A 144,179-nucleotide genomic window follows, 5' to 3' on the forward strand; every position below is an offset into this window, starting at 1 on the left:
GGCATGGATAAAGAACTTATCAGACCGGACCCTATCAGACACAGAAAAAGCGGTACTAGTAAAAGGACTAAATTTCAATTACCGAGACGTTGACAAGAAGGATTTCCTCGCGGCATTAGAAACCACATTGAAGACAACAAACTCACGGAAGAAACACAACAAACTATCAGACAGACAGTTGCACCTACTCTGAGCCGAAAGAGGGAAGGAAACAAAATGAACACACAAGAAAAGAAAGCCCTAGAGAAGCTCAAAAAAGACAAAAACATCGTTATATTACCTGCAGACAAAGGGTCGGCTCACAGTCATCCTGAACAGAAGGGACCACATAGAAAAAGCCAATGCACTACTCGCAGACACCAACACCTACCAAAAGGTGGCGCTAGACCTGACCCCACAACTAGGAAACAAGATTACGTATCTCCTAAGAAAATTACACAATTCTGGATAATTAAACAAGACAGAATTCCAGAAAATGAAACCAGACGGGATCAACACCCCACGATTCTACGGACTACCAAAAATCCATAAACCAGGAGCCCTCCTCAGACCTATAGTCTCACTACCCGGAACACCAATCTTACAGACTGGCCAAAGAACTACACGCAAGACTGAAATACCTAGTATAAGAGTCACAGCACTCCATCCACTCCACCCAGGAATTCCTAAAAAGCATCAAAAACACCAAAATAGAGGAAGACGAAGCAATGATCTCATTCGATGTAACAGCACTGTTCACCTCCATCAACATCGACCTGGCAAAGGAAACACTTACCACACTTTTAGAAGAGACCATCTCACACACACCCCAACCACCATCAATCACATTACCAACGAAAACATCATGAAACTAGTGGACCTGTGCCTCACCACCCACTTCACCTTCGACAACATAATCTACAAACAAACCAACGGCACACCCATGGGATCTCCGCTATCAGGATTCATAGCAGAAGCGGTAATGCAAAGGCTAGAACAAACAGCCCTACCAATCATCAAACCAAAAATCCGGGTCCGCTACGTAGATGACACCTTTGTCATCACAAAACAAAACAAGATAGAAGAGACATTTAACATCATCAACAACACCCTCACAGGCATAATGTTCACCAAGGAGGAAGAAACCGACAACAAACTCACATTCCTGGACGTCACAGTTGAAAGAAAGGACAACGGAGAACTACAAACCTGTGTATACAGAAAACCGACAAACACTGACCAAATACTTAACTACACCAGCAACCATCCCAACACACACAAATAAGCTGTATCAGAACACTATTCCAATGAGCCACCACACACTGCAGCACAGACGAACTTCGGAAAACAGAGGAGAACCGCCTATACAACGTATTCAAGAAGAATGGATACTCAAAAAATACAGTCTGTAGATTCCTCAAGAACAAACCATGACAAGCAGACCAAACACAGCCAGAAACCCTAACCACCTTACCATACATCAAAGAAGTTTCAGAAATGACAGGCAGACTACTAAGACCCTTCGGAATCCTAGTAGCACACAAACCCACCAACACTCTCAAACAAAAACTAACAAACTTAAAAGACCCAGTACAACCCATGGACAAAACCAATGTCATCTCCAAAATTCCATGCAAGGACTGCCACAAACACTACGTAGGACAAACAGGAAGAAAGTTAGCCCCCAGGATACACGAACACCAGCTAGCCACAAAAAGACACGACCCTCTCTCACTCGTTGACCTACACATACGGATGAAAGAAACCACCAATTTGACTGGGACAACACATCTATCCTGGGACAGGCTAAGCAAAGACATGCCAAAGAATTCCTAGAGGCCTGGCACTCCAACCACGACGCCATAAACAAACATATAGATCTAAATACCATCTATCAACCCCTCAGGAAACGAACAGGAAATGACATCACCACAAACCCCAGGAACCCCATCCAGGAGAAACATATAAATAGAAAACAGGAGACAACAGCTTCCCTTCACTTGAAGGTCGCCACTGATGATGTTACCTAGCCAGGTAATGAAACGTCTGGATATCAAACCTACAGCTCAGCGAGCAAACCTACACCCTAAACCTCAACCTGAGCTACAAACCTTCACAAACCTTGCAAAAAAGTTGTTATAGTATTAATTCTATTAAGTAAATAAATGTTATTGTTTCTTATTATTGAGTTGACTCGCAGTTTCTTTGCTAGATTTCAGAGTTAAACACACTGTGGGGCAGACACAACAAGAAATTAATGTTAACCTTGATTTCTTTTCACAGATGCTGCCAGACCTACTGAGCTTTACGAGCACCTTCTGTTTTTATTTCTGATTTACAGCATCCGCAGTTCTTTCATTTTTATTTTTCTGTTTGCGCACATGGACTCTGCTTGTGAGCAATGTGAAACCTTCGAGAGGCAATTGCATCAGTCAGGCACTTTAACAGTACAGCTTAAAGACATCTGTAGTTATAGCACCCTACATATGTTACCGACAGTGCGGTATACTAATCCTGGTCAGAAGCAATCTTCACCAGCACATTAGGCATTGCAGATGGAAGATAGCCATCTCTGTGAGATAGATGTAATTACAGGTGACCTTAAAAATATCACCAGTAGGTCTACAAATGACAAAAACAATTCATAGTCTCATAGGCTGCAACCTTAAACTGTAAGCATTTGCCCAGATGCTATTTTATCCATGCTGCCTTTTGTGGGCAGTGTTGGGGGTCAGGAAGGTTTCAGGAGTCCGACTATGTCTACAATCTCCTGTTTGTATTTGTGTGGCATGGTTTATGCTGCATACAATGGAATTAGGTCATCTATGTCAAAGTCTATGTCGAGGCATTCCAAGGCCCTCCTTGTTGGAATTCTTCATGTACCACTACGTGGAGGACTATGTCAAAATATTATTTGTGTGTGCTGCAAATACTGACTGCTTACACTGCTAAGGGCCTGTTCGGTTTCTGACATTCCCTACACAGGCCCATTGGACCAATGCATCTAGTTATGCCAGGGGTTATTGTCACTGTGGCCATAGCAATGAAGGTGCAGGGAAATGGAGGAGGTACAAATGTGCCAGGGAGCCCAGGAACAGCAGCAATGGCTCCTGGACAGCTTCCATACAATGAAACTGCAACTGAAGGTAACCGCAGGACATGGATATGGTACAGGAGCCAAAAATCTATCATCATCCAACCCATTTCCTTCAGATGAGCAAACCAATGGGCTGAGAAGTGGCAGATGGAGTTTAATTCAGATAAATGTGAGGTGCTACATTTTGGGAAAGCAAATCTTAGCAGGACTCATATACTTAATGGTAAGGTCCTAGGAAGTGTTGCTGAACAAAGAGACCTTGGAGTGCAGGTTCATAGCTCCTTGAAAGTGGAGTCGCAGGATAGTGAAGAAGGTGTTTAGTATGCTTTCTTTTATTGGTCAGAGTATTGAGTACAAGAGTTGGGAGGTCATGTTACGGCTGTACAGGACATTGGTTAGGCCACTGTTGGGATATTGCATGCAATTCTGGTCTCCTTCCTATCGGAAAGATATTGTGAAACTTGAAAGGGTTCAGAAAACATTTACAAGGATGTTGCCAGGTTTGGAGGATTTGAGCTATAGGAAGAGGCTGAACAGGCTGGGACTGTTTTCCCTGGAGCATCGGAGGCTGAGGGCTGACCTTATAGAGGTTTACAAAATTATGAGGGGCATGGCTAGGGTAAATAAGCAAAGTCTTTTCCCTGGGGTCAGGGAGTCCAAAACTAGAGGGTATAGGTTTAGGGTGAGAGGGGAAAGACATAAAAGAGATCTAAGCAGCAACTTTTTCACACAGAAGGTGGTATGTGTATGGAATGAGCAGCCAGACGTTGTGATGGAGGCTGGTACAATTGCAACATTTAAGAGGCATTTGGATGGGTATATGAATAGGAAGGGTTTGGAGGGATATGGGCCGGGTGCTGGCAGATGGGACGAGGTTAGGTTGGGATATCTAGTGGGCATGGACGGGTTGGACCGAAGGGTCTGTTTCCATGCTGTACATCTCTATGACTCTATAAGATGCATAGCCACCGCAGACTGAAAATCTGCAGAGACACCATCAGAACTATGCTAGCAGTTGGAGCAGGATTTGTGACCTGAAGCATAGATGACCATCATATCTGGGAACTCCTGAAGGTGACACCTGCACGGAATGTTTGTGCAACTAGTTGTCTCCAAGGATCTACTGGGGATTTGTGTGGAATCTCTCAGTCCTCAAATACCCCCAAATGAGGCAAGGCTGTCACAGATGCCATTTGTGACAGATCAAACCACTGCATCTCATTTTCTCCATGATGAGGTCAGTGCTCTAACCCGGACAGTTGGCTTTCCCGGGTTGTTCCCAGAGCATTAAAGGATATACGCACGTTATGCTGCAAGAATCAATATCATCACATTGCAGACCTATCAACAGAAAAGTGCCAGATTTTAAATGTTTCTGTGCCTGGTACCTGAATGCTGTCAAGATATCATTGAGAACCCTTATATTCCTGCTACATTTCAAGGGCTGAACGTCTTACAGAAATGATTACTGTGTCATAAGGCCAAACCCGTGCTATCATGGCTGATAGTCCATTATGCAACTGCCGAACTGGGGTTGAACATACATTTGTTGAATATTGAAGTCCCTTAAAAACTGAATTTTCCCGCTGTGTACTACATCGCACGGGATTTTGTTTAAGAGCTATTATAGCAGAATGTAAATTTGCAAAAATCTAACATACAAAAGCAAAGGGAAGAATTATAAAAATGCCCAACACTAGCACCAACAATTCATCTGGTGCCAAACACATCCTATTATCAGTGTGTTATTTTTGAAAATAAGTTAAAAACAAACTGTAAACTAACCCTCAAGTGAAGGCAGACAAGGGGACAATGATCATCTGATATCATGAGTGGCTGTCTCATGGCCATTGGCCAAAAGGATTCCGAAATTGATTGACACTGTGTAAACTACCTGCTCATAGAAATATGAGATTACAATTAGTACCAGGCTCAGAGAGGATTACTCAGGATAGAAGGCACCAGGGGAAACCTGTTGGGCTAGACCCCGTCCTCAGCTGGAATAACTGTGCAGGGGTCAAACTGTGACAGAAGCCAAATCTGTATTGGAAAAGCCACACAGGGGCCAAGAGAATTAAGGAGCCAGATTCTGTGCTGGAGTAACGAGGCTGGGGCTCGGACAAATCTGCACTGACCAAGAGTAATCTGGACTCAGAGTAGAGACAAGATCCTCTCAGAGAGTAGTTCTCATCAAGCAGACCTTGTAGATAATAGTCTTCATCCAGCAGGTTTTTTTTAGATTAGATTACTTAGACTACTTAGTGTGGAAACTGGCCCTTCGGCCCAACAAGTCCACACCAACCCGCCAAAGCGCAACCCACCCAGACCTATTCCCCTACATTTACCCCTTCACCTAACACTACGGGCAATTTAGCATGGCCAATTCACCTAACCTGCAAATTTTTGGATTGTGGGAGGAAACCAGAGCACCCAGAGGAAAAACCCACGCAGACACAGGGAGAATATGCAAACTCCACATGCAACTCCGAGGCTGGAATTGAACCTAGGACCCTGGTGTTTTGAGGCAGCAGTGCTAATCACTGAGCCACTGTGCCGCCCTAAGGGTGCTATTGGCTTATGCTGTTTTCAGATATTTCGAGATCATACTAGTTAACATTTTCAGTGCGCCTCCGAATGAAGGACTTGTGGTGTAGCCCACTTTCTATTTGTATGTTTGGGTTTCCTTGGGTTGGTGATGTCATTTCTTATAGTGATGGTATTTCTTGTTCATTTTCTCAGGTGGTGATAAATGGGATCCATGTCAATGTATTTGTTGATAGAGTTCCAGTTGGAATGCCATGCTTCTAGGAATTCTCATGCATGTCTCTGTTTGGCTTGTCCTAGGATGGATGTGTTGTCCAGTCAAAGTGGTGTCCTTCCTCATCTATATGTTAGGATACTAGTGAGAGTGGGTCATGTCTTTTTGTGGCTAGTTGATGTCCATGTATCCTGGTGGCTAATTTTCTGCCTGTTTGTCCAATGTCGTGTTTGTTACAGTTCTTTGATATAATATCTTGCGAGAATTGTAACAAACACTACATTGAACAAACAGGCAGAAAACTAGCCACCAGAATACATGAGCATCAACTAGCCATAAATATACATAACCCACTCTCACTAGTATCCTTACATATGGATGAGGAAGGACACCACTTCAACTGAGACAACACATCCATCCTAGGACGAGACAAACAGAGACACGCAGGAGAATTCCTAGAAGCATGGCATTCCAACCGGAACTCTATCAACAAACACATTGACTTGGATCCCATTTACCACCCCCTGAGAAAAAGAACAGAAAATGACATCACCAACCCCAGGAAACCCAAACATATAAATAGAAAGCAGGCTAAATCACCAGTGCTTCATCTGGAGGCTCACTGAAGATGTTACCCAGTATGGTGACGAAACATCTGAAAACAAACTGTCCACCTCAGCGAGCAAACCTACATCCAGAGAAGGGACAGATGTGTAGAATAATTCTAAAGAGGTTAGGTGTAGGTATACAAAAATGGCAGGGTGTCCTTAATAAGCCACTGAAGGTTAACATGCAGGTGCAGCAAGCAATTAGGAGTTATTAGAAGAGGATTTGATATCAGAAGTCTTGCTCCAATATACAGAACCTTGGTTAAACCATATCTGAAGTACTGTGTCAAGCTTTTGTCCCTTTATTTTAGAAAGGATATTATTTCAGAGAGATTGTAGTGCAAGTTGGGAGAGTTTTCACTTCAAAGAAAATTCATTGAAATCTACAAATCACTTCAAATGTAGATTCAGGGAAGATGGCTCTCCTGATTGTGGATTTTAGAAGCTGAGGACAGAATTCCAAAATAAGGGGAGAGCCACTTAGAACAGAGATGAGGATAAATTTGGTTTATGAATCCTTGGAATTATCTAACCCAGATGTCCGAGAGTTTTTGTCTGCCACATTGAGCAGACAATAAATATCTATGACATAAAGGAAATTAGCGACAATATAAAGCAAAAAGCATTGAAGTACATGATCAGCCACAATTATATTGCAAGAAGGAGCAGTTCAATTCTTAGTATTAGGTTCCTATTATTTATGTGTAATAAATTGGGAGTCATGCCTATGTTAAAGTGTGTAGTAGACTCATTATATTGTGATATCGTTATTATATGTTATTTCACACGATGTTTCTCTTTATTGTTTATGTTTGTATCAAAACAACATTATCATTTGCATTAAAATTAAAGTCAATTCATTAGGTCCCTAATCCTGCTGGCATTTCAGAGATAAATGTTAATCTTCCCTTGTCAGGCAGAAATAAATAGCTGGGCAGTCAAACAAAAAACCCAATTGTTTTGCTTTCCTGTGGGACCCCAATGTGATAACACTGCCAAAAAGACAGACCTGCTTCAAATGAGCAGATCAAGCTCTGATGGCATAACTGGGTTCAGTCTTTCTGGATATCCAGCCCATTCCTGTCAATCAGAACCAAAAGGCAGATTTTCTGTATCCTTTGCTCCTTTATAGACTAGAAGCAGCATCAGTGTTCTTCCAATCCTCAATGAAACCTGTCTCCTGTTCACCCTTGTGCCAAGAAACATTGCGATTTCTGACAAGTTTAGGCAAGTGACTACTGGAAGTTCAGAAGTTTAAAATAAAGAGAGAATTTCCACCCACTTCACCATGCATTGAGTCAATTCTGACAAGATCGATTCCTTTGTACAAAGTACTTTCAACACCCCTGTAGAAGCTGGGCAGATCATAACTGCTGTGGTTTATATTTTTGCAGCTGAGAAGCAAGCTGCTTAATTACCTTAAAGCCTGGAAAATTCCACATTCTGTACTGCTTTAGGTAGATGAATAGCAAAGCTTGTGTTAGTACATCTCAACATACTGCTATACAAATGAGTTCTACAGTATTAGGGCAGCATGAAGTAGGTGCAAAGGTATCAACGTCATGAATCAAGGACAATGAAAAAATTCCTGTCAGTTTGTCTTGCAGTATTCTTGCACTGTAGACATAATGAAGAATTATAAACATTACCCTAAACTCTGTTGTGGTCTACATTTATGCCCTTTTGTTCTTGATTTAACCATAAATGCTCCATTTCTCCCTTTCATTTTAAAAACCCACCTCTCTTCCAGTGGAAAATGCTTTAACTTGCTCAATGTTTTCTGATTGTTGCACTCTCTTCATTCTGGCAATATTTTATAAATAATTTCTGCATTTTTTCCCATTTGTCAATAATATTTCCATCAGCTGGAGATCAGAATTACACAAACTATGTTTTTGTCAAGTCTACAAAAAAAAGTAAATATTTTATGTTCACATTTTATTATGCAACTCTCAAAATGAACAATCACTTTCTTCACTCATCTTGCACCAATACCTTTAATGATTTACATATCTACATTTCCACATTTCTTCCCTGCTGTACTCCAATCAGGTGGGTGGGTGGAGCTGGGAGAGAGTTTGAAGAGAATCTGATGGAGCATTGTACTAATGTCACTGAATAAATCTAGAACCAAATCTTGTGCTAACGTTCTGGGGACACTGGTTCAAATCCCACCTTGGTAAACTGGCTTAATTGCAATTAAAATGTGGAATTGAATGAAAGCTTAATGAGCATGTAACCACAATGGATTCTAACCAAACAAAAATCTGGCTCACTAATGCCCATTGAATAAGGAAATCTGCTATCCTTTTCTGGCCCAGCCCAGGTGACTCCAAACCCGTAGCCATTTTGTTTCCTTAGCTTTCTTCTGCTCTCTGGGCAATTAGGAATGGACAATAAATGTTGGTCTAGCCAACAATGTCCACACCCCATAAAGGAATATTTTAAACTAAGTAACTGCACTGGTAAACCAAGTTAGTGCTCTAGGGACAGCAGCTTGAATTTAAATTTCATTATGTAATCTGGAATACAGGTATAAAGCCAGTCTCCGTAATGGGGACCTTCACAATTATCATCAATTGTTCTATAAAATAATCTTGTTCACTGAAGAAATCAGCTATCATTTTCCTGTCTAGCCTACACATTAACTCCAGGTTTGCAACAATGTATTTGAATGCCCTCAAATATCCTCACAGGTCACTCAGCTCAATGAGCAATTAACAATGGGTACCAAATGCTGGCTTTACCAGGAATGCCCACATCCCACAAAGCAAGAAAAAAAATACTTCCACTAAATGAGTAACTCCTTTCCTCTTCTCCCCAAGTAGTACACTCTCACTCCTTCCCATGCTGGAGATGTTTGCCAGCTTCTTCTGATAACCTTTTTGTAACCAAACTATCCTCAGAAGTTGCATGATAAGGTACAAAAGACCAGGATGTTGCTGATTCAAAGTAAAACCTCAGCTGGAGTGGTAGGTTGGAAAATATCCCAATCTCCTAGATTAGGAAAGTGAATAAGATTCCAGTCTTGGTTGATATTCAACAACCACTACCAAAAACGTACATGACTATAGATGGCAAGCAAGGATAGAATCAACTTTGGCTGTGACAGCTTTCACAAGAGGTTTGTAACAGTTAACAGTCCAAGCTTGAACATTTATAAATGGCCACTTGTGAGAGATATGAATGAACCCATTATTAGGTTTGTGCCTGTGTGCGTTGTCACCATACGATGTTTAAATTCAAAGTAAAATCATAAAGATTTTGGCACTTTGTTCATTGCTACTCATCTGATTAAGCCTACATGGAAAACACAATTTAGCAAGAGACTAGTTTCTTCAAATTTGGTTGGGGTTACCACAATACTGCTCAATGTTTCCTCATTCAGCTCTGCCTTTCTACTGCTTGCCACCTTCCAGTTGAAACTCCCTTACAGAGAAATTGCAATCTATCATTTGATATTGAAGTACATTAATTCAAATGCATGCTATATGTGCACACTTTACTTCCACCAATTCTTGAGCGCTCACATCCCCCTCTTGCAGGTGATCACACAATAAAACATCCATAGTGACCATTCTTCAAGTGCATTTTGGTCACTGTTGTCAGGCTATTCAACCAAGAAGAGGCTTTAGAATGTACATTTTAAAAAAAAGATTTAATTACACTCGGCACAGACAAGTGTTATTTCTTTCTTTCTTTGTGTCATGATCAAGCGCTCTTTTTTATCAGCTGGCTGAAGGCTAGTTGGTGTTGTCATGCTGAATAAATCCTACTGTAAAAATAGACTAACTATGCCTTTATAGGTTATTCTCCCAACTAATTAGGCAAGAGTTGTTGATTATGTTTTACATTTCTAATATAATCTATCTTGGCAAATGAATGCAAGAACAGTTATATTTAAGAACATTTAAGAAATTGTTCCATTGCAAGTTTCTTTTTTTTTCCAATAAGTGACATTCTTACTCCACAGACAAAAAAATAAACATAGGAAATAACCAGAGCTAAAAATCAATTCCTTATTTGAACAAATTCTGATAAGCTTAAGGAGAATGCTTATGGGATTATTTCATGCATGTATAATTTATTGGTGCTTTCCATATTATTTTGTGAAGAGGTATAATTTAAATCTTTGAATAAAAACTAGGCGTGCTTACATTTTGCACAATACTCTTTAGAAGAATAACACGGAAATTGATAAGGAATGAGCATTTGTTTCTTCTACTTTCAAGCGAGGAACAAATTTGGTTACAGTCTAATTAGAGGGTGCTCTGGGATACTCCTGAAAATGTTACAGTATCATGAGCAAGTATTAACAAATTGAGATCTCTAAAAATATTTGTAATCTTCAGATACTAAAAGGATGGGTGGTTACATGTTCTAAATTTATTGAACCGAACAATTTAAAAATAGTACATAAAAATTTTTACATGATCATTAAATACCGCTCACATGTACGTTGCTTTCCTGTTAAAAAGTGCATTCAGATGCTATGTTTGTCTAAGTACACTCTGTCCAAAACTGTACAGATTGATGGTTTGGTTAATGTTGTAAATCAAAGTAAGGAAACAGATATCCACTGAAATTAGAGTGTTACCATATTGTAACTTTAAACATACAAACTTTTAAAGAATTTTTTTTGAGGCCTCATACGTACAGATGATTTTTTTTTCTCTCTTTTAGCGCAGCCAATGCTATTGTTATTCTTCTAGAAAAAACATCAAACTTTTATAACCAAACATATACCCAGAAAATGTCTATTAGGTTCAAGTTGTTTTATGTTGGTAGCTGATCTTCAGCCTTTGACAGATAATCTTCCCAAAGTCAACTTCAGTCTATGTACTGAGCTAGCCAGCGGAAACCTTCTCCATAACCTTGTCTCTTCAGGACACTACACATGAAGACTTCTAGTGGTCGTGCATTAAGCTCTTTCATGGAAATATTTCCCTGTTTTGGAGAGATGGAGTAGTGAAAGAGAAAAAAAGGGAAGTTTAATCGATTGTAACATCATTCCACAGATCTCCATTAATGCAGATCAAGATACTGTGTAAACAAGTCATGTAATATAAATATCTGCATACAAAAAGAAATTCCAAAATAAAGTTACTTTGCTTCCAAACTACCCTACATTTCATACCCTCCTCATTCCTGAAGAAGGGCTTATGCCCGAAACGTCGATTCTCCTTCTTCTTTGATGCTGCCTGACCTGCTGAGCTTTTCCAGCAACATATTTTTAAGCTTTGATCCCCAGCATCTGCAATCCTCACTTTCTCCTACCCTACATTTCATGCATATCCAAGCATGAAATGCGCTGACAAACAACTTGCACTTAAAATCCATGTTTAAGCATAATATCCCATTGCACTTCATAGGATTGTTATCTGACAAAATTTTTATCTTGGGATTACATACTGAATTAGGTGACCAAAAGCATGGTCAATGAATAAGTTTTACAAAGCAACGCAAGGAAGGGAGGAGCAGCCATTTGTGGACTAGCACTTCAGGTTCAGATAACTGAATGCATGGTCAAAGATGAGACAAAGTCAGCTGGACAAGAGGTTAGAATTAAACAAACAAGAATCATAGAAGCATAGTGGAAACAGGCTATTTGGCCCAACAAGTCCACACTAACTCACCAAAGAGCAATACTCCCAGACCCATTCCCCTATCCAATTACTCTACACTTCCCCTGACTAAGGCACCTAACCTACACACCCCTGAACATTATGGGCAATTTAACGAGGCCAATTTACATAACCTGCACATCTTTGGACTGTGGGAGGAAACCCACGCAGAAGGGGGAGAATGTGCAAACTCCAGAGTCACCCAAGGCCAGAATCATACCGGGGTTGCTGGCGCTGTGAGACAGTAGTGCTAACCACGGAGTCACCGTGCCGCCAAGGTTGTCAAAGGGCTGTAGGTCTGAAAGACGTTAGAGTGTGGGAAGGGCACAATCACGGAAGTATCTGACATTGAAAGAAAACGAGATAAGCTCCAGTAAAAAAAAAAAATCACCAAGATATCGTGCTCTAGAAGTTTTTCCCCTTCCACTGAGACCAGACTTGTGTGAGAGAATAAAAAAGGTAATGTGTGAATCTGTTGGCATGGCTGAAGACATAGAAGTCAGACCATAACAGAAGGAATAATTGGATGGTAAATATTTTGAAATAAAACATAAAAGCTCCTCCTATCCCATTTGCTTTATAGGCTTTAATATAATGACAAAGTACAACTGCCCACCAGTTGAAAAATGATGGGCTAGTCACTCCACACACACATAGGTTATGGTTAATTACACGAAATCTCTCTAATGCAACTGTTTTCCAGATTGGCAAGATTATATTCACAAGGTTTCACTCTTGCATATCAGATTTGAGCTAGTATATCCTGAATACCTCTTCCTACCTAGTCATCTTGGCAACCCCTAAGTATTATCCTTCACTTGCACTTCTTTCTCATCTACAAAATGTGAGTTCTTGATAACACCTGAAAATTAAGGTTAGCTATCACAGTTTTCAAAAGGAACTGAATTACCTTAGGGCTATCAGACTGTAAAATGTTCAGTCTTCGACGAAGGATGGTTTCTCCAGTTAAGGAATGTGAAGACTGTCAAACCTTCTTATCCTCATCATTGAATTCACCCATACCTCACAGGGCTATTTTTTGGTAAATCAATGTTTGCAATCCTACACCATATTCAAACCCAAAGAAAGCTAGTCACACTGTACCCCCTTCAATACAACAACCACCTCTGCCTTATTTTAGCCCATGATACAGGAATCCTTTTTTTTATATATTTATCTTCAAACTAAACTAATTTGGTCCTAATTGGGCTCCTTTCCTCCAAACTTTGGTTAACTGCAGTTCATTGAAAACACTGTCAAAGCTCATCCGACATTGTTGTACTCAATCACCAACTGTGTACTCGCTGATCTACACTGGAATTTGGTTCATAAGTATCTCAATTTTAAAATTCTCATCCTTATACGCGAGTTGCTTTGCTGTTCCGAAATCATGAGGATTCAGCTGGATTAAAAGGTACACTACAAATTTCTAAGGCCTCCAAATGTTGGGCCCAGAAATAGAAGTGAGTGACACAGTAGTTACAAGAGCAGTAATCTAACACGATTGCTGCTTTGGAAGATTCAGGCCTTATTTCCTTCCAAACTCTCTCTTCTTGTCAATCCAGTTTCTCGTAAATTACCACCCATTTCACCTCACATAAACATCTGACCAACCATTAAGGCTACATGCCTAGCTAACTGTCTCCTGTTCCTTCTTGGAATCTGCAACCAACTTTGCATTTCTTGGCTTGATATCCAATTTCCTTTTTGCCTGTCCGCACAATGAGAGTTTTCTTATTTTAATGTTCAATGTAAATGCAAGGTGTTGGTGAAATAATAAAAAAAATGCTGCAAAATACTCAATTAACAAACAAATGAATGTATGACTTACTGTCATGTGTATTTTACAGATAGCATCTGCAGACAGGTTTTGCCAATCTTGATGAATGGTCACAGGCCTGAAAGTCAGTTCTGCTTCACTGTTTCTTTTTCTGCAGATGCTACCTGACCTGCTGCATGTTTCCAGCATTTTCTGCTTTTAACTTCAGATTACCTATTCTATTTTATTTTCATACTATTGTTCTTGAATTTGCACTGGTGCACAAATATATAGGGAACTATTTCCAGATTAATAAATAATTGCTTTAATGGATTTCAATAAGTTAAATTATTGTCACTCTGAAGATTAAATTAAGCAGTTGTAGGTTTGAGCCTTACCTTCCCTGTTGTTTGTCCATATAACCCAAACAGCTCTCGAAACCTCTCTTCACTGATTGCCTCAGGTCGGTCAATTTTGTTACCAAGGATAAGAATAGGCACATTTCCAACTGTTTCATCTGTCATTAGTGCCTACAGGAAGCAGTTAACCAAATTAATGGCTACATTCATCCATGTACTGTGTACATATACATATGCCAGATTCTAGTCCAATAGGATTATTTGAAAGCTTGTACTTTCAAATAAACTGGTTGGACTATAACCTATTGTGCGATTTTTGACTTTGTCTGCCCCAGTTCAACACCAGTACCTCCACATCATATACATATGCAGCAATTTTCTTGAAGTTTACTCTTTTTAATTGTTTTAATTAGGAAGTAAAACTTTCTTTAAAAGGTATCCAAATGCACGTCATTAGTTTGACTCATCGAAGTACCAGCTCTAAGAATTTTATCTTACATCTTCAAGTCAGATTCTGATCATTAATGTTGGGTGTGCACGTGTTATCACCCACAGAATGCTCTACATTGGTGTTTACACTATAAAATGTAAGAGAAAGATTTTACAGGAACTTACTTAAACATGAGATTTATTATAAATTTATTGCTGAACAGTTCTGTACTTCAAGATACTTAGCGATCTGTGATAGGGTGAATTCTACGCCATGGTGACCTTAATAGTCATGTATCAAAGAAACAGAGTACAATTGCTATTCCATGTTCAGATGAATTTTGCTAATCATTTTAGTGTTTTGATTGTAAAGTTCTTATTCTCATTTCCAAATCCCTCATTTGCCTTCCCCCCTCTTCATCTCTAACCTCGTTCAACTTCAAGATATGCGGTCTCCTATGCATTCCCAATCATAACTATCCCCCATTGAGGGCAGGCCTTCAGTTTCCTAGGTCCCTAGCTCTGGAATTCCTTTGCAACACCTCTGCCCCATCACGTCTATATTCTGCCTTTTATCACTTCACAAAATCAGCTTTGACTAAGCTTTTGGTCATCTGACCACATCTATTTTGTGGCATTATCTCAAGTCATACTTTAGATCATAAGACGTAGGAACAGAAGCTTGCACCTCAGCCTGCTGAGACTGCTTCACCAATCAGCAAGATCATGGCTGATCTGATAATCCTCAACTCGACTTTCCTGTCTTTTCTCCATAATCCTGGATTCCCTTCCTGATTAAAAAATCTGCCCATTTCAGCCCTAAATATACTTAATTATAGTCTCTACAGATTTCTGCGATCAAGAATTTCACAGATTCACAACCTTCAGAGATGAAATTCCACCTCATCTCTCTCTTAAAATGTACAATCACTGACTCATTTTACACTTCCTCGCCCCAGACACCCTGCCAAGAACCTTGTGCACTTAAAAGGTGAAGATTTATAATTGTGTATATAAACATTTCACACATGATACAAACATATATAGTATTACATATAGTCTGTATGCCGATGAGTTTGTTGCTCCTGTACCAGAATTCATGGACTCTGCCTATATAAACAGATGGAGTGAGAAACTCAGTCACCGTTTAGAGGACTCAAATTCCGTTTCAATTGATTACCTCTTCCTTTTTGCCCTCAAAGTCATCAGATATTTCAGCTAGGCAGTGTTAATTTACTGTCTTTAGCTTAACCAGTTGTTCAGAGTCTTCGTTTTTATTTATTTCTCTTAATAAAGTATTTGCAAAGTTTCCCTGTCAAGTTCCATTTATCCATGAAAATTACTCCCCCTCCTGATTCCCACTTTGGCAAGAAGAAATCTTTGCAATGTATTTATGGAATCCTTCTCTCTTCTTTCTAAAGAATAACACTGAAATTCTTACTTTGTTTTCCTCATCTATTATGATGTGGAGGTGCCAGTTTTTAACCTGGATTTCTCTTCACAGACATAGCCAGAAATGCTGAACTTTTCCAGTAATTTCTGTTTTTGTTGCTGATTTACAGCATCTGCAGTTTTTTTTCAGGTTTGATAGTCCAACAGGTTTATTTGAAATAACAAGCTTTTGGAGCGCTGCTCCTTTGTCAGTTGAAGTGACTTCACCTGACAAAGGAGCACTGTCCTGGAAGCTTGTGATTTTGTGATATGCCTGTTGCATTATAACTTGGGCGTCGTATGACTTCTGACATTGTCGATTATCTATGCTTATTATTTTCATTACACACACTCACAAAAAGTGAATAACCTGATTCAATTTTAATTTCTTCTTCTTGCTTTACCTACAGCATTTTTACACTTGAATACATCTCATTTTTAAATGGAACATACAATCATATTGGGTGCCATCTTTTAATTAAAAGAAAATACTTGACTTGACCATTGGTCTTATTTACAACTATCTTCCAATCATACTTCAATTGGCATACAAATTTCTGCCTAAAAATGCCCCATTCCAAATATGGTTGTTGCTCTGAAGATCATCACCTACATTTAACTCACATAAATGACTAACACAATAGGAGGCATTTGTCAATTGAAAATATTTAAAACACTATCACTGAAACCATCCAAAATGTAAGAAAAATCACTTCTGTATATATATTTTACCAACTAAATATTCTTTACTGGCTTTCATTTGAAAAGTTCTGTTCCACATTCTCATCCTACTCCATATTCTCACTTTAGCAAAATTCCCATTTTTGAATTTGTCTTCACTCTGTTACCAATTCATTTGCTGGTATGGAGTCTTAATGTTTCTTGCTTTGGACTAAGGTATTCACAACAGGAGAGATAAGGGAAACCAAAATCTAGTTGTAATGTCCCTAGTCCAAATAGAAATTACTCCAAGGTTCCCATTCCTTATCACTTCTGCTGAAAAAGGAACAAGTTGTGGATGAAGATGAATTGAGGCTTGCTTATATCTCAGTAGTCAAATTCTCCACCAAAACTCATTGTTCAATACCAATGTACAGATAACTAAAATGCACGGGTTCTAGGTGACATGGAGATATTTGCATCAAAGGTTTACTTACATCAAGCTCTGCTTTGGATTCTGCCAGGCGCTCACAGTCTGCACAGTCAACCAGGAAGACAATAGCATTGATAGCCGGGAGGTAGTTTTTCCAGACTCTTCGGGCTTTGAGAAAATGAGAAAATATTTGAGGATGACAAAAAAACGGCATATTTAAAAAAACATCTTTTAAGATACCAATAACAATAGATCTATACCTTGCGTATGGCCACCTAGATCAAAAGTAGTAAAAGTCATCCCGGCAATCGTCAGCTCTTCTGAGGCTTTATTAGAAAAAAAAAGGTTATTTATCTGGAAAATTTCCAGTTCGCATTAAATATTCATATGCCAATATCTTTAAAATCATTGCACAGTATTTTTAAAATTTTAGTTATTATTGTTCTGCAATGGTAGGTTCAGTATTTATTTTCTACAATATGCTAGCAATTTAAGAGCTGTTTACTTACTACGTTGATTTGAATTTATAATTACTAATATTGAAGTAGGTTACTATAGAAATATACAAAATAGGAGAAGTAGGCTATTTGGCTTTTTGAGTCTGCTTTGCCACTCAATATGATCATGGCTGATCATCCAATTCAGTACCCTGTCCTGCTTTCTCTGTTTTTGACTCTTTCCCAAGCACTGCATCCACCTCCTTGAAAACATTCAATGTAATGGACTCAATTGTTTTCTGTGGCAGAGAATTCCATAGGCTCACTACACTGAGCGGAGATTTTTTATCTCAGTCATAAATGCCCTCCCCAATATCCTAAAACAGGAATAGGATTGGGTCATTCAGTCCTTTGAGCCAACTCTGCCATTCAACAGAATCATGGCTGATCAGGCATTCCTCATATCCACTTTCCTGCGATTCCCTGTAACCCTTCATTCCCCTATAGTGCCATTCAACACGATGAATCAGAAAGTGTATGAGGTCATAAATATGCAAGGTTTATAACGGGTGTAATCTGAGCCTAAGAATATTACAAAATAGCTTACACTTTATAATTTCATAATTCATATTTACTTCATACATGTGAAACACTTTGGGGGTATTCAGAAATTTTGAACAGTGCTCTCTGATTGCATCCCTAATTATTATAAGTAAGCACAAACCTAGACTGGACTCAAAACATTAACTCTGCTTTCTCTTTACAAACACTGCCAGACCCGCTGAGTTTCTCCAATGATTGTTTTTTGTTTCAGATTTTCAGCAAAGTACTTCATTTTATTTTATTATAGTAATCCAATCAGTTTTCAGAAAACATGGGCTCAAATCCCATCATGACAGTTGACTAAATGTGAACTCAATAAAAATCTAGAAATAAAAGAACTAGTCCAATGGCAACCATGTAACCACTGCCAAATGTCATAAAAATCTATGTGGTTCAGTTAAGAACTTATTACTTTTCAGGATGTAATTAGATGCCAAATAATTGATGAAATGGGACATTACATAAATGCAGGGTTGTTTTTCCATTCACAAAATACAGGTTTTGTGGAGAAAGTTTAATGTAATCACAAATCATGCTATCATTGGTAATTACAATGATTTAAATTTTACATTGAACTTTGCATAAAATTATAATCAGCATATAATTTTCAATACCCCACATAGTCTGGTTGGTTCACTCCACAAACTACATAGATGCCAGACTAGAATGAAGGATTCTTCTTTCAAAGTCCGTATGAGTTCTAAGGGAACCAAGCTAAGTGCACTAAGAGTCAAAGATCCATAGCTGAAAGCTCTCCAACATATAACAAAGATCAGCAATTGTATTTATACTTTCACAAAGAATTGACACAAGAACAGAAAAACTCAAGATTATTTCACATGAGATAACCTTTTGAAGTTAAGGAAAAGAGTTGTCAGAAAAAGCAAAGGGAATTCTAATCTGCACCTAACAATTATACACACTTGGAACTTGTATTGACCTTGATTACCCATTACCATAACATGAAAAAGTTAAAGAAAGAACTGTATAAATAGAGTTCAATATAGGAGTCCTATTGGACTTAATGTTAACTCTGTTCCACACTCCATAGATATTGTCAGACCTGCTGGGTTTTTCCAGCACTTTCTGTTTTTATTATTTATACATTGATGGTTTCTTGCAATCATAATCGGAAGGATGAATCCTTGATGCCACACAACTTACTTGGATGTAGCGTTGGCACATGTTGTGCCAGTCTATCATCTTTGAGCATGTGCAACAGAGTAGTCTTCCCAGCATTGTCCAGTCCTAGAAATACTAATTTTCCTGATTTCTTGTACAGTCCTAGAATAAATATTTCAACAGTTAAACAAAATATGCTGCAATTAAGTAAAAACTAGCAGATAACAGATATCGCCATCTCATCGAAGCCAAAATTCTTCTGAAAATACACTTGCCAAAACAGAAAGGTTCAAGATGACGTAAGACACGGAGAGGGATTGGGAGATTTGAAAGTGTGATGGACACAGGAGAGGGGTAAACAGTCCCTCTGCCAAAACGCATTCCCTCCTGCATTCAACAAATGGGCTGCACCCGGGGAAAGAGCAAGAGGGTCATGGTGGATTGGGGGTGGGGGGAGGGAAGGTCCAGTCTTTCAAGTCTTGATCAACCTCTTCAACAGAAAACCATGTAAAATGTGCATTCATGATTTAAAGCAGCACATAGTTCACGTGCACTGGCATCAGATAACAAGTTTTCTTTTCTTGATGTCAAAGGTTCCCTTCATGCTTGACTTATGCATGGATACTCCTTGAATGATGCAAGTTTTCTTTACTGCAGAATGTTTCATTTTCGTTAGAGAGGACATGGTAAGGTAAATTTGTCTTTAGTCCCATACAGCTACAACTTCTATCCAACCATATTTTAATGTATTGACTGGGTAACAGAAGCATGCGTTTAAAGACCAAAACAGCCTTTTTTCATACTTTGTTTCTGTTTTACATACAAATATGGTCCAGATCTACTGTAAAACCATAACAATTCATAGGGTTTGACAGTGAATTTCAAACCAGACATTTTGCTATATACCTTAGGCAGATCAGCTTTTTTAATAATAAATTTTGAACAGAAACAATCTATACAAGTAATGACTTTCACGTAGACCCCTGCCAGCTTGTTATACTACAGAATAACAAGTCAAAAGCAAAAATAATGCAGTGCAATTATGGAAAATAATTAAGCACTAGTAATGCACTTGTAATTTTCTCATATTAGTCACATATCAAGTAAAAAAACCAAATTATAGTTTCTGTTGAGCTTGCTGCTTCCAGGATCATTAGTATTCAGCAGTAATCACTATTATACTGGGTTTACACCTGACACACCCAATCCATGCATATAAAGTTGTTGAACAAGTTTGGGTACAACATGGTAATAAAAACCAATCTACTTGCTGTCACACTCCGATGACGTATATAATGAATCTGGTTTCAGTGAATTGAATCAAATTTTAAGTGAACAGCCAGGAATGAGCTAACATGACCACAGTAACAAAGAAATCGAGATCATCAATTTCACTGGTCAGAAAAATAAATCGTTTGACTAAGAGACAGGGAAAATAAGTCAGTTCTCTTTTGCTAAATCTAATGTTAAAAGTTTCAATTCTACTAAGGCATCAAACACACAGCGCGTTCAAATAACACTGCACATCTTTCATACACTGCACAATTACTGGGTATAATCACCATCTCCTTTGCCAATCCCTTAGAGTTAACACTTTGGCGGGGTGTAGAGGATAATTCAATTATGGAGCCTCAGACTCTACCACAGCGGGGACAGGTGGTGTTTGACAAGGTGGGTAGGTGGCACTTATAATAATAATCATGCATAAATGTTCCAAACTTATTTGATGTTATTCTAGTCTGCACCAGCTGTGGCTCAGTAGTAGCAGTCTTGTTCTGAATTGTAAGATTCCAAGTTCAAGGCCTACCTTAGGGCTAAAACCCAAAATTCTAGGCTGGCACTCCAATGAAGTGCTGCAATAGTAAGGTTGCAACTTTGTTTGGAGATATATGGCTGCCCAGCTCCAATCTAGCCCACCACTATTCTTTCACAGTTGGTCACCTGACACATTTAATCTCTCATCTTTCCCATCTCAAACAATGAACTGACTCTTCAATATTCAATAAGATCATTAATAGTTGTTTGGTAGTATAGAGCTCGAGTTTTACAGATATTTTGTTGAATCTTATCATTTATCAGTCATCAGGACTTTTCACAAGGATACATATTCACAGGGAAAAAACAATATTTTTAGTGCATAAGAGGGCTAATTGGATGGCAAGTAAACTGGCTGACGGAGACATTACAACAGAGAATGCATCCACTACAGTAGACTTACAGCTAACTGCCATATCTTGCTTCAATTAGTTTCAGGTGAAATAAAGTCTGGCAGTTAACTGTCAATCAACATTGAACTCATTCTTCATTGCAACACCTCTACCAGAGTGTACTTACCAATCTGTCAACATTCTTCTCTCCTGCAGTACAAATGTTTTTTTCCCCTTGAATTTGTATTCTTGTGATATGTTCTCATGACTGCAAGATGCAAAGCTTCAACAAAATACATTTTTTTCAATGACCCAAATTGGATTATTTTTGATCAGTGAACAGCAATTTTTCTAGTACCCTGAATTTAACTATGAAATGAAACTTAAAATAAATCAAAATATACATATTTATTTTAATGCTAAGCTTCTTTAACTTGAATGTTGCTTTAATTCCTGGAAGATCCAGTGCAATCATGGAGAACTGACAATCTTCTGACACAATGCTGTAGTGTGGAAGATGCAATTTTTTGGATGCAACATCGTTTGAGGTCTTGTTCGCTCTCTTGGGTAGACTTAAAGAGCTAATCATGTTACTTTGAAGAGCAGTGAAGTTATTCTATGTATCCTAGCTAATATTTATTAATGAAGCAACATCACAAACACAGTCTCAGTGCTATCTGTTGGAGTTTGCTGTGTGTGAATTGGTCACTGCTTTAGGACTGCTGTTTATTCTACCATTCCAGTTTCTTTAAGAGCCAACTTTAAAGATTTGATTTGATTGAGGTAAATAACTGTTTATAATTTCTTCAAAGCTAACAGAATTAATTAAATTGCATGCACTTTAAGACCAGAATATTTTTAGTGGCATTTTGACTAGATAGAATATTACAGAAGGCAAGAATGCATACCTGGATTAGTAACTGGAAAGTCAGTATTGCACATGGAAACCAGCAGATTACTTACACAAAATGCAAAAGAAAATCTCAAATTAGCTAAATGCATGTTTCCAAAAAGCATTATCTTGTAAAGGAGTGGTTTGGTGAGCCTCTTGAACCATACGTGAAATCTTTCTGCCTCATACAAAATATAGCTCTTCAATTTATATCAAAAACAGAAATTGTTGGAGAACTTCTCAATTCTGAAGAGTCAATGGACTTGAAATATTAACTCTGCTTTTTCTTCACACATGCTGTCAAACATACTGAATTTCTCCAGCAATTTCTGTTTTGTTTCAGATATCTAGCATCTGCAATTCTTTAGTATTCAATTTTAATATTGCACTTCATATAAAACAAATCATCACACCTTTTCCCTTCCTTCAGTGCAACCGTAAACTTATGCTGCATACATCTCAGAAGTCAAGTACCACAACTGGCACTACATGCTCACAATCCTCTACTTTGGGGAGACTAGTGCAAATTAGTTGGTTGTTTTGCTAATTTAGTTCAGTGTGTGATCCTGACCTTCCACAAACTTGCCATTCAGGTTTACTTGATAGAATGGTGCTGGAAAAGCGCAGAAGGTCAGGCAACATTCGAGGAACAGGAGAACCTACGTTTCAGGCATAAGCATTCCTCATGAAAGGCTTATGCTCAAAACATTGATTCTCCTGCTCCTTAGATGGTGCCTGACCTGCTGTGCTTTTCCAGCACCACACACACTCGACTCCGATCTCCAGCATTTGAGAGTTGATCTCAGGTTTTTATCCCAGGGCTACTCTACTTTAAACACTATTTTAATAAAGTGCACTACAAGTTCAATATACATCTTCATAGCTTTGGAAGAGGCATGTTACAGGCTTTCAATATCAACACTGTATTTAACCACTTTAGAAAATAGTGACCTCTCAACTTTTCAAGATTCTGGAAATATTTTATTCCAATCATCTGGTCCCATTTTGTTTTTTCCTTCACTGACACAAATATTTTACCTTTCCCCCTCAAAGAATTACTGCAACTAATCTCAAAACATTCTGGTGGACAGGTCAGTTTAACATGGTCTCCAACTGTTTCTCTTTCCACAGATGAGTCATGATCTGTCAAATTCCAGTCTTTGCCATGTTATACTTTCAGCATCTATTTCGCTTTTGTTTCAGTTGATAACTCATTGCTTTGATCAGATTTCATTCCAATATACCTTGTAAAATCTGGTTTGATTTAACACAATTAGGGATGAATAATGGATAACTGCTGAAGGGAAGCTGTAGCAATTTTTAATAACAGAACATAGACACCACAGATATAAAGAAAATACTGCAGATGCTAGAAATCTGAAACAAACACAGAATGCTAGCGAAATCAGTAGGGCTGGCAGCATCTGTGAGGAGAGAAACAGTTAAACTTGAGTCCAGTGTGCCCCTTCTTCAGAATAGGTTCTCTGTGTTTTCTCTCCACAGATGCTGCCAAACTTGATGGGTTTCTTGAGCATTCTCGGTGTTTGTTACAAACAACACAGGTACCTTACTTTTGGAGGAATCAATTTTCTCATCTCTAATTCAATAATGTTTTTTTCCCATGAGTATTACATCTTTTCTGGGCCCCATATGTGTTTATCTGCAGAAGACATTAGAGGTGGCAGGATAGGTAGAGACAGCTGTTAATAAAACATAGAATATTAGAGATTTTGTTAATAGTGGCAAGAAGTACAAGCACCAGGAAATTACACTGGATTTGTATAGGATACTGGTTCAACATGACCTGGAGTGTTGTGTATAACTCTGTCCATCCACATTAAGGAGGATGTGGATGCATTGTAGAGGATGCTGAAAGGTTTACAAAAATAGGATGAGAAACTTCAGTTCTGAAGATAAATCAAAGTGGGGATTTTTTTCTTAGAAAAAAAGGTGAGCGAAGATTTGACAGAGATTTTCAAAACCATGAAGGTTCTGAGCAGAGTAGATATAGAAAAACTGTTCTTGTTCTCAACAGGTTTGAGAAACAGAGGTCACTATTTGACAGCACATAGCAAAAGAAGTGAAAAAAAACTTTCACACTGCACGTTGTCTGGGTTTGGAAAGCTCTGCTCAAGAGTGGTGGAGGTAGTTTCAATTGAGGTTTTCAAGTGGGCATTGAAAGATTGTTTAAATGGAAACAATGTGCAGGATTATGAAGAAAATACATACATTTGGCACTAATTCAAAACACTCAGGCAGTCAGAGCACACAATAGGCCTGATGAAGAGTAACTGGACTCGAAACATTAACTCTGCTTTCTTCCAACAGATGCTGTGAGACCTGACATTCTTGAGGATTTTCTGTTTTTGTTTCAGATCGCATTAGCATTTGCAGTTCTGGGTGCTATTTTAGTGCTTAAAACAAAATGGGCCAAATAGTCTCCTCCTATACTGGTGATTATTCTGTGATCTTTTATTGCTTTACTCACTCCATTATCACAGCCTGTCATTGACTCACTTTGCATTTCAACCTATCATAACAATTGAGCAGTTTGCTAGTCTCCATGGAATATGGAGAGAACACTTTGTACTTCAACTATAAAATATATATCTAGAATAAAGGGGACCAATAGTTCCCAGTTACAACAGGAATTGTATGATTTGTCACAGTGGTCTTTAGTACAACAATTTGGATGTTTGAATAATGTGTAGTCAAAGGAACCTTTTTTTAAAAAGTAAGATGGCACAAAACATATACAAGGAAACACAAGGTGATTGAGATGTTCACCTTGGAAATTAATCTGCGACAAGTGGCATCAAGTGCAGGTCAGTATTACTTAGTTGACAGAAAAAATAAAAATAAACAAAATAAGTCAGCAATAACAGAATGATTGTGTGTTCAGGATACTTCCAATCACATTACGGCTGACCATTTGTATTGAGAATCCATGAAGATAATACACGCTGAGAGGTCGCAGACACAAAGATGTCAAACATTAGAAAGTGAGATATGTACAAAAAGCAATAAAGGCAAATGGAATGTCTGCCTTAACCTTGAACTGTTTATTGTTAGATTTGCATTTAATTCATGTTCGTTGGAAATATTTCTCTGGAAGAGTTTGGGAAAAGGAAGGAGGAAAAGAAATCAGAGTGGGGATGCATATTACAAAATTTACATCTGTACTTGTAAATTATATATGGCATTATGTTTTAGTAAACGATCTGAAGTTTAGACTTTCAGATGCCGGAGGACTGGACAGTTGTTAATGCTATGTCTTTATTTGAGAAAGAGTATAAGGAGAAGCCTAGACATCATAGATCTGTGAGCCTAACATCCGTCGTGGATAAGTTGGTGGAGGTAATTCTAAAAGAGAGCTTTTACATGCACTTGGAAAAGCTAGGACTAATTAGGGATAGTCAGTATAGTTTTGTGCAAAGGAAATAATGTCTCACAAACGATTCAGTTTTTTTGAGGGAGAAGCCAAAAAGACTGATGAAGGAACAGCAGTAGACATTGTTTACATGGACATTTGTATAACCTTTGACAAGGTTCTACAGGATAGACTAAGTGGCAAAGTTACATCACGTGATATTCAGGGTGAGTTTGCCAGTTGGGTACAAATCATCTTGATTCCAGGAGACAGAAGGTGGTGGTGGTGGGCTTTATTTTCAGACTGGAGGCCTGTGACCAATAGTTTTCCACAGGGATCAGTACTGGATCCACTTTTGTTTTTCATTTATATAAATGATTTGGATGAGAATGTAGGGGGCAAAGCTGGCATGTTTGCAGATGACACCAAAATTGGAGGTATAGTGAACAAAGAGGTGGTTATCTAAGATCAATTCAGTCAACGGGCAGAGTGTCAGATGGAGTGTATGTTGGATAAATGCAAGGTATTGTATTTTGGTAAAACAAACAAGAGCAGGACTTATACAATTAATGTTAAGGCCCTGGGTATGTTGTAGAACAAAGAGACCTAGGGGTTTAGGTACATAATTCTTTGAACTTTGCTTCACAAGCAGACAGGGTGGTTAAGAAGACATTTAGCATGCGTGCCTTCATTGCTTACACTTTTGAGTACAGGAGTTGGAACATCATGTTGAGATTGTATAGGACGTTGGTGAGGCCTCTACAAGGATACTGAGAGAAGTTCTGGTCACCCTGCTATAGGAAGGATATTATTAAATTGAAAAGGGTTCAGAAAAGATTTACCAGGAAAGGAGGGCTTGAGTTATAAAAACAGATTGGATAGCCCGGGACTTTGTTTACTCAAGCTTGGCAGATTGAGGGGTGACCTTGAGGTTTATAAAATCATGAGGGGTACAGATAAAGTGAATAGCAAGGCTCCTTTCCCTAGACTGGGAGAGTTCAAAACTAGGGGAGTTTTTTTTAAGGTGAGGGGAAGAAAGTTTTGAAAAGGACATGAGAGGCAAATTTTTTTTTGAAAAACAGAGTGGTTAGTTTGTGGAATGAACTACCAAAGGAAGTGGAGGATGCAGGTACAGTTACAACGTTTAAGAGACTTTTGGATAAGTACATGAATAGGAAAGGTTTCAAGGATATGGGCCAAGCGCAGACAAGTGGGACGTTTAGTTTGGGAACATAGTTGGCGTGGACTAGTTGGATTGAAGGGTCTGTTTCTATACTGTATGACTCTATAAGATAAGCAGAAATTCTTACCTAGAAACTGAAGTGCACTACAGAAGCTATTAGTGAAACCATTATAAATCCATTCAAAAAAGGAGGTCATATCCGAGTCTTACGGAATCTGAAACAGAAAAAGAAACTGACACGTATTTTACACAACAGAATATGTACAGTACATTAAAGTTTCGATAATAATCTCAGTTACAGCTGGGCAACACTCAAATTTCCAAATGACACTTCGGAAAAAAAATGGGGAGTTTAAAAATCTCTTCTGAAACTGGTTCAAAAACAAATGCAAAACTTTACCCAACCAGTACTTTTTCAAATTTCAGCAGACACCCCAACATCATGGTTATTCTTTTTAAAATTGTTAACTGAGGCTCGGTTTTAAATACTTATCACCCTTTTCTATGTTTTAAAAACATAATTTCAGTTCTTTCCCAATGATTCAGACGTTAGTTTCCAAACAGAAACATAGATCCTGTTGCAAGCAAAATGTCAAGCTCAGTAGCGTAATGAATGCTGTAATCTGAAGGAGTAATGTTTACTTCATTAAAAACAAGTAGAGATATTTGGCCTAAACCACTTCTTCCAAAAGAGCATCTACACTCAACTTCAATAAATCTCCAAAAGAATATATGTATATAAAACCTTCTTCTGAAACTTCAAAATGATCAGGGACCAGAAAGAGTTGATTTTGAGAAGCTTAACTGGAATGGTTTAAGTTCATGAAAATCATCAGAATGATTATATCGTCTGAACTACAACATGCCCTTAAGTGGACCAATTCAAACCCAGAGGGCAGAAAAGACTTCACAGCAATATTTAGGTGCTGTAGCAGCTTTATAAAATGAAAATCTCTCATGCTCAGGCAAAAAAAACAAGATCACTCAAAGCCTACCAAAAGACCTCAATGCCAAAAGACCTCAATGGCAAAATTGTCACTCACCAGCGATCATCAGACAGTGGCAAAAATATGAATATCCATTCTGTCATATCATGAACATGAATGAAACAATTCTTAAAATATTTTTATTTTGTTTAATGTACGCATGTAAAATCAATTCATTCTATAAAATGTGTTACATTGAATTAACTTAAACTGATATCAAGTGTTATTCTAGACCGTCTACAGCAATATTGGCAATTGATATTTTATAGTCCGTATGAGTCAAAACTGCATTTTTGGGAGGAAACAGACGCTTCAATGATCAACACACACATCATGATCTCTGGTAATCTGTGCTTCAATTATAGCACAATAGTATATTATAAAGATGAAGAAGGTGAAATAATTTATGACTCTACAACTAAAAAGTGACGTTCACTGCAAATATTTTTGACAATATTCGGTGACATTGAGGGAGAATTAGCAAAGGTGCAGGGCTTTCTCAGTCATCAATAATATACAAAATTTCAAGAAGAAAATACAAACCCTACGCTGGACATTTGCAATATAAAACATTGGCACAACAGGTGCAAACAATATTTTCCAGATTTGTTTACGATGCGGACAGTGCACAGTGCATAAAGACACTTGATAAGATTATGCAAATCAGGAACCTAAATATATAAAGGGCTTTTTGTATATTTATCAAACTGTGATAAGTGTTGATTGGAGAGTCAGGATTCTGCCAAAAGGTGTGCTTCATAAAAAGTCTACTCATTTATGAAAAAAGCAATTATGTCCAATATGAAAACTGATCTCAGCAGGTAGGTCCCTTAATGGCTGAGAGAATTTGATTAGAGATTCCATTGCCCATCACACTTCTATAATATCAATGGGGAGTATGCTTAAGGAAATGTTACACCAGTTCAAGATTGGATTCAATTCTGATAGATATCATGTCCTTAGCCAGGATGGTGGGGTCGAGCCAGTCTCTGCTTGCAACACATTCCTCAGTTTACTGGAGGGGAAAACTGAAGTATGTTAATTGTCCTGCTGAATTATTATCACTTTGGAGGGACCCTTGAGAGAAATATTACAGTGCAAAAGAAAGATGCTGATACTTTCACTGAATCAAGGTCAAAACTACAAAAAAGTCAAGGAATTCCCTCAGAATGTAAGGAATTTACATTCCCATCCCTTGCCATTCAGAGCCATTTACATGACCATCTCCTATTATTCTGAGATAATTTACATTGGCATCATCCTACTCAAAATCAATAAGAACATCATAGTTGGAATTTTGACTACTCCCTGTAGTTAAGAAATGATTCACAACAGATTTGACCATTAAAGGATGATTTACTTCACACTGTTTCTGGAGATGATGTGGTCACTGCATTGTGTCCTGAGTGGCATGTGACTGTGGGGAAGTGGCTGGGGGTTGTCTTGTGGGCATTACTGACTGTGATGTAAAGATTTCATATAAAGGAAGAACTGTTTCCTTCGTTCAGAGAGATTTCTCTAAAAACTTCGCAACCATGGCCAAGTGTTAAGAGATTCTCCACAGCTTGCACTGTATTGGCTTAATATTTTGGTTATTCACAGAAGTTGGCGCATTGCAGTTGCATTAAGTGTGTAAGAATCTCAGGAAAAAAAAAACTTTACAATTGGCTAACCAACAGAAAAGGAGAGAGCTGGGATAAAGGGGCATTTTCAGGCTGACGTTGTGCAACTAGTTGAGTGCCACAGAGATCAGTCTTGGGGGCATGTTATTTTTATTCTATAATAATTATTTAGTTGAGGAAAGTGAATATATTACAGCCAGGTTTGCAATGACAAAAATTGGGAAGGTAAGTGATGAAGATGACCCAAACAGTTTACAGAGGCATATAGACAGGGTAAGCAAGTGGGCAAAAAACTTGGCAGATGGAACATAATGTGGGAAAATGTGATCCTTTACAGTTTAGCAAGAGCAGGAGTAACTGAGCATTAGTTAAATGGAGAAAGACTGCAGAAAGCTACAGAACAGGTGGTTTTGGGAGCCTACATTCATACATCACAAAAAGTTAGCATATAAGTTCAGCAAATAACAGGAAAAGCAAACGGAATGTGGACCTTTATTTAAAAGTAAATGGAGTGCACAATGGGTACATGTTTTGCTGAACGTGTACAAGGCACTAATCAGAAAGTTTACTCAGCTGATACCAGATATGGAAGGATCGTCTCATGAGGAGAGTTGAGGAAGTTGGGTCTGTACGTCTTGGAATATGAAAGAATGAGAAGTAACTTTATTGAAACATGCAGGATTCTTAGGGGACTTATCAGGGTGGATGTTGAAAAGTTGTTTTCCCACGTGGGAAAGTTGAGGACTAAAGAGCATAATATCAGACTATGGGTTACATATTTAAGACATAGAGGAGAAGGAATTTCTTCTCTCAGATAGTGAATCTGTGAAATTCTTTACCAAAGCTGGGTCGTTAAGTGTTTTCAAAATTGAAATAGATTTTTAATCAGTAAGGGAATGAAGGTTTGTAGGGAAAAAGGCAGAGAAGTGGAGTTGAGAATTATCAGTTGAGCCATGATCTCACTGAATGGTGCAGCAGACACAATGGCTGAATGGGCTACTTCTATTCCTAGATCTTATGTTCTAGCCTGCACAAAGTTAAATTCTTACACATTCATTACTAGGTCAACCAATTAGGTCATTAAATTTGTATTCTCATTTTAATTAACCAAACGGTGCTGTGTACAAAGCCTCAGAACTGAACAATAAGCATGACACCCGAATAGCTATGAAACATTAGTGATTAATGCGCCCTCACCCCATGCACGTAGGCAAATGTGTCAACAGTGTGATATCGAGTGAGATAAATTAGGAACATTTTAATCCCTGGCCTGAACTGGATAAATCTCAACCAAATGGGTGGGGAACAGCTGGAGCTTTTGCTCCTGATTGACAGATGGGGATACCAGATGAAGTAGTACGTTTATGGATGCTACAAGGTTAAGACTAGTCTCAATCATAATAACCCATGCTCTAACAGAATGATGCTACCTGTTGAGTCACATGGGGAACCATATTACAGCAATAGAGAAAGAGGCATGGTAAAATATAATAAAAATAAAATGGCAGTCAAACAACTTGGTTGTAAGTAATAGATTTACAACTCCAGATGGAAATACGAGATGTAAATTTACACTTTAATATTGTAGGCTTGGAGAATCTAGACAGCAGATTTGATTTGCAATTTATGTTGCCCTTGCAACCAAGGGGATCAAACCTTTCAGTGCCCCAAAATGGTCAGCTTTGCTCACCTATCAACTGCTGTAGTACTCCAAACCACTAGAGGATGATAGAAAGCTTTGAAATATGAAAACTATTTCAGCAACGGAGACAGGAATCAATCTCTGCAAGATTTCAAGTTGCCATTTATATTTTAGTGAACTTTAGGTGGGCATCTTCAGCAAAGGGGCATCAACTTTTCCAATATCTCTTGTATACAACAAAATTACAAACAGCAGTGGAGTGAGTGACAAACATATTCTAAACAGCAGTTTGTGCGCACAAAGGATGCATCTTTTTCTTAAGATAGCAAAGTATGCCCCTCCGTGTACAAAAATTGATCACAAAATTAAAATTACAATAAATTTTTGTCCTTGTGCGTTAGCTGGATCACAGACAATCCCCAGAGAAACATTTTCACATGAATACTACTACTTCTGCTGAATAGTTAGTGTGCCAAAGACAGAATCGAGAGATAGTGGCTACAACCTCAACTTTGGCTAAGGTAACAATTATAACATTGAACATTGCTGCATGCATATTTAATGAACTTTCAATTTTATTCATAAGCTCCTCCATCTGAAAGATTGAAGTTTTAATTTGACACTTCTTGCAAAGCCTCCATATGTTCTCCTCAACCACAATCCAACTATACCCAGGTGGTGAACACGCATGTAATACATGACAACGCGCCCTTCCAAAGCATCACAAATTTCCTCGTACAAGATGTGCTTGTGCCTGGAGCCTTCACTTGGTATAGCTTCATCTAAACATAGACCAAACTGGGAGTTTTGATGAGGTAGAAGGAATAAAGGAGAACCCTAAAGTTTTAAATAGGTATTTGAGGAATAAAAGGATGACTAGGGTAGGAATCGGGCCAGTCAAAGACAGAAGTGGGAAGTTGAGTGTGGACCCTATGAAGATCAGAGAGGTGCTAAATGAATATTTTTCATCGGCTTTCACTCAGGAAAAGGAGAATATTGTAGAGAAGAATGAAATACAAGATATGAAGCTAGAAAGGATTGAGGTAGTTATGAACAGATGTTATCAATTCTAGAAGGAGTGAAAGGAGACAAGTCCCCTAGGCCAGATGGGATTTATCCAATGATTCTCTGGGAAGCGATAATGATGCCTTTGACTTTGATATTTGAGTCGCCATTGTCTATAGGTTTAATACCAGAGGACTGGAGGATTGAAAACGTTGTGCCCTTGTTCAAGCCAGGGCAGGAGAGATGACCCAGGCAATTATAGCCTTACATCAGTTGTAGGAAAGGATTATAGGATTCATACTAATCAAGCAAGCCAGAATTTGATTTCAGATAGTCAACATGGTTTCGTCAAGGGCAGGTCATGTCTCACAAACCTCCGAGTTTTTTGAGAACGTGACCGAGCATGGAGATGAGGGTACAGCAGTTGACGTGGTGTACATGGACTTCAGTAAAGCCTTTGATAAGGTTCCATATGGTAAGCTGCTGTAGAAAATGCAGAGGCATGGGATCGAGGGTGATTTAGCAGTTTGGATTAGAAACTGGCTTTCTGAATGAAGGTAGTGAGTGGTTGATGGAAAATATTCTGCATGGAGTCCAGTTACTAGTGGTGTGCCACAATTATTGTTTTGGGACCACTGCTGTTTGTCATTTTTATAAATGACTTAGTTGGATGGATTAGTAAGCTTGCAGATGACACTAAAGTCGGTGGAGTAGTGGACAGTTTGGAAGAATGTTACAATTTGCAGGGGGACTTGGATAAACTGCAGAATTGGGCTGAGAGGTGGCAAATGGAGTTCAATGTAGCTAAATGTGAGGTGATTCACTTCAGGAAGAATAACAGGAAGGCAGAGTACTGGGTCAATGGAAAGATTCTCGGTAGTGTAGATGCGCAGAGGAATCTTGGTGTCTGTGTACATAGATCCCTGAAAGTTGCCATCCAGGTTGATAGTGCTGTTAAGAAGGCATACGGCATGTTAGGTTCATTGGTAGAAGGATTGAGTTCCGGAGCCACAATGTCATGCTGCAACTATACAAAACGCTAGTGCAGCCCCATTTGGAATATTGTAAATGGTTCTGGTCGCCCCATTGCAGGAAGGATATGGAAGCATTGGAAAACATGCAGAGGAGATTTACCAGGATGTTGCCTGGTCTGGATGGAAACTCTTATGAGGAAAGGCTGAGACTTGTGTCTATTCTCATTGGAAAGAAGAAGGCTAAGACGGTATTTGGTAGAGACATACAAGATGATCAGAGGATTAGATAGGGTAGACAGTGAAAGTCTTTTTCCTAGGATGATGATGTCAGCTTGTACTAGGGGGCACAACTACAAATTGAGGGGTGACAGATTTAAGACCGATGTCAGAGGCAGGTTCTTCACAGAGTGGTAAGGGCGTGCAATGCCCTACCTGCCAATGTAGTTAACTCAGCCACATTAGGGAGATTTAAGCAATCCTTGAAAAAGCACATGGAAGTTGATGGGATAGTGTAGGGGGATGAGCTTAGAATAGTTCACAGGTCAGTGCAACATCAAGGACCTGTTCTGCGTTGTAGTGCTCTATGTTCTAACACCACTTATTAAAAATGCATTCTATTCCCACACTACACATAGTATTTCATATGTACAATCTTGTTTTGAACAATCTTGATTGTTTCAAATGATCCCTGATAAAAGATGCATATCTTTGGCTATGTTTCAAGTGCTCCTACAAACAAATTGTCTGCCATCATACCAAACTGTTGTGAATAACTGCTTTGGCAACATTTCATTAAAGTTATTGGTAACTGTGAAAATGTAGCATTTGTTAATGGCTTCATAAAATCATACCAAAACTTGGAAGAAAACTAAATACATGAATTCCCATTCAAATGATCGAAAAGAACTTTAAACAATAGATTAAAAATCTCAAATATCCATACTCTTCCATCATGAAGGAAGCAAAAACACATATAGCGCAGGAACATTCCATACATCTACGCAATGTTCTTGCCAAGTCGTACATGTGCATCGCGACACAGCTCTAGCTACACCACCCATTAGGTATCATGATGCGTGCGCGCAGGGAAACAACATCATGCAAAAAAAACCTTTGCAGGTACTATACATTGAAAAAACTAAAAGCACAGTGCCAAACTTTACAGATACTGCACCTAAATAGATTAAATTTTGAATGCATCAGAATTCAAATTCATTTGCATTGCTATCACTATAGATTTCAGTAATGATAATTCCATTTGGATAGACAGACGGAGCCCTGCCTGTCCTAATCTGATGCCTGAACAAAGTGCTTGAAGCTCAGAAGCTGAAACATTGGCTTCTCATTTTCTCAATCTGGGGATGCTGAGGCCAATTACACCATTGCCCTAGTTGATTTCAAATAATCTAATATGAATTAGAGCAAGATTTTATTTTTCACCAATTTTCTCATTTGTAGGCAGAGAAAAAAGATCAAGTCACCGCAGTCTCACAGCACCACTGGGCTGTTCTCTCATTAGAAAGAGATAATTGGCGATGGTTTAACCTGAGTCACCATATCTCAGGCAAGGTGTAAAAGTCGTCAACGTGGGAATTTAATTCACGATGTTGGCATCAGTCTGCATTGCAAACTAGCCATCCAGCCAACTTCCTCAGCATGGGTATCTGACCACAATGACTTTACACATTGTGGGAGTCTTAACTGGAAATGCTCATGTCACAAGAGAGTCACTGTGAAGCCCCATATTTTCCTGCCCCTTTGGTCCCTTGCCACTGAGATTCATGGTTAGCAATCAGTGGTCAGCACTGTTGCCTCAGTGCCAGGGACCTGGGTTCAATTCCAGCCTCGGGTGACTATCTGTATGAAGTTTACACATTCTCCATGTCTGCGTGGGTTTCCTCCGGGTACTCTGGTTTCCTCCCACAAAGATGAGCAAGTTCGGTGTATTGGCCATGCTAAATTGCCTAAAGTATTCAGGGATGTGTAGGTTAAGTACATTAGTCATGGGAAATGTAGGGTTGGGGAATGGGTCTGGATGGGATACTCTTCAGAGTCAGTGTGGACTTGTTGGGCCAGGTGGCCTGTTTCCACACTGTAGGGATTCTATGATCTATGAGAACCTTTTTTAGATTTTCCCCTTTCTAGCCAAGAATTACTGAGATCAACTACAGTTCAACACAGATGACAGGTCGGATCCTGGAACCATCCTGATTTTCATGACTCAATAGTGATTGGTTACTGGGAGAAATCAAGGAACAGCACAGCAAAGAGGGTGATCATTTAGCTCAATGAGTGTTCTTGGCATCATTACCTAGTTTTTTTTAATCCAACATGTTACTACCAAGTCTGCAAAACATAATCACAAATTATGTCTAGAGCGCAACAAAATTAATAGTACAACAATTCCACCCAGAGAAATGCACAAAGCATTTTAGAAATGATAAAAATGGATATACAACAAGCTGCAAGCTATTCACTTACTAAAGTTAAAAATAAATGCTCCAGGGTTAGAAACACACAAAATGTAACTTAGATGCCAAGAATAGATTAGCAAATCTAATTAACTGAAACGCTGATTTTATATAGTGACGACAATACATATTGATATTTGTGTGCCAATAGTCCACATTTTAGGAAGTCATAAGAAAACCTTAACACTCAATACTTCACTCATGCCATTTTATGTTCAAGTCTGATAACTAGCTCTCAAAGTTCACTGCCAGGAAACAAATTCCAAGATTTAAGTTCACTCAATTAAAATCTGGAACAATCAACCACACCTCATGACAACTATAGTGATAGACACACAATTTGCTGTTCATGGAGGACAAGGTATTTACTCTGTTCAAACATAATGTATCTATGGCATATACATTCACGTGTAGATACTTTAACAGATTTCAAAGACAGGAAGTAGTAAGATTTCAAGCAATGAGACACAGAACTCCTCACAGAAATACACCTGAAATATTTCTGTTCCATTGTGCATTTGACAGATTCTTGATCAATAGGGGAATCACTAACATTCCCTGTAGCCAAAGGAAAATGCACCAAAGTGGATGTGAGGATTGTCACAGATCAGCCATGATCTTACTGAATGGCGGAGCAGGCTCCAGGGGCCGAATGGCTTGCTCCTATTCCTATTTCTATTGCTTTTGATCTCATCTAAAATTTCCAACCTAAAATATTTTATCCTCCAAAATTTCTGTTCTTAAAACCCATTTTTTAATCACTGCTGGCAACATCCCTTCTCATATGTCCTCCTCCAATTCAAAGTCCACTTTTGATGGATGATGTTGCTACCAAGCACCTTTAGCATTTTTTGAAAATGTTAAAAGGCATATTAATTGCAAACATTTTTTAAAATTATTTTTGTGCTAAACTGTCCCACTGATTAAACTGAAATTTTCCTAACTAAACAAGTGTTGTTGCTGTTCTGACCCAGCAAAAATATATCTAGGTTTGTAATACTTAGACTCAAACTTTGGGATAAATAAAAGTTGTCAGAGGATCTTCTATACCTACTACCTACTTTGAAATGGTCTTCGAAACGGTCACCCAGCACTGAAAGAGTTAATTAAAATGTTTTGATAACGGACTGATTTTTATTGCACAACACAGGACTAACAGCTGCCTATTGCATGTGAGCAACCAAAGGTCAAACAACATGCACACATGGCAGATTACACCACATGCCAGTTGGGTCACTGACACCATTGGTATACTGGGAAAAAAAAATCCTTGGATTGTCCACGTCAAACCCTGTAAATCTGATATGCCTCAAAAGCCAAAAAGGAAAATCACTGCCCCAGAGCAGTTTGCACTGTGTACACAGTTTTACACGTTTAAGGGACTAACCCTTGAGACAAATGTGATAATTCTGAACTGTGAAACATTCACCTTGCACAGTATGACATATAAACTGGTTCCTGGCATTAGCATCAAACAAGAAACCAAACAAGATGCCTGGATCAGCACAGATTACCATCATAATAATTTGTACTGTCTATCAACCGACTCCCTATCAAAAGCTACGATTTAACAATAGACTTTGACCCATCCTGTACTTTTATCAAGCAAATGTGCATGTTTATGCTTGATTACTAAAGAATCAAAGATTACCTCAAGACACAGGCATAAAGTCACCCAAATTTCCTATTCTTACTCACTAGCTAATGAATGGTTTGTTGGACAACTACTGAAGAGTTGCTGCAGTGGAACTTAAAAAAAAAAATCACAAATTCCAAACAATGAGATAATTAGATTTACTTCGATGGATTTTGAGGAGAGTTGGCAAGTGAAGCAGTTTCAATTGGGAATTCCACAGTGCCAGCGTCAGATGTGAAACGGCACACAAACACCAAGTGGTTTTCAAAAAACTAACTGAACTAGACATAAATCGTCCCTCTGGTATAAAATGGTCTCTTTTTTGGACAGAAGATCACACATCCCTTATATAAATCTCCCATTAAGTACTCAAGAACTGAAAACCTAGAATTCTTGTTTGGTCATGGGAATTTACTTAAAGTTTTAAAAAAAGAGACACCAATGGATTAGCTGGAAGAGTTTGTATTGCCGTTTATGACAATAAGAATTTTATAAAGCACAGGAAAATATTGGCAAACTCAGACTGCCACCTTCAACAGTGTCCACTTATAAGTGACACCATACGTTAAACTAAATATTGGCCACATAAAATATAACTGATCACATACTTTCCCTCAGCTGTATGATAAAAGGTGTGCATAACAAAAAAGATGAAGGGGATGCTAGAAACATAACAGAAACAAAAACACAGTTGGAAATTGTGCAGATTTAAATACGTTCAACCTCAAAAAGCACCAATTCAAAAAAAAAGCGCTTTAATAATCGTACCCTCCTAAAATAAACAAAACCAGCACAGGATCGTACAGCATAAGATTATTTTAGGACATATTTATTCCTTTCTTGGAAAGTCAGATAATCCCAAATTTCCTTAATAAGATGTTACCAGATGTGGATATTTGTTAATTGTTCACAAACTAAAAAATATTTTAAAATAAATTTGTTTTATGAAAATAGCATTTCTATTTTCTCTTTTATATAACTCAGTCGCACAAAGTGTTGCTTAAACCTGCTAAACCAAGGAGGAAAGATTCAATTAAATTGGGTTTCAAAATGCAGTCAGAACTAAATGACTTGATTCTACTTCTGCTTAGTTCCGTTGTCAGTCAACTCTTAATTCACCAACCAACCAGAGCACTATGTCAAAGGTGCTATATGAACTGTCAAGATCCAGCTCCTGTATCCTTCCTTACTTCCTTAAGGTTAGAAACTCTTCCAAGATTGGCATTACGCAAACCATTATTCTATTTCATCACTGCTATTCCAAAATTGTAGCTACTGCTACCTTGCATTAGTCATACTATATTCTAACATCCCCAACTCAAAATGTGATGCACCTGTTATACATGGAGACGAGCTTGAATATTCAAAATCTGCAGGCCTCAGTCCTCACTGCAACCAATTATCAGTTTGAAATTCAAATATCGCCTTCCCATGGATTTTACTGCACAGCAGCATTACCCTCAGGACATATAGTGCATTCGTTAAATGTGATAGCATTTTTTGATTAGCTATTTAAACACTGGATGATTGTCAATACTCAAAAAGAAGTTGGCAGGACATAGAGGCAAGAATAGTAAACCAGGTAGCAAACGATTAACAGTAAAGTGATTGAACCAGCAAAATAAGCAACCAAGTCGCGTCTTATTCAAAACAAATGAACTATATCTTTACCTCTGAGATCTGAAACTCAAGAGGGAAAGAAACAAGGATGGGCACAACCCTTTGATAACAATGTTTTTTTGAAACCTAAACAGAATGGAGGGTGATGAGATTTCACCTGTAGGAAAATGCACCTGGGATTCGGTTAAAACTTACTGTGTAACATCGGGGTTATGTTTCAATATTAAAATCCAAATGGGAGTGGGCCACAGCCGGACAAAGTAGCAATTCATTAGTATCTAATCGGCGTCCCAGCCGCCGCATGCCCCCAGGTCCTGGGAGAGCGGCAGAAGGGCAAAGGGAGGATGGCCGCCAGGGAGGGGACGGAGGAGGGCAAAAGGTGGTCTCTACTCCGGGGATGGAGGTGAGAGTAAGAGGAGATTCGGTTAAAAAAAAGGGGGAGGGGAGGCGGACAAAGATAGGTGGAAATCATCAAGGGGCTTCGGGGGCGGGGATGGGGGTTGGTAGCAGAGAGTCTCCGAGTGAGAGGGGAGAGGGGTTGGTGGCAGAGAGTCTCGGGGTGTTGTTGGCAGGGAATCCCCTGGGAGGGAGTCACCGGGAGATAGATGAACACAGCGGTACTCCGCTGCCCGTCCTCTCTTCTCCAGGACAGCTATCGTCAGGCGATGTGTAACTCACCGGGAAGTGTAAGCGGGAGGAGACCGTGACTCAGCGCCGGGATGTTATCCAAGGCTCAGACCGAGTTGGTTATCTTTTTTTTTCCGCTGCTTACAATCACCTGAGCGCCGTCAAAGCCACGACACAACAATGGCTACCGCTTCACTTCCGCTACGTGCAACTTGCTCACTCTTCCCCCGCTGGCCGCTGACTGCCACGAAACCAGTCCCTTGCTCCTCCTCCCCACGACAGCGGCTCGGAGAGATTGGTCCGCCCACCAAATCACCCTGAGCGGACTTCACTCTCAGGAGAAGGCAAAGGGCATCCAACTGCAAGATTTAATAATTTACCCGGGAGTGCAAACAACTCAAAATAGGTATTTCAGTTGGGATCCTGTGACTTGACAGATAGCTTTTTTTCCCCAGTGAAATTCATAACTTATTTTAGTGAGAACATAAATCTCTGTTAACGATAATAACTTTGAGAGGGCTTTCAGTCTACGTTTTGCAATAAAACATGTGTCTCACAATATTTCCAGTGGAATTACCTTGACAGTAGTACAATTTGCATTATTACATTTCATGTTTCTAATGGTAATATATTTTGTCGGTTGCGTATATCTGTGAAAACCATGACAAGACAGAAAATCTATACTAGAATCAGGTATAAATATTGGCCACGACATTGAGGAAAACTCCCTCATTCAAAAAAAATTCACGGTGTCGTTGGCTGGGTCAACATTTCTTGCCCATCCCTACTTGCCCTAGAGAAGGTAACGGTGAAATGCCTTCTTAATCGCTGTGAGTCATTGTGCTGTAAGTACACCCACAAAGACGTCAGGGAGTGAGATCCAGGATTTTGACCTAATGACGCTGGAGGCATGGCAATATATTTTCCAAGTTGGAATGGTGTACAGCTTGGAGGCGAACTTGCAGGTGATGGTGTTTCCATTATCTGCTGCCCTTGTCCATCTAGTGGTCATGCTCATGGGCTTGGAAGATGCTATTTAAGAAGCTTGAAGAGCTTCCGCAGTGCAAGTTGTAGATAGTATACCCAGCTCTTACTCAGAATTATGGTGGAGGGAGTGAATGTAGTGCCAATGTAGTGCCAATCAAGTGGAAGGGTCACTCAACCTGAAACGTTAACTCTGATTTCTCTCCACAGATGTTGCCAGATCTGCTGAGCTTTTCCAGCAATTTCTGATTTTGTTTTTGATTTACAGCATCCACAGTTCTTTTGGTTTTTATTAAATGGATTGCTTCGTTGTGGATGATGCTGAAAAATGTGTTGCTGGAAGAGTCAGGCAGCATCCAAGGAGCAGGAGAATCAACGTTTCGGGCATAAGCCCTTCTTCAGGAATGAGGAGGGTGTGCCAAGCCTGCTTGTTGGGTATCGGGTCCTTCGTTCTGCTGAGTTGTTGTCTGAGCGTGGCTGTTGGTTTGTGTGCCGTTATGAGTCCTAGGGGTCGCAGCAGTCTGGCTGTGAAGTTGCGCGGGTATCCGTTTTTGGCGAATACCTTGTATAGGTGTTCCTCTTCTTCTTTTTGCAGTTCTGGTGTACTGCAGTGTGTTGTGGCCCTTTTGAATAGTGTCCTAATGCAGCTTCGTTTGTGGGTGTTGCGGTGGTTACTTTCATAGTTTAGGACTTGGTCTGTGTGTGTGGCTTTCCTGTATACCCTTGTAGTGAATTCTCCATTCGGTGTTCTCTGTACCATACAAGGTATTCGCCAAAAACGGATACCCGCGCAACTTCATCAACAGATGCCGAAGAGAAAGACCACGGAACGAGGACATACCACAACCAAAAGGACTAGCCACACTACCATACATCAGGAGCATCTCAGAACTGACAGCCAGACTGCTGCGACCCCTAGGACTCATAACGGCACACAAACCAACAGCCACGCTCAGACAACAACTCACCAGAACGAAGGACCCGATACCCAACATGAGCAAAACTAATGTAGTGTACAAAATACCATGCAAGGACTGCACAAAACACTATATAGGACAAACAGGAAGACAGCTAACAATTCGCATACATGAACATCAACTAGCCACAAAACGACACGACCAGCTATCCTTAGTAGCCACACATGCAGACAACAAGCAACATGAATTCGACTGGGACAACACTGCTATCATAGGGCAAGCCAGACAGAGAACAGCCAGGGAATTCCTAGAGGCATGGCATTCATCCACAAACTCCATCAACAAACACATCGACCTGGACCCAATATACCAACCACTACAGCGGACAGCTGAAACTGACAACCGGAAGCGGCAGGGACAGACCACTATAAACACCGGAGGAAACATCAAAGAAGCGCTTCGCAGGAGGCTCCCAAGCACTGATGATGTCGCCTAGCCAGGGGACGAAACGTTTGCAACAAAAACTTCCAGCTCGGCGAACAGAACCACAACAAACCCTCAGGATGTTGATAGTCGATTCAGTGATGATAATCCCATTGATTGTCAATGGGTTAGATCCTTTCTTGCCAGAGATGGTCATTGCCTGCCACTTGTGTGTAGACAGGCAGGAGGCTGAAGGAACACAGCAAGCCAGGCAGAATCAGGTGGTACAGAAGTCGATGACAGTATATTGTGACAGAAATGTTAGATGTCACTTGCCAGCCCAAAACTGAGTATTTTATATACAGTATACTCTTCTCTAAATTAATGCCATAGCATCTTTTATATCCATACCCACAAGATCTTGATTTAATATATTGTTGAAAAGATAGCACCTTTGATAATGCAGTATCCCCTCAGTTCTGCACTGGAGTTCAGCCTTGATTTTCTGTGCTCCAGTCGAGTGGGAGTTGAACCTGGAAGAGGTGAGTGCCAGCTAACCGAGCTATAGCTGATGCACACACAGCTGCTATAGCTGATAAAAAGAAAAATTGCCCATTTTACTGTTAGTAAATGTTGTCAAACTTTGTTTGATAATGTAAAGCACTTAAATACAAGATTAAATTTTTGTTGAACTAACATTGTGCTAAATCAACTTTAGGTAGTTTTCATTTACCTCTGTGTAGACATTAGTCCACAGCACAAATAATCCTTAAATTTAACTCTGAATGTGTTGGTTTTCCTGGTTGAATTGACCTAGAAGATCATCTATGACCGTATTGAATATGGAGTATGTTCAAAAGGTCTAATTAATGCCCTTCTTAGATTATAATCACAATTTTTATGGGAATGTTAACAGAATTACAGGATATGTTTAATCATTATGAAAAAGGCATTGCTCAAGTAGCGTGATGGGAATTTTATTTTGAAGCAGCTTGTGTTGTAGTTGATGTGCGAATCCTTCAGTTTGGTTTATAGTGTATGAAAATAATTGTTAAATTGGTCATGCTAAATTGCCCATAGTGTTAGGTGCATTAGTCAGAGGGAAATGGGTCTGGGTGGGTTAATTAACAGAAAAAGTGTCAAGAATCAGAGGCAGGGAGAGACTAGTCCCCCAGTTCTGATCATGAGAGAAAGGGATGGGGCTTGAGGCTGAGCCAGGCTGGGTTTAATAAGCACTGACCTTGTGTTCACCTCTACTGGTGCATACTGTGACCTGGTCTTGGTTCAATTTGTATAAGAGTATGATCTTCTTTAAACTGGGTATTCTTCCTCTTGTCCCCAGTCTGCTTTGTGAATGGAGTTTTGGAGAGTAGGAGGAAGGAAAAGTGTGCCTGGCTCCAGCAGGCTCAGGACTCACACCAAACTCTCTCTTGCCCTACCCTCCATCCTGCACAACGTCACCCCCTCCTTTCCATCCATTTCTACTCTCTCATACACACACTCTCTCTAGTTTCCTTTTTTCCACACTCATGTACACAACCTTTACTCTTCCCCTCACTCTCTCATCCCCCTTACACATTTTCACCCCTTCCATCTCAACCTTCCATCACACACTCCCTTTCTCACTCTCATACATTATCATAGAAATCATATAATCCCTAGAGTGTGGAAACAGGCCATTTGGCCCAACAAGTTCACACCGATCCTCTGAAGAGTCATTCACCCAGACCCATTCCCCTATCCGTATTATTCTACATTTACCTCGACAAATGCACCTAGACTACACATCTCTGACCACTATGGGCAATTTAGCATGGCCAATTCACCTAACTTGCACATCTTTGAATTGTGGGATGAAACCAGAGCACCCAGAGGAAACCCACACAGACACGGAGATAATGTACAAACTCCACAAAGACACTCGCCCGAGACAGGATTCCAACCCAGATCCCTGGTGTTGTGAGGCAGCAGTGCTAAGCATTAAGCCACAGTGCCTCCCCAAGACAGACACTAATGTTGCAACTGTGAATCCACTATTTGCGAATCACGACTCCACACTAGAAGCACTGAACACACAACCTTGGTGTTATTAGCACAATGCTCCAATCACCGAGCTAGCCGACAGACTGACCTACCCCACTGTTCTGACTGGTGTCTTTCAGAATGCTGTGTTCTAGGGTGAAATACAGAGTTTCCTGATCCCCTTGGAGACTCATCCCCTGATGTCTTCTTGAGTTGATACAAAGTATGTTTTGGTTGGCCATACCATTCTCCTCCAAGGCCTCTCAATTATTATCCAGCAACTATGGACTGTTCTCCCCTAGTTCCTTCCTTAACTATCTAATAAAGCCAAAGAATCGCTTGAAAAGATTTTGCTTCCTCCCATAATGTTACCTATGGTGTCTCTGCCTCCTTTGGTTCCTCTACTGTTACAAAATTATCAAACATCCTATACTGAATGAACAGAAATTTCCTACATTTAAGTTTTGGGAAGACTAAAGCCAGCTTTTTTGGTCCCTGCTCTGAATTCTGTTCCTTAGTTACCAATTCATTCCTCTCCTTGACACCTTGAGATTCAGGCAGTCTATTGTCAACTTTGATTCCTAAGAAAGGTTCCAATCTCATACTTACAGAAAGGAACAGCTATTTTCACCTCCAAGATATCACCCAATTTAACTGTCTCAACTCAAACATTCAGGTCTTAGTTACATTGAGATGCAAATATTCCAATACAATTGTGGCATTCTATCCTCTGCAAACATGAGGGTTTTTAAAACTCTGCAAGTCATAACTTTCAGTGGGTTCCTGTCACCCCTTTGCTCACTGAGCTACATTGATCCCAAGTCAAGCAATATCTTGATTTCAAAATGCTCAACCTTGTTTTGAACTCTCCAAATAGCCTTGCCCCTCCCTAACTCTAATCTCTGTAAATGCCATAATTCTGAGATATTTGCATTCATCTATATCTGCTACATTAGCATTCCTAGTCATAATTATTTCACTATTAATAGCAGTGTCTTCAGTTACTAGGTCTCTGTGAAATTTTCTCCCTACCTTCTTGCCTCTGCACTGCACATTTCTGCATTGATCCATTACTTATAATTCTTCAATCAAGTTGTTGGTTATCTTCATAATTCAACATCACGATGCATTTTACAGTGCTCCTGTGAAGTCCATGGGATGTTTGATTACGTTAAACACACTGTATAAATGTCAGATACTGTGCTTTATTTAATAATAAATGACATCTTTGAAGGAATTCCAAACAATTGACAAAAGGGAACTATAGTCAAGAGTGTGGTGCTGGAAAAGCATAGCGGGTCAGGCAGCATCCGAGGAGCAGGAGAATTGACATCTCGAGCATGCCCAAAACATCGAATCTCCTGCTCCTCGGATGCTGCCTGACCTGCTGTGCTTTTCCAGCACCACACTCTCAACTCTGATCTCCAGCATCTGCAGTCCTCACTTTCTTCACAAAAGGGAATTTAACTAATTGAGCCAACAAGTACATCTTTGTGCTCCAAATTGGCTGACTTAAATTAATGGGCTTGTTTTGTTCCCATATCTCTTTTTTTATCATCTTACTAAGATATTCTTATATATGGTCACAGTCTGTTTCAATTATTTATTCCATCGTGTATTCCATACCTTTGATGTACATGTCTTCTAACCTCTAAGTTCCATTCACACTGTATCTATGCTGCTTCATTATTAAACCTTCAATCTGTGATCCAATAAATTTCCATTTGCTAAATGTAAGCAAGCCTTAAAAACATGGTTAATCCCTAACTGAAAGAAAAGTCACAAATTTTCAAGCCTTTTTTCAGCTTTGAATGTGCTTACTTTGAGGTCATGGGCCAATAGATATCTACAGTTCTCCCATAACTGAAATAATTATAATGTGTAATCCAGCCAGTCCAGTGTAGGCAATCTGTTTAACACAGGATTCCTCAATCTGTCTGATCATAGCACCAGGATCAACTTAAAAATTAATATAGTCTGCAGAAAGTATTTCATAATCAACTTGTTCAAGGATGCTATGACACTGCTGCAAAAAAAAACCGTTTCCAACTGGAACGAAAGGACAGTAAGATCACCTGTAATTTTCAGTCACGTGACTAATTTTAGGATTCCAAATGAAGCTGTGAGGACTTGGTAAATTAATAGGGACTTTATTTTAACTTTAGAGTCTTCGGTACTCTACAGCTCAGAGCTAGATATTTTCTAATCAACTTATTCAGAGTACTTTTACACAAGTAAGACTTGAACCTGGGCCTCCTAGCACAGAGATAGAGGCACTACCATTGAGCCATAATGACCCTTAACTACTGCTATAACGGTTCTGTACATCGCTGTCGCCCTTTACATGAGACTGAGTTACATTTTATCCAGAATTAGACGCTTAAGAATAGCCCCCCTTTTTTTAAAAGCAGCTTTTGAAGTCAGTGTAGGTCGCAGAGGCAGACATGGTGTTCCATAGGTTTCCGTCCCTTCACTTTAAGGTGTCACACCGGAAGTGCCACGTGTATTGAGTGCGCATGTGCGGGCACTCCAGGGCCGCTTTGGTTTCCGCTGGCGACTTTCCCTCGGGTCGGGCGGCAGCGACGTGTGTGCGCGCGCGCGCGGTGGAGGCAGCGTCACAATCGGAGGCGGGAGCTGTTTGATAGGGGGAGGGTCACAGAGCCGGTCCCGTTCCGGTGCGGCCATGTCTGGGGGCAGCGGCGGTTATAGCGTTGGCGGTGGGCCCCCCCTTATTAACGCCGGGCCTGGGGCCCCGCCAGCCTGCCACAACGGTAAGCAGGGGAAAAAGCCGGAGTGTTGGGCGGGGAAAGCGGTGAAGAAACGGAGTAGGTGTCGGAGGCGATCCTCCTGGCGTTCCCGGGAATCGCCGTGTGCCTGTTCCCCCCCCCCCCCCCCCGAGTTGATCGGACCGTTAGGTGGGTTGGGAGGGCGTCGTCCTCCCCGGTTGAAGTGGTTTGCTGACGGCGCCTCGGCTCTCCCCACCGCCGCCCCGGCTCTTGTAAACGTGTCGGTGACGCCCCGAGCGACTCTCCCTCCTACCCCCCCCCCCCCCCCATCAGCTGCCGCTCTTTCGAAACCATGGCGCTGAAGTCACCCGATCCTCCCTCCCCTCCCTCCATGTTGCAACTCAGTGAGGAGTCGTGTTCGTTTCTTGCTATCACTCGCCTCGTTGTGCTAATTTCGTGCCGCCGGTGTCCGATTTCCGCTTTTTCCGTTTTGTTTTAAAGAGATCATGGTTTGATAAATGTTTCATTCAGTTTTTCTTCTGCGGGCCCCCACTTCGTGTTGAGTGGCTTGTACCTTGCCTGCAACTGTCACGGTTTATATTTTCCAATGAATAAGGTCTTGGTGGACTGGCCTAAGGTGTTCACTTCCCCAACTGGACCTGCGGACTCAACGGTGTATTTGTGATTAGGGTGGAGGGGTAACAATTCACCTGGAAGCTCCTCTCAGTGCTCCCAGAAGGGATATTGAAAGCAGATGTGTCTATGTCTGTTGGACGTCAGTTTCAGTTTTCGTGCCACGTCTCTTCCTGACTAACCAAAGGGCACCCATTTAAAATGATACGCAAAATAATCCCTGTCTAGGTGCGTGTTGGGGAGGGGGTGGTGGTGTGGAGGAGTAAAAGGTCAAGCAGCGACCTGGAATAGACTGCATGAGTGTGTGGTGGGAATAAATTAGTTATGGCATTTAGAGGGAAAATGGACACTTTCAGAAGAAGGATTCGCAGGGCCCATAGGAAAAGGCAGTGCAGTGGCACGAGATTATTTGATCGAGTAGAGAGCTGGGATTTACTTGATGGGCTGATTGGTTACAAAAACAGGGACAGCCATTCTCTCACTCTATATGTGAGGAAAAAAAAGTAGGGGATACTTTGGATTTGTCTCATCAACAACTGCACAGTTTGAGTGGCTCCAATTTGGAGATTGTTCTGTCGGAGCGTATTAAATAGTTGATCAGGCCCATGGCTTGCTGACCAAAGCAAAGCCCCCTTGAAAGCCAATAGTATAACTTTACAAAATTATTTCTTTGCTTTTACAATATTGATATACCAGGAAGGATCCGACTCTTCTCTAATTCATCTTGTTCTATTCAGATCAAGAATAGAGGTGAATCAGTTTTTTTGTCTTGAGTTGCAGTAATAGTATGTTTTGTTTTGAGCGGGTCAACAAGAGACAGCATTGTTGCAGAACTAAAACTGAACTGTACTCAATGGATAAAACAGCACTTGTAGAGATGATTTTAGTTTTGAATATGTAATGGCAGTGATATAAGAACTTGATTTACAGCATTTGTGTACAATCCTTTCTACCATAAACCCATAAATGACCAGAATTTTTGATTTCTCAAGACTTGGAGTCTTCACCTCTCATTGTCTAATCCAGCAATAGAACCAATAAGTTCCTACACTTAGCTGTCAAATGATGGCATGGAGAATATGTAGACAGGAGCTGAAAATGCCATTATTTTGTAGCAGTTAACAAAATGCTCTGCATTGTGGTAACTCTTTGTGATGAACTAAAATTCTCAACATTTTCCCCCAATTTTGTCATCTCACTTTAAGGGTGAAGATCCCAACATAAAAATGTAGTTTTGAGGGTTTCAAAGATGATGGTCATGTTATCAACAAGAATTGGCTGTATTAATAATCAAACTTGAAATAAGGTTGAGAGAGATTAGATGGGGTGAGCAGGGTTATAATAATACCAATCGAATCTGTGCTATTTTGACAGCATAAATTACAGAACAAGATGAACTGCTATTTATTTCTAAATTGATGCAATAAGAATTATTAAAATGTGCTACCACCTTTGAATACTGTAGGATGCAACCTGGGAATGTTGGGTCACATGTCGTCCTCGCTTACTCTTGTAAAGCATAAACCTCAAGGTTTAAAAAAAATCTTATTAAATATGATGAATAAATCAAAGAAAAATGTGTTACAGTAGCACAACGTTGCAGCCGTATGCTGTTTTCAGGGGAAGTGATAGCCTAGCGGTATTATTGCTGGACTGTTAATCCCGAAACCAGGGAATGGTCTGAGGATTTAAGTTCAAATCCTGCTATGGCAGATGGTGGAATTTGAATTCAATAAAAATCTAGAATTAAGTGTCTAATGATAACCATGAATCCATTGTCAATTTTCAGGAAAAACTTATCTGATTTGCTGATGCCCTTTAGGGAAGGAAGCTGGTATCCTTACATGGTCTGGACTGCCTGACTTTAAATGGGAATAAATGTTGCCCTAAAATAAAAATGAAATGTCTTCTGTGGCAAAAATCAGGTGTATTTGTGTACTTTGTTTATGTACCTGACAAAAGATTTCCAAGCCTAGAGGCATTCATATAAGAGAAACCTTAAATTATCTGTGTCGACTTCAGCATTTTGTTTCAGTGCTGGCAGGGAAGCTCTGGTTAAAACAGTTGTGACAGCATGTATAAGGCTAAATTACAGGCAATTAGCCTGTGCACTTCATTTGTGGAAATAGCTTCCGACTGCATTTAATAATCAAACTTGTATTATTTTCATATTGATGTACATTTTGATTGTTGTGGAAGGAATGAGAAATTCAAAATTTCAAATTTACTTCTGTGACTCAGTTGGTCCACACTATCAGTTGCTAAGCCAACCAGCTTTGACGTTTAATGAGGGTTTGCAGCTGTTTTCAACCATGACAGAATTGGAGGAAAAGTTGGTTTATGCTTCTGATTGTATTCCTGACATCTGTGGCAGAATTAAGTTTGTAGGCCAACAGTGGAGGACCGTATTACTCTAGACAGTATATCGTATCTATGTTCAGTAATTTGCTAACGTCCATTATGTAGGGCAGAAATGAAGATAGGCTAATTGGGTGAGGACCCAACAGTGACTGGAGCCTTTCCTGAGCGTAGAATCAAACTCCTGTCTGTGATAGTGTCCTTGGGTTCAGCTCCCTCCTTGCTATAGATATGTATCACAGTACTTTTGAGCAGGTTTATCAAATCAACCACTTTTTAAGTGAGGGAAGAAAATTGATGAAAGTAACACAAAGGAAAGCTGCTTCTGAGTCTCGAAGCTCTTTTGACTTGAGTTGATTAACTTAGTCCAGATGCACATGGTGCTTTGTACAGACATCTCTGATGGGAATGACACACATCCAGGTTGTTAGATGGTGAAGTCAGACTGGCTTGATGATCGTTAGCATTCCATATATATTCAGAGGGAGACGTAAATATTCAATTCTTTTGCTTCATCATATTGCATAAATGACATCGACTTGATAAAACTTTCAATATACACTTTGTGTGATATATGTTTAAGTATTTCATAACTAAAAACTACTAATCAAGCAATTTTCTTTGGGATGTAGTTGTTTCTTTGTTGCTTAGAGTAATCAGAGACCATCTTGTTTTGAATGTAGCTATGTTAATGTCATATTTACTGTTGAGAATTTTCTCAATTTCCAAACCTTTTGGATCCCAGTTTCTCATTATTACTGTTTCTGAAAGAACCGATTTTAAACCGCAGTTTAAATCCTCATTCTTGGCTGATCAAGTTTTGAAGGTTCCCAAGAATTTTGTCAGGACTGGAGTCTTTGAGTTATAAGGAAAGGCTGGGGCTTTTTTCCCTGTAGCATTGGACCTGAGGGGTCACCTTTAGAGACAGTTATAAAATCATGAGGGGCATAGACAAGGTGAGTAGCCAAGGTCTTTTTCCAACGGTCGGGAGTCCGTCGGGAGGGTGTATTTTTAAAACTAGAGGACTGCAGATGCTGGAGAAATCGGAGACGAAAAGTGTGGCACTGGAAACGTACAGCAGTTCAGGTGGCATCTGAGGAGAGTCGATGTTTCAGGCATAAGCCCTTCATCAGAAGTGTGTGGAGGGGGGGTTGGGCTGAGATAAATAGGAGGGTAGGTTCGCGAGGGAAGGTAGTTGAGAGGGCGATAGATCCAGATGCGAGGGAATTGATAGGGTGGAGCAGATAGGTGGGAAGGTAGATGGACAGGTAGGACCCGCATGGCCCTCAGCTCTGCTTGCCTCTTTGTTGGATATGTGGAAAAGTCCATATTCCACAGTTGCACTGGCACCATCCCCCACCTTTTCCTCCTCTACATTTACTGTATGCGTATCACTCGTGCTCCCACAGGGAGGTTGAACAGTTCATTGACTTCATGAACACCTTCCATCCTTAAGTTCACTTGGACCATCTCGGACACCTCCCTCCCCTTCCTGGACGTCTCCATCTCTAGCACGTGACTCAAACACTGACATCTACTTCCAGCCTACTGATTCCCACAGCTACCTGGGCTACAACCCCCCTTCCTGTAAGAACATTATACCTTGCTCCCACTTTCTCCACCCCTGCCATATATATCAGAGATGTACAGCATGGAAACAGACCCTTTGGTCCAACCCGTCCATGCCGACCAGATATCCCAACCCAATCTAGTCACACCTGCCAAAACCTGCCTCATATCCCTCCAAACCCTTCCTATTCATATACCCATCCAAATGCCTCTTAAATGTTGCAATTGTATCAGCCTCCGCCACTTTCTCTGGCAGCTCATTCCATACACGCACCACCATCTGTGTGAAAAAGTTGCCTCTTGGGTCTCTTTTATATCTATCCCCTTTCAACCTAACCTATGCCCTCTAGTTCTGGACTCCCCAACCCCAGGAAAAGACTTTGCTTATTTACCTTATCCATGCCCCTCATATTTTTGTAAACCTCTAAAAGTCACCCCTCAGCCTCCGACGCTGCCGGGAAAATAGCCCCAGCCTGTTCAGCCCCTCACGACAGCTCAAATCCTCCAACCATGGCAACATCCTTGTAAATCTTTTCTGAACCCTTTCAAGTTTCACAATATCTTTCCGATAGGAAGGAGACCAGAATTGCACGCAATATTCCAACAGTGGCCGAACCATTGTCCTATACAGCCACAACATGACCTCCCAACTCCTGTACTCAATACTCTGACCAATAAAAGAAAGCATACCAAACTCCACCTTCACTATCCTATCTACCTGCGACTCCACTTTCAAGGAGCTATGAACCTGCACTCCAAGGTCTCTTTGTTCACCAACACTCTCTAGGACCTTACCATTAAGTGTATAAGTCCTGCTAAGATTTGCTTTCCCAAAATGCAGCACCTCCGCATTTACCTGAATTAAACTCCATCTGCCACTTCTCAGCCCATTTGCCCATCTGGTCCCGATCCTGTTGTAATCTGAGGTAACCCTCTTCGCTGTCCACTACACCTCCAATTTTGGTGTCATCTGCAAACTTACTAACTGTACCTCTTATGCTCGCATCCAAATCATTTATGTAAAACATAGAGGACCCAGCACCAATCCTTGTGGCACTCCACTGGTTACAGGCCTCCAGTCTGAAAAACAACCCTCCACCACCACTCTGTCTTCTACCTTTGAGCCAGTTCTGTATCCAAATGGCTAGTTCTACCTGTATACCATGAGATCTAACCTTGCTAATCAGTCTCCCATGCGGAACCTTGTCGAACGCTTTAATGAAGTCCATATAGATCACATCTACTGCTCTGCTCTCATCAATCCTCTTTGTTACTTCTTCAAAAAACTCAATCATGTTTGTGAGACATGATTTCCCACGCACAAAGCCATGTTGATTATCCCTAATCAGTCCTTGCCTTTCCAAATACACGTACATCCTGTCCCTCAGGATTCCCTCCAACAACTTGCCCACCACCGATGTCAGGCTCACTGGTCTATAGTTCCCTGGCTTGTCCTTACCGCCCTTCTTCAACTGTGGCACCATGTTTGCTAACCTCCAGTCTTCCGGCACCTCACCTATGACTATCGATGATACAAATATCTCAGCAAGAGGCCCAGCAATCACTTCTCTAGCTTCCCACAGAGTTCTTTGGTACATCTGATCAGGCCCTGGGAATTTATCCACCTTTACCAGTTTCAAGGCATCCACCACTTCCTCCTCTCTAATCTGGACATTTTGCAAGATGTCACCATCTATTTCCCTACATTCTATATCTTCCTTATCCTTTTCCACAGTAAATACTGAGGCAAAGTACTCATTTAGTATCTCCCCCATTTTCTGCAGCTCCACACAAAGGCCTCCTTGCCGATCTTTGAGGGGCCCTATTCTCTCCCTAGTTACCCTTTTGCCCTTAATGTATTTGTAAAAACCCTTTGGATTCTCCTTAATTCTATTTGCCAAAGCTATCTCATGTTCCCTTTTTGCCCTCCTGACTTTCCTCTTAAGTATACTCCTACTTCCTTTGTGCTCTTGCAACATTTAAAAAAAACATTTGGACGTTACATGGATAGGAAAGGTTTACAGGGAAATGGGCCAAAAATACGCAAATGGGACGAGTTCAGTTTAGGATACCTGGTCAGCATGGGTAAGTTGGGCCGAAGAGTCTGTTGCTATGCTGTATGACCCTAAGGTACCCAAGAATATTGTCATAGTGTTCTATTGTTATTTTAATGAAACATTGTATGGAGGCTGTCTGGTCTCTATCTTAAAGATTGACAATTCAGTTGCTAACTGGTGAATTATATTTTGCTCAGATCATATTCTCAGATGAGAAGTTTAAATCCCTGCTGTCTCCTTGAAATAGTAAACTTGTCTGAGTATTTTCAGGTTTTAGCGTAGGAGTTGTGGGTTATCGTAAGCTGGTCGTGTTTGGAAACATTGACTATAATAATTCAAAATTCCCTCTATGTGGGAAAAGTTCCACTGGATGGAAAAAATTCTAATATAATGCCTTTGTGCAAAAAGAGAGGGAGCTGGAAAGTATACTGGAGACCGGTTCGTTAAACGTGTCATTGGAACTTGTTAGAATCCATCATTCAAGGAAGTAAGAACAAGACATTTGGAAAGCCAGAACGCAATTCATCTGAATTAGCATTGTTTTATGAAGGGTAAGAGTTTTTTAGGTAGTTAATGGGGGTCCTGCAGATGTAGTGTATCTCGATTTCGAGAAGGCGTTTGGTAAAGTGCCACAAGTAAGTTAATACCCAAGGTATGATCCCATGAGGTTGTTAGATTCTTTTTTCTTGAGTGTCTTATACACTTATTGCAACTGCAATATGCCAATTTTTGTGAACAGCCAAAATTTATTAAGCAAGTGCAAGTTTTGGAGGATTAATTAACACTTCGTAATGCTTGTGAAGCATGTCAAGAGAAGCTCTCTCAATAAGGGAACAGTTTTTCCTTTATACAAAATCTTAGATCATAGTCAGTAATGCCCATAAGACAACCCCCAGCCACACCCCCGCAGTCATATGCCACCCAAGACACAATACAATACAGACACAATACACAATACATCTCCAGAAACAATGTAATATAAATCATCCCGTAATGGTAAGATCTGTTGTAAATCTTTTTTTTTAAACTACTGGATGTGGTCAGAATTTTAACTACACTGCTCCTATTGATTCTGAATAGCAGATGATGATGTAATTTTTTTTTACTCTGAATAGTAGGAGAGTAATCTTTTTTTGTACATTGTACCTGCAAGACACAAACATACCACCCTACTCCCGAGTGATATTCTTGAAGATCGGCAGAACAAATTAACCCCTTAACATCTTTAAAAGCTTGAACAGAGCAATGGCTGAGAAAACAGAGTTGTAATAAATGGGTCTTTTTCTGGTTGGCAAGATTAACCAGTGGGGTGTTACAGGGTTTGGTCCCCAAGGCCCCAACTATTTGCAATCTTTATTCATGTCTTGGATGCAGGATAGAAAGTACTATAGCCACATCTGCAGATGCCACTAAAATAGGTTGGAAAATAAGTTGAAATGAAAAGATATGAAATTTACAAATGGATAGTGAATGGATCAGAATCTTAAAGATGAAGTTTGCCATGAATAAGTGTAAGGCTATCGATTTTGGTCAGGAATAGAAAGACAACTTGTTATCTAAGTAGAGAACCTGCAGAATACTTTGATGCTAGAGGGATCTAGGTACCCTTGTGTATGAATCACAGAAAACTCGAACGTTTCCAGATATCACTGGTAATAAGGAAGGCAAATGAAATTTTGGCATTTATTGCTAAAGGAATCGAGCATAAAAATGGGGAAGTGTTGCTACACCCGCAAAAGCATTAGTGAGTCTGCACCTGCAGTATGGTATACATTTTGGTCCCCTTACTTGACAAGGGATGCAGTAGAGGTAGTTCAGAGGAGATTCACTAGATTGATTCCAGAAATGCGGAATTTGTCTTATGAAGAGGGATTGAACAGTTTAGACTATTACTGTCTGGAGTTTAGGTGACTGTGAGGAGATCTAATTGAGGTATGTAAAGTGTTAAAGGGATCGACAAAGCCGACGTAGAGAGGATGTTTCTCATAGAACAATCTAGAATGAGAGGTCATAGTTTTAGGATAAGATTTAGTATATTTAGGATTAGATTTATTGTCACTTGTACAGGCATACATGAGTATAGCAAAAAGTGTATAAAGTTGCCATCTTGGGTACAAAGATGCTCAAGTATAAAATCTTAGGTAGAAGTTGGAAAAATAAAGAATTAAAGGTAAAAGTTCAACATTAGCCTCTTGAAAACAGGGAGTCCATTTTGGGCTTCCTTGAAGCTGGGAGTTTGAGTCCATATTGGCTCAATTCTCCTCCACCGATGTCGAGGAAAAAGAAACAAAAAGGGGAAAATTGAAAAGGATGGAGTGGACGAGCTATGCCTTAGGAGCCTACTCTGTTGCCATCTTGGAATGCAGTACAGGAAATATTTTAAACCGATGAGAACGAACCTCTCAAAGGATTGCGAACCTGTGGAATTCATTATCTCAGTGTGGTGGATGCAGGGATAATAAGTTTGAGGAGATAGACAGACAGATTTTTAATTCGTAATGGTTTAAAAGGTTGTGAAGAGCGGGCAGAAAAGTGGAGTTGAGGCAGAGATGAGATCAACAATGATATTAAATGGTGAGTAGGCTCCAGGGGCCCCTAGTTCTTGTGTTCTAAATACATTAGGCTTGGGAGGAAATGGAGGCTGTTCAGCCTAAAGGGACTGCTCAGATATACAATCATATCTGGTAATGCTCAACTTGATTTTGGTGCTTTCCCTCCATAATTCTTAATTCACTTGGTGGTTAGAAATCTGTCTAAACATTGAACCTTGACAGCTATTTGCAGTGGAGAATTTCATAGATTCAACACCCAATGAAAGCTTGAATCTTGGTGATTTCTGAATGAGGATTTGAAATTCTCTGTGCTGTAGCTTTCAGAAGTCTTTGACCATTTTAAATAATTTTCATCTCTCCTATTCTTCCTGTCAAAGTGGAATACCTCACATTTTCCCACATTATAAGCTACTTGGCAAATTTTTGCCATCCATTTAACCTATCTATAATTATCTGCATACTATGTCATCTTTGGCACTTGCTTCTTGTCTATTGTTGTCATCTGCAAACATTGCTAAATACATTCACTTCCCTATCCAAGCCATTAATATATGTAGTTTAATGCCAATATGACAATTGTGTTGGGATTTACAAGAATATGCTTGGAGAGTAAATAGAGTACTCAATATGTCTCTTATTTTTTTCCACTTAAGTAAATCAAATCCATTCCAATTAAGTATTATCATTAGTCTTATGTTTTTTTAAGTTGTGATCAGTGTTCTGCAGAGCTGTTAACTGACTTTAAAATCTGAAACACTATCCTCAACTTCATTAAAAATGCTAAATTAATATTGTCCAATTTTTGTGAAGAATTGTGTTTTGCATCTTGGCAGTTAAGTGACAATGGGGTAGTGGTAATATCTCTGGACTATAATCCAGAGTGTAAACTAATGGAAACATGGATTCAAATTCCACTACAACAGCAGAGTAATTTCTGGAGCAGAAAGCTGGTCATGGTGATTGTGACCTTGACAGCTTGCATCAATTATTATTTTTAAAAAAACTACCTGGTTCACTGAAGTCTGTTGTGAAGGAAATCTGCCACTCTTGCCTGATCTGGCCTACATGTGATTCTGATCAACAGAAATGACCGATTGGGCCATTGAAGGAGGCAGCAAGCTGCTGCGTTATAGGACAGTTTGATGGGCAAAAAATGCTGGCCTTGCCATTAATATCCACATCCCATGAAAGATTTTTTTCAAAACATTACTTTCAATACAAGCATAAATGCCAGAAATAAATTTGCTTGTTTTCTGTAAATCTGACATGTTATGGCAATTGTGGTTTGACACTGTGATTGTTGTTCCTAGGCCCTTTGATGAATCAACACCCTGCAGTCCCTGGTGAGCAAGGATATAGAATGGCTCCACCAGCACCATATTCACAGCAACAACCAGCAAAGAACTTTCCACAACCTGGTAGTGAACAGCATCTTGGTAATTTTCAGACCTTTGGGCAGACTGCCAGCAGACCTCTATTAAATGCTGTCCAATTACAGAAGGGTACTTCTGATGGACAAAGTGTACCTATGGTTGCATATCCAGGTTCTTATTCAAGAATGCCACTGCCTTCTCAAGGTTCATTTACACCTGCAACATCTAGCAGTGTTCTCCCTGGAGCCTCAGTACTTCCACAGCCCAGCTGGCAATATGGTCCTCTGCAACAGTCACATCCTGTCAGCCAGCTTCCAGGAGTGCAAGCAAACCATGTTATTTCAGCTGCAGGGACTGGTCAGGGACGATCACCTTCAGAGCCCTTGACCAATGCCTATGGAATTGTTGGTCCAAAGCCAGCTATGGGTAATCAATATGAAAGTACACTTGGAGGAACATTTGGTCAGAACTACACAAACCAAGGTAAGTCAGAATTTTTTCTTCTGTTTCCCTGATATTTCAATATTAAAAAAATGTGTTGGGTATTGATATTCTTATTGTAAGGGATAGGTTAGTTAAGTTGGCTACACAGCTGGTTTGAATAGTGACAACAACGGCAAGGGTTCGATTCCTGAGATTATCATGAAGATCCTGCCTTCGCAAACTCGTCCTTGACTGAGGTGACCCTCAAGTTAAACTCAGTATGAGTTGTCTGTCTCTGTCTATTAAGAAAGCAGCTCTGTGGTCCTCTGGGAATATGGTGACTTGAGATAGAAAATGTCACTCGTGTTCATCTGCTTATTTGTAAAAAGTAAAAAAGAAAATCATTGGTAGAAAGCAAAATTCCAGTTTTTCTCACTGGAGTGGTATTCATTACAGCAAATAGGAAAATGGTCCAGTTTTAAAGCAATGGTATGAATGAATTAGAAAATTCAAGAGCAGGAATAATAGCAGAACTGAGGTTAACCATCAGGAAAAGTTTAAACATGCTAGGATTCTTTGTACAAATTGGCTAAGAGGTAACTTGGTGATCTTCAGACACTATAAAGAGTTTGGTCGGGTAGGTGAAAAGATGATTCTATTCGTGGGAAAACCGAAATTTGAGGTTATATAAATCGCTCTATTTAGAGTGTGGTTGGCACGTGGAATTCACTATTGCAAGGAGTAGCTGTGGTGATCAGGATAAAATGCATTGACAGAAAACTAGATGAATGTAGAAGGGAGAAGGGATTAGAAGGATATTCTGATCAAGGCCTGGAAGAAGATTAAATGGAATATAAATATTTGCATTGACTGTTGGCTTGATTAGCCTGTTTCACTTGTGTAAGTACTATGTAAATCTGAGCTTAAAAGTGCAGCCCTCCATGCCCCACAGCCGAGCAGCAAGGTTGGAATTTTGGTCTGACTGTTCTCCTGGATATTTTGTGTCGTGGCTTGTCATTGCCTCAGCTGGACTTTCATATAATGTATGAACATATGAATTAAGAACAGAATTAGGCCCTTTGGCCTTGGAGTTAGGTTTCCTGCTTTTGTATTGAACTATATGTTGAATTGATTTTGCCTTCCATTTGGAATATCTGATTTTTCTTTTTCCCCTAGCCCAATCCAGTTTTTGGCTTTGCTGAAGTATTTAGACCCTAGAGTTGGCCTGTCTTTCACTTGCTGATGGGCATGGTATAATTCTCCAGCAGATATATAGTTCTGTCTGTGTAGTACCTAAAGTTGTTTCCACCTGGAACTGAACTTACTGTAGTGGCAAGCTTAATATCTTGAACTCTGTGGACATTTTCAACAAAGATTTAATTCTGTATTTTCATGCTACTCCATTTTCCTCGTAACACATTTTGAAAGATTAGGCATGGCTTGCAAGTGGCCATGTTTGTAGGACAAATCGCAGACAATATAAGAAAATGAAGTGTTAGCAAATATAGACTAATTTAACCTAATTTCTTTGACTTTAATTTCAAGTAACAAAGTATTAGCTCTTTAAGAGAGTGCAGAACCATTTAAATTCTTTTACTAAAAGAAAGTGTTAACCACCACAAAGGTTGAAACGAGATCTGGCTATACAAACTGATTTTTTAAAAAGTAGGGCTACATAGCTCGCAAACAGTTGATTGCCACCAAAAGTGGATCTGTCTGAGAAATTGTATGTGATTGGTGTCTGCAGGGTACACAAATTTCAGTTGATGACAATGTAATACTTTTGCTCTTATTGTAACTGACTAAAACTGATTTCATCACTGTATTTTGTCATGTAATTTTGTCCAGTGTTGTACTGTGCAGTAGGTTGCACAAGCCTGCTTAAGCATTGAAATGCAAGAAATTGGAACATGCATAGGCTTGGGCCTGTTCTGCCATTCAACTTGATCTTAGCCCTCAGCCATTTTCCTGCACTCTGTATATCCTTTGTCATCAGTATCTGAAATTCTCAGTTTCTGTTTTGAAAATGCTCAGTGGTTGAGTTTCCAATTTTCTTTTGGAGTAGTGCTTCAGGTATTGGGTGAAGAAATAGCTTGTCTCAGTGCTTAGATGGCTTATCCTGTGTTTTGACGATGTCCCCACCCCAGCTTCAGCTATCCTGTTGAGCCCTGTAAGAATTTTGTATGCTTGAGATTGTCTATTCTTAAAGTCCAGAGAATGCAGAGTCAATCTTGGAATAATTCCACAATCAGTCTCTTAAACCTTTCTTGCACTCCCACTATGGCGAGTATATCCTACCGTGGGTAAGGAAATGAAAACTATAAGTAGTATTAATCAGGTATAGCCTCACCAAAGCTCTCGACAATTGGAGATGAATTATTGGATTTGATTCTTTGATCAGGAGTGCTGATGTTGGAGCTGTACATTGACCTTTGTTCTGTTGAACATTAGATAACGGACTTAGTCTGGATTAGTCTTTATACTGAATCTTTTCACAAACCCTGAACATTACTAAACTAAATTGCAAGTGCCCTTTGGCTTAATTATTTAGGTAACTTGAATTATTGACTGGGGGAGAAAGTAAGTGCACACCTGCTGAGTTGATATACTTATCCATGTTTGAAATGTAGCTAGCATACTTTCTTATTTTTGAGAAAATTCCATTTTTGACCTGATTTGAGTATCATTGTCCATTTGTTTTTGAGAGTTCCATTTGAAATAAAGATGCTTCATTGGGTGGTAATATTGGACAAATATGACGTGAGTAAGGTTAATTGATTGTTTGGAATTTTAGACCTTTTTCGTCTCTCTCTTTCTCCCCCCCCCCCCCCAACAGACAAACACACCCCATCACACTATACTCCACTTTTCCACCTGTTTCTACAACACTCTTCTGGTTTCCTAGGAAGTGATTGAGTGCCACAGACAAATTAGTGAGTACAGCTCTGATTCTGAAGTATGGTTTCCTGGACATTTAATTTTTATTAGTCAAGAAACTAATGCATGTTTGGAAGTCATTCAATTCACCTTGTAGGATGAGCACTAAAACCAGTTTTTCAACAGGGCATGTTTACATCGGATCATGGCACAGCAACATGTTTGTATCAAATCCCTGATTTCATACGCAGTGATTCTTTAGTCTAAGATGAGATTCAAACATGATTCCTTGGGTATTATATTAGTTACACTGAAACATCTATTCATGAATATCCATTCTACTTCTATCAAGACAGAATACAATAGAGTCTATATGTTCTAGGACTTCTTTTATAAGATTGAAGCTTGTTTGCAAGTCAGCAAAAGAGATTTTTAAACATGTTCACATCTTCCATGTTAACACACCTTCTGATTTAATCTTGCTTTAGTATGACATTTGACATAATTTCGAAGCAGTTGAATAATGCTTAAACATCTATGTTTACTGATTGCATTCACACATGGGAAGTAATTTATCTCTTCTATTATACTTGGTAAGTTTAAGTTTAGCAGTTGCTTTTCCTGTTCAGAAAAATGGTGCAAATCCTCTGATCAGTGTTAGACCACTGTGTCCAATTCTGACTAGTAAGAATACTGCATGCTTACCTGGTAACTTTTAGTCAGGTCTAACTTTTTATGCTGCACCCTGAACAATGTCTTCAGCCTAGAAATACATGCAGAGGCTTGCAAAAGAATTGGCGCAGGACCTGTGCCCCATTTTATGGCACCATATTATACAGGAACAGAATTAGGCCATTTAGCTCATTAAGTCTGCTCTGCTCTTTGGTCTTGGCCGATATATTTCTCAATTGCATTCTCCCTTTTAACCTTTTGATCCCCTTACTAATCAAGAATCTATCTCCATTTTAAATAAATGCAATACCAACAGCAATTGCAGTAAGGACTGTTGAAATGGTCCCAGGTGAATAAGTGGTGAGTCTGTTGGATGTAAATAATGTGACAATTAGGTCCTACTTTTGTCTTTCAAAATGGTTATGTTCTAAAGTCATTTTGAATTACAATTGGGTCAGGTGGGATAGCAAGTCTTCACAGAAACAAAGATAACATTTTTCATGCTGCTTTTTCCCTTTTGCTATACCTAAAATCATCTCACCGTCCATTCCATGCCTTCAACAATAAGAACGAGGCATTCTCTGATTTCTTTGTAAATAGGTTTGAGATCCACTAATTAGTGGCCTCTGCCACGTCACTCTGTTCCAGAAGACGGCCTGGTCAAACTTTATATAAGTCGTTTCCTACTGCCCTGTCACTGAACTTTATATTTTTTTCTCTGTTCTATCTCTTCTGTGCCCTCATCTTATCCATCACCACCTGTCTCAGTTCTATATTCGTTGAGCTTCTTAATGTTAGGTTCTTTTTTCTTGAGATTCTTGGACCCTTGATGCAACTACAATGCATCAACCTCTGAACAATGAAAATTTTATTGAGCAAATACAGAACAAGCTTTCTGGAGGAATCTTTTACACAGGGCTTGTGGAATCATCTCCAAGGTCTACCTGAACAGAGACAATCCTTTCTTTATACAAAATCTTTACATCACAGCCATAATGCCCACAAGACAACCGCTAGCTGTCCCCCACAGTCACATGCCACTCAAGACACAAAGTAGTGATCACATTTCCAGAAACAATATAATGTAAGTCATCCCTTAATGGTCAAATTTGTCGTGAATCTATTTTTAACTGCAGGGAGTAGTCAGAATTCCAACCGCATTGTTTATATTGAATTCTGAAAAGGGATGATGATGTAATTCTTTTATTCTAAATAACTAGGAAATGAGCCATGCAAATGGATCTGAATGGCTAGAGGTGGGAATGTAAATTCCTTACATTCTACCTGTAAGATAGACATCCCACCCTAGCCTTGGGACATCAAATTTCCTGTGACTGCAGAGCAAATTAACCATTTAATATCCCACTTATCACCAATTTGTATCCTATTTTATAATCAATTAATTACAAAAGTAGAAAATTGATCTGAGATGGCATGAAAGAGTCTCTTAGCAAACAGGTAATGAGCCATTTGTGTGCTGTTTCCTGTTGGCCAATCAATTGTCTATTTGTGACAATATGTTACTGTACTCTGCAAGCTTTTATTTTCTGCAGCAACCATTGTAGCACTTTATTAAATACTTTCTGAAAAAGTACATCCCACTGTTGCCCTTGATTGATCATGCTCTTACTACTTTAAAGGACTGTAGTAGTTAGTTATACGTGCTTTCTCTTTCACAAAACCAATTTTTTGAAGGCTTGGGACTGGGAAAAGATGGGGAGGGGAAAAGAAACTGGTGAAATCCACATTAATCCCATGGGATTGTAGGGTTTCAAGGCAGAAGATGAAGCATTCTTCCTCCAGGTGTCAGTCGATTAGGGTTTGACAATGGAGGAGCCCCAGGACATGCATGTATTTGGTGCAACTTGTGTAAGCATCAGTGACTTTCTCTGTTTCTGATCTTGTGATGGAAAAAAGGTCATTACTAAAGAAACTGAAGTTGAACTTGAACTCCAGTGAAGCTGAAACCACAGCACTGCCCTGAGGGCCTCCTGCTGTGATGTTAAGGGATTGGAATAATTGACCTCCAATTCTATCTGGGCGAATCTGGTGTTAGTCCACAGGCTTTTAAGCATGCATCAAAGGGCAGTGTTTTCATGCCAGCTCATGAAAACATTGATATTGGCATCTCAAGTCTGGCTATGTTGAGTTATCCAGATGATGGAGCAAAGAGAAATGAAATGTATTGCAACAAAATAAGCCTATTATCCTGAAGATTTTCCTTGTGTAACTTGTCTAATTTTTAATTCATTTGGAAAGCCCAGTGACTTGAAGCAAATAATTTTGGTGTCTGACCATTTTTTATTTATTTCATGATCATTTTAAATTTTTCAAAACAATTTTCAGCGTACAATGCAACCTCTGTTAGAAGAGCTTGTTTGAATTGGACAATGCATTTCTCGTAATGGTGCAGTTTTGCATAACCTGTCCTGTGATGTTACAATGCTGTGGTTCTATTCACTATATTTAAATGCATGTTTCATTGAAACTTTAATTTTTTAATGGAGTATTGTATATGAAGCTTGTTTAAAGGTATTCTTGTGAGAATTTATTTCTTCCACAATTCTGATAATTAATTGCATTTCAAGTTGTGTAAAATAGGTTATACGTTTGTATGTGGATTCAAAATTCTGTGATTTCATTTAATTTCAGTTGCTTCAAGTCATCCATCAGTCAACCAGATGGTAAATCAGATATATCAGCCTGGCAGGACGCCTTTGGGTCCCCCACCAAATACAGGTCCTCCTTTGAGACCAACACAACCTCTGATCACCACTAACCATGATCCACCACTGGCTCAAAACCTTTTGAGACACTCAACAGGTAATGAATGTTTCTATTGGCCAAAATCTTGAGTTTCCATTTGAAATGTAGAATGCTGATAAATCAGAACATCAAGAGCCTATTCTGCAATACTAACCTGCATGGATCTTAAATGCACACCAACTATAAATAGGTGGTAGTGCTGTTCACAATACTGTGTACCTCAGGACAGAAATGTTTAACATGTGTCAAAATGTTAAGTGATATACTTTTATCATGTCGTAAAGTATGATGTATTTCTGGCTTGACAATAATGTAATGGAAAAACATCTCTGTTTTAATTGTAGAATATTACTTTTTGATAACATTTTACTGTTATATTTTAGCCCATGTTGTGAATCAGAGGATATTTAAACTTTGGTCCGAGGCCATCAACTTTATCCCTGACCCATGGAACAGTTCTGAGATTGTGGGATCAGCAGACTGGTTCAATGAGCATTTAGACTGATACTTATCACATCATGAAGATCACTCTTGATTACTTGGATTTTTGCTGCTGTCTTTTCTCATCTGTTGCAATGTTCTTTCATGCTGTAGACTAGTCTTTGACACTACCTTTTCATATTTTAGGGCATCTGAAACTCTGGGGAAAACCTCATTCTGAACTAGGTTGACTGTATGTCAAGCAACAAGTTGCTTTTAAAACACTCATTCTTGATTTTATTTCCTTCCTTGGCCTCTCATTCGCCTAACACCATTTTCTCCAGTATAACAAACCCCCTAAGACTTCTGAGTTCTTCCAGTTCTGGCCTCCCGTGCACCCTCGTTTGGCTGGTTGTTTTCGTTTATGGGATTTGTTACCACACTTCTGTTGAAAAGGGGTCCCAGTATTTTTCACTCAGTGACAATGGAAGGGTGATATAGTTTCATGTCAGGATTGTGTTTGCCCTGGGAGGGGAGCTTACAGGCAGTTCTGTTCACATGCATTGCTGGTGAGGGTTGAGTGTTGAAAGTCTCAGCAGGGCTGCCAATCAACTGAGCTACTTTATCCTGTACACACCTGCCGGGGAGAATATATTATCACGCTTCTGATTTGTACCTTGTAGATGACAACTGGTGGTGTTTATTACTTGCTGCAGTATTCCTAGCATTGGATCAGATCTTGCAGCTACAGTATTTACATGGTTGACCCAGTTTAGTTTCTGGTTAATGTCAATATCCTGGGGATTAACGGTGGGAGATTCAATGATGGTAATGTTATCAAATGTCAAGGGGTGTTATTAAATTCTTGGTTGTTGGAGATGGTCAATTCCCACAATGTATGATGTAAGTGCTACTTAGTATTTATCAGCCTGAGCATGGATGGCATCAGTAGCTGAGGGTTCGCAAATGGTTCTGAACATTACAATGGTTCAACTATCAGCGATTGTCTCTACTTCTGACCTTACAATGGAAGAAAGGTAATTGATGAGACAGCCAAAGATTTTGGGGCCCAGGACATGGTCCTGAGGAACTCCTGTAGAGATGTGTTTGGACTGAGAGAATGGATCTCCAACAATCTTTCGGGGTGTGATTGCAACTAAGTGAGAGTTTTCTCCATGTTTCCCATTGCTAAGGATTCTTGGCCAAATGCTGTTTTGATTTTGAACGGTTGATGGTTACAGTTGTTTCAGCCTTGTCTTTGGTAGCCATAGTTTCAATTGTCTGGGCTCCAAGGTTTGGAAGTTTCTCTCCATGCATACTTGCCAATCTCTCTCTACTTTGTCTTTTACAACTCTCCTTAAAACCTAATTCTGGACCAAAATTTTGATTGACCAAATGTCTCCCTGTAACATTGACTGTTGTGCATAGTTTTCTAATGCTTGTGTGAAATGTTTTGGTACAATTGTTACATTAATGAGTCTGTATAAATATGCGTTGTTTAAACTGAAAGGAACAATCTGCAATGTAAGGCAAATTGTTTGTCAATTCATGCGTTACCAGAGAGTAGGGATAAAAGACCATTTCACTGAAGCATGTGATAAAATCTCAAAATAGCTGAACTTGAGCTGGTTATTGATGCAGTACAGTTCTCAGAAGGATTTGCTTCAAAGAACTGAGGATGGGAAACAATTGTCAATGTAATTTTATGCAGGAAAATTAAAATTCTGTTGATTATGTTGTGCATTGACAAAACAACTGTGGTACTTGGGCAGTGAACTGGTAAATGGTGCACCATTACATCTTGAAGCAGGAATGAGGTAACTGGAAAATGTTTCTGTGGCACAAATGTTAACATGTCATGTCAACTGGTTATGTAACAGCACCTTACACTTGCCGTTAAATCTAAAAGTTAGGATCTGGACAGTCTCCTTTATAAAACTTTTGTTTTCGGGGTGGAGGAGAGAGGTGGTGGGGTCTGGTCTGATACATAACATCAATGATTGCAGGGCTTTAAGACACAAATGATCTGGCTGTCCTAATGCATTAATGCTAGTATGCAGGCATGGCTACTAACTAGGAAAGCTCATAGAATGTTTATTGCAAGGAATGTTAAATATAAAAATAAAGGTCATGTAGCACTTTTTTGACTGTAGACAATCAGTGGGGTAAAACAATGTGAATTGAACAAGTTGAAATATACGAGTATAAAGTTGAAGACACTAAGATGTGAGATGAATAAAATTTGCAGTCTTGACTGACTAGTCAGTTTAATCAGTTTTGTTAATAAGAGTTGCAACTTTTTAATTAGAGTCTGTTAAATGGCAACATTTCAGTTCCAAAGATTACTTTTATTTTCAGAGGTGCCTTGTCTTGGTGATTTTTATTTTATATGGAAATAACTGATGATCAAAAATCAAAAGTGAAACCTCTTACCTGCTTATGATTTTAGAATGAGTCCTTATCATTTGATAGTCATTATTTGCCTGGTGTAATGCTGAACTATAACTAAAGCATGCTGCTGTGAATTAAACACTACAACTACAAACATTTATTTGTTATTTTACCTGAAAAATTAGTAACATCCCACCAGGCGTGGCTCAGTAGTAGTACTAGTGATTGAGCTAGTAGGGTCCTAAAGAACGTGACTGCTGACTGGGCCTGCAGTTGATGGTGAGGGAGAAACATATTTCATCTTACCAATCTGCCAGCTGCAGATGTATCTGTCCATGACAGTACCGATAATGTGACCACTGGACTGTCCTTTTGGAGATGAAGTCCTGACTTCACATTTGAGAATAACCTCCATTGTGTTGAGTGGCACTATCACTTCTAAATGGGATAGTCTTCAAACAGATGTAGCAACTCAAGACTGGGCATCCACGAGGTACTGTGGTTTATCAACAGCAGCAGAATTGTACTCTAGCACAATCTGTGACCTAATAGCCCAGCATATTTCCCCCACTCAACCATTAGCATCAAGCTAGGGGGTCAACCCTGGCTCAGTGGAGATTGCAGGAGGGCATGCCAGGAGCAGCATCAGCATACCTGAAGATGTGTCAACTTGATGAAGCCACCAAACAGGACTGCTTGCATGCCAGTAGCATAAGCAGCAAGTGATTGACAAAGCTAAGCAAACCCACAATCAATGGATCAGATCTAAAATCTGCAGTTCTGCCACATCCATTGTGAATGGTGATGGACAATTAAGCAACTCACTGGAAGAAGAGACTCCACAAATATTCCCATCCCAAATAATGGAAGAGCCCAGTACATCGGTGCAAAAGATAAGGCTGAAACTTTCACAGTAATCTACAACCAGAAATGCCAAATGGATGATCTATCTTTGCCTCCTCCATTACAGATATCAACTTCAGTCAATTCAATTCACCCCACGTAATATCAAGAAATGGTTGGAGACACTAGAAGTGGGAATATTTGCTGATCATTGTTCAATGTTTGGCACCATTCGTGATTCCTCAGATAATGAAGCAGTCCGTGTCCAAATGCAGCAAATCTATGACTTTATCTGGACAATATCCAAGCTTGGTGTGGCAAGTAATGTTTGCTCATACAAATGCAAGGTTATGACCATCTCGAGGAAGAGACCATCTGGCCATTGCTCCATGACATTCAGTGGTGTTACCATCACTGAATCCCTAATTAACACCGGCGTCTCTAAATCATGAATCCCTATCAACATCCTAGGGATTGTCATTGACCTGGGCTCTCCACATAAACACTGACTACGAGAGCAGGTCGGAGACTAGGAATACTGCAACAAGCAACACACCACTTCATTCCTCAAAGCCTGCCTGCCCTCTACAAGGCACATCCAGAAGTGTGATGGAATCCACCCCACTGGTCTGGATGAGTGCAGCCCGAGTAACGCTGAAGAAGCTTGACGCCATCCAACACAAAGCAGCCTGGTTTAATGGCACGACATCCACGTGCATCCACTTCCCCCCTCCACTGATGCTCAGCAGCAGCCATGTGTACTATCAACGAGATGCAACTGAAACTTCACCAAAGATCCTCAGTCACCATCTTCCAAACCCACGGCCACTTCTGTCTAGAAGGACAAGGGCAGCAGGTAGATGGAAACACTTACCACTTTCAAGTTCCCCTCCAAGCCACTTGCCATCCTGGTCTGGAAACATATCACCATTCCTTTGCTATCACTGGGTCAAAATCCTGGAATTCCTTCCCCCTAAGGGCACTGTGGGTCAACCCACAGCGGGTGAACAGCAGCATTTCAAGAGTAGCTCACCATCACCTTCTCAAGGACAACTAGGGATGGGCAGTAAATGCTGGCCAGTTGCAATGCCCATATCCCACAAATGAATAAATGTTTAAAAACGCTGTTTCACTTCTGATATACATAGTGGATTTCATTTTCTTTTTCTAAAATCATTTGTCTTTTGAAGTAATTGTATTCATGTTGTGTTTTAACATACCAAAACATCCCAAGTTATTTCCTAGGAGCATAGGCAAACCAATTTTAAGAGTTATGTAAGGTAGTGATAGGGCAGACCAGGTGCAGTTTAAGGAGGTTTTAAATAAGGAAGGAAGCACTTGAAAATGGATTCCAGAACTGAGGGCCTCGGTAACTGAAAGCATAGCTGCAGTTTAAAATCAGGCATGTGCAAGATGTTTAATACTGGAGGAATATAAATAATTTGGATGGACTGGTGCAGAGGTGAAGTAATTGAAAGATATGTAAATTGTAGAAATGAGTTTTTAAAGTGACACTGCAATAGTTATACAACGTAGAGCAATTTGTTTCCAACTAAATATACTTGATGCAAGTTATTTTTTTTTATCTTTTTAAGGAGTCAACACTGGGTCATCTGGTGATCAGTCAACAATTGATCATTATGATAGTGTGGAAGGAGGAGGTGAAATTAGTAAGTACTGCACTTACAAAATTGTTAATTTTTGTTGCTAGATGTTGGGAGAAAATAAATTGTGTTGCAACTGGACTAAAAATTAGGAACGTCCTTTTTCTGTGGTCAGCATAACTACTTTGTGGGATGAAAGATCATTTTTAATAAAGCTTCTCATATTGTTTAAATGCATGGCTATAATCTGAATTGCTCTTTTCAAGTCTGCATAGAAATGGGTCCATAATTATGCATGAGGCGGTGGTGTAACGTGAACAGGGCCATCATTTAAAAAAACTGATTTTCGACTACAAATTTTTTTCTTTACCCTAATGGACATTGCAGCTTTCAATGAGGCAGGCTTGTAACGCTGAAAAGAATGTTACTTTGTTCAAATCAGCTTTTAAGTAAGCTTTTGACTCTCTTCTCCTATTTGCACTACAGTGCAGCCAATTCAACAAGGTCTCCACACTAGAAGGACACTTGGCTACTCTTATCCCACCTTACCACCTGGCTACCAAAGCATGGCTAGCTCTGGAATTCCAGGTGGTCAGCTGGTAAATACAGAAGGACCACAGCAACCCTCTCAGGTATGTGAGGTGCTAATGTTTTCTGTGTTGTTATGAGGAAACTTCAAATTTTCTATGAAAAGCTGATGCAAACCCTTACTAGTCATGGATTTGAATGACCCTGTTTCCTGCTGGTGATGTCTTAAAACCAATAGAAACTCAAATTAAGACCAAGCAGCCACTTAGAGTCATAGAGATGTACAGCATGGAAACAGACCCTTCAGTCCAACCCCTCTATGCCGACCAGATATCCCAACCCAATCTAGTCCCACCTGCCAGCGCCCGACCCATATCCCTCCAAACTCTTCCTATTCATATACCCATCCAAATGCCTCTTAAATGTTGCAATTGTACCAGCCACCACCACTTCCTCTGGCAGCTCATTCCATACACGTACCACCCTCTGCGTGAAAAAGTTGCCCCTTAGGTCTCTTTTATATCTTTCCCCTCTCACCCTAAACCTATGCCCTCTAGTTCTGGACTCCCTGACCCCAGGGAAAAGACTTTGCCTATTTATCCTATCCATGCCCCTCATAATTTTGTAAACCTCTATAAGGTCACCCCTCAGCCTCCGATGCTGCAGGGAAAACAGCCCCAGCCTGTTCAGCCTCTCCATGTAGCTCAAATCCTCCAACCCTGGCAACATCCTTGTAAATCTTTTCTGAACCCTTTCAAGTTTCACAACATCTTTCCGATAGGAAGGAGACCAGAATTGCACGCAATAATTTGCTCCCAGTTTTTTGTGGCTGTTGATTGTGGAGTCATATTACTGAAGATCTGAGTTCAAGTTGCTTGTGATCTTGTGTAGGGAACCAGAGAGAAGAAAATGTTTTTTTTTAAGAAAATCTGTATTTTTTAAGATGTGAATTCTAATCGGTAAGAATTGCGATTTTTTTCCATCACGTGCAAGTGTTAAAATATTTTGGAAAGTCTTCTATTTCTGATCCCACTTTTATTGAATTGATGTACTAGCCTGTTTATTAGTTGAGCCTTCACAGTTGTTTTTGCTGAAGTATGATACTGTGTTTGTGTAACAGACTTTCATAAAATATACTTTTGAAGATTGTCTATCTGCCATTTTTTTTTTTTGCTGCCCAACATATTTTTCCTGTTTTTTGTAAGGCCAAGCCTTTCAAACAGTGGTATCAGTCTGTCCTTGTATTAATTCAGAAATCTTGCAGCACCCTTTTCCGTTTATACAAACAACACCCTATCGCTAACCCTTGAAAAGCCACTCCTTATTCAGTGAAGGATACCTGCTGAGATGTTAAATTGAAACCCATTTCATTGCATGATGCAAAGATAATCCCAAAATTTTCCTTCTACCTCATTTGTAACAGCACATTCAGCTCCTCTAGACCTATAACAATTCCATTGTGCGACTGCTGCTTTGAGACTTGAGCTTTATTAATCTCATTACAGTGGCACTCTTGAGATTTATTCTCACAGCCGGTTTGAGAACAGATGGTGCACATCTGAGAATTTTAAAGGAATTGAGTCAATATGTTTTACAATTTTCAGTGGCTCTCATGGATAACCCCATTAGATGGACATTTGTCTGTATTCAGCAGAAAAAAAAACATTTTGCATCATGGCAATTATGCAAAAATGTTTTACAACATGATGCATGCAAAATCTATTACAGTAGTCTATAGCATGCTGTTTTCAAAAACAGTAGTGCCTGTTTCAAATACCTCTGGAGGTGGTGATTTATCTATGTCGTATCTGTTTTTGCAACAGTTTCTGCTCACAGTAAAACTTACTTTCTTCAGGTTCCACATTTTAATCAACTAATGGCTGGCATGGGTGGACTTAGCTTGCAGCAGGGTCAACAATCAGAGGCAGCACGACCAATAAATCTCCTGCAGGAGAGAAACATTCTGCCTTCAACTCCAGTCAAAGCCCCGCATGCAAATCTACACAAGGAACTGCAGAAACTAAACTGCAATCCAGAGTAAGTTGTAAAATGTTCTAATGTTTCTTGACCAAACAAACGTTGTGATTTTGAAGTGGAGAACTTTGTAAACCAAATCAAATCCTAATAATAAATTGATGTTTGCTTCCTGCTCTTTTATCTACCCCCCCATTTGACCCAGTTCTAGTGCTGTTGTTTGAAACGTGTCCTTTGTCAAATGAGGCAGTATTTGTGATAGCTTGCTTACTGAAGAAGTTCTTCAGGTTCTGTTTTCAAATCTTACTTTTCCCTTTGCTGAATCAGGAATTTCAATTCCCTTTTAAATGTTTCAGCAATTCATGTGGTAGTGAATAACAAAGTTCAAAAGCTGAATATTTATGTCCTCTCCTGTGCTATTTTCTTGAATTTTTCAGTTTTGTCCCAATTTCTTCCCTCCTGAAGGGGGGCTATCTTTCAGTGGGTACTAACAATTCACTGTTGCTTTGCCTAAAAAATGTTTGGCCTAAAATAGTATAGGTGACTAGCATGTAAAATGTAGCAATAATCTTACAACACTTTGGTAGCCTTTGCCAAACACCTTACAAATTTCCCGCAGTTTTTCTTTCTTTTATTTCAAATACCTTGGGATGCAATCCTGTAATGTCCATGTTTACACTCCCAAGGGTTACTTGCTGGAAACAGGAATATGGAATAACTTCTTCCAACCCTTCATTGTAACATCAAGAGTTAGATTATAGCATTCTGACCAATTTCTCGTCTCAGCTAAAATGAAATAAAATCTGATCTGTTCCTGTTTAATTTTGCTGAAGTGAAATATTTTTGTTTCAGTGTGTTCCGGTGTACGTTAACCAACATCCCTCAAACTCAGTCTTTATTGAGCAAAGCTAAGCTTCCTTTAGGATTACAGCTGCATCCATTCAGAGACCTGTCAGTAAGTGATAACTAATATTTCTGTGGTGCAAACAATTCATGTTTTACAATAAAATGTGCTTTGATTCAACCATCAAAGCCTTGTCAGGTTTGGAGCAGCCTGTCCTCAGCTTGGCCTCTCCACTTGGCAATCTGATTGTGATTAGGAGCGCACTGATCAGGGGAAAGGGGAGTATCTGAGGTTGTGTGCAAACATTGGTTGATTATGCTGCACTAACCTAATAATTTATGCACGTTGACTTTTATTTTAAAACTGCACTCCTTCTAAAGTAAATCCTTTAATTTAAAAAAAAAATGTTATGACTATATTACTACTGCTTAGTGTGTATGCATCATGTTGCAGCAATTGCCTGTGGTTACATCGAGTACCATTGTGAGATGTCGTTCTTGCAGAACTTATATAAATCCTTTTGTCAATTTTCTGGACCAAAGAAGATGGAAATGTAACTTGTGCTATCGAGTTAATGATGGTAAGATCACCAAAAAGTATAAAAATGTTTTTGAAACGTGAAATTTGTTTAAAGCTTAAGTTTCAGAAAATAAATGAAAGAGGGGTGGTTGCAAAACCACATTGGGAGACTTGAGTGTTAAGATGGGTTTTAAAAAGGCATTTGACAAAGTAGGACCGGGGTGATTGAAGATTCTGTTCCCATGGAACAGAATTTGGGGAATGCATGGGAAGGGCAAAGGGATAAACAGTGGTTGTAGAAGTTGTGAAAGAAGTGGCAATAATATGGCTCTATATGAAAGTCACAATGTATCACGTTTAGAAATTCAGTCCCTGTTCTGCAGGTACACATGGTTTCAGTTTTTATCCAAGAGAGTTTCTTGAATAACAAATCATTCACCAGGTCACTGACATTTGCTGCTAGTTGGGGAATGAATATTGGAAAAATTGTGTGCTGCTCTTCAAGTAAGTTATGAAGTAGTGTCACCTTTAGCATGCAGGTTTAATGAATCCAAAAGACAGCATCTCCTGTAGAATAGACATCCTCCAGTAATGAAAATGAGTTCAGTGGCACTTTAATTAGCAACTACAGACACCGATGCACATTTCCATTTGTTAAGCTCAACTGAAACTTAACTTAGTTCGTGGTGATGTCATGGAACAATTTGCAGATGAGAATGGTTAATTCTTAAATTTTTTTGTTTCCTCTGTTGTTGACTAGAGTACTTGGTAGTGAGGGGACATTAAAGGAGTAAAAGGAGTAACACACATGAATATTTCCTCCAAGTAAAACAACACAAGTGGATAGGTAGCATTTGAGTACTACTTGCACAAACCACCACTTAGAGGCTTTTGCTGTTTATGCCGGTATGTTTTGTGGTGTGCATGACTCCTTTCCTGGAGAGAGCCTTACACATTTAAATCAGGCTTGCTGATGAATTTCACTGGAATAGAAAAATTCAAGATATGATTAAGGGACATTTTTACACCAGCACCAGTGCAAACCAGTTCACTTAGCCCTTTTACTGAATTTACAGCAGTTGGCTGGGAGGCAGGAGTTTGATCTTTCCCATGTGCAAGTTATTTGACCTTTTGTATCCAATTTTCCTACAGGTGTGTTGTGTGAAGGTAGAATTATTTGGCACCTATGTAACCTACAGTGCTATTTCAGTCCAATAGAATTGTTGAAAATTTCAAAATATTGGTAACAAAGTGCATAGGTTTAGGACTTCTGGAAAATGAGGTCTCTGCATTAACACTTGGTTAGTGGAGTGACATTGAATTATTGAGAGAATAAACTACAAGAAAATTGACTTGCGTTTTAAAACAGCTGGGAAATTAAATTCAAGTAGTTCCGTGGTGACATCCGTAAGCAGTTAAATGGGCTGTTTTTGTGGTGTCCTCCTAATTCAGGACTGAGCTGCCTAATAATAGGTTAATAATGATTTGGTATGGTAAATGCAAACATGGCACACAGTAAGGATACAGTAAGTTGATATGACCCATTCGCTCCAGGAACAACTGATCAGACTACATTCTTCAGGCACTTAAAAGCATGAGATTTTCCATGATCTAGAACCAACATCTTCATCCAGATGAGTGCGAGTATACAAAAATGCAAATATAAAAGACAGTTTGCACTGACTTGCGCATTATGTATGTAAGCATCTGAAACTGTTGTATTGATATTTAGTTCCTGAAGAATTCATGTACAACCCTGTGACTCGGTCCTATGGAGAGCCACACAAGCGACCTGAAGTTCAGAGTGCTACTATAGAATTTATTGCTCCTTCAGAGTACATGGTGAGTCTAGCTCTTTTAATTTTTAAACGAATGTATATCTCTATCTTATGCTAAACTCTATCATTGATGCGGAAATGTCCTTTCAGTTGACAAAACTATTCTAGCGTGAAAAACCATTGAATTCCATGAGATTCTAAATTAGCTTTAACATTGCAATTGAGTAATGTTTCGTACAGGATATTTGCGCACTCATGTGAAAACTGGCACCTTTGACAGTGCAGCACTCTATTAATACTCCAGTGGAGTGTCTGCTTAGATTCTGTTCTCCGGTCTCTGGACTGGAAGAAATCTAAAATCATCTAACTCCCATAGGTGGGTGCGCTATCACTGAACCAATAATGACACCCATTAATACTTGGAAAATGTTACGTATTCATTCAAGATAGTTTGCACCTGGATTAAATTATAAGTATACTGGTGGAGCTGTGCTATCCTGAAATGAAGAGTTAGTTGTTATAAAACCATGTACGATGCACCAGTTGTCACAGCATAGTGAGTTTAAATAGGAACAGGCTTAAAAGATTAGTGTTTTGTCTTTCTATAGCAAGCTAGTTGGTTACCTGGAAGGGAGAGGTTTAGGACTGGTACCTTGTGCATTTTCCTAGTACCTCATAATCATAACAACAGAAATTGCTGGTGAAACTCAATGGGTCTGCCAGCATCTGTGGAAAGAAAGCAGAGTCAACATTTTGGGTCTACACAATGTAGACCACAATGTAGAGGTTAGTATGCTAGACTACTGCAACAGCACCACCCTTGTTGGCAGGCTTAATCACCAAGTCAAGGTTGGATCTGAGAGTACTGCAGTTAGTTCAGAGGGAAGAGGTCTAATTGGGGAGAGGTTTGGGGTAATGGAAAGTAAGGCATCTCACGTTATGCCAATAGTTCTCAATGAGCAGGAGAACTGCAGGTAAAAGTTCAGAGGGAGGGATCTGGATGAAGGGGTCTTTTCCAGTACTACACTGAGTCTGTATAACAAGGTGAGGACTCTTGCCCAAAGAAATGGGTATGGAGATGAAGGTGATGGAAGAGGAGTTCAATATCATGCTTGTAATTCAATAAGATGTGAACACAGATAAAACTGAGACCTATGCTGAGTACAGAACATTTAGCACTGGAGAGCAAAAGATCAGAAGGGACAGTAAATACCCGGCAAGAAGGTTATGCGAGCAAGGGAGGAAGGTTCCAGAGGGGCACGGAGTACCTCCTGAGTTGATGCAACTTGTATTCCTTAATTCCAGAAGTGGAACTGGGGGAACGTCAGCTCTGAAATAGTGTGAGGCAATGCTAATGGAAAGGGAGAGAGAGAGATCAAGACTGTGCACATGGCTGTGCATGACCCAAAGCGTGGAATCTTGAGATGCAGCAAGAACATCTAAGGTTAAAAATCTCAACACCAGGTTCTAGTCCAGCAAGTTTATTTGGAAGCACTTCCAAATCTGTCTAAGGAGCATTGTACATCGTGGAGATACCCATGTGATCCTGGGTAGATTGGAAGCACATAAAACTTCAGTTGGAATCCACATGGATTGAGTCTGAGCCAGAGGCAGTCACTGTAGCATGCGAGTTTTGGCAAATAACTTGTCAACACTCGCAATGACAATGAAGCTAATGATGGTGAACAAGAAACAAGATGAGAATGGAAATTCTGTTGGAGAGAGGAGCAGAACTTCAAGATGGGCATTTCTGGAAGAGATGAGTAATGAGTTAAACACAAAAATAAAACAAAGAACTGCAGATGCTGGAAATCTGAAATGACAAGATTGCTGGATAAAATCAAGTCTAGCAGCATCTGTGGAGAGAAAGCATGGTCAACTTTTGGGTCCAGTGAGCCTCTTTCAGAACTATCAGTAGCTGGATAAAACTGAATACCCATTCTCCTGCCTTTTTCGAAGGTTTGAATTCAGGGATATCCATATATCTCTGCTATTAGCAGGACATGAAGTTACAAAGCCTACTTGAGGAAATTGTTTCTCAGTCGATCGTGACTGCTGAAATTTAAGCTGCTCCTTCCACAGAGACAGTGTGTTGAACTATGTATTAGAATGGGAGTTGTACTTCTGTCCGTAAGCTAATTCTATACCACAGCAACCATGTGCTGATATGGAATGTCCATCTCAAGTAATGGTAAAAATGATTTCTTTATTGGGCAGGAAAAGTGCAGTAAATTATTTTCATTTGGTTTATTAAGATTTTGACATCTTGAAAAGTCAAAATAATGCTTATTAGATGATAAATTTAACCTTTTTTTGACAATTGTCAGAGTCTGGGGATATTTCCAGAAACAAACCTATGCTGTTTTCAATTGCATTTACATATTTTACCAGTTTGGTTTAAACACACCATGATTTGCATGATTTTTAAAATAATTCACGGGAAGTGGGCCAAGCTAGCCAGCATTTATTGCCCATTCCTAATTGCCCAGAGGGCAATTAAGAGTCAATCATATCACTGGATCTGGGGTCATGTATAAGCTAGGAGAAAGTGAGGTCTGCAGATGTTGGAGATCAGAGATGGAAATGTGTTGCTGAAGAAGGGCTAATGCCCGAAACGTCGATTCTCCTGTTCCCTAGATGCTGCCTGACCTGCTGCGTTTTTCCAGCAACACATTTCCATCTCATGTATAAGCTAGACCAGGTTAGGATGATAATTTCCTTCCCTGAAGAAGTTAGTGAACCAGATGGATTTTTACTGACAATTAACAATCGATTCATGTCATCGTTCGGTTCTTAAATTTTTATTGATTTCATATTCCCCCATTTGCCATAGCAGGATATGAACCCAGGTCCCCAGAACGTTACCTGGCTGTCGGGATTAACAGTCCAGCAATAATAACATTAGGCCGTCACTTCCCTTGAAAGTGCTTTACAAGTGTTTCCACTTGTTTTGTTGCATGGTAACATTTTGTAACTCCATTACAGATAGCAGACACGCTTGATCAATATTTGTTGTTTTCTAGCTGCGACCACCACAGCCTGCAGTTTATCTTTACATCTTGGATGTGTCCCATAACGCCATAGAGTCTGGATACTTAAATGCTGTCTGCCAGTCGCTGTTGGATAATTTGGAAGCGTAAGTTTGTTTTTCATACAATGTGAAGAGTTTTTAATGTAAAGTTTTCCTTTTTACGTGACTGTATTGAATCTTTGATATTGAAAATTATATTTGCTTAAATGTCTAGTCATGTGGTATATGTTCAGCTGCAGAAACTGGCATGTTTTGGGCCAGAGAAGCACAGCAAATGGAACTTAGCAAGTTTGTCTGGATGCAGATAATTCTGTGTCTTGGACTTTGAAACAAAACTGTGACCTCTAAGGTTCACTACTGTATTGCAAAAAAATGTTTTGCAGTAGACCTGCTTGGACTTGTTAGGACATGGCTTTGTGGCAGAGGGTACCCGCATCTGGATCTTTTTGTTCAGTGGTAGGGACACTACCACTGCGCCATTACATGTTCACAGGCTCATTGTTCTGAATTTATTTGGCTCACCTGTTTCACTTGAAGTGTAGACTCATTGTGACAAGTTTTAACAACAGATCTGGTATAAGCACAGCTCTGTAAAAGGTGACCAATCATGTGTGACATGCTGTAATTTATATACACAATTTAGCCTTGGGTCAATCCACCTTCATCTCTGCAGTTACTTAAGCAGATATATAATTTTCAGTAATTTTTTTCACTTGGAATGAAGTTTAGAACTGACTGGTGTTAAAATATTTTATAATTATTTAAACTTAGATATGCTCATACAATCAGACTCTTTTTTTTTTGAGGGGATGTTAAGGAAAGTGGAAAACTGGTTATGCCTTTTTTTTATTGTAAGAATTTTACTGGGTAGTATTAACGTTATATCATGAATTGAATAATCATTCCATGATCGCATAGAGTGCATGCAATTTGCTCAAGGAGCAATCATTTATTTTATTCAGTCAATTAACCCTATGTCTTATGGTCTTACTTGCTCATGGTCTTATCAACCACATTTGCTGTTCGTCAGTCACCTCCTCTAAAATATATTGGTGAACCAGATGGACTTCTATGACCATTGCCATCACTGAGGCAACTTCCAATTGCAGATTTACTAAATGAATTTAAACTCCATGGCTTGTTGCAGTCTGATTTCAACTTGTATGCCCAGACAATTCAATTGAATCCCTAGATAAAACTCAAAAGAACTGCGGATGCTATAAATCAGAAACAAAAACAGAAATTGCTGGAAAAGCTCAGCAGGTCTAGCAGCATCTCTGAAGAGAATTTAGGCTTAACGTTTCAGTTCCAATAACCCTTCCTCAGAATTGATGGTAGCTTGGAAAATGTCAGATTTATATGCAGATGGTGGGGGGTGGGGTGAAGGAATAAACGATAGCTGGGGATAGAGCCCAAAGAGAGAGAAGAACAGTTGAACAGACAAGTGAATGGATGATAATCTGGCTAACAGGGTGAATATCTGTTAATGGAAACTGTGTTAGTGGTTAACAATAGGTACTGTGTAATGGCAGACTGTGATAACAAGGCTTGATATGTGGGGAAAGGAGCTAGCGCATGGGAGAGTTAAGGCCATAAAATAGTTGGACTTGCTATTGTGTCTGGAGGGCTGCAGGGTTCCCAAGCAGACTTCTGGATAGCTGGTCCACTGTTAGGTTCATTCTGCCATCATCTCCCCTTAACTGAGGACTGAGCCTATAGAACCTTTTATCCGTGGTGTGCAAAGTGGAACCGATACCATTTTCGTAGCTCTGTTTGATTATTTTCTTATCTCAATCAGCAAATTTCATCAAGCTTGTTTTTGCTGCACACGTCAAATTGCTGTTTTATCTGGCCAATCCATATATACCTAGTTCCTGCAAAATATTTTTATTCTAGTTTGAAGATTGCTAATTTTGTCAGTTGTTTCTTGAAATGGTTGCTTGCAATATTTTGCATTAAAATTCCTAACTGCTATATCTTGTCCACACCTTGGCTTTTTCCAACCAACCAAGATCAAAACCATCCCTTGAGGTAGTGTTGCATCTCTACATGCATTCCCTGTTGAAAGGATCCTATTTCAGCTTGTTTGTTTTTGGCATCCCTTCTGAATTTCTTTTGCTCCTAAGTGATCATGTAACATGTATTGAATGAAGTCAAGTGGTTCATAAATATACCATAGTTACATGGTGAATTAAGTATGTGTGTGCAATGATGACTTGTACATCATGGACAGTTCAGTGATAAACACTTGAAAAAGGAAAATGTAGGAAATGTACTATACCAAGGATTTTTTTTTAAGAAGGGAGTGTTGGCATCCTGTTAAATATTTGACAGGATTGAACAGATAAAATTTGCCTTTTTTTTCAACTTGATGGGAACAACAAAGTAAAATTGCTTCAACTTGGGTGGGAAACAAAAATCACCATTTCCTTTGTTATTGAGTACTTTTTTCTGTTATCTGGAACTCTAATAAAAATAAACATTTGTGTACAGCAGCATGCCTGAACATTAAACATACAACATCTTGAAAATTTGGCTTTTGACTGTGGATGTGAAGAGTATTTTTTTAGGCCCCAGACTATCTTCTGAAATTATTTGACACGAATGGCTGGGAAGGAAAGCAGGTTACTCCTCATGGATACTGTCTTCCAGATTAGTATCTTTCAGATCAACAGCATTTGAGTGTTGTTATAGGAGTAATTTTTCGTTGATTCTAACTTCTGAAAGCAGTGAGAGCATGTGTATGGAAGCTAGCGTTTCTTGTAGGGAATAAATTCCAGCTAGGTTCTTTTCAGGATCCTTCCTTCATGCTCAGTCATGGGTTTAATCCTCCCTCTACTAAGTACACTTGGATCAGTTAGCCTGAAATTCCTTGACCATAATTGAACCTAAATGATTGATTTATAATTATTAAGTTTAGAGTGTAAGGTCCTTAAGGCAGTTTTGCAATCATTCTTTAGTCAGTGGCCTGATATACAGCATAGTGTCTTCAAATTGGTTTGTATGGGTTTGAATTTTCACATGCCATGGAGTTAAAATATGACCACCTTGATATTTCTGTCAAGGCAGTCATATTTGGCAAAGACAATATAGATTGCCTTAAACTGACTAAAGCTTCAAGGAGTGTGTTTAGTACTCAGATCTAGAACGTTTCCAATTTGTTTTGAAATTTTCAGGTTACCTGGTGATTCTCGTACAAGGATAGGTTTTATTACCTTTGATAGCACCATTCATTTCTACAGTCTTCAGGAAGGTCTGTCTCAGCCTCAGATGATGGTGGTTTCAGATATAGAAGGTATGTGTAAACACGCAAGTTTTCACAGTCTGGTGTACAAAACTCTTTGTTACAAAGAATGAATATTTTAGGTGCAATAGCTTGGGAAATAACAGTAAAGGGCTATCCTGTGATGAGTGACTCATTGCCAATTGTATCACCTGAGATATAAATAGCATGTTTTACAGCTGCAAAACCCCTCAAAGCTTTACAAAATCAATTTGAACGAGATTTGTTTTTATCAATCCTCCTCAAATCAAATGTAGGATGAGTTGCCAGTTGCATTCTGTAATTTTTTGGAAAGTTGAAGACATTGTCTTTCTGCTGCATAATGTGCTCTTTACCCATGTCACTTGATCCTTCCCCATCGTAGGCCACGGTTTCTGGCTAAATCCGATTGTTTGCAACCTCTAAGTGTGATTTCATTCCTATCCCTATCAACTGACAGAATCTAAACCAGACTGTGTATGCCTTTGATATATTTGACCTCGCAATTGAGACTACCTATTTCCACCTTGACAGCATTGTTCGAGGTGCCTTGGTTCATTTAATTTGTGTTGAAGCCTTCATTTATATCATGGTTCTTAAGTTGACTTTTTTGTGTTTCTGTTCAGCCTCCTATCTTCTACCCTCCAAATCTGAGCTTGTTCAAAATTCAGCCTGTACCCTTACTTTGCACCTAGTCCTAGTTTTGTAAACTCTTTCTCCAACCTGTGTCCACTGAACCCTGGTTTGTGTCTTGTTAAGCAACACCTTTTTTTTTTGAAAACACTCACTCTTATTTTCAAATTTAGCAATGATGTCTCGCCCTGGTTCTTCTCACCCTAATTCCCTGTAAAATACTCCAGCCCAAAATCTTTGTTATCTGCTCTTCTCTAATTTCAGTTTCTTCACCGTCCAGAGTTTTGACTGCTCCAACCTAGTGGCCATGCCTTCAGCTGTCCATCTCTGAAGTGCCTCCCCATAGCCTCTCCACTCCTTTACCTCTTTTTTTTCTTCTTTCCTTCCCTAAAATGTAATTTAAAATCCACTTCTTTGGCCAGGTTTTTGGGTCACGTGCTAAAATCTGCTTATGTAATTCATTGTCAAATTTTGTTTTATAGCTCTCCTGTGAATCTTGTGTTGTTTTAAAGGCTGTACCAAAATACTATGTTTTAGGTTTGCTTCTGTAATCCTCATTCACATCTTCAGACTCCATTGTTCCAAAATAGGATAGCCTTCCAGTATTTATTCTTTAAACTTCAACTCATCCCACATACTGTAGTCTGTTTCCTATCCTGCACCAATTCCCATTCATACCTGTGCCATAGCTCATGTGCACTGATTTTCAACCATTTCAACATGTACACTTTATTCTTTCGTTAACTCCTAACAAAGCCTTACCCTTAGCATGTAACACTCAACCCTCCACTGAAGCATTTTCTCTGAACTTTCTTGTTCTCTGCCTTTAACCTCCTGTCTCTCCCCTCACCAGTCCCCAAAAATAAGCCAAAATCAAACCTCTCCATTTGTTCTATCCCGGCTATTTGGGTCCTGAGCACTGAAATTTGTTTTTTAAATCTGACTGTCAGCCTGCTCTTACTTTCATACCCTCCTTATAATGTGCTACTTTGACCAAGCTTTTGACCATCCTTACTGTACTTTAGAAAGTGTGAAGTCAATTTGGGCATGCCCTCCCACAAACAACGTGAGAATGATCGGATAATTTATTTTAAGTATTGCTGAAAATGTTGTTCAAATGTACAGTAGGAAAATTGCTTCAAATTGAAGATCCCAGCTTGAGCTGAAGCTAATGTTCATCTTTTTGCAGATATTTTCATACCAACTCCAGACAACTTGTTGGTTAACTTGAATGAAAGCAAAGAGGTAAGCATTTAAATATGAAGTATTTATATTCAACCATGAATTATAGCAATCTTATCACAGATGCTGCTAGACCTGCTGAGTTTTTCCAGCAATTTGTTTTTGTTTTTAATTTACCGGTCAGTTTTTCACTTGGCTTGCAAAGCTCTCGCTCAACTCCAATCTTCTAAACCAGTACCCTAATGGTCAAGCAGCAGGAATGCACTGTGCTGACAAACTGTGTTTATAGTTGGCCCAAGCCCTCTGCTTTAGAGCTCTTGCCAACCTAAGCAAAACAGTCTGGCCTTTGGTCAATGAAATATGTCCTAATAGTAAGGAAGTGTGTCCACTACACTAAGCAAACAAGAACATTAATGTTGCGCATTACTTGATTGGCTAATTTGGATTACATTAATTACATTGGCACCCAACTAAACAAAATAAAAATCCTGCTCAGACGCATGACATATGTATAAAACTTCCAACTTTCTCTCATGTTGAAAACGTAGAGTAATTTGTGACAGGAGCTGCTTGCTTCCATATTTGAGTATGTGATATTTGTCAAATTCAGACTAATTTCCTCATTAATGCTTTATTTAAAAAGAAGCAATTGGTTTATTAGAGGAAAGTAGAGCCACATCAAGCCAGTTCATGTTAAGCATGTAATCTTAAACTAAAGCAGTAGTTTGCTTTTCTGTGATTTCAGTTAATTCAAGACTTGCTGAGAACTCTGCCACAAATGTTTCACAATACGTTGGAGACTCAGAGTGCCCTAGGTCCTGCATTACAGGCTGCGTTCAAGTTGATGTCTCCCACTGGTGGTCGTGCGTCTGTCTTCCAAACACAGTTACCTTCATTAGGCGTAGGTGCTTTAAAGTCGAGGGAGGATCCCAACCAGAGATCCAGCTTAAAGGTAGGATCTGCTCTTTTCAATGTTTGAGCAATACTGTAACTGTATTTTATCCAAAAGGAATTCGTTTTGTTTTTTTTTTATGGCCGGTTACTTTCAGTTATTGTTTTTGAAGGCAAATTGTGGGTTTCTTAATTGATCGGATTTTACTGATTGGTCTTTCCAGAAACCTGTGTGATATGTACTTGTGATGTGATGTTTTCTTTTGCTTTGTTAACATGTTTAATTCTCTTTAAGACTAGCCTGTTGGTTAAATTGGCTAATTCAAAGCAATTGAAGTATCATTTAATTATCTCAGTTCAAAGAGGAAAAATATCCTTGTGATATTTTGTTTTCATAGTCTTTCAAATGTTAAAGTACCTCTGCATTGTTGATAGGATGTGCAGAAATTGTCTCCTGCATTAGCTTGAAGTAGCATAGGTCAACTTTTCAGAAAGCCCAACGTATCATATTTCAAAACAAATGGTTTCAGGTAATTTTAATTTTTATCAATTCTTAATTATGTTCCCTCTTCATAACTGAGTAGTCCATAGCCAAAGTAGAAAATTGATCTTCAGGGGCATATTTTTGATGGTAAATATGAGCTATTTCTGTGAATTTAAAAATGCAAGTTTCTGTTGTTTCCCTGTCCCACGTAAACCTGAATGAGAACTTTGGAGTCCTCACATTAGCTACATTGTATTTCTTCCAATGGTTTTCGTGAATATGGTATGCAGTAACTTAAATTATTGGAAGATTACAGATAAAACATATTAATGACTCATTTTGCAGAGTGGCTGTTTAGATTATTTCTGAAGCTGGTAGCTCTTATTAAATTAATTTGATAATGCAAGCATTAAGTGCATTTCTTTTTAAAGTACTTTTTTTTTTCTTTTTAAAAAATTAGGATGTTCAGCACCTTTCTCCAGCCATTGATTTCTACAAGAAGCTTGCCCTGGACTGTTCAGGACAGCAGATAGCAGTGGACCTCTTCATGTTGAATGGTCAATACTCTGATTTAGCATCACTAAGTAAGTAAGAAAGACGAGAGTTTACAGTATGCAAATTAACAATTAAACTACGTTGTATTGTAACTGTATTAACAAGGAAGTTTTTTGTAAAACTTTTGTTTAATTCCCCTAAAAATACATTCTGCCACTCCTGTCACCTGTATAACTGCAGTGCCCTGTTTGACCTTGATTTGAGATTCTGAATCCATTTCCACTGTCACGAAATAACAACTGTCTGACTACAGTAGAGTATGCATTGCTACCTCCTCCCACTTCTGTGCGTTTGATACCCTCATCTGTGCTTACATTATCTCCAAATTTAACAAGATTTCATGGCTAACAATTCATTTTGCACCCCCTCTAACCTTAAACTTGTCCAAGTCTCATGAGTAGAAACCTAAGAACCCTCCAACCACAAGGGATGAACTCAGATTTCTCCAGTTTCCTAATTTCCCCTCCCCCCACCTTGTCTCAGTCAAATCCCTCGAACTCAGCACCGCCTTCCTAACCTGCAATCTTCTTCCTGACCTCTCCGCCCCCACCCCACTCCGGCCTATCACCCTCACCTTGACCTCCTTCCACCTATCGCATTTCAAACGCCCCTCCCCCAAGTCCCTCCTCCCTACCTTTTATCTTAGCCTGCTGGACACACTTTCCTCATTCCTGAAGAAGGGCTTATGCCCGAAACGTCGATTCTCCTGTTCCTTGGATTCTGCCTGACCTGCGCTTTTCCAGCAACACATTTTCAGCTCAAGTCTCATGAGTGTTCTATCCCCCAGAGTTCACAGATTGCTGCAGTGTTTGCTCAGCAGTTTTGACATCCCTGTCTAGCAGTGCCTCGGTTGTAAAAATTTTTATCTTGTTAACATGTTTAATTCTCTTATCAAATTTTTATTTTATCCAAATCTGTACATGGCTTTTCTTCCCCCTTCACAGCTCTTGACCTCATTAGGTCCTGCATTCCTCTAATTCTAGACTCTTGTACACTCATTGGCCTAGCAATATCAACCATGTCTTCATCTGTTAAGGCCCTCACTGTAGAATTCTCTGCAAAAGTTTTTTTCTTATTTATCTCTGTGCTCTTTTTAAAGTCCATGTTATTGGTCAAGCTTTTAGTCACCCACTCTAATCTTGTACTTAATCCTTGTTTTCAAAAACCATTTTAACAAAATTTGAAAAACAGATTGTTCATGTTTTCTCAGCTTGCATTTCAAAGTACTCGGCTGGTTGCATTTACTCTTATCCATCCTATCATCACAAACACAATCCTGTCCTGGTGGAGAAGTTTGAGAAAGACCTGAAGCGTTACTTGATTCGAAAGATTGGTTTTGAAGCTGTCATGAGGATACGATGCACTAAAGGTCAGTCCCACTTACCAATGTTGTCTAGCTGTTAGCAACCTTCAGTCTACAATTAAAACTGCAATAGAGTGATCATAGAGTGATAAAGAAACCTCTATTGAACTTAGCCTGACAGTTTGTTTATTTCAGTAACTGTTACATGATGCCATATTTCCCATACTGAAATTCAAGTATTTATACTTTTTTTCATCAGGTCTCGCCATCCATACTTTCCATGGGAACTTCTTTGTGCGTTCTACAGACTTGCTGTCCTTGCCGAATATAAATCCTGATGCAGGGTTTGCAGTGCAGATGTCAATAGAGGAGAATCTGGTAGATGTGCAGCTAGTCTCATTTCAAGCTGCCCTATTGTATACTTCAAGTAAAGGTAAAGATGAGCAAGAATACTGGCTGTAAATGCCTTTGTTTGATTTAAGCATTGCTATCTAGAAATTCATACAAGTTACAACACAGACCAATTATTTTCTTGTGTTTAATCTAGCATCTTAAATATATATATTTCTTTCACCTCAACTACTGTTTGGTATTGAGCTCTGCATTTTTACTATTCTTCAGGTAGAGGTTTCTTTTGAATTGCCTAATGGATTTATCAGTGACTTTTTTACATTTGTAGCTTATTTTTTGTGTGCATTCCCTCCCCTATGAGAGCTGGAGCGTTTGTGGAGGGAAAAGCAAGTGACTACTTTTGGCCTTTGACCTTTCATCTGAATTCCATGAAAACTTTTTTCTCTCTCCACAGAGAATACATGAGGTTGAATATTTCCAGCATTTTTCTTTTCCTTGTTCTCTGGTTGCCATGTCATGTCCCTTAAACTTTGAAGACTACTTGCTCACCATTGTTCTTCTCTTTTCTGAGGAACAATCTCAGCTTGTTAGTTTTTACAATTATATTTAATCTCTCAGTCCTGGTATCAAAATTAATTTTCTTTGCCTTTTCCTTCATGCTCCCATAGCTACCTACATAACTGCAAAATTATGTAGCACAACCAAGGTTTGATTCAAGTTTAACCGAACTTATAATTTCCATTCTGTTCATCTGGAAATGAACCCAATGCTTATTTGTTTTATTTTTGCATGCTATCGTTAATCTCCATCGCTTTTTTAGTGATTTGCGTATCTGTATTGCTTTATCATTTCGCCCTTTTCCTGTTGAGATGCTGCTGTGCAGTTGTTTACATTTTCAGGCAGTTAACGAACTGTCGTCAGTGAAGGCTGCAAGTGCAAGCTTAGTAGCTCCTCAAAGTTAGTATATCTAGTTTGAGTGCATACATTCACTGCAAATACCTTTTTGTTGACTACTCGAGTATCCAATCCCCAAATCAGTCAGACTTGTAATGCAAAATGGCGTGTTTTGCTGAAGCAGCATGACTCTTTGGTCTAAAATAGGTGTAAAGCAACACGTGGGAGATGCTGTTCCAATTCTACAAGCGGCGGCTCATAATGCTGATCATTGATAAGCGAGTGATTACACCATCACCTAGTAGCACCCAATGTGCCAATTTGAAGGATAACACTGCTTGCTTCTGAGTTGGAAAGGGGTCTAAACCGTTCCTCATCTCATCACCCAGTTGGTTTGCCTTGGTGATTTGGCATTTCTTAATGTGGCTAAACTACAACAGAAGAAAGCACAAAGTCCAAGCATACTTGAAATAGTGGGAAAAGAAGAAAGATTCTGAAACTTGCCTGCTGGAATGCAAAAATAATACTTGACCCTGGTAACAACGGTTGTTCCAAAAAACACGCAGCGCTTGTAGCCCATGCACTAACCAGCCAGATTAAACATTGATCAAATAAAACTGAGTGAGGTTCACTTCTCTGGGGGAAAAAAAACAATCTTACAAAACCCACTGCATCATATATTTGTCAAGTAAGCTTTTAAGGTGAAGACCACCCCTTGGTATATGCTTCATGCGAAAGAAAACCTGCTGCTAAACTTCCAGTTCTGGCCATTATGAACACTTCATGTCCATAGGCCTTCCTCTCCAAGACTAGCAGCATGCAACTTTCAATGTCATGCTCCATGAAGGCTAACTCAGCTGATGAAGACATTTCCTTGAACACTTCCAGGATGAAATGTTTTTTATCCTTCATGATTTCAGTGTCAGAGTTAACCGTGATAGACTGGCATAGGAAGGACTGCATTGAAACCATGAGTTTGGATAGTGCAATGCAATGGGGCAGCCTACTCTTGTAGCACTGCAGCAAAGCAGCTTCAAGCAGCTCCCTTTCTTGAACAAAGATCAAATCTGGCCAATTGTGGATGTATCAAAACATTGGTATCTGATCAGGTATGTGTTAGTGCACCAGTATTGCCTGAAGGACATCTTGTATACGATAATCAATGTCCAGAGCTAACGGTCATACTACCTGATGTTCACTTGAAGTTGAAGATCTATTCCAAGTTTAAACTCCAGGACAAACCTAAAGGCAATCCATCAAAAACATAGTTAAAAAATCACACAACACCAGGTTATAGTCCAACAGGTTTAATTGGAAGCACACTAGCTTTCGGAGCGATGCTCCTTCATCAGGTGATAGTGGAGGGCTCGATCGTAACACAGAATTTATAGCAAAAATTTGCAGTGTGATGTAACTGAAATTATACATTGAAAAATTGATTGTCTGTTAAGCCTTTCATCTGTTAGAATGCAGTGATAGTTTCACTTCTTTCATGTGTAAATCACAAAACATTTTTTTAAAAGTTGCATTCTCGGGTTAGCTGTTAACAATGGTGATAGCTAGACAATATGTTGAAGGTGTTAGCCCCCTGTGTTCTCTGTCTATGACCTGATGTTTAGATTGATTCTAATCTAAAAAGTGAGATAACAGAGTTTTACATAAATTGATGCAGTTTTTGAGCTCAGAGTTCAACATGAATGTATGCAGTTTTTGAGCAAAGTGCAATGTAACTCTGCAAGTACAAATTCACCCCACAAAATATGTGTGCATGTGGGTCTTTGTGTGTGTGTGTGTCTGCTTGGGGTGGGGGTTGAGTGTGTGTGGGTTTGTGTGTGTGTGTGTGTGTGTGTGTGTGTGTAGTGAGTGCAGAGTGTCTTAAGTCTGTGAGGGGGTGCATGTGTGGGAGTGTGTGTCTCTGAGGGTGTGTGTGTGTGTGTGTGTGTGTGTAGTGCAATGGTGATCACCTGTAATGTGACATGAAACCAAGGTCCCGGTTGAGGCCCTCCCTATGGGTACCGAACTTCGCTATCAGCCTCTGCTCGGCCACTTTCCTCTGCTGCCTGTCCCGAAGTCCACCTTGGAGGATGGTCACCCGAAGGTCCGAGGCTGAATGTTCTGGACCACTGAAGTGTTCCCCAACTGGGAGGGAACCCGCACAGACTACTAAGACCCCTCGGAATCCTAGTAGCACGCAAACCCACCAACACGCTCAAACAAAAACTAACAAACTTAAAGACCCAGTACAACCCATGGACAAAACCAACGTCATCTACAAAATTCTATGCAAGGACTGCCACAAACACTACGTAGGACAAACAGGAAGAAAGTTAGCCACCAGGATACTTGAACACCAGCTAGCCACAAAAAGACACGACCCTCTCTCCCTCGTAGCCCTACACACGGATGAAAAAAAACTACCATTTTGACTGGGACAATACATCTATCCTGGGACAGGCTAAGCAAAGACATGCCAGAGAATTCCTAGAGGCCTGGCACTCCAACCACAACGCCATAAACAAACGCATAGATCTAGATGCCATCTATCAACCCCTCAGAAAACGAACAGCAAATGACATTACCACAAACCCCAGGTACCCCATCCAGGAGAAAGATATAAACAGAAAGCAGGAGACGACAGCTTCGCTTCACTTGGAGGTTGCCACTGATGATACCGAGCCAGGTAATGAAATGTCTGGATATCAAACCTACGGCTCAACGAGCAAACCTACACCCTAAACCTCAACCTGAGCTATAAACCTTCACAAACCCTGCAAACAAGGTCCACTTATCAGGCTCACCTGGCTCAGTGAGCCAAGGGAAAAAAGCAGCCTCATCAAGCAGGTGGAACCTTTTGTGTCAACTGAAGAACATCCAAAATTACTAATGGATTGTATTTACAGAAAAGAATGAACTGTATACTGATGATGGTGACATAAACTGTTATGAAGCACTGAAGTCTGTCTTTGAATCAATATGTTGAATTGGAAAACCTCTTGAGGTCCACTGGTGACTGGTGAGACACTGCATGCTCCCAGGAGTTAAGCCTGGGTTGCTGGTCAGAACACTTTATCCCTTTTCAACACCAAATGCACAGTATGTGATAATTCCATTAATCACAGCGAACATCAGCCTATCATGGAAGAACTGGATAAATGCCCTCTCTTTTAGTGGAAATTGTCCTCTACTAGATGAAGAGCAGCAAAGCCACTAAAGTCAATGGAACTCCACCTCACGCCTTGAAGCATAATAGTCCTACCCAGCACACAAATCTCTAAGTTTTTCTTACCCTGCTCTGAACTATCTGGAGTGATTCTATCAGTGCTAACTCGATAGTATCCTCAAGTTATGTTTACAGAACTGTATTGTAAACATGAAGCCTTTGAAAACTGCCAGCATCACAAGCTTCACTTCCATTCTCATGCAAAGCCTACTGGGTTGTGCAGGTCATAAGGAGATTGCCTGTCCAAAGTCAATTTTGCAGAGAGTTAGCTATTGGTAAATGGAACGGAGGTGTCCTTTGCAAGTGCTTTCTAGCCTTTCTCTACCAAACACTAGTAGAAAGCGCAGGTTGTGATCTAAACGTTGATTATGATGCTTGGAGATGCTACTTTTGGAATTTTGCAAACTTTCTTTTGAATGAGCTAAAAATCAGCATGAAATGAGAAAGGAGGCAAGGATAGATCTAAGTGTCTCCAGCATTGACTGCACCTCCACATACACCTGCTGTGGGCAAATGTGCTTGCGATTGCAGGCCTAATTAACCATTGGTGGACCTGCAGTTAATGAGTACAATCTTCCTATAATTGTCAGCAAGGAAGAAATGTTGAGAGTGCACAACATATTCAAATCGTTAGTGTATACAAGCTGTCCCAAAGAAATCCCCCTTGAAAAACTGCAGTTAAGATCAAAACACACACACACTTTCTTTTCATCTGGTTTTCATTTCACTGTGTCTTCAATCCACTTTGTGTCTTCAATAATTCATATCTTTTAACTCTCTTAGGCTCCCTGGTGCTGCTTTGTTTTCTAAGTATTGTTTTAAAGTCTACTTTTAACATCTTAGACTCCACATTATTCTCAGTCAGGTTTCTTATCCGTACCTCTGTACCCTAGTCTCCACACTGCTATCAAATGGTCACTCATATAGCAAATTGGGTGCAAGAGGAAGAGAGTGAAGTTTAATCACTTTTTGGTCTAATGTCCACAGCATGGAAGTAAATCAAATTTGTATTTAAAAATAAAACTCAACTGTTTTGCAGGTGAACGTCGTATTCGTGTTCATACCATGTGTCTACCTGTTGTGAACTCTCTGTCAGACATTTACGCAGGAGCTGATGTTCAGGCTGTAACATGCCTGCTGGCCAGCATGGGTATGTTTCAATTCTGACCAAACTTCTGCAAAATTTTATTTTTAATGTGCATGTAAATAAAGATGGTGTCAAATATTCTAATTTGGGTAAGTTGTAATAGTACCTTTTTACAGGATGTTAAAATTTTGGGAGTTAAGATTGAATAAATTTCCACATTTAATAGTATTCAAGTTTTTCAAATGTTACATTAGATTTTCAGTTCCATAGTTACACTGTACAGACTACCTACTTCCCTGACAAGTAACATCATAACGTTTAAGGCTAAGGGCCTAAAACTGGAAAATGGGACTAATGTAGATTTTTTTTTGTAGCTTTGGTCCATTGAGTCTGGACTGCCAAAGAGCCTCTTCTGTACTAAATGATTCTAAGCATCATAGGTAGATTAGTGGCTTATTCTCGTATTTTTGAGAGTATGTGGATACTAGTGAGTCTGTGCATAGATAATACTGTGAATTATATTTTTTCCCCATTCAAAAGGTAGTGCTTGCTTGTCTTATGAAATTAGTACAGTTTTTTTTTCCCTCTAGCAGAAGTTGAACATCTTTTTCATGATCCTAATGTTAACACTGAGGTATTTTTGTAAACTTCATACTTACTGCGACTGTTTTATATATTTGCTTAAGGAATAAATATACTAAATGCAGAGCTTGTTGTCCAACACCACTATTTGTGTCTTTATGTGAAATTGTAGGGAGAGGTTTGTTGAATGTTTTTTTGAAATTGCATTTGCAGTTTACTGTTTGTGAACAAACTAGAATAGTGTTTCTACTGTTTGTGTAGGCTGATGAAAGATATCTGCTTTGACTCCAATACTGTCTTGCCTCCTCCTTCATTTAGCTGTGGATCGATCAATTTCATCAAGTTTGAGTGACGCAAGAGATGCTCTGGTTAATGCTGTGATTGATTCGCTTTCTACTTATCGTACTTCAGTTTTAAGCCAACAGCAGCAGCAACAGCCAGGTGTAATGACTCCCTCTTCATTGCGGTTGTTTCCCCTCTATGTGCTAGCCCTACTGAAACAGGTATGGAATACCTTGATTTCTTGCAATATTTTCTTTCCTGGAATAGCATGCCTAAATGTTTCTTTCAACTCCTTGCAGTGTGTTTACTGTCATGGACTTCTGATTGGGCCAATAAAAGTGCTCCATCAATTTTGGGTAAAGCCTAGTCTTTTCCATGACGCTACTTTTTTCCCCTTTCACCCCAACATCTCCTCCCTATCAAGAAGACATACTGCCCCTACTGATTCAGATCTGATGGCTGTCTCAGTCATAACTACACTTGCATAACAAATTGAAAAGAATCCCATGACTCTTGAATGTGAGAAGAGATTAAACAATAAATAGTGAAGATGTATATTGCATTGATGGCAGAAACATTATGGGAATTGATTGAAAACTTGATTGAATCAAGTAAATGGTTTTTCAGTAATCTTCTCAAAAATAGCTAGGCAGAAGAACAATTAGCTTTCTAGAGATAGTTGTCAGTTGTGCATTAGTTGAATGTTTAATTGTATGCACATGGCACAAGGATTTCATTTGTACTCCTGTACTAGGAATAGACAAACGGAGATGCTTAGGGTTCAGAGAAGCATTTTCATAGTATGTATCTCCATCATTATAAGTGTAAAAATATGTATAAAGATGCTACTTCAATTCCTTAACTAATTCAGAGAATAAGCTGAGGGTTCTAAGTCTTGGATTTAAAACAAGAGATGGTGTGCAAATTCTAGACACTGAAGATAGAATGGATGAGAGTGATGTTAATCCGAGGTGAGGCTGTTGCCAGAAATGGGTTGCCTTAGGCTTTGAAAGAATTTGAAGGTGTGAATCAAGATTTACCATTCTGTGCATTGGGATTAATGCAGGTTGGTGAAGGTGGTGAGTAGCACTTGGCTGTTTAGGGCAACTTTATATATTTCTGCATGGAAGGTAGCGAGTGGGAGACTTCTAGAGAAATTGAAGCTTGAAACCAATCAAAGCTTTTAGGCAGTGCTTACGTGTTTGCTGTTTTTCAGTGGTTGTAAAGTGTGAAAGCAAATAATCCTTAGTAGAGAATAGAATGCAAGTGTTAAAGCTCTGTCCTAGGTTGAATATTGCGAGATCCAGTATGGTCAGTGACAAAGGTTGGCACTCGAGACTTAATGGAAACAACTTGTCTTTAAAGAATGCTTTTTAAATATTTCTTTGTTCCCAAGTGCTTCATGTGTTACGTACAGTGCAAGTTAGAGAAAATGAAGACTGCGGGTGCTGGAGAGTCAGTCGAAAGATGTGCTGCAAAAAACACAGATCAGGCAGCAGCTGCGAAGCAGGAGAGTCAACATTTCAGGCATAAACCCTTCATCAGAAATGTGAAGGGGGCTGAGAGATAAATGGGAGCAGGGGGGGTTTTGGTGCTGGGGGGAAAGTAGGTGGGATGGCAATAGGTGGACGCAGGTAGGAAGTGATTGTGATTGGATGATGGGGAGGGTAGAGTGGATGGGGGAAAGAAATATGGACAGGTAGGTCAGGTCAAGAGGGCGGTGTCAAGTTAGAGGATTTAATCTGCGATGAGGTGAGTTGGGGAGATTTGAAAACTGGTGAAGTCAATGTTGATGCCATGTGGTTGTTGGGTCTCGAGGCAGAAAATGAGGTGTTCTCCCTCTAGATGGTGGATGGTTTTGATTTGGAGGTGGAGGCGGCCCAGGATTTGCATGTCCTTCGGGGAGTGTGAGGGGAGTTGAAGTGGTTGGCCATAGGGCGGTGGGGTTCGTTGATGTGTGTTCCCTGTACTGCACCGTGAGTTAACGCTCGGTCTACTCAATGTAGACGAGACAGTGTTGAGAGCAACCAACATGGTAAATGAGGTGGGAGGATGTGCAGGAAATTCTCCGCCTAATTTTAAAAGGATCCTTTCAAAAGGGTTTAAAATTCAGAATGAAATAGCAGAAAATGTATCTTCACTGACTTCTATTGAACTCAAAATGACCATTGTCTGCACTCTGACTTGCAAATCTACATTATAGCACTGTCTTTAACTTGCCATGACAATAGATAATTAATGTATAAATTGGGATTAAATAGAATTCTGCATGAGTTATGGAAGTGAACGTGGGTGCTGGCAGGTGGGATTAGATTGAGTTGGTTATCTGGTCGACATGGATGGGTTGGACCAAAGGGTCTGTTTCTATGCTGTACATCTCTATGACCCTACGACTCTATGGCCTTGGGTGGAGGTGTGGGCACAGGGCGAGTTGCCAGGTGTTGGTCGTGGGTTGGTGGGGAGTGTGGACCTAATGAGGGAGTCTCAGAGGGAATGGTCTTTGTGGAATGCAGGTAGGGGTGGGGCAGGAAATATATTTTTGGTGGTGGGTCTAACTGTAGGTGGCAAAAACAGCAGAGAATAAAGCGCTGTACCTGGAGATTCACTGGGTGGGACGTGAGCACGAAGAGGGTTCTATCCTTTTTGCAGTTGGGGGGTGGGGTCCAAGGGCACAGGTGCGGGAGGTAGAGATGATGTGCTGGAGGGCAATGATGATCCCCGGAGGGGGGAAATTGCAGTTCTTGAAATAGGAGGCCATCTGGGATGTCTTGAAGTGGAATTCTTCCTCCTGGGAGCAGATATGGCCGAGGAGTTGGGGGAAAAAGGGATCACCTTTTTACAGGAAGTGGGGTTGGAGGAGGTGTCAGTGTTGAGTTGGTCACCAGAGACAGTGTTCCAGGAAAGGGAGGGAGGTTTCTGAGATGGTCCATGTGAACTTGAGATTAGGGTGGAAAGTGTTGAAGTTGGTGAACTGTTTAACCTCTTCATGGGAGCATGAACTGAAGCCAATATAATCATCAAAGTAGCCGATGAAAAGGTTTGGAATGGTGCTGGTGTAACCAAGTAGACTGCTCCACATAGCCTACGTAGAGGCAGGCATAGCTGAGGCCTATGCGGGTGCCCATTGCTGCTCCTCTTGTCTGTAGTAAGTGGGACGACTCGAAGTAGTTGTTGTTCAGGGTGAGACCGGTTCCGCCAATCGAATCTGTCAGTGGAGGGGGCCTGCCTGGGTCGGTGGGAGAGGGCTTGTACGCCTTAGTGATGGGGGATGGAGATATATAAGGACTGGATGTCTGTGGTGAAGATGTCTGTGGTGAAGATGAGGTGTTGGGGGCTGGAGAATGAAAAGTCATGGAGGAGGTAGAGGGTCTGGTTGGTGTCCCAGATGTATGTGGGGAGATCATGGATCAAGGGGAACAAGACAAAGTTGAGACATGAGATGAGTTTGGTGGGGCAGGAGCAGGTGGAGACAGTCAACCAGGGCAGTCAAGTTTATGGATTTTGAGTAAGAGGTAAAACCAGGCAGTGTGGGGTTGGGAAACTGAGGCTGCAGCCTGTGAATGGGAGATCTCCTGAAGTGATGAGGTAGTGGGTGGTCTGGGAGGTGATGGCTTGATGAGAGATGGGGTCGAGGGGATGGTAGTAGGAAGAGATGTCAGCGAGTTGGCAACTGGCTTCGGCCAATTCAGCACAAATCAATATATTGTGATTCACTTTATAGTATGGGGATTTCATGGCTCACCTCTGCTGTGTGGAGCATGTATCCACTCTTTTTTTTTTTATAATGTCCTCTCAATTGTTGGCCATGGTGGCATGTTACAATAGACTTTCATTTTACTGATGAAATGTAGGCAATTTATTTGTGTAAAGCAAGTTCCCATTAAAAAGTAATGCAATAAAGATCAGATGCTGTGCTTCCTAATGGAGTCATTAGATTAGGAAACAGGATCTCACTCATTTGGGATTTGGAGGAAGCCTTTTGCTATCATGTCGCATCAAGAAGCGATCATCTGCATTTGATTGGGAAGGAGCTCTTTGCAAGCTTTAGTAGTCTCAACACAGCAGTCCCCAACGTGAGGCATGTCTATAGTTGTGGACATTCTCCACTTTGTTGCAGTGCTAAAGAGAGCTTGTAGTAAACTGATGCTTATAATCAGTAGACCCGCTTATAATCAGTAGACCCATACCTGTCAAATATTTAGGAGCTCAATCGGCTCTTTTTAAATTGAGATATCTAAACATTTACAGTTTTGGGAAATCTATTTGCTGTCAGATGTTGGAAAAGGAAATGGAGGAGATTATTTTTTTCCTTCTCCAGGATATGAACAAACCTTTTTAAAATATTCTGGCAGTACACGAGGATGTTAATTTCAGAATAAAGACCTTTCTCCTTTTTTGGTCTTTTATGCATTCATTTTGCAGCTATATCTTCAAGGTTGAATATATATTTGTGTTGGAAGTAGTACACCTGCGTATAAAGTTAGCCCCTTTAAACTACTGCAAGACTAGTCCGCTGAAATGGAATACAGTGATTAGATTGAATTCATGCAATAATGAATGTTACTGTGCATTACTGAAGATGATAGAATTGATTTTCCTCTTAAGAAAACTTTGCAAAAATGCAAACGTGTAGGACATGGTAAAGAATGAATTTTCAAAGCTGAACATGCAAATATATTTGAGAAAATGCTAAATTACAGTCAACTTGGAGCATTGCTGTAACCAATTCTGTTAACTGAGGTGTCAAAAATTAATGATGCAACTGTTCTTTCTGCTTGTGTTTCAAATCACTTTGCATCAGGGTGCCAACTTTGACCAAATTTACAGCATGACTGCCTGAGTTTCATTTTTTTTTGTAGTGATTAGAGCATGACTTTCCATGATATTAAGTTATAATTTTACGCAATGGGAAGTTGAAATGTTGCTTATTAAGATATTTCCTTTTCTAAAATTTTTATTTACCATCCGTGCCTAAAATAGTTAACAACTATCTGTCTTTGTTACAGAAAGCTTTCAGAACTGGAACTAGTACAAGACTAGATGACCGAGTATTTTCCATGTGTGAAGTTAAATACCAGCCTGTGTCTTACCTCATGCTTATGATTCATCCAAATCTGTATAGGATCGACAATCTGTCAGATGAGGTAGTGCCTTTGTACAGAACCATTTGTTAAACTCTTAAAATATTGAGCAACTTTGTACTGCATTTTAATGTATTGTTTTTTTTATTGCAGGGATCCATTAACATTAATGATAAAACCATACCTCAGCCACCAATTCTCCAGCTGTCAGTAGAGAAACTAAGCAGGGATGGTGCCTTCTTAATGGATGCTGGCACTGTAAGTGATATTGTTATATTCTTTTTCTCCAATTTCATTTGTGTTCTATTCAACAAACATGATTGGTTTTAGGAATTTGCTGTTACTTATGATTTTCCAAAGGTAATGCAGCACTTGAAGTATTTTCTTATTGAGGCCAGGCACTAAAAGTCACAGATTTTAAGGTATCTTGATTATTACTTTCTTCCAGGCTTCCTGGGTATAGCTGACACAGTGTATGGTTTCAATAATGATGTGTTAAGTCAACCACTGATGATTGTTATAATCATAGTGTTTGGCATAGAAACTGATTTGGGTCCGAGAGTGTTGTGGGTGGTAATGGCAATAACTAATTTTTACTGGCATGCTGGACAATTTGCGTAAGTCTGCTTGTGCTGCTGAGCGGTTTCTTTGATTTGTGCCATCAGCTAAACACGAGTGTTAATGGAAGATTAACCAAATACTATTGCTTAGAAGTATTGAAGGAATCAAAAGTTTTCACTTTTTTTTTTATTCTGTTGAATAAATATGGCCTGAGCATTTACAGGATCCAAGTGACTTGGCTTGTTTGAAAGAATTATAAGCCAATTAGCCCCCCCAAACTTGTTTAGCTATTCAAGTAAATCTGTACCCAAATTCCATTCAGTCTTACTAAGCAAAATTCAATTGACTAAAGTATTGACATCAATTAGACCACCATTCAAGTCAGATGTATGAAAATATGCTGCTTGAATTCACTCCTCAATATCCTAATAGTAACCACAAGTTAAGCCCTCTTGTTTTGGCTTATCCCAACAGATAAAATTGTTTGACTGTATCTATAGTACTAAAGACTTTGGCATGATCCAATTGCAGAATTTATGATCATCATTCTAGGGCATACCAACCAATTTTGTGCAACCTGATCTAATATTTTAAGCCTTTAAAATCCTGAAAATTTGAGTGAATTTGTACTCTGCTAATACTTCCTGAGATTCTGTGCTCAAATTGGATAGTATCTAGATAGTACCTCTCAGCACTTGATAAGGTGTGACTACGATTTATCGTAGAAGCATCACTTCCTTTTTTTGTACTCCAGTACTCTTGAGATAATCAACATGACAGTACTGGACCTTTTTGTTTACTCTGTAATTCTGCACACATTTTTAATTATATGGGTGCCTACAAAATACTTTTGCACCCCCACACCTCCAAGTAAATTGTCACATTTGGCTCAAATCAAAAGTGGAAAATCTTTCAGTTTCCAACATTGAAATCTTGTAACTTTTTTCCCACTCATTTGGGTTCCTTTGCAATTTCCTGATCCTTTCAACATAATTTGGTTACTTATTGTAGTATCATTACATTTGCAAATGGATCTCTGTCCATTCAAGTCACTGAAGTACGTGGTGAAAAGCTGGACTTAGGTTTGAATCCCACTATGAATGCTATGAAGAAAAGGAAACTTGGTCTAACTCCCATTAACTTCGGCACCAGATAGATCAATGGCAAACTTGAGTAAACCTTTCACCCATGCCAAAATTAGATAGTTGTCTTTTAGATTACAACTTCACCTTAATTATGCTCAGAAATCATTTCCCAGACAACAACATCACTGTCCCTATCCCAGCATAGATGGCAGCATAGTTTGACAAGCCTGGTGGGAGTTGCCCTGGGAGTTCTCAGCATTGATTCTGGGTCCCTGATGATGTATTGGGCCATCAGGTCAAACGTGTGCAAGGAAACCTGCTAATGATTATATACTGCAGCCCCTCATCTGATGAATCAGTACTCCTCCTTGTTCAACATCACTTAGAGGAAGCATTGAGGGTGACAAGGATACAAAATATACTCTGGGTAACAATGTTCCAGTGTCCATCATAGAGTAGCTTGTTGGCACCACAACTGACTGACTTTTTCCGAATCCTAAAGGACCTTGCTAGACTGGATCTGCACCAGGTGGTGAAGGAACAGACAAGAGAAAAAGTAATCTGGTCTCACACTTGTCAATCAGCCTGCAGTAGAGTCTCCTTGTGGAGTTGAAATCCCGACTTCTGATTTAAGTATATCTTTCCATTGTGTTGTGGCATTATTACCTGACAAATTTGTAGACTTCTAATAGATTTAGCAACTCAACTGGGCATCCATGAGATACTGTTTGCCATCAGCACAATTGTGCAGACTGTTTACAATGTCATAGCGTGGCAGAGTCCCACTCTGCCAAATAAGGGATCAACTCTAGTTCAGTGAAAAGTGCAGGAAGGTACATCAGCGGCGCCAGACAAAACTAAAAATGAATTGTTGTCATTTTGAAGCTACAGATGCGGCTAAGGGATTCCACAACCAACTGATCAGATCTAAGCTCTGCAATCTTGGCACATCCTATCATGAAGAGTGGTGGACAATTAAATATCCACATTCTTAAAGTTGGAGATGCCCAGCACAACCTCACCATAATTATGCTCAAAATTTTGCCTTGCGACCAATTTTCCAGGTGACAACAACACTGCCATCCCTGTCCCAGCATAGATGGCGACACTGTTACACATCTGGCAGTTGCCCTGGGAGTTCTCAACATTGATTCTGGATCTTCACAATGTCTCAGGCCTACAGAGTTGGATGTTCCACCTCTGCTTTCTCTGGAGATCCTCCGCTTTGCAGATGCCAGTCTTCAGCCAATTCACTCCATGCATTAGTAGAAACAACTAAAAGCATTAAATACTGGCAATAGTACTGAAGACTTGTGCCTGAGGACTTGTCATGCCCCTATCCAAGTTGTTTCAGTTTAGCTACGCATTGATATCTACCTGACAGTATGAAAAGTCATGCAGTTATGCCTTGTAAACATACAGCAGGAAAAATCCAACCTGGCCAATTACTGTCCCATCAGTGTGTTTTCAATTATCAGTCAGGACAGGGAAGAGGTTATCGATAGTGCTGTCAAGCAGTAGCTGCTTAGCAGTAACCTGCTTACAGATACTCTGTTTGGGTTCCGCCAGGGCCACTACAGCCTTGGTTCAAACATGGGCAAAAGAGCTGAATTCCCAGCGGTGAGGTGCGTGTGATTGCCTGAGTGTGTTATCATGGATCACTAGCAAAATTGGAGTCCATGGGAATTCAGGTGGGTAAAGGAGTCTCATCTGGTTAGAATCCTATCCAGCACAAAGAAAGATGATTGTCATCATTGGTAATCTGTCATCTCAGCTCCAGGATACTTCTGCAGGAGTTCCTTCTGGTAGTGTCGTAAGCCCAACCATCTTCAGGTGCTTCAGCAATAATCTTCCCATGGTCATAGTGTCAGAAGTTGTAATGTTGGTGATTGCACAGTATTCAGCACATTTGTGACCCATCAGCTGTCCATCTTCAAATGGTGCAAAAACCTGGACAATATCGAGGTTCAGGCCGACAAGTAACAAACCACATTTGTGCCATATAAGAGCCAGGCAATGACCATCTCCTCCAACAAGAGCGAATCTAGCTATCAACATTGACGTTGGATGGCAATGCACTTATTGAATGTCCACTATCAACATCCTGGGAGTTACTATTGACCAAAAACTGAACTGCATTAGCTATGTAAATACTGTGGCTACAAGAACAGGTCAGAAGCTGAAATGCTTCCAGACAGTAACTCACTAGCTGGCCCCCCAAAGCCTCTCCACTGTCTCCAATGCACAAGTCTGGAATATGACTGAATTCTCCCCGCTTATCTAGATGGATGCAACTGCACTGAAGTAGTTTGACGCCATAAGGAAGCAGCCCACTTGGCACCATGTTCACAAAAATTCACTCCCTCCTCCACTACTACTCAGTAGCAGTAGTGTGTATCATATCCAAAATGCACTACAATAATTCACCAGAGCTCCTTAGACAGCACTTTTCAAACTCATGATCTCCACCATCCAAACAGACTACACATCTGTGGAGACATCACCTATAAGTTCCCCTCAAAGCCATTTACCATCCTGGCTTGGAAATATATTCCTTTTTCATCAACTCCATCCCCGGCAGCCTGGGGGGTGTACCAATACAAAATGGACTCATTCCACTGATTCAAAAAGATAGCTGAAGATAGAAGACCAATGCCACTCTATCAAGAAGATAGCTGAACACCACCTGCCGGGTAATCTGGGATGGACAATAAACACTGAACCGGCAAGTGATGCCCACAATTTGCGACTGCATTTTATTGAAAACGTCGCAACTTTATTAAATACCTTTTATATACCACAACCCTACGTCCCTCCAATCCACTTTGAAGTGATCTCAAAAGCAAAACTCATGCAGATTTTGCATATGTGACCCTTCATAAAGCAACAATTATCTGATATTTGTTTGCGTTACTATTTAGTGTCTTTCATTTTGGAAATGCTTTACATTTATAGTTGCGCTGTAAAGAATTACAGGCTTTAGGTTCCATATTGAGAGTTTAGGCCAGAATTATATTGAAATCCGTACTTTTCACCAAATTGCAAATTTGTTTTGAATAATTATGCTCGGGAAAGTTGTTATATTTGGATAGTAGTAAATATGCTGTCAATGAAAATGTGCTAGTAGTAAAACTGATTTTAAGCATTTTGTGTTTCAGCTTGCACAGTTTTACAGTACAAGGCATCGTAGAAGGATCAGTAGGCTTTTTTTAGAAAGCATTTTTGTGCTAGTTAAGGTGGAGAAAGCACTAATTGAACAGATTTCACCTGGTCAGTTGAGTTTTGTCCTGTGGAAAATTGGACTTTTTATCAAGTAACGTGTCTCTAACGAAATCTCATGCACTCTGTTGCTTAGGTGGGAGTATTTCCATTTTTTTGTTTGTGCATCTGAGCAAGCTGTGTTTATTAAGATTCATGTCACTTGAAAGTCTTCATCTAAAATTGGTCCAGACAAACTTCTTCAAGAACTCTTTATCTGATATTAGTTTTATCAGCCTGTGTTAGGCGCTCTCGAGTTTAGGTCAAGAATGATGAGATCGCTCACACTGCTGCATTTATAGCTTGAAGTTAATTTTCAATCGGTATCTTTTTCTTTTTTTAAAAAAAACTTCTCTTTCAGGCTTTCTATCTTTGGCTTGGAAAGAAATGTTGTCCAAACTTTGTGAGCAAAGTTCTTGGTGCTTCCAGTTACCCTTCCATACCACAAAACATGGTAGGTGTAGTACATAATAAACTTTACAAATAAAATGTCTTCCTTGTGTGTCTGTGGTGCTTAATTATTTGTTTCTAAGTTGAAGATGTGGTATAATTGCAAGTATCTTAAATCGATAGTACCTCTTTCATAATGTGTAACTCTTGATTGCCTAGGTTTGAACTGTTGTCAGAATGTCAATGTATCTTTCCAAATTTTAAGTTTTGTGGGATTTAGTAGCACTGGCTATGTCAGCATTTCTTGCCTATCCAATGTTCAGTGGTCCTCTTGAACTGTGGTAACTTTACCTTTAGCAACCTGTAATTGCCCTTGAGCTGATTGGCTTGCTGTAAGCTATTTCAGAGGATCATTTGAGTGAACTGCATTTTTAGTGCGTCTGGGGTTCCATGTTTGCCAGTTTTCCTTCCCTAATATACAGTAGTGAACCAGATAGTTATGAGAGTCAGCAATGGTCCCATGGTCTCCATTAGGCTAGCTTTTAATTCCAGATTTTTACTGAATTCCTATTTCACTATCTGCCGCAATGGGTTTCATTTTCATTAATTCTTTCATGTTTTAATATGTCATTAGTGTTATTTTTGATATGTTTTTTTAATTATCTCTGTGTTTATCTCGACTGAACAGATACAGCTTCCAGAGCTGGACACTGCTGAATCTGAGCGAACTAGAGCTTTCATCTCCTGGTTGCGAGAGCAAAGACCATTTTTTCCTATACTCCATGTAATTAAGTAAGTTATGTATTTTATTACAAGTTGACAAGTGCTTACAGACCAAACATATTTAGTGAACATGTTAATGTTGGTCCACATGAGATTGTTGCAATCCTTCTCCTAAATGGATCAATATTTTTCTTTATCTCTCTTGTACTTAACTACCTTCCCTTTACGTACATCTTTGCTAATAATCAATGGCTCAATTGTGAATTTCACATGCTAACCACAATTCAAATCTTGAAGTTTCTGCTGACTTCTCATTGTGTTTATTAATTGTTCGTAAACCTATGGCCTCTCAGTACTATTCTCCTGCAGTGGAAATGCATTCCATGTAGCTACCTTACCAAACTCTTTCATGTTCTAAAAGATTGCTGTCAGGTTACACCGTCATCTTTTTGGAACAAAATCTGTTCAGTTTATTTTCTGATTTTGATCTATCTTCTCAAGTATAACCTCCCAATTCTGATATGTTCCTAGCTTTTTGTTGATCAGCTTTTTGTTGATCAGTTTTTTATGGCACCTCATTAGTTTTAAAGAAAAAAACTTGCTTCAAATGTGCAATACTCAAATTGGCCATCACCCACGTTAAGTATCTGACTTGATTAGCATCTGTAACTCGTCTATCGCTGGCACTCTGACTGCAGTGTGTGCGACCTGTTGCAGCAGTTCACCCATGCTTTGATAGCACCTGCCAAACTGATTGCATCCTAATGCATTGAATAACAAAGGCAACAGATGTGTAAGTATGTGGGCAGGTTTCCCTCCAAATTAAACACCATTTTTAGACTGTGAACTCGAGTGTGAATCAGATGATAAAATGAATTTCAGTTGCCTTTATTCAGAGAACTTGCTGTTAGAGGTTTCTGAGCTATAAGCTACAGCATTGATGGAAGGGGCTTTCTTAGACCATATCTTAACATGATGTGGAGGTGCCAGCTTTGGACTGGGATGGACAAAGTTAAAAATCACATGACGTCACCTTATAGTCCAACAGGTTTACTTGGAAGCACTGACTTTCAGAGCACTGCTCCTTTGTCAGGTTGCTAGCTTGTATTTCCAATAAACCTGTTGGACTATAGCCTAATGTGTGATTTTTAACCATATCTTAACAGACAACTCATTAATATGATGAACATTTTCAGGATGCAATTATCAATACATTAAAAGGTTTAACATTTGCAGTTATCAGTTCATTGAAATGCCTAGAATTTATAGGGTGCGGTAATCAATTCATTGCAAAGTATTTGAAACTAACTGATTCAGATAAGTACTTGAGAATTGTCTGTTCAGTTAAATGGTTTAGTCCCACTGTGAACACTCTGGTTACCTCGTGCTGTATGCTCAAAGGCTTTTACTATGGTAAACGGTCACACCTACCTGCTCTCTTTTAGTTCCCTTTTATCACAGTAGTTGCCACTGGAAACTTTGATTCTGATCTAATGAAATTTCCCTGATTTCAATTACTGTTCTCCCCCTCCCCCCACGCCAATTTCAGGCTTTGAAATCACTGTGCTTCAATCATTGAGTCTGTAATGGGGAAGTCTTCCCCATAACAGTGCTGAGGAGGTAGCTGTGTCACAGCCTGCAGTAGTTAAGTTAGTAACTTAGCTCTACCCTCTCAAGGGCAATTCAGGATGAGAGATAAAGTGCTGGACTTATCAGCAACATTTTTAAAAAATATATAAAGGATAGGTTTATTTGGGATAATTGACTTAGCAAAGTTGCTTGTATGTTTATACTCCAAAGTATGTGACTTTCCTCTAGCCTCTCTGTGCCCTCCAGACTGGTGCTGCAAATAATGCTTGGCAGTGTTGAGATCTTGGCACAGAACAGATCGTAGTTTGCATATGGCAAATGCCACTGAGGAACAGGAGAAAGCTAAGAGTAGAACTTAAATTATTCTTGGTAATCCTAGCTGCAGGAAAGTAAACTATTGCAGCCTGTGCTGTGGTTATGTTCAAATTGGTGCACGTAAAATCGATGCAATGGAAGATGTTGAAAATTGGTTGTGTTGAAAACCACAAAGATGAAGGGAATTTAGGGAGAGTAGTAACTACTATCACAAACCTTCATGGTAAGTTTTACCAGGCAGCCTTTGTGCAATGAGTAGGATAGGGTTGGTGAAGTGTTGACAATATTTTCAGAAAGGGATATTCACAGGACTGGGTATTCGACTCACTAATCATCCTCAGTGTGTCACCATTCTATAAGGCATAAGTGAAAAGAGTGAGGAATTACTCTGATTGAAAACCGTTGTCTCCAGCAGTAGCTACACAGAACTGGGTGCCATTCAAGACTAAGCAGTTTGCTTAATTGGCACCAGCCAAGTCGAAACATCTCCCTTTGTCCATCAGCAGTGGCTACATTGTATACCGTTGCAGAATCTGTTGCTTCAGCCCGCTACCCTCCCCTACCTATGACCTCTATTATATTAAAAAGCAATGGCAATGAGTGCATGGGAGCCTCCAAAGTTGCATGCACCCTTACCTGATTTTTCATTCTTCCCATTATCATCATCCTGCCTTCCTAACAGGATTATGGGATTCCTCAACACACGAACTGCAGCAATTTAAGGTGAGACCACCGTGGTCTCATCAAGAGCAACTAGGAATGGGCAATTATTTAAATGTCTTTTCCAGGAGGGGAAAAGAACAGAATTCCTATTAAAATTGTCAGTGAAAGTCAAATGTATGTAAAACCTATGTATTCAATCATTTGTGTTAAATACAGACGGTTCCTCCAAGCTGCAAAAGAAATTGACACCTGGTACATTAAAGAACTTTTCAGGAATACAAAAATTTAAACCTTGGTGTGTTCTCTTGAGACTAAAATGCTTTCTACATTTTGTGTGTTTATAACAACAACTCTAAAGTGAGTAATTGATAATGTTTTGAACAACATTCCCACTTCTGTTTTAGCATATCTTGCACTAAACTTGAATATAAAAAAGGTGATATTTTATATGCCATTTACAGCTTTGTTTCAAAGAAAGTGGCAGCTAGATAAAGCTTTTGAAGAGTTTTGAGTAGAGCCAAGAGGTGTCATATCTTGAGATTTACGAGGTTTGAATTTCGAAAAGAAGCAATGTTGTGTGCTCTGAATACATCTTTGAAGCATTCGGTACATACACTGTTGAATTCAGATACTTAAGGATACTTGCAATTCTTTTATTACAGCAGAAAATTTCTGAAACTACAAAATGTCACCAATTTGCATCTTATGCCAATTTAGAGTTCAAATTTTAATTTATTTTATCCTCCTGAAATGCAACAGCTCATTTTGATTTTGCCAATGGCTTACAGCACAGAATAAGAAACAATACGTGTTTCGTAGCTACTCAAATGGTAGAAGGTGAACGGAGACTTTTTTCATTTTTTTTTTGTTCCAATCTAACTATTAAGATGCCAATACTTTTTAAGCTGATGTTTGAAACGTTATTTGCTTACGTCTTAACACTTCCCTAAATTCTATTTAAGTGTTAACATGTATAAAAAGTTCAAAATACCATTAGTAATGGAGATGTTGCACTTGTTTCCTTGGCACAGGGATGAAAGTCCTCTTAAAGCCAGCTTCCTACAGAACATGGTTGAAGATCGGACAGAGTCAGCATTGTCTTATTATGAGTTCCTACTTCATGTACAACAGCAAGTGAACAAATGATCCACAAAAGAAATGCAAGCTTCTGCTGGGTGGAGACAGCTCATGTTGGTACAAGGGTACCAGTATTTATAAATGCTTAATAAAATAATTAAATATTGGTATCCTTGTAAATCAAGCATATTCTAGCTTTCATTGAGCCAATCTCAATTTCCACACAGTATGGAAACTTTTAATAGGTTGGATGAGAAAAGCATTATAAATAGAATGAAGCCATTTTATGTTAAATCTAGCTGCGTACAGTTGTGAAAACCTAGGTGTACCAGTTCTGTTCATGAGATTTTTGGGTTTCTACTTTTGGGAGTGTGGGCTTTTTTAAATGTCACACACGGATGTAAGCATGGTTCAAATATTCTGTAGTAAAAGCTGTGGAAACTAGAGGAAATCATTACTGTCTAATTTGGTGTAAACTTTTGATTTCAAATCGAGCAATGATTCAATGTCTGCTCCTCTTCCCCGCCCTCCAAAGAACAGACAGTACTACAAGAAATGCTTGTGAAGGACACACCATGTAACAGTGACATTTTATCACTATTTCTGTACATGTGGTCTTTACACCTGGCAATTTAGGATGACAGGGCAGACTTGAAATCATTGTTTGTAATATTATATGCTGATGGAGCTGTTTATAGATTCTGGTCTTGTCATCTGTAATTGCTTCTCCTGTATCATTGTGCCTGGTCTTGAATCAGCTAAATATGACCATGTTCAATGTAACATTATCATAAATTTGCTATATTTTTCTAGTTTCTCCTTTTTTTACTAGGAAAATACAGATTTATGCAAAAGTGACTTATTTATGTAATTCACAACATATGGTAAAGTGTGATTTATATTGTTGTTGCTGTATTGCTAATATTACCACATCTTTGTGCTTGGAGTATCATGTGCATCACCTTTTTAAATTTGTCTTGATATTTAAGTTTGAATGATTCTAATATGCTAATAGGCAAAGTCTGTAACATTGCCTGCCATGTCTGGTATTTCTACTTGAAGAGACAAAAACTTTTGAAATCATTGGGACATATGTATTTTACAGACATGCTTTTTAATACAAAATTGTTTAAATTAGTGAACAAGTTGATGCTGCAAAACCTGCTGTAACAGTATCTGGGACCACAAATATTCATTTGAAAGTCCATACACTATGAAATGTAATCTGTAAATAGTAAATTGCATTTTGTAAAGTAGTGTATAAAATTGTAACAAATTAAATCCTAATTCTCTTAAAAGTTTCTAATACTGAGGCCTTGAATATTGATGTGCTGTGCAATTCCTTAGCTTTTTTGGGGGTGTGCGAATGGGGCTATATTTCTAGCATGTGATTATAAAATAACATTGCACTCAGCAGTATTGTAGCTACTGTGTTGAAATGAATGAAAAGAAGACTGTTTGTGATGGTCACTGTACCTCAATTTGTTTTTCTTTGTGGGAATAATTTGCAATTGGAAACCATCTATAAACTAAATGTCTTAATGTATGGCTGAATTTGGCAGTACAGAAAATGACTGTTTGAATGACAAATTGAATAAGAAAACACTGTTTGGAGTGTAGCTGTTTCTGTATTTGAAATGGCTCAAAACAAAAGGTTCAATTGCATTTCTCATTTGCCTATTTAATACTGTTTTCTGACTCTGTTTTCCAAATAAATACTTATTCAGATTGGAGTTAAATATCCCAGCTGATGGACCTTTGTCTTAGTGAGCACATTGGTATTTTGAGCTAGTTTTAATGGAATGTTGTTGGCAACTGTTTTATCGAGGTCAGACATTTCATAACATTAACCAGTTATTGACAGTAAATACAGTATTGAAAAAATTATACTGAACTAATAATCTCAAAGTTAGATTTGAGAGGGTGCAGAATGTTCTCAAGGGGGAGAGGGGCCAGCAGGAGGTCATTGTGCACATTGGAACCAACAACATAGGAAGGGAAAAGGTTGAGATTCTGAAGGGAGATGAGAGTTAGACAGGAATTTAAAAAGGAGGTCCTCGCGAGTAGTAATATCTAGATTTCACCCGATGCTACAAGCTAGTGAGGGCAGGAATAGGAGGATAGAGCAGATGAATGCATGGCCTGAGGAGCCATGGGAGAAGGATTCACATTTTTTGGATCATTGGAATCTCTTTTTGGGGTAGAAGTGACCTGTACAAAAAGGATGGATTGCACCTAAATTGGAAGGGGACTAATATACTGGCAGGGAGATTTGCTAGAGCTGCTCAGGAGGATTTAAACTTGTAAAAATGGGTGGGGGTGGGGGAGTTTGGGTGGGGTAGTCTAAGGGGGGAGATACTGAGAAAGGAGATCAATCGGAGACTGGTACAGTTGAGAACAGAAGCGAGTCACAGTCAGGGCAGGCAGGGACAAAGCAGAGAACAAGGTAAGACTGATAAATTAAGCTGCGTTTATTTCAATGTAAGAGGCCTAACAGGGAAGGTAGATGAACTCCAGGCATGGTTAGGAACATGAGACTAGGATATCATAGCAATTACAGACATATGGCTCGGAGATGGACAGGACGAGCATCTTAATGTTCCAGGATAGAAAAGGAAGCAAGAGAGAAGGGGGATTGTGGCGTTTTTGATAAGGGATAGCATTACAGCTGTACTGAGGGAGGATATTCCTGGAATTACATCTAGGGAAGTTATTTGGGTGGAACTGAGAAATAAAGGGATGATCAACTTTATTGGGATTGTATTTTAGACCCCCTAATAGTCAGAGGGAAATTGAGAAACAAATTTGTAAGGAGATCTTAACTATCTGTAAGAATAATAGGGTGGTTATGATAGGGGATTTTAACTTTCCAAACATAGACTGAGACTGCCATAGTGTTAAGGGTTTAGATGGAGAGGAATTTAAGTGTGTATAAGACAATTTTCTGATTCAGTATGTGGACATACCTACTAGAGAAGGTGCAAAACTTGACCTACTCTTGGGAAATAAGGCAGGGCAGGTGACAGTATTAGGCAAGAAAGCTGATTGGGTGCAGATGTTCGCAGGTAAAGGGACAGCTGGAAAATGGGAAGCCTTCAGAAATGAGATAATGAGAGTCCACAGGAGCCTCAATTATCCAAAGGAGATCTCGAGGCCCAATGGAAACATTACATCAAAGATGTGTTTCCAACAGTGATGGTCTCTTGTTTACATGATTAAACAGGCGCTGTCTCCAAATGACTGACTGCACTCTCTCTCTCCATCTTTCTCTCTGTGTGTGTGTGTCTCTCTCTCTCTCTCTTTCTACTCCCCTCCACACACACATTTTTTTCGTGGAGTTCTACACAGGGGTGTACCCTTAAACCTCCCTTCCCCAGATAATCTCTCCAACATTGCCCTGTACAGGCTAGGGCAAAGGTGGAACCTGTCAAAAAGTTGTGTGGGGGGGGCGATGTGGCTGCATGTGCGTGCTATTTGGAGACTTAGCCCACAAAGGCAGCTGCCGCAGTCTTGTTGGTGTCCAGTCCAGCTGCCTCATGGGGGGTGGGGTGTGCTGTTGGACAATGTGGGGGGGTGGGGCTGGGGCAGTCTCCTGAACAGGGAGCAGACTTTTTAAAAGCTCCGAGCCCCAGAGGAAAAGCATTTAATCGATTAGCTGAACAATCAATTCGCTGAACAAAAGGGTGCCTCCCCATCACGTTCAGATAATTGAGGTTCCCCTGTATATTCCTGTTACGGTGAAAGGACAGGCTGGTAGATCTAGGGAATGCTGGATGACTAAAGAAATTGAGGGTTTGATTAAGAAAAAGAAGGAAGCATATATGAAGTCTGGACAGGATAAATCGAGTGAATGCTTAGAACAGTATAAAGGCAGTACCTAATAGGGAAATCAGGAGGGCAAAAAGGGGACATGAGAAAGAGTTGAGGAGAATCCATAGGCTTTTTACAAATACATGAAGGACAAACAAGTAACTAGGGAGCAAATAGAGCCCCTCAAAGCTCAGCAAGGTGGCCTTTGTATGCAGCTGCAGGAGATAGGGGAGGTACTAAATGATTATTTTGCATCAGTATTTATTGTGGAAAAGGATGTGGAAGATATAGAATGTATGGAATTGGATTCTGCCATCTTGAAAAATGTCCATATTACAGAGGAGAGAATGCTGGATGTTGTGAAACGCATAAAAGTGGATAAATCCCCAGGACCTGATCAGGCGTACCCCCAGAACTCAGTGGGAAGCTAGGGAAGTGATTGCTGGGCCTCTCAAATATTTTATCATTGATAGTCACAGGTGAGATGCCAGAAGAGTGGAGGTTGGCTAATGTGGTGCCACCTTTTAAGAAAAATGGGAAGGACAAGCCAGAGCACTATAGACCAGTGCTCCTGATGTCAATGGTGGGCAAATTGTTGGAGGGAATCCTGAAGGACAGGGTGTACATGTATTTGGAAAGGCAAGGACTGATCAGGGATACTCAACATGGCTTTGTGTGTGGGAAATCGTGTCTCACAAACTTGATTGAGTGTTTTGAAGTAACAAAGTGCATTGACCCCTGCCTCCCCTTCACTGTTTGATCATGCAGCATTGCCCTTTTATTGAAGGGCACTGCCTGTCACTGGCCACTCGGGTGTTTCCTTTCTTCCTGGTGGTGGAAACTGAATAAAGATTCGTGAGCCTTGTGTCTTTTGCTGTGTCTCACAAAAAAAAGAAAAAAAAAGTGTCAGACATCCTATTCACTCGGAGGGACTTGGACCAGTGTCAAGGACTCTCCCTTGTTTGTGTCAGAGGAAGGGACTGATTCTGGAACTGGCTGGTCCACAACCAGTGCATTAGAAGAGGAAAAAAAGAAACAAAGAGGATTGATGAGGGCAGAGCGGTAAATGTGATCTAGGTTCCCATGGGAGACTGGTTAGCAAGGTTAGATCTCATAGGGAGAACTAGCTATTTGGCAACAGAACTGGCTCAAAGGTAAAAGGGTGCTGGTGGAGGATTGTTTTTCAAACTGAAGGCCTGTGAGCAGTGGAGTGCCACCAGGATCCATGCTCGGTCCACTACCTTTCATCATTTATATAAATAATTTGGATGCGAGCACGAAATGTAGTTTGTAAGTTTGCAGATAATGCCAAAATTGGAGGTGTAGTCGATAGCAAAGCAGATTACCTCATTACAACAGGATCTTGATCAGATAGGCCAATGGGCTGAGAAATGGCAGATTGAGTTTAATTCCGATAAATGCGCGGTGCCGCAATTTGGGAAAGCAAATCTTAGTAGGACTTACAGAGGAACCTTTATTTTCCAAGTATCAATTATCCAAATATCGGATTATCTGAAGGGAATCTCAAGATCCTGATAAAAACATTACGTTAAAGAGCTGTTTTAACCTTGATCGTGTCTTTTGTTTACAGGTACAATGATTAAAAACAAACACGGCTCACTGAAATTCTGCCGAGAACAGTCCTGGACAGTCCAGGCACTGTAGTAAAAATGAGGATTACAGATGCTGGAAACCCAAGTCTGGATTGGAGTGGTGCTGGAAAACCACAGCAGGTCAGGCAGCATCCAGGGAGCAGGAAAATCGACGTTTCGGGCAAAAGCCCTTCATCAGGAATAGAGGCAGGGAGCCTGCAGGATGGAGAGATAAATGAGAGGGGGGTGGGGATGGGGAGAAAGTAGCATAGAGTACAATAGGTGAATGGGGGTGGGGATGGAGGTGATAGGTCAGAGAGGAGGGTGGGGGAAGGTAGCAAAGAGTACAATGGGTGAATGGGGGTGGGGATGGAGGTGATAGGTCAGAGGGGAGGGTGGGGGAAGGTAGCAAAGAGTACAATGGGTGAATGGGGGTGGGGATGGAGGTGATAGGTTAGAGGGGAGGGTGGACCGGATAGTTAGGAAGGCAGGTAGGACAGGTCCAGGTGTCAGGTGGTGAGGGAGCGGCAGTGGAGAAGGCGGCCCAGGACCTGCATGTCCTCGGTAGAGTGGGAGGGGGAGTTGAAATGATGTGCCGCAGGGCAGTGGGGTTGATTGGTGCGGGTGTCCCGGAGATGTTCCCTAAAGCGCTCTGCGAGGAGGTGTCCAGTCTCCCCAATGTAGAGGAGATCGCATCAGGAGCAACGGGTATAATAAATGACATTGGTGGATGTGCAGGTAAAATTTTGATGGATGTGGAAGGCTCCTGCGCGCCTAGTCTCCTGAACGGGGAGCAAACTTCACAGAGAACTCTGAGCCCCAGAGGAAATCAATTAACCGAATAGTCGATTATCCAAACGAAATAGTGCCCGCCCATCTCGATAGGATAATCGAGGTTCCTCTGTATACACTTAATTTCTAGGGAGTGTTGCTTAACAAAGACCTTGGATTGCAGGTTCATAACTCCTTGAAAGTGGAGTTGCAGGTAAATAGGATAGTGAAAAAGGCATTTGGTATGCTTTCCTTTATTGGTCAGAGTATTGAGTACAGGAATTGGGAGGTTATGTTGCGGCTGTACAGGACATTGGTTAGGCCACTGTTGGAATATTGCGTGCAATTCTGGTCTCCTTCCTATTGGAAAGATGTTGTGAAATTTGAAAGGTGCAAGGCTAAAGGAAAAAGTTTTAAGTACAAATGCATCAATAACTTAAAGTTGTGCCTCAGGTCAGCTCATTCATTTTTAAAGAAAACAACTTTTTTTTATTTTTAGAAGCATAAAATTGACAAGTGTGAAATTATGCTAAACCTGTATCAAACCTAGGTTGCACCCACTTGGAGTACAGCATCCAGGATAGAGAAGCATCAGAGGTTGGAGAAAAACTTTACACACAATGCCAGAAAAGCACTGGCGGAAATATCAGAAAAAAGATGGGTCGAAGGGGTGGGTGTTGGTGGGGGGTGGGGCGCAAGGCTGAGTGGCGATATATGTAGATATATTAAAGATGATTCATAAGTGGAAACTGCTTTTGCAGTTTTTTAACATCAGTGATGCTTACCTCCGACTCTTTCTTTGTTCAATCACTCAGGGCTAACCTACCCTGCAGCATTTGGTCTGGTACAGTGCCAAACTTAGTGTGCTGTAAGTGTATACCACAATCTGAGCAAGAAAAGACAAGCACAAAGTGATAGGCATTTTTCATTTTGAACTAATTATTGATTGTTGGATTGAAGCTTCCTTTTAGATTAAAAAAAACTATCTTTCACTATGTTGCTGTACTTTTCTATGTAAAATGTGTTGGTCATTCTAAACTGAAAGCTTCCTGCATGCCTTTGAGCAGAATGCTAAGTCTCTCATCCTCCCCCAATAGGTACATGAAGAGATTAAAACTAGGTTTGTAGTATGTGTGAGATCCTGCTGTCCATTAAAGTCTATTAAGGTCTATTTAAGTAGAGTCATCAAGTGACTAGCTGATTTCATGTACAGAACTGGAATCTGAATCAGTTGTAATGTTGAAATGCTTTTTCAGGGCATTTATCTTGCAACATGGAAGTTTTACTCACTGACCTTTTATCATGTACATAAGGATATGCAAGTAGAAATGGAAAGGAATTATACTATGTTTCAGCTGAATTCCTCAGTTTGCAATCATAATGGATTTGAATTCATAAATTGTAATAGTGTGGCCGCAAAAGAAATTTCATCCAAACGTACTTTGCTGTGTAATAAGTCTAATTCCGAATCAACACTTAAATTGGTTCATCTCAGCATCTTGATAGACTGCAGAATCTCGCACATAGGTTAAACGTTTAACCTAACTCTCCACTTACCTATTCGGGGAGGGGGAGGAATTTGGAATGCTACTCAAAGGCATGCAGGAATCTTTCAGTCTAGAGTGATCAACTTTTTTTTAACATAGAAAAATATAGCAATGTGGTGAAAGATAATTTTAAAGTAAATCTAAAAGAAAACTTCAACCCAACAATTTAATAACTTTTTCAAATGAAAAATACATCACTTTATGCTTGTCTTTTCTTCTTCAGATTATGGTACACATGCAGCTTTGCATTACAAATTTTGTACAAGCACACTAAGTTTGGCACAGTACCAAACTAAAAGTTGCAAGGTAGGTTAGCTGTGCGTGATAGAACAAATTGAGAGTTGGAGGCTAGCTTCACAAACTTAATTGGAAACTTTTTGCACTTTTTTAAATCAATCACCTTTAATATATAAGCAAAACCTCACGAAGATGATGAAGAAAAGGAAGCCTGTAGTAAAAGAAATTGTACAGTGGTCAAAAGCCTGATTTTAAAACAAAAATCCACCTTCAAATAAAGATTGGTCACCAGATATGGATAGGAAATTTGAGAATCTGATTTGGCAGATTAAGTATTTGTTGCCTGTACTGTAACTGAGGAAAGGATTTGGTGAACCTCACACTGGCCTTTGTTATGCTCTTTAACGAAGAAAGGAAGCAATCTGCATGTTCGCTTTTTCAAAACCTATAAACTGCCAGAGGTGGATGCAGGTACAGTTACAATATTTAAAAAACATTTGGATAAGTTAATGAATAGAAATTGTTTGGAGGGATATGGGTCAATCGCAGGCAGGTGACTTTAGTTTGGCTTGTGATTGTGGTTGATGTGGACTAGTTGGACCGAAGGGTCTGTCTCAATGCTGTATGACCCTGGTAGTTGGTAGGATACAATAATAATTATCAGGATTTGTGAGGACTCTGATGCCACACTCAGTCGAATGTGCCCCAGAAGTCAAGGGCTGTCATTCACTATGGTTTAAAACAAAAATCTATAATCAATGTTGCAAAATATTGCTTCAGATTTTCATGGGCTTATTCAAGAAACAATCATCTTCCTATGTGCCAAAGATGCTTCTAACGATTTGCTAGAATGTGGAGCTTGCTATCGCAGGACAAAGAGGTGACAAATGTAGATGCCTGAAAGAGGTAGTTAGATGGCCGAACAAGGAAGGAATAGAAAGAAGGTTATGCTGATGGTGTAAGCTGAAAAGATCTATGAATAACAATATGTGAACACCAATATGGACCTGCTGGACCAATTGGTCTGTTTCTGTACTATAACTAGTTAATAATACACTATCAATGTATGTCCATTTAAAGAAGGCAACTGTACTTTGAACATAATGTTCCAGTGCAATTGCTGCATGATATGAGGTTTCTTGAGTGCAACTAATAAAACGTGATCAATTTTTTACATTGAGTTTAACTACTGAAAATGGGTCAGATTTCTTCAAATTTTAAATTAGAACATAGAACATTACAGGCACAGTACAGGTCCTTCGGCCCTCAATGTTGTGCTGACCTGTGAAATCAATCTGAAGCCTATCTATCCTACACTATTCCATTTTCATCCATATGTCTATCCAATGACCATTTAAATACCCTTAAAGTTGGCGAGTCTACTATTTTTACAGACAGGAAATTCCACGCCCCTACTATTCTCTGAATAAAGAAACTACCTCTGACATGTTTCCTTTATCTATCACCCCTCAATTTAAAGCTATGTCCCCTTGTACTGGCCATTCTAGAGGAACCTTGCAGCTAGCAAAGGGAAAATATGTTACCCCCTTAGAGTTTGGTTGAACTTGCAGCACAAAGGCACCTACAGATCTCCACAATATTCTCATTCCAGTCCAACATTGCAACACTAGTAGCTACCTAGCAATTTGGAAAACCGCCAATGACCAGTATCTGAAAAACAAATTAGGAACAGGAGTAAGCCAATTTTTCCCCTTAGCCTACTCTGCTATTCAATAACATCATAGCTGATGATTGTGGCCTCAACTGTATATTCCTGCCTACTCTGATAATCTTTGATCACTCGTTACTAAAGAATCTAGTAATTTCTGTTTCAAGAATATGCAATGACAAGGAAGAAAGTTCAGGGCTATGGTGGGGGTGGTGACATGGCAGTGGCATTAGGTGAATTAAATGCTGGCCTTGCCCGCAATGCCCACACACCATGACTAAGCTATAAAAAGTGACTTGTAAGAATGAGGAAGTAACCATAGTGCAATTGTTACTTTAATTACCGTTGTCATAAGCAAGAAAGACCTTTAACTTGAATCTAACCTGCACATTACCTGAATGAGAAGTCCTTTCTAGGAAATCTCTGAAAAGAAATTGTTTCATTTCATATTGAGCAAGTGGAAAAGAAGTGATAAATATCTTTGAAAATGTAGTTTTACTTGTCAGTAACCCATTGTAATAAATCACTTAGCCACAAGGTGGTATATTTTCCTGCACAGGGAGAAACATCCCACTCATAAACAGATCAAAAACAAGAGGACATGGATTTAAAATGATTTGCAAAACAAGATAAAAGAAAAAAAATTATATGAGTGTTTCAGGTCTGGAATGCATTGTGTGGAAATGGTGGAAGCAGGTTCAATGAGGTATTCAAGAGCGTAGTGGATGTTTGTTTTTATTCAAATAATATGCAAGGGTATTTAAATTCTGAAAAACCCCTTGAGGAAGTCCACTTTGCTGATGATTGGACCACAATAGCTCACCAAACAAGAGATTTTCAGATTATGGCAGATTTTCAGAAGCTTCAAAGCTGTTTGGATTGACTATCAGTTTAATAGATTCATACAGCATAGATAAGGCCCTTCAGCCCACCAAGTCTGCACTGACACCAAAAGTGCGCTAATCCCAATTTCCTGTACCTGTCCCATTTTCTTGAATGTTATGATAGCTGAAGTGCTCATCCAAACATTTTTATAAAGGTTGTAAGGTTACCAGTCTCCACAACCTTCCCAGGCAGTACATTCCAGATTCCTACCACCTGCTGAGTGAAAAAGTTTTTTTCCCAAAATCCCCTCTGAAACTCCTGCCCCATACTCTAGAACTATGTTGTTTCGTGATTGGCCCCTCAGGCAAGGGGAACAGCTGTTCTCTATTTACGCTGTCTGTACCCTTCATATAATCTCATACACCTCAATCATGCCCCCTTTCAGTCTTTTCTGCCTATCCAAGCCTGTCTAGTCTCTCCTTATTGTTCAATTTCTCCATCCCAGGCAACGTCTTGGTGAACCTCTTCTGTAACCCCTCTAGAGCTATCATATCTTTCATGTAGTGAGGAGACCACAACTGCACACAGTACTCCAGCTGTGGCCTACTCAACTTTCTGTACAACTCCAATATTACCCCCTTGCTGTTATATGCTATGCCAAGACTGATGAAAGCAAGTATCCCATGTGCCTTCTTAACTATCCTATTCATGCATTCTGCTGACTTCAGAGATCTGTGAATAATTAGCCCAAGACCCCTTTGTTCCTCTAGGCTATCCAGTGCCATTCATTGAGTTCTCTCTCATCCTGCTTCTTTTTTCAAAGTGCACCACCTCCTACTTATCAGGGTTAAATACCTTCTGTCATTGGTCAGCCCATCTGACCAACCTATCTATATCTTCCTGTTGCCTGCAACCATCTTCTTTGCATTTAACAACCTTCCCAATCTTGGTGTCATCTGTGAATTTGCTTAACACTCGCCCCACATTTTCATCTAATCATTTATGTATATAAAAACAATAAGGATCCCAGTCCTCATCCCTGGGGTACACTGCTGGACACCAGCCTCCAGTCACTTGAACAGCCTTCTGCCACTACCTTTTGTGTCGTATTGCTAAGCCAGTTTCTGATCCATCTCACCAAGTTTCCCTTAATTCCATGTGCTTTAACTTTCTCAATCAGTCTCCCATCTGGGACCTTGTGAGAAGCTTTGCTAAAATCCATATAATTTACATTAACTGAACTTCCCTCATCCACAAACACTTGATTGCATTTTCAAAACATTCTGAAAAATCTTTTAGACGTGACTTTCCTGTGACAGAGCCGTGCTGACTATCCTTAATTAACCCATGCCTTTCCAAGTGTGTATTTATTCACTCATTCAGAATTTTCTCCAGTCGTTTCCCTACCACTGACATGAAACTCACTGGTCTGTAATTCCTGGTTTATCTCTATCACCCCTCCTGAAATGTGAAACCACATTAGCCATCCTCCAATCCTCTGGCATTTCTCCCATGGCCGGAGAGGAATTAAAAATCTGTATCAGAGCATTTTCCTGCCTTGCCTCCCATAGCAGCTTGAGATGCAATTCATCTGAGCCAGAGGATTTATCTGTTTTTAAGTCCAACAGAACCTTCAATACCTCCCCCATTTCCCATGTCAAGTTCCCCTGTGGCAAATTCCTCACAGTCCCTTTTCCTGAGCTCCATACCTACGTTCTCCTTTTCCAGAGTGAAGACCGAAGAGAAGTATTCATTTAACATCCTTCCAAAATCCTGTGGTTCCACAGACAGGTTGCCCTCTTGGTCTCTAATAGGCCATAATCTTTCTCTGGTTAATCTCTTCCCTTTAATATGTTTATAAAATATCTTAGGATTCTCTCTCATCCCATTTGCAAGTCCTTTTTCATGCCCCGTTTTGCTCTTCTAATTGCTTTCTTAAGTTCCCTCCTTTACTTGCTGTATTCCTCTAGCCGCAGCTGAATTGCCACCTTTGGGATTGTTTTAAGCACTACTCTTCGTCCTTATCCAGTCCTGAATTGTCCTAGACATCCAGGGTTCTCTGAACTTATTGCTCCTATATTTCTCTCTAAAGGGTACACGTTGGACCTGTACCCTTCTCCAGCTCCTTTCTGAATGTCCTCCATTGCTCCACTGTGTAGACTTACCTGCAAGGAGTTGTTCCCAGTCAACTGTGGCCAAATCCTGCTTTATTTTAATAATACCTAGTTTCCCCCAATCCAAAGCCATCTTTTGCAGGCCATCGTTTTCCTTGTCCACAAAAAATTTGAACAGTACTGTGTTGTGGTCTCTACCACCTAAATATTCCACCACTGCCATATCAAACACTTGTCCGGCTTCTTTCCTCAGAACCAGACCTTGCACTGCATCATCCCTTGCTGGGCCTTCTACATATTGATACAAAAAACTCCCCTGAATACATTTGAAGAATTCTGACCCCTTGAGCCTTTAACATTATGACTATCCCAGTTCAGAACAATACAATGCAAAACAAGTCCTTCGGCCCTCGATGCTGCACCAACTTGTGAACTAATCTATGCCCATCCCCCTACACTATCCCATCATCATCCATATGCTTATCCAAGGATTGTTTAAATGCCCCTAATGTGGCTGAGTTAACTACATTGGCAGGTAGGGCATTCCACGCCCTTATCACTCTCTGAGTAAAGAACCTGCCTCTGACATCAGTCAAATCTATCACCCCTCAATTTGCAGCTATGCCCCCTCGTACAAGCCTACATCATCATTCTAGGAAAAAGACTATCATTGTCCACCATATCTAATCCTCTGATCATCTTGTATGTCTCTATTAAATCCCCTCTTAGGCTTCTTCTCTCCAATGAGAATATATTCAAATCCCTCAACCTTTCCTCACAAGACCTTCCATCCAGACCAGGAGAAAGTGAGGGCTGCAGATGCTGGAGATCAGAGCTGAAAATGTGTTGCTGGAAAAGCACAGCAGGTCAGACAGCATCCTGTTCCTTGGATGCTGCCTGACCTGCTGCGCTTTTCCAGCAACACATTTTCAGCTCTTCCCTCCAGACCAGGCAACATCCTGCTAAATCTCCACTGGACCTTTTCCAATGCTTCCACATCCTTCCTGTAATAGGGCGACCAGAACTGTATACAATGTTCTAAGTGAGGCCGTATTAGCACTTTGTACAGTTGCAGCATGACATCACGGCTCCAGAACTCAATCCCTCTACCAATAAAAACCTAACACACCATATGCCTTTTTAACAACACTATCAATCTGGGTGGCAACTATGGAAAATAAAAAGCATGAAAGCATGGGAAGGGTTAAAGCATGAAGACCAGTTGCAATCTGTGTTCTGTGGAAGGCAGGATGGGATAAGAAAGTGGAATGCTCTTACACCAATTAACAGAGTAAGGTTAAGGCTGAAAGGTCACTATGGTGAGATGAGATAACAGTAGTAGAGGTAGTTTTCTGTTAAGTGTTATTATGACAGGATTGGGACCATAAATATTTGGGACATGACATTAAAATATCTAATTAATAGTTAGTAGAGTCAGCTTGAGACAGGAGACTATTGTAATAGATGGAATAGTTAAATATCTTATCATGACAGGTTAGTCTGGAATGGAAGATCACTGTAGCAGAAGTGATAATAAAATCTAATCCTGACATTAGGAAAATATTAAGTAGGGTCTGGAATGAAAGACCATTGTTGCAAAGAGTTAGCAATAAATATCTAACCATGACATTAGAATAACATTAAGTAGAATGTACAACTAAAGAGATAATGGGAACTAACATCAGTGGTTTGTCATGTAGCTAGAGTGAGGTATTTTGATTAATATAGTTGGACATGCTGATGAGCTAACAGAAACATGATAAAAAATATTAAAATCCACAGACCCTGAGGTTTGGGGGCATTCGAGAATCTGCTTTCTCAGTGTCATGGTTTTTTGTTTGCAAATAAAAGACCTACTTCTTGAAGAACTCTCTGCGTCTTCTGGTGATTCTCTACATTTTCTCCATGACACAACTTTCAGGGATCTATGTACATGGACATCAAGATCCCTCTGCACCACCAATAATCTTTCCATTGACCCATTATTCTACTTTCTTGTTATTCTTCCCAAAGTGAATCACCTCACATTTATCTGCATTGAATTCCATTTGCCACCTCTTAGCCCAATTCTGCAGTTTATCTAAGTTCCCCTGCAACCTGTAACATTCTTCCACACTGTCCATCACTCCACTGACTTTAGTGTTATCTGCAAACTTACTAACCCATCCACCTATGCCTGCATCCAAGTCATTTATAAAAATGACAAACAGCAGTGGTCCCAAAACACCATTAGTAAAAGGACTCCATGCTGAATACTTTCCATCAACCACCACCTGTTGTCTTCTTACAGACAGCCAGTTTCTAAAGCAAACTGCTAAATTACCCTCAATCCCATTCCTCTGCATTTTCTCCGATAGCCTACCATGTGGAACCTTATCAAAGGATTTACTAAAATCTATGTACACCACGTCAACTACCCTAGCCTCACCCACATGCTTGGTCACCTTCTCAAAAAACTCAATGAGGTTTGTGAGACCCAATCTGCCTTTGACAAATCTATGTTGACTATCTCGAATCAAACTATTGCTAGCTAGATGATTATAGATCTTATTTCTTTTAATCCTTTCCAAACCTTTTCTTACAACAAATGTAAGGCTCACTGGTCTATAATTACCTGGGTCATCTCTGTTGCCCTTCTTGATCAAGGGCACAACATTTGAAATCCTCCACTCCTCTGGTACTAAACCTGTAAACAATGAAGACTAAAGATCAAGGCCAAAGCTCCGCCATCTTCTCCCTAGCTTCCCAGAGAAACCTCGGGTAACTCCCATCCGGCCCAGGGGATTTATCTACTTTCACACATTCGAGAATTGATAACACCTCCTCCTTATTAACCTCAATCCTTTCTGGTCTAATAGCCTGTATTTCAGTCTTCTCCTCTACAATATGCTCCTTTTCTTGAGTGAAAACAGATGAGAAATATTTGTTTAGCACTTCTCCGATTTCCACAGGGTCCACACACAGCTTCCCACTTCTGTCTTTGACTGGACCTATTCCTACCCTAGTCATTCTTTTATTCTTCACCTACCTATAGACAGCTTTAGACAGGTAGACAGGTCTACCTATAGACTCCTTTATTCTACCTGCTAAAAACTGCACATTTCCCATCCTTGCTCTTCTTAACTGTCTCTAAATCCTTCCTAGCAATCTGTAACTCTTCATCACTTCATCTGAACCATCTTGTCTCAACATCACATAAGCCTCCCTCTTCCACTTAACAAGATATACAATTTCATTAGTAAACCATGGTTCCCCTACCTTATCACTTCCTACCTGCTTGACAGGGACATACCTATCAAGGACACGCAATATCTGTTCCTTAAAACAGCTCCACATTTCGATTATCCCCATCCCCTGCATTGTTTATGTTGGAAAAATTGAAATCCACTAATATAGTTATCCGTATATTACTCTGACACACCTCTGTGAACTGTCTACATATTTGCTCCTCTATTTCCTGCTGACTCTTTGGGGGTCTATAATACACTCCCAGTAAACTGACAGAGTCGTAGCTCCACCCCCACTGTGTCAGAAGAGGCCTAGATACTATGGATTAGAGTGGTGCTGGAAAAGCACAGCAGGTCAGGCAGCATCCAAGGAGCAGGAAAATCGACGTTTCGGGCAAAAGCCCTTCATCAGGAATCCTCGTTTTTACCTAGATACTATGCTATTCACCAAGTAAACTCCTGATTAGTTGGGATTTGAACCCAGGCCTCCACACCTGAAAGGTATGGACACTACCACTATACTACAAGAGCCTTAGATATTTTCTGATCATCCTGTTCAGAGCTGTTAGTTACTGCACACCTCTGGAGCTGGTGAGTCATAAACCCAGGCCTCGTTATCCAGAAGTAGAGACACTACCACCAAACCACAAAACCCCCTGGATATTTTTTTTAATCGTCATATTCAGATGTGTTATTATATGCTTCTGAAGCAGGTGGGAATTGAAACCAGGCTTCCTAGCTCAGAGATAAGGACAATAATTTAGTTCCACAGGAGCCCTAGATATTTTCTGATCAATCTGTTCGGAGATGTTAGTATTTATGCACTTCTGGAGCTATGAAGCAGGGAAAGTGGAGTCAAATAAATGTTGTGAAAGGTGCTGATGAATAAACACTATGCAAGTTTGGTAGTTCATGCTCTTTCTCTTAACGACATGCAGGCCTCCCTGACTTGTGTTCCCTGAGCAACATTTTGCTCCCTCTGCTGGCTGTGCAGCCACTTACCAGCTGACTGGCTGCACATTGCCAATACAATGTTGTGTTTGTTGTAAGGGGTTTATTCAATTAGTCCCTCCCATGTCGGTTCAATCAAGGATGTTGGAACATGCTCATTTTGAGGAGTTGTCATTTAAAGGATGAACTTGGGCCATGGGGAAGTGTAGTGCAGTGGAATCAATTAACCAGGTCTTTCAAAGAACTCAGGTAGGTAAAAACAAAGACTGCAGATGCTGGAAACCAGATTCTGGATCAGTGGTGCTGGAAGAGCACAGCAATTCAGGCAGCATCCGACGAGCAGCAAAATCGATCTTTCAGGCAAAAGCCCTTCATCAGGAATAAAGACAGAGAGCCTGAAGCGTGGAGAGATAAGCTAGAGGAGGGTGGGGGTGGGGAGAAAGTAGCATAGAGTACAATAGGTGAGTGGGGGAGGAGATGAAGGTGATAGGTCAGGGAGGAGAGGGTGGAGTGGATAGGTGGAAAAGGAGCTAGGCAGGTCGGACAAGTCCGGACAGGTCAAGGGGACAGTGCGGGCTGGAAGTTTGAAACTAGGATGAGGTGGGGGAAGGGGAAATGAGGAAGCTGGTGAAGTCCACATTGATGCCCTGGGGTTGAAGTGTTCCGAGGCGGAAGATGAGGCGTTCTTCCTCCAGGCGTCTGGTGGTGAGGGAGCGACGGTGAAGGAGGCCCAGGACCTCCATGTCCTCGGCAGAGTGGGAGGGGGAGTTGAAATGTTGGGCCACGGGGCGGTGTGGTTGATTGGTGCGGGTGTCTCGGAGATGTTCCCTAAAGCGCTCTGCTAGGAGGCACCCAGTCTCCCCAATGTAGAGGAGACCGCATCGGGAGCAACGGATACAATAAATAATATTAGTGGATGTGCAGGTAAAACTTTGATGGATGTGGAAGGCTCCTTTAGGGCCTTGGATAGAGGTGAGGGAGGAGGTGTGGGCACAAGTTTTTCAGTTCCTGCGGTGGCAGGGGAAAGTGCCAGGATGGGAGGGTGGGTCGTAGGGGGGTGTGGACCTGACCAGATAGTCACGGAGGGAACGGTCTTTGCGGAAGGCGGAAAGGGGTGGGGAGGGAAATATATCCCTGGTGGTGAGGTCTTTTTGGAGGTGGCGGAAATGTCGGCGGATGATTTGGTTTATGCGAAGGTTGGTAGGGTGGAAGGTGAGCACCAGGGGCGTTCTGTCCTTGTTACAGTTGGAGGGGTGGGGTCTGAGGGCAGAGGTGCGGGATGTGGACGAGATGCGTTGGAGGGCATCTTTAACCACGTGGGAAGGGAAATTGCGGTCTCTAAAGAAAGAGGCCATCTGGTGTGTTCTGTGGTGGAACTGGTCCTCCTGGGAGCAGATATGGTGGAGGCGGAGGAATTGGGAATACGGGATGGCATTTTTGCAAGAGATAGGATGGGAAGAGGTGTAATCCAGGTAGCTGTGGGAGTCGGTGGGTTTGTAACAAATGTCAGTGTCAAGTCGGTCGTCACTGATGGAGATGGAGAGGTCCAGGAAGGGGAGGGAGGTGTCAGAGATGGTCCAGGTAAATTTAAGGTCAGGGTGGAATGTGTTGGTGAAGTTGATTAATTGCTCAACCTCCTCGCGGGAGCACGAGGTGGTGCCAATGCAACCATCAATGTAGCGGAGGAAGAGGTGGGGAGTGGTGCCGGTGTAATTACGGAAGATCAATTGTTCTACGTAGCTAACAAAGAGACAGGCATAGCTGGGGCCCATATGTGTGCCCATGGCTACCCCTTTGGTCTGGAGGAAGTGGGAGGATTCAAAGGAGAAATTGTTAAGGTTGAGGACCAGTTCGGCCAAACGAATGAGAGTGTCGGTGGAAGGGTACTGTTGGGGACCTCTGGAGAGGAAAAAATGGAGGGATTGGAGGCCCCGGTCATGGCGGATGGAGGTGTAGAGGGATTGGATATCCATGGTGAAGATGAGGCGTTGGGGACCGGGGAAACGGAAGTCTTGGAGGACGTGGAGGGTGTGGGTGGTGTCTTGAACGTATCTTCACCTGAGCCCAATTGGCTGATGATGTGGAGGTGCACTGGGGTGGACAAAGTTAAAAATCACACAACACCAGGTTTTAGTCCAACAGGTTTAATTGAAATCACTAGCTTTCGGTGCACTGCTGCTTCATCAGGTGGTTGTGATGAAGGAGCAGCACTCCGAAAGCTAGTGCTTCCAAATAATCCTGTGAGACTGTAACCTTGTGTTGTGTGAATTGGCTGATAGTCTACTCCATATAATTCTGAAAGATGGAGTGCAACAGTGGTCAAGTGGATAGGATGCACATCAATGCATCCAAATTATAACAATTTTTCAATAAAGTGTAATTTCTTATTCCTGCTTTTATAATGCCTACTGTCTTACTTAGTAGAAGGTGTTGATATCATTGTTTTGAACGCTTAGTTATCCATAAGCTGGATTCTATTGCATTTATAAATATCAATGCTTTCAACATGTAACCCACCATTGGTTTGCCAGCTTTTCTCATTTATGTATTTACTACAGTAAATACAGAAAGACTATCTAAGCATTAAGATAAACAGTCTCAAATTATTGAGATCGATGGCATTTTCTGCCCATCTCTTGCTGCCCTGGATAGTTGGTGGTGATCCTTCTCTTTTTAGTACTGCGTAAAGATTTAACACAACTGAGTGACTTGCTAGGCCACTTCAGAAGATATTTCAGAGGTTAGGCATGGATGACAAATTTATCCCCTAAAAGTTGATTAGTGAATCAGTTGGGCTTTTACAACAATCCAACAGCCTAATTTACCTTTTAAGTGGCCCAAAACTCTTGCTCTGCTTTCTCTGTGCAGATGCTACCTGCTGAGTTTCTCCAAAACGTTTTTTTTACTTGTGATCATGATCATGGACTTGGTTGAATACAGATTTCAGAAGCCTACCTCATTTCTGCCAGAGATTAGTTGTTTATTTGGCTGCTTTGGAAGTCTTTCATTATTAGATTGATGCAAATTCAATGAATCATGAATAAGTTAAAAGTCACATTCCATCTATATATTCCAATGACAAAAATAGTTTGATTTATGAATGTCATTGAAAAAAATAACAAATGATTTCTGAACTCTACAAATTTGGTGGAAATCTTGGTACTTTTAGGATTGCTGTACTGTTTGTGTTGTACCATAGCTGAGCAGTGAACCAGTCACCAGTCTCAGAATTCACTACATACCTTCATCGGATCACTCTCATCTTTTAAGTGAATATATTAACAAAATAACTTGTATTTACATAACACCTTTAACATAGCCAAGTGTCCAAAGTAATTCACAGTCATGTTATCAAGCAAAATTTGGTGTCAAGTCACAATATGAAGTATGAGAGCAAATAGTCAAAGGATTGGTTTTAATGAGTGTCTTAAAGGAGGAAAGCGGGTTTGAGACACTTAAGGAATACATTCCAGAGCACAGGGCAAACACCGGTACTGACACAATTTATTCTGACGGTGCTTATGTCTCTGTATGACACATAACCTACTGTGAAAAGTCACTAGAAATTTATTTGCTACTGCAATTCATGCTTGAAGCTGCACACAAATACAAATGCTCTGTTTCTTCCTGTTAAAATGCATTCTTTTTTCTTCATTGCTGGCTGGTTAAGTCTTCAGCTAGATGTTAACTGGGGTTTGTTATCAGTGTTGCAGATTCTTTTGAACCTCTTCAAATGAAAAAAAATGTGTTGTACTTCGACATAAAGCATAGGTAAAGCAGTTGATTTATGAGACATTTTTCTTATTATTCATTTGCAGGCTTACCGTCAATAACTTGCAAATATAAAACGTGAAGGCCCTGTGATATGTCTTCCATTTCTCAAATGGGAAGTGGAAATTGAAATAACTTCACCAAGGTCGGTATCCCATCACCAGGTCATTCTTTATTTACACCTGGAGAATCCTCGACACTGATCCAGCTCCATCAGAGCCAGCTCCCAGTGTGAGCAGGATGTCTAATAAGTCAGAGGATAAAGGGGGCGCAGTGGTAGTCTGGCGCACTGACCTCTACACCGCTGAAGCCAAACGCCAACTCGAGGACACCTCTTCCTACTGCCCCCTCGACCATGACCCCACCCCCCCATCACCAAACCATCATCTCCCAGACCATACAGAACCTCATCACCTCAGGAGATCTCCCACCGACAGCTTCCAACCTCATAGTCCGGGAACCCCGCACTGCCCGGTTCAACCTCCTTCCCAAGATCCACAAGCCTGACCACCCTGGCTGACCCATTGTCTCAGCATGCTCCTGCCCCACTGAACTCATCTCTACCTACCTCGACACTGTCCTATTCCCCCTAGTCCAGGAACTCCCCACATACGTTCGAGACACCACCCACACCCTCCACGTCCTCCAAGGCTTCCGTTTCCCCGGCCCCCAATGCCTCATCTTCACCATGGATATCCAATCCCTCTACAGTTCCATCCACCATGACCAGGGCCTCCAAGCCCTCCGTTTTTTCCTCTCCAGACGTCCCCAACAGTACCCTTCCACCGACACTCTCATTCGTTTGGCCGAACTGGTCCTCACCCTTAACAATTTCTCCTTCGAATCCTCCCACTTCCTCCAGACCAAAGGGGTAGCCATGGGCACACATATGGGCCCCAGATATGCCTGTCTCTTTGTTGGCTACGTAGAACAATTGATCTTCCGTAATTACACCGGCACCACTCCCCACCTCTTCCTCCGCTACATTGATGACTGCATTGGCGCCACCTCGTGCTCCCGCGAGGAGGTTGAGCAATTAATCAACTTCAGCAACACATTCCACCCTGACCTTAAATTTACCTGGACCATCTCTGACACCTCCCTCTCCTTCCTGACCTCTCCATCTCCATTAGTGACGACCGACCTGACACTGACATTTGTTACAAACCCACCGATTCCCACCCTACCTTTTGCAAAATTGCTATCCCATATTCTCAATTCCTCCGCCTCCACCATATCTGCTCCCAGGAGGACCAGTTCCACCACAGAACACACCAGATGGCCTCCTTCTTTAGAGACCGCAATTTCCCTTCCCGCGTGGTTAAAGATGCCCTCCAACGCATCTCGTCCACATCCCGCACCTCTGCCCTCAGACCCCACCCCTCCAACTGTAACAAGGACAAAACGCCCCTGGTGCTCACCTTCAATCCTACCAACCTTCGCATAAACCAAATCATCCGCCGACATTTCCGCCACCTCCAAAAAGACCCCACCACCAGGGATATATTTCCCTCCCCACCCCTTTCCGCCTTCCGCAAAGACCGTTCCCTCCGTGACTACCTGGTCAGGTCCACACCCCCCCCTACAACCCACCCTCCCATCCTGGCACGTTCCCCTGCCACCGCAGGAACTGAAAAACTTGTGCCCACACCTCCTCCCTCAGCTCTATCCAAGGCCCTAAAGGAGCCTTCCACATCCATCAAAGTTTTACCTGCACATCCACTAATATCATTTATTGTATCTGTTGCTCCCGATGCGGTCTCCTCTACATTGGGGAGACTGGGTGCCTCCTAGCAGAGCGCTTTAGGGAACATCTCCGGGACACCCGCACCAATCAACCACACCGCCCCGTGGCCCAACATTTCAACTCCCCCTCCCACTCTGCCGAGGACATGGAGGTCCTGGGCCTCCTTCACTGCCGCTCCCTCACCACCAGACGCCTGGAGGAAGAACGCCTCATCTTCCGCCTCAGAACACTTCAACCCCAGGGCATCAATGTGGACTTCAACAGTTTCCTCATTTCCCCTTCCCCCACCTCACCCTAGTTCCAAACTTCCAGCTCAGCACTGTCCCCATGACTTGTCCAGATTTATCCGACCTGCCTATGTCCTTTTCCACCTATCCACTCCACCCTCTCCTCCCTGACCTAACACCTTCATCCCCTCCCCCACTCACCTATTGTACTCTATGCTACTTTCTCCCCACCCCCACCCTCCTCTAGCTTATCTCTCCATGCTTCAGGCTCTCTGCCTTTATTCCTGATGAAGGGTTTTGCCCGAAACGTCGATTTCGCTGCACCTTGGATGCTGCCTGAACGCTGTGCTCTTCCAGCACCACTAGTCCAGGAACTCCTTATCTGTCAGCCCGGACTCCCTGATTGGATCAGAACAACAGTCCCAATCACGGAATTCATATTCTATGAGGTCCACCTGGCTGATCTCATTACAAACAGTAATGAAATACCGTTAGTCTTTCTTCATAAGTCTCTGGACTGTCAAGATCAGTTTTGCATACTTCATGTGATGTTTAAATGCAAACTTGGTCTATCCCTTATGGGGTACCCAGTCTGAAAAGTTAATGAAGCTGCTAAGCTCTTTAAAAATGACTTTTAGGGAAACAAATATTTCACCAAGTTATTAACAGCATGCCTTCAGCTCTGGAAACTCAAATTTTGTGTTTTTCAAAAAAAACTTTATGGTTTTCATTTCAGTAAATATTTGAAAAAAAAACCTGGAGAGAGAAAAATAATTCTCGATGCAATCAATCTGCAAGTGAAGTCACTTTGAAAAAGATGGCTCTTACAAGAAAGATTATTTTGGATTCTTTATTACAGCTAGTGTTTATTTTAAAAATGGAAAAGAAACACAATTAAGAGAGGTATGAGCCATTTTGATTTGGAAAAAAGGTTTGGATTTCATGATGTTTCTTAGAATTGGTTAGAGATGTGATGTTGGCAAGTTAAATTCAACTAATATAAATGTGGTTTAGTGCTCAGAAAGACTGATTTTTGCTTGAATGTTTAATGATAAAATAAATCAATGATGAAGTGGAAATGTATGATTTGTATTGAACCATGTCCTTTTTAATATTTTGTCTATAAAAACTGTGGTCTACAAGGAGAAACCTGTTCTTAAAAGCACTGCTTTACCAGGATGGCTGCAAGATTTCACAACAAGGAATTCAATATCAGTTGTGAAATCTATTTTGCTGGTTATGGCATCCTGGGATGATCAGGAGCTCAGGAGTTGTTTACAAATGAAACTGACTGGTTCTCAGCCAAGTGAGCAGGTTACAACTAGAAATACGTTACAGAGACTCAGACAGGGAGAGAGAGAGAGAGACAAAAAGACATGGAGTTGTGCAATTGTTCACCCCAACAGAAATTACCTGTTCTTTGCAGTTAAGAAACTTGGAAAAAAAAATCAGTTATGTTTCCTTCACCAGTTGCTGTGAGTTGTGACTTTTGATTTGATAAATCAAAACATTTTCTAATGAATCAGTTATTCTTCTTACAAAGCAATGAAAGCTTCTAGAGAAAGACAACTATACACCAAGGGACTGGTTAGCCAAAGTATGATCATCTCAACATTGGACACAGGACGCAGAGATCATTGAAGTAACTTTCCAGTTCCTTCTACCTCCACTGCGAATCAGTTGTTTGTTTGTGTGTGTGTGTGTGTGTGTTTAGAGACAAGTTTATAGAGGGATTAATGTTTTAGCAGTGTCATATGCCAATGGTTTATATCTGTTTACTTGCATCTATCATCTAATTGTTTATAATAAATAATAACTTTTGTTCATTTCACAAACCTGGACAGTATTTCTTATCAATCTTGGTCTACAAATTGGGGTACTGTGTATGCCTTAGAAGAAAATCTTTAACATTTGGTATGTCTCTAGAAATAGCAGGGCAATTTACAGTGAACTACATCAATGAGTTCAGAATGCATTCACAAAATTGAATTACAATCCCCGATTTGCTATTTACTGTTCAACATTTGGAGGTGAAATTGATCTTTAGTGATTGGTCAAACAAGCCAATAATGAATCAGCAGCATTTGATTTTCCATTGAAGCCAAATTAAAGGACAATTGAATGGAGTGTAAAGATGGCTGCAAAGTCATTAGCTCCCGCAAATCACAGTGTAATCCAAGCAGGTACCCATTTCTACTCAATCTCAATCAGTACACTTATTAAAACTAGCTCTTTCACCCTTTCACCTGAGTTCTGATCATTTAAAATAATCAGTAAATTACTTATCCATGAAGCCCAAGCACCATAAAATTATGTATTATTATGTACTAATTTTAATACTTTAATAAATGGAACAACTATATTAAAGCATTATATTTTAGAACAATGATATTAATCTTATTCCATAATAGAGTCATAGAGTCATAGAGTGTACAGCATGGAAACAGACCCTTCGGTCCAACCTGTCCATGCCGACCAGATATTCCAACCCAATCTAGTCCCACCTGCCAGCACCCGGCCCATATCCCTCCAAACTCTTCCTATTCATATACCCATCCAAATGCCTCTTTAATGTTCCAATTGTATCAGCCTCTACCACTTCCATACACGTACCACCCTCTGTGTGAAAAGGTTGCCCCTTCGGTCTCTTTTATATCTTTCCCCATTCACCCTAAACCCATGTCCTCTCGTTTGGACTCCTCGATCCCAGGGAAAAGACTTTGTCTATTTATCTATCCATGCCCCTCATAATTTTGTAAACCTCTATAAGGCCACCCCTCAGCCTACGACGCTTCAGGGAAAACAGCCCCAGCCTGTTCAGCCTCTCTCTATAGCTCAAATCCTCCAACCATGGCAGCATCCTTGTAAATCTTTTCTCAACCCTTTCAAGTTTCACAAAATCTTTCCGATAGGAAGGAGATGAGAATTGCACACAATATTCCAACAGTGGCCTAACCAATGTCCTGTACAGCCGCAACATGACTTCCCAACTCCTGTACTCAATACTCTCACCAATAAAGGAAAGCATACCAAACGCTTTCTTCACTATCCTATATACCTGCGACTCCACTTTCAAGGAGCTATGAACCTGCACTCAAGGTCTCTTTGTTCAACAGCACCCCCTAGGACCTTACCATTAAGTGTATAAGTCCTGCTAAGATTTGCTTTCTCAAAATGCAGCACCTCGCATTTATCTGAATTAAACTCCATCTGCCACTTCTCAGCCCATTGGCCCATCTGGTCCAGATCCTGTTGTAATCTGAGGTAACCTTCTTAGCTGTCCACTACACCTCCAATTTTGGCGTCATCTGCAAACTTACTAACTGTACCTCTTATGCTCGCATCCAAATCATTTATGTAAATGACAAAAAGTAGAAGACCCAGCACCGATCCTTGTGGCACTCCACTGGTCACAGGCCTCCAGTCTGAAAAACAATCCTCCAGCACCACCCTCTGTCTCCTACCTTTGAGCCAGTTCTGCATCCAAATGGCTAGTTCTCCCTTTATTCCATGAGATCTAACCTTGCTAATCAGTCTCCCATGGGGAACCTTGTCAAACGCCTTACTGAAGTCCATATAGAACACATCTACTGCTCTTGTTTGTTACTTCTTCAAAAAATTCAATCAAGTTTGTGAGACATGATTTCCCACGCACAAAGCCATGTTGACTATCCCTAATCAGTCCTTGCCTTTCCAAATACATGTACATCCTGTCCCTCAGGATTCCCTCCAACAACTTGCCCACCACTGAGGTCAGGCTCACCGGTCTATAGTTCCCTGGTTTGTCTTTACCGTCCTTCTTAAACAATAAAATCACTAATGTCAGATTAATTTTAATGTTTCATTTTTGTGATTTTTCTTAAGCCTGTGAGTACTGACATACCTGAAAAGGTTCATGTTGTGCATGTGGAAGGTTCTGCACATATATACTTTTTGAAATTTGCCAGTAAAGAACATTGCAGCACCCAAATAAGCACAATAAATATGAACTAACAGGCCAGAATGACAGCACTGGCAATACTTGTAGAGATACTATGCACGCACATTTGCGCATGTGCACTGGAAGTGTTTTGATGGTGTCAACAAGCAGTCTCTTTGTTTTATTAACTCATGGGACGTCAGAATTGCTGTCTCGGTCAGTATTTATTGCCCATCTCTAATTACCCTTGAGAAGTGGTGGTGAGCTGCCTTCTTAAACCATTGCCAGCTTATTGGGATATGTATACTGACAATGTTATTGGGAAAGGACTTGTAGGATTTTTTCCTAGCAACGCTATATGGGATAGTGATGTTTGCAAGTCAGCATGATGAATGACCGAGAGGAGAACTTACATGTGATGGTATTCGCAGGAATCCACTGTCCTGTCATTCAAGATAGTTGTGCCACTGTGTTTGGAAAGTGCTGTCTGAGGAGCCTTGGTGAATTTCATGATGGGTAACATATTATATCAATATTATTTTTATTTGGAAACTTGCATTCTGACATGGAGGAATGCATATATGGGAGGCCTGAGGGCTCAGTGGTTAGTGCTGCATCAGGGACCTGGGTTTGATTCCAGCTTTGAGTTACTTCCCAAATGGAGTTTGTACAATCTCTCCGTGTCTGCGTGGGTTTCTTCCAGATGCTGTGGTTTCCTCCTACAACCCAAAGATGTGCAGGTTAAAAATCACACAACACGAGAGGTTATAGTCCAACAGGTTTAATTGGAATCATTAGCTTTCGGAGCGCCACTCCTTCATCAGGTGGTTGTGGAATACACAATTGCAAGAGACAGGATTTATAGCAAAAGTTGACAGTGTGATGTAACTGAAATTATACATTGAAAAATACCTTGATTGTTTGTTAAGTCTCTCATCTGTTAGAATGACCATGATAGTTTCACTTCTTTCATATGTAAATCACAAAACTTTTTTAAAAAGTTACATTCTCAGGTTAACTGTAACAGTTGGTGTAAGCGCAGATAAGATGTTGAGATATTGAAGGTGTTAGTCCCCTGTGTTCCCTGTCTGTGCCATAATGTTTAGACTGATTCTAATCTCAAAAGTGAGTTAACAGAGTCTTACATGGATTTATGCAGTTTTGAGCAAAGTACAATGTAACACTGTAAGTACAAATTCACCCCACAAACGTATATGTGTATGTGTGCAAGTGGGTTTTTGTGTGCATGTGTGTGTGTGTGTGTCTGGGTGGGGGGGTTGTGAGTGTCTGTGAGAGAGAGTGTATATATGTATGTGTGAGTGTAAAGTGGTCTAAGTCTGTGAGAGGGTGCATGTGTGAGTGCGGGAGTGTGTGTGTGTCTGTAGGAGTGTGTATGTGTGTGTGTGTCTAGGGTGGGGGGTTGTAAGTGTCTGTGAGAGAGTGTGTGTATGTGTGTGCGAGTGTAAAGTGGTCTAAGTCTGTGAGAGGGTGTCTGTGTGCGTGTGTGTGTGTGTGTGTGTGCACGCGTGCGTGTGTAAAGTGCAATGGTGGCCACCTGTAGTGTGACATGAACCCAAGGTCCCAGTTGAGGCCCTCCCTATGGGTACCGAACTTTGCTATCAGCCTCTACTGACACACATACACACTCTCTCTCTCACAGACACTCACAACCCCCCACCCCAGACACACACACACACGCTCACACATATACATTTGTGGGGTGAATTTGTACTTGCAGAGTTACATTGTACTTGCTCAAAACTGCATGAATCCATGTAAGACTCTGTTAACTCACTTTTTAGATTAGAATCAGTCTAAATTTTATGGCACAGACAGGGAACACAGGAGGCTAATGCCTTCGAAGTCTTAACATCTTTTCTGGGCTGACACCAATTGTTACAGTTAACCTGAGAATGTAACTTTTTTATTAAAAAATTTGTGATTTACGTATGAAAGAAGTGAAACTAACATGGTCATTCTAACAGATGAGAGACTTAACAAACAATCAATGTATAATTTCAGTTACATCACACTGTCAACTTTTGCTATAAATTTTGTCTCTTACAATTGTGTACTTCACAACCACCTGATAAAGGAGCGGCGCTCTGAAAGCTAATGCTTCCAATTGAACCTGTTGGACTATAACCTGGTATTGTGTGATTTTTAACTTTGTACACCCCAGTCCAACACCAACATCTCCATATCATGTGAAGGTTAGGTGGACTTACCATGCTCAATTGCCCATAGTGTCTAAGAATATACAGGCTAGATGGATTAGCCATGGGAAATGTTGGCTACACGGATAGGGTTGGTCTGAGTGGGATGCTCTTTAGAGGTTGATGTGAACCTGATGGGCCAAATGGCCTGCTTCCAGACTGTAGAGATTCTTTAATTTCGATATTATGTGTATTAAGAAAGTGGAAAACATAGGAAAGAATTTTCCCCTCTCTGGTGTGGTAAGAGCAATGTGGAGAAAAATGGGAAAATATAGGAAAGAAGGAACAGATTATATTCTTAATGTTGAGAAGGCACTTTTGTAATTTTCCATTCAAGCTTTAAGTGACAAAGTTCAGAATCTTACCAATGAGCAGTGACTACCTTATTTCCCTGCATTTTCATCTTATTAAGGCCCAGCCCACCTTATTTATTCATCACATCCAATTCTCCTCCCTTTTCCCAACAAACTAAATTGCACAAATCCCTGATGTGTATGTCATGGTGTACCTGGTGGTGATAGCTCACTGACTGCTTGTCCTTGTCATTACGCAAATGCTTCTTCTGTACAATGTCCCAGCATGCTCCATGGCCATCATCTTCCTCAACCCTTTTTTCGTGCAACTTGACATCAATAGAACATCAGATTCACAACATCATTATGATTATTTTTGGATCTACTCACCCACCATTTCAGCCTGTCAATATGATTAAAATGGAGTTCAGGGCCACTTAGCATTTTTCTACTATGTCACTTTAGTGCACATTCACTGGCTTCATCATTGACTATAGTCACTGTGTGGGTTACATTGCTTTCTTATTGAATGGTTCATCTTCCTCATTGTGTCCTTCTTGTGGACCAGGATAAACTTTCACTGAGCTTCTCTGAACTGATTCTAATGCAACTATGTCCTTTCTTCAATAAGAACTCCAAAACTATATGCAATGCTCCAGATGTGGTCTCACCAATAATCATGTACAATGGTTGTAAATATTTTTATACTCCATTTCTCTTGCAATAAATAACACAATTTGATTTTTCTTTTCAATCACTTATTTTACCTGCACATTAACCTTTTGTGATACATGTACTAGGGCTCTTTATTGGAGTGTTCTTTCATCATTTAAATTATGCACTTCATAAAATTTCTCCCTGCCAAATTGTACAAATTCACATTTTTACACATTATACTCCATCTGACAACTTTTTGCCTACTCACTTTATCGGTATCATTTGTTGAGTTCTCATACCTTTCTCACATCTTACTCATATATCTATCTTGCTGCTGTCAGCAATTTGAGCAATCATAAATTCAGTTCCTTCATCCAAATAATTTATTTAGATGTTAAGTAGCTGAGGCCCTTCAGCACTGCTGATTGTGGCCAACTCAAAAATTACCCTTTAAAGTCTGTTCTCTGCCTTTGGTTGGCTAACCAATCCTCTATCTGTGCTAGTACCTTGCCCTTTGTACTATGAACTCTTATTTTGTATAGTGAACTTTGATGTGTCATTTTGCCTTCTGGAATCCAAGCGAACATCATCTATGTCCTAGCATTTGTCCTATGACAGGTATTTAGTTAACTGGCTTGTAGTTTCCTATTTTCCATCTGTCTCCTTCCTTGAATTAATATAAGAGCAATAACTTTTATGAGATATAACTTTTCTTTTTTTGTATGGATCCTGTCCACCCCCCACCCCCTCAAATCTTGCATTGTTCATTCTGCCTCTCTTGACTTTTGTGTGGTCTGTTTGTCACTCTCAGCTCTCATGCTGCACATTCTTCTTTATCAAATAATAATCCAAATCCCTCTTGAACTTCTTGGTCCACCATAATTTCAGGCAATGCTTTCCAGATCTTGACCCTCTTAAGAATTTTACCCAATATTTTATATCACCTCTCTTATTCTTGCTCCTAAAATATATCACTTCACATTTCTCTGCATTAAATTGCATGCCCTATTGTAGTCTCTCTCTGTTCTCATGATTCACAATATTTCCATGTTTGCTGTCATTGTATTGTTTGAAAATATGCACTGCATATCCAGGGCTTCCCATTAATATATGTAGAAATGTACAGACCTCCATGCAGCCCATTATATTCCTTTATTCAATCTGAAAAACAATGGTTCACTACTATGGTCTCTGTTGCTGTTACTCATGCAGGAACAATAGGAAGAGAGCCTCTGTCCTGTCCAAAGCAAAACCATGCCCAAGCAAGTGGAAAGTGATGGGTGCTAAAATGTTGACCCTGTCAGCAAAATCCACATCTCTGAATGACTTAAAAAAATTAATGGATCCAGAAAAGAGGTAAGAAATAAAGTCTGTTATTTGTTGTTTGCTTTTCCTAACTCCAGGATATCCCAGACAATGTTGCACTTTTTTGAAGTGTAAACATTGTCAACATGTAGGAAACATAGTACCTGATGTGCATGTAGAAAAGTCCCATCAACAGTATTGTGATAATGACCAGCTTGTCTGTTTTAGTGATGGGCTAATATTGATTATGATGCCACTGTAGACCACCCCTGTTCTTCTTTGAAATAGCACTGTGGGATCATTAACATCCATCAAGAGTGCCGGTTGTGTTACAAAGATGTTTCATAATAAATATTTATTTGAGAACGTAAGGTCTGAAGAATTGTAAAAAGTTGATTTATTTCATGTTGTGTGAAAGCATATGAAGTGTTTTCTATAAAAATGAACATTGAAAAGTTACACTGATATTGGAGTTTTTAACAAGGCTTCCTAGAGATCATGTGACAAGTGATAACTACTTGTTTTGCTGGGGCTTTTTGAAAATTGACTGGTAAAAGAGTACTTTGATACCTGAAATTAATTGGAGGACAAGAAGCCTGAGAGAAAGGGCTGTTCACCTGATCACTTCTTTTTCTGAGAAGTACCATTTGTTGAGTTCAGGGTAAATTCTCTTTGATCTTCTAAAGGAGTGATTGAAGGAACTTCTCAATTTTGTAGTTCTTGACAAACTGTATCTGGCAAGACTCCAGAGACACCCTTGTGTGATTAGTGACTTTATCATGTGCACATTAAGTGGAGGTGCCAGTGTTGGACTGGGTTGGACAAGGTCAAAAATCACACAACACCAGGTTATAGTCCAACAGGTTTATTTGAAAACACGGGGTTTCGGAGCCTCACTTCTTCTTCAGGTGCTATTGAGAGAGGAGATATCAGGCACAGATTTTACAAGGAAAAGATCAGAGGATCAAACAAATGATGCAAAAGTATTGAACAAATCTAAGATGGCTGTCAAATCTTTAATCAGTTAGAATGAAGTTGCAGGTTTCAATTGATTAATGGTGTGATTTTTGACCATATGCACATTAGCATCAGGTTAACAGATGTCTGAACATTTCACGGCTGATCTTTTTTTGCCTTCACAAACAACCTGAATGGCTAGAAAGTGTGTTTTTCTTTTATTTTATTAAAGAGAATCTTCACAAAGAGATGTCTGTTTTCTTAAACTGTACCTTTTATATGTGAATGTGTGTGTGTGTTTTGTGTATGTATTTTAGCATTATTCAGAAAGATAAACATTTATACTTCCAGTGTATGTCAATGAGTTATTGTATTTTCATTTAATAACTTTTTCTTTGATTATAAACCAATAATTGCATTTAACAAAGAAAAGTAGTTGATAGTTTTTTTAGTTAAAAACTGAAATTAATTAGGCATTTTATAGGCCATCCTGGTAACAGTGATATGTATTTTTATTTTGTACTGTGACCTGTAGAATAGTGGGAGCAGATTGACAGTTCACTCCTGCAACTTTCGTTGTAACAATATGGCCTCAGTTCAACATCTAATCTGTAAAATGACATCTCCAAAATGAATGTACTGGAGTATCCCTTAAATATCTGGAATTAAATCCGCACAATGGGACTTGAAGCAACCATTTCTTGACTCAGAGTCACAGATGCAGTCAACTGAACTGGGGCTGTCATCTGGGGACCTGAGTCAAACTGCAACAAAGAATTTTCCACATATTCATCACAACAAAAACAATGTATCATTAGGTTTTTCTTTAAGAACATATTTAATTTGGAGGACGCAAGGGAACCAAATAAAGAGTCAGTCTATTGGTGAATAAGTTAATACATAGAGGAGAGTGGTGGTTAATGGAGGCTGATTTGTACAGAGAACCCTGACACCATCCAGGTGGAGGATAAATGTGAAGGAATTGGATAGCCCTGCTGAAAAATGCACGGTCAGAACAGGGAAACAACAAACTGTTAAATTGATAGATGGTGCTATCAATTACAGAGATGGTTAAAAGACTAGCAAGAGAGAAGAAATGGATTGAAGAAAAATGTTCCACGAGGCAAGAACAGGCTCAAATTGTGGGTCAGCTCTATAGCAGTTCCTCTTTTGCAGTTCCTAGAAAGAAGTTGTGTGATGTCGGGGATCTATATGACATTAGGAGATCACGAAAGCTAAGTCTCCAAAGGAGATGAAGTCCATGATAATTCCTGGAAATAATTACTTATTGTTCAATGATAAGGTCTGGCATATAGAGGGGGAGGATGAGGTATCAGAGAATTGTCCCTCAACTTAGACAAGGTCAATATTTGTTCGCTAATAACCATATTGGGCAGGTTCAATGCATCATTTATTACTTGTCTAATTACCATCCCCATTTGCCCTTACAACATCAGCCCTTTTGACATTAATGCTGCATTTCTAACAATGCAGGGCACATATTTGTTTCAGACAATGCCAAATGGGCCAGCTGCCTGCATTAAGCAGTGTCTGATATTTAATTGCATTGATGGCAATGGATCTGAACATGGTCAATTTGATATTGCCCATTCTAGGCCCCAGCATCCACAACACATTTCCAGCCCTTTCTGCATTATTTGAGAATTCAAGCAGAATTTTGCTTTACTGAACTCTGATTCAAGGTTTGCTAAAATAATTTTTAAAAGGTGAAGTGGGTAATGTATTTTGTGAACATGTGATTGTGATTCCCTCTGCCAGTTAACAATGACAACATTGGTCTTGGTGCTCAGCCCTCCTTGGTGACATCATCAGAGTGCGCCCGGCTGTTGTGCGCTTTGGCGGCTCCACCCGCGACTGTCTCCGTCAGCGGGAGGGATGGAGAGCGGCGGCGAACAGGAGGACCAGCAGCAACAACAGAAGAAGAAAATGAGCTCGGAGCGGAGGAGAGCCGAGCTCCGCCGGAGGAAGTTGCTGCTGAACTCGGAGGAGCGGCTGAACCGGATCATGGGTTTCAGTAAGAGCGGGCCGGGCCCGGGTGAGTGGGAGTAGGGATTGCGGCCTGGTCCTCCTCGCTGCCTTCAGCCCCTTAGCAACCGGCAGAGCAGGAGAGACATTCCCGGGCAGGGTTTGAAAGAGCGGCTGTAAACACCCGGGGGGAGGACACGATAATTCTCCCACCCCCACATCACCCCATTTTATTCCACCAGCAACATGAGTCAAAATCAATTCTTCTCCCATTCTTCCTCCCAGAGCAACAGAGCCCACTCTTACTGAAAGCAAATACAGCGCACTTCCAGGGCACAGTGGGAGCGAGCCTGACAAGGAGTGTGGTTATGAAAATATGATACATTCTTTTACTAGCAAGTCATGCGTGAGAGGAGGGGTGTGGCGGTGATGGTTGGTTTAAAAATCACCCTTTTAGCCTTTATTCTGAATGATTGATTGTTCTCCCGATGCTTGGCTGATTAGCTTAACCATGTCTTAAAATACGGTTTAAATCAAGGGCTTCAGGGATGATTTGTCTTAACGAATTTTGAGAAGATTTGTATACAACCCAGAGAGAAACCCTTATTTGTTTGTGATGTTGAAGGAAAGGAGGGAGAGAGCGTGGAGAAATATTTATTTTCTACTTTCACTGGGTGTCGGATGAGAGTCTGAACGAGACATTCTAAAATGGCAAAATCAAAATGTACTTGAATCATGTTTGTCCATCTGATTGATTAGTGTTCATTCAAATTGGGCTTAAGCTGTACTTTCTACAGTGAGTGATATTTACAACTATCACTTTAGGAAGAGTGTGTATTCTATTTTAACAGTAGATAAATGTATACCCATGAGTGTCTGACTTTTTTTTTGCAAATATCATGCAGTACATGCTGACGAATTGCAGTAATTTTGTGCTGAAAATATTTTGCTGGCCAGCATAAACATTTCTGATCTGACTTCTCTTAGAAGAATGGGTTGATATATCACTTCTATATTTACAAATTACGGTCTTCAATTGTGCTAAATGTTATAATGGAACTTCCTTAGAGGAAAATAACTGGAACCCATTGCTTTGGCCTATCTAATTTAAATAGCCATTTTTCCAGATTGCTGAAAATTGTAAGTTGTCAGATATGTATATATGAACACTTAATTAAAAAATTATTTTCACTTTACTAGTATAAATTATTAAAATTGAGAACTGTTGACTAGAAAAAATGGTAACAGCCTCTGACTGCTTAGAAACGTACAGGCAATAAAGGTAACATCCTGGGTCACACTTGTCCTCACATTTTGCAGGTGATGCCTCCACTCAAATCCTGGATCTTTCTAATATTCTCAGATACCAGGGAAACAGTGAATGCTTCCACACTTTGAGACTGTATCCAGTGTTTCAAAACTGCTCACAATTCTTCCCTCAATCTACTAAGTCCCTCTTTGCTGGTCTCTGAAACTCTCTACACAGTCATGCCACACCCTGGATTCCTTTTCTTGTGCACCTGGATTCCAAATTGACCTAATGTTGCAAAAGTCAATGTCCCAAAAATAGAATAACATCTTTTTTCTTTATAAAACCCCTGACTCATTGTGACCAATGCAGTGAGGTATCAGCTATTCGGTGAATTGTCTTTGTATCCAGCACTTGCTTCTTCTAACGGACATTATCTGTATTTCAAGTGCCCAGCAATTGTACAGTATCTGTTTGTTTCTTTAAACTATTGTAGGATAAGCTTTGTTTGTTAATAAAGGGTAAATTATTGGAAATCTGATAAAGAAAAGGGAATGCTAAGAGCACAGCAGGTCAATCAGCATTTACAGGTTATAAAAATCAATCTAATTGTGTACACCAAGAAAACATACTTGAAACATTATAATCTGTTTTTCCTTTGCTAATTGACTTGCGTATTACCACATTTTTATACATTTGCTGTTACACTTTGTTACTCCTAACACCAAGTACTGTTGTTGCTCTTCTGTGTGGGTTTAATCCTACTCAGGAGCAGCAATCTTAATCTCATTTGTTCACTATATTTGAATATTCTGTTATCGCATTTTCTTTAACCACTCGTATAACATTTTTAAAAACAAATCTGGAGTGATATTGGTTCTAATCGCTAACCCAGACGTTCATTTTGCATATTTAATTCTGAAACTGCATCGCAAATTGTCTTAGCCAGGTTGTCCCATTGGAAATATTTGTGGTTCAAGTGTTTAGTTTGAGCCAACTGATTTTCAGGTTCCCAATATTGTTTTAATTATCTGAAAGGAATATTTTGCATATTTTCTCTCATTGAAACAAAACTTCAGAATATTGATTCTTGGATCCCCACCAATTATAACTGATTGCACTATGGTTCCAGAGAGATCATTATAATTCTGATCTGAAGGCTCCTACTGACATATACTTATGAACTGATTTAGACCGAGATTGGTGGTTCATGATTTGTACTTTTAAAAACATGCAGACAAGATTATAGTAACAATGCAGCATAAAACAATTGAGAATGCATCAGGAATACATAAACTTCTGCTCTACAATTTTTATTGTGGGATATGGGAGAGCAGATGTTGTGTTAGTGAGTCCATGATAGATGTGGCAACTATCATATTGTTGTTTTTACTTGATCACTAAACAGATGAAACAAATATGTGACCAATTAACATGTGAATGCCAGCATTGTTTTTGCTAGTACTTACCTTTGCATCCTAAATGTCCTTCAAAAATACTGTGGTAATAATCAGGGTTCACTTTTTCTAGCAGCAAGTAATGAATTAAGTTAGCATATTCCTCACTTAATTGGGGATATTTGTTAGAATCCATCCCAGGCTGATGATATGAAAATCTCTTTGATAACCAATAAGTCCCTCTGTAAAACTAATGTAGTGTGGAGTGTTTTTCTTGGGTTAACAGTAAAGTGTATGATACAAGGAATTACACACTTTTTACATGCACAGGGTCTAATCTGACTTGAAATTAAGCATTGTTGAAGAAGAAATTGCCTGAGCTTCCAATAATGATGTACATCACTGTAAAGAATTCAGAAATGTCCTGCTGACTTTTAAAAAAAAAAACCCAGATTAATGTTTCCACACATTTCAAATGCCGTTAA

The 144,179-nt window shown here is 40.0% G+C and overlaps 3 protein-coding genes across 6 annotated transcripts in view; 2 read left to right on the forward strand and 1 right to left on the reverse strand.

Annotated features, from left to right (window-relative positions):
- Nucleotides 1-10,808: 10,808 nt before the first annotated feature.
- On the reverse strand, nt 10,809-39,684 carry sar1b (secretion associated, Ras related GTPase 1B). Its single transcript, XM_087995283.1, has 7 exons — nt 39,526-39,684; nt 27,019-27,106; nt 19,342-19,461; nt 17,398-17,463; nt 17,202-17,305; nt 14,224-14,355; nt 10,809-11,389 (listed from the first exon to the last, which is right to left on the reverse strand). Exons 2-7 carry the CDS (start codon nt 27,086-27,088, stop codon nt 11,273-11,275), a joined length of 609 nt encoding a protein of 202 aa, XP_087851409.1. The 5' UTR covers nt 27,089-27,106; nt 39,526-39,684; the 3' UTR covers nt 10,809-11,272.
- Nucleotides 39,685-46,462: 6,778 nt separating this feature from the next.
- On the forward strand, nt 46,463-108,528 carry LOC122556590 (protein transport protein Sec24A). Its single transcript, XM_087995284.1, has 23 exons — nt 46,463-46,591; nt 57,026-57,571; nt 63,713-63,883; nt 69,076-69,150; nt 69,571-69,716; nt 71,468-71,649; nt 72,439-72,541; nt 72,884-73,010; nt 74,682-74,791; nt 77,751-77,863; nt 80,935-81,053; nt 82,843-82,898; nt 83,581-83,787; nt 84,671-84,794; nt 85,976-86,134; nt 86,328-86,501; nt 91,573-91,683; nt 92,521-92,705; nt 97,491-97,628; nt 97,719-97,823; nt 102,831-102,923; nt 103,548-103,651; nt 107,182-108,528. Exons 1-23 carry the CDS (start codon nt 46,504-46,506, stop codon nt 107,294-107,296), a joined length of 3,351 nt encoding a protein of 1,116 aa, XP_087851410.1. The 5' UTR covers nt 46,463-46,503; the 3' UTR covers nt 107,297-108,528.
- A 32,385-nt stretch (nt 108,529-140,913) lies between these two features.
- camlg (calcium modulating ligand) overlaps nt 140,914-144,179 on the forward strand; it is a 10,045-nt gene continuing 6,779 nt past the window's right edge. Inside the window, exon 1 of one of the 4 annotated variants that reach the window (XM_043703456.2) lies at nt 140,914-141,118. In XM_043703456.2, the coding sequence (XP_043559391.1) occupies nt 140,959-141,118 (160 nt within the window). In that variant the 5' untranslated portion in view covers nt 140,914-140,958. The remainder of the gene's footprint in view (nt 141,119-144,179) is intronic. The other 3 variants (XM_043703459.2, XM_043703458.2, XM_043703455.2) reach the window with 3 other exon arrangements.

The sequence above is a fragment of the Chiloscyllium plagiosum genome, unplaced genomic scaffold, assembly GCF_037043375.1.
Source record: "Chiloscyllium plagiosum isolate Xiang-an unplaced genomic scaffold, Cpla_swu_hap1 HiC_scaffold_16, whole genome shotgun sequence".
NCBI lineage: Eukaryota > Metazoa > Chordata > Chondrichthyes > Orectolobiformes > Hemiscylliidae > Chiloscyllium > Chiloscyllium plagiosum.

Excerpts from the sequence above, each read along its gene's own strand:
- sar1b (XM_087995283.1), bottom strand. The coding sequence starts at position 27,088 with ATGACCTCCTTTTTTGAATGGATTTATAATGGTTTCACTAATAGCTTC. Across the intron at positions 17,464-19,341 it reads TGTGCCAACGCTACATCCAA|CCTCAGAAGAGCTGACGATT; the intron begins GTAAGTTGTGTG and ends TTTCTAATAAAG. Across the intron at positions 14,356-17,201 it reads AATCCAAAGCAGAGCTTGAT|GCACTAATGACAGATGAAAC; the intron begins GTAAGTAAACCT and ends TGCTTCCTGTAG.
- LOC122556590 (XM_087995284.1), top strand. The coding sequence starts at position 46,504 with ATGTCTGGGGGCAGCGGCGGTTATAGCGTTGGCGGTGGGCCCCCCCTT. Across the intron at positions 46,592-57,025 it reads CCCGCCAGCCTGCCACAACG|GCCCTTTGATGAATCAACAC; the intron begins GTAAGCAGGGGA and ends TGTTGTTCCTAG. Across the intron at positions 97,629-97,718 it reads TCGACAATCTGTCAGATGAG|GGATCCATTAACATTAATGA; the intron begins GTAGTGCCTTTG and ends TTTTTATTGCAG.